Source organism: Oncorhynchus gorbuscha, unplaced genomic scaffold, assembly GCF_021184085.1.
Source record: "Oncorhynchus gorbuscha isolate QuinsamMale2020 ecotype Even-year unplaced genomic scaffold, OgorEven_v1.0 Un_scaffold_1091, whole genome shotgun sequence".
NCBI classification, from domain to species: Eukaryota; Metazoa; Chordata; class Actinopteri; order Salmoniformes; family Salmonidae; genus Oncorhynchus; species Oncorhynchus gorbuscha.
This window is the reverse complement of record NW_025745977.1, coordinates 1-120,000: the sequence shown is the minus strand read 5'-3', so window position 1 is coordinate 120,000 and position 120,000 is coordinate 1. Positions and strand designations below refer to the sequence as shown.

General features: G+C 48.2%; 1 protein-coding gene and 2 long non-coding RNA genes across 5 annotated transcripts; all 3 read right to left on the bottom strand.

The window, feature by feature from the left end:
* Window positions 1–43,379: 43,379 nt before the first annotated feature.
* LOC124021212 (transmembrane protein 192-like) lies at window positions 43,380–92,918 on the bottom strand. Its single transcript, XM_046336560.1, has 4 exons — window positions 92,821–92,918; window positions 92,057–92,185; window positions 49,993–50,086; window positions 43,380–43,789 (listed from the first exon to the last, which is right to left on the bottom strand). Exons 2-4 carry the CDS (start codon window positions 92,160–92,162, stop codon window positions 43,675–43,677), a joined length of 315 nt encoding a protein of 104 aa, XP_046192516.1. The 5' UTR covers window positions 92,163–92,185; window positions 92,821–92,918; the 3' UTR covers window positions 43,380–43,674.
* Window positions 92,919–101,024: 8,106 nt separating this feature from the next.
* Window positions 101,025–109,988, bottom strand: LOC124021214. The gene is made up of 4 exons (XR_006836226.1): window positions 109,930–109,988; window positions 103,548–103,656; window positions 102,325–102,427; window positions 101,025–102,087 (listed from the first exon to the last, which is right to left on the bottom strand). It is a non-coding gene; the product is annotated as an uncharacterized LOC124021214 (long non-coding RNA).
* Window positions 109,989–110,231: 243 nt separating this feature from the next.
* LOC124021213 lies at window positions 110,232–119,899 on the bottom strand. Of its 3 annotated transcripts, none has more exons than XR_006836223.1 (4): window positions 119,874–119,899; window positions 116,783–116,875; window positions 115,464–115,563; window positions 110,232–110,309 (listed from the first exon to the last, which is right to left on the bottom strand). It is a non-coding gene; the product is annotated as an uncharacterized LOC124021213 (long non-coding RNA). The 3 variants fall into 3 exon arrangements; XR_006836224.1 differs by lacking the exon at window positions 119,874–119,899 and adding an exon at window positions 119,808–119,864; XR_006836225.1 differs by lacking the exon at window positions 119,874–119,899 and adding an exon at window positions 119,551–119,573.
* Window positions 119,900–120,000: the final 101 nt, after the last annotated feature.

Here is a 120,000-nt window from a genome sequence, read left to right as displayed (position 1 = left end):
GTGATCTACCATAGGTGACTCCCCCCTCCCTAGGTGATCTACCATAGGTGACTCCCTCCCTCCTCTAGGTGATCCCTCCCTCCCTGATCTACCATAGGTGACTCCCTCCCTCCCTCTAGGTGATCTACCATAGGTGACTCCCTCCCTCTAGGTGATCTACCATAGGTGACTCCCTCCCTCTAGGTGATCTACCATAGGTGACTCCCTCCCTCCCTCTAGGTGATCTACCATAGGTGACTCCCTCCCTCTAGGTGATCTACCTCCCTCTAGGTGATCTACCATAGGTGACTCCTCCCTCCTCCCTCCCTCTAGGTGATCTACCATAGGTGACTCCCTCCCTCCCTCTAGGTGATCTACCATAGGTGACTCCCTCCCTCTAGGTGATCTACCATAGGTGACTCCCTCCCTCCCTCTAGGTGATCTACCATAGGTGACTCCCTCCCTCCCTCTAGGTGATCTACCATAGGTGACTCCCTCCCTCCCCCTCTAGGTGATCTACCATAGGTGACTCCTCCTCCCTCCCTCTAGGTGATCTACCATAGGTGACTCCTTCCCTCCCTCTAGGTGATCTACCATAGGTGACTCCCTCCCTCCCTCCCTCTAGGTGATCTACCATAGGTGACTCCCTCCCTCCCTCTAGGTGATCTACCATAGGTGACTCCCTCCCTCTAGGTGATCTACCATAGGTGACTCCCTCCCCCTCTAGGTGATCTACCATAGGTGACTCCCTCCCTCCCTCTAGGTGATCTACCATAGGTGATAGGTGATCTACCATAGGTGACTCCCTCCCTCCCTCTAGGTGATCTACCATAGGTGACTCCCTCCCTCTAGGTGATCTACCATAGGTGACTCCCTCCCTCTAGGTGATCTACCATAGGTGACTCCCTCCCTCCCTCTAGGTGATCTACCATAGGTGACTCCCTCCCTCCCTCTAGGTGATCTACCATAGGTGACTCCCCTCCCTCTAGGTGATCTACCATAGGTGACTCCCTCCCTCCCTCTAGGTGATCTACCATAGGTGACTCCCTCCCCCTCTAGGTGATCTACCATAGGTGACTCCCTCCCTCCCTCTAGGTGATCTACCATAGGTGACTCCCTAGGTGATCCCTCCCTCTAGGTGATCTACCATAGGTGACTCCCTCCCTCTAGGTGATCTACCATAGGTGACTCCCTCCTCTAGGTGATCTACCATAGGTGACTCCCTCCCTCTAGGTGATCTACCATAGGTGACTCCCTCCCTCCCTCTAGGTGATCTACCATAGGTGACTCCCTCCCTCCCTCTAGGTGATCTACCATAGGTGACTCCCTCCCTCTAGGTGATCTACCATAGGTGACTGACTCCCTCCTCTAGGTGATCTACCATAGGTGACTCCCTCCCTCTAGGTGATCTACCATAGGTGATCTCCCTCCCTCCCTCTAGGTGATCTACCATAGGTGACTCCCTCCCTCTAGGTGATCTACCATAGGTGACTCCCTCCCTCCCTCTAGGTGATCTACCATAGGTGACTCCCTCCCCCTCTAGGTGATCTACCATAGGTGACTCCCTCCCCCTCTAGGTGATCTACCATAGGTGACTCCCTCCCTCTAGGTGATCTACCATAGGTGACTCCCTCCCTCCCTCTAGGTGATCTACCATAGGTGACTCCCTCCCTCTAGGTGATCTACCATAGGTGACTCCCTCCCTCTAGGTGATCTACCATAGGTGACTCCCTCCCTCCCTCCCTCTAGGTGATCTACCATAGGTGACTCCCTCCCTCCCTCTAGGTGATCTACCATAGGTGACTCCTCCCTCTAGGTGATCTACCATAGGTGACTCCCCCTCCCTCTAGGTGATCTACCATAGGTGACTCCCTCCCTCTAGGTGATCTACCATAGGTGACTCCCTCCCTCCCTCTAGGTGATCTACCATAGGTGACTCCCTCCCTCCCTCTAGGTGATCTACCATAGGTGACTCCCTCCCTCCCTCTAGGTGATCTACCATAGGTGACTCCCTCCCTCCCTCTAGGTGATCTACCATAGGTGACTCCCTCCCTCTAGGTGATCTACCATAGGTGACTCCCTCCCTCTAGGTGATCTACCATAGGTGACTCCCTCCCTCTAGGTGATCTACCATAGGTGACTCCCTCCCTCTAGGTGATCTACCATAGGTGACTCCCTCCCTCCCTCTAGGTGATCTACCATAGGTGACTCCCTCCCTCTAGGTGATCTACCATAGGTGACTCCCTCCCTCTAGGTGATCTACCATAGGTGACTCCCTCCCTCTAGGTGATCTACCATAGGTGACTCCCTCCCTCTAGGTGATCTACCATAGGTGACTCCCTCCCTCCCTCTAGGTGATCTACCATAGGTGACTCCCTCCCTCCCTCTAGGTGATCTACCATAGGTGACTCCCTCCCTCTAGGTGATCTACCATAGGTGACTCCTCCCTCCCTCTAGGTGATCTACCATAGGTGACTCCCTCCTCCCTCTAGGTGATCTACCATAGGTGACTCCCTCCCTCCCTCTCTAGGTGATCTACCATAGGTGACTCCCTCCCTCCCTCTAGGTGATCTACCATAGGTGACTCCCTCCCTCCCTCTAGGTGATCTACCATAGGTGACTCCCTCCCTCCCTCTAGGTGATCTACCATAGGTGACTCCCTCCCTCTAGGTGATCTACCATAGGTGACTCCCTCCCTCCCTCCTCTAGGTGATCTACCATAGGTGACTCCTCCCTCCCTCTAGGTGATCTACCATAGGTGACTCCCTCCCTCCCTCTAGGTGATCTACCATAGGTGACTCCCTCCCTCCCTCCCTCTAGGTGATCTACCATAGGTGACTCCCTCCCTCCCTCTAGGTGATCTACCATAGGTGACTCCCTCCCTCCCTCTAGGTGATCTACCATAGGTGACTCCCTCCCTCTAGGTGATCTACCATAGGTGACTCCCCCTCCCTCTAGGTGATCTACCATAGGTGACTCCCTCTCCCTCTAGGTGATCTACCATAGGTGACTCCCTCCCTCTAGGTGATCTACCATAGGTGACTCCTCCCTCCCTCTAGGTGATCTACCATAGGTGACTCCCTCCCTCCCTCTAGGTGATCTACCATAGGTGACTCCCTCCCTCTAGGTGATCTACCATAGGTGACTCCCTCCCTCTAGGTGATCTACCATAGGTGACTCCCTCCCTCTAGGTGATCTACCATAGGTGACTCCCTCCCTCCCTCTAGGTGATCTACCATAGGTGACTCCCTCCCTCCCTCTAGGTGATCTACCATAGGTGACTCCCTCCCTCCCTCTAGGTGATCTACCATAGGGTGAGGTGACTCTACCATAGGTGACTCCCTCCCTCCCTCTAGGTGATCTACCATAGGTGACTCCCTCCCTCTAGGTGATCTATCATAGGTGACTCCCTCCCTCTAGGTGATCTACCATAGGTGACTCCCTCCCTCCCTCTAGGTGATCTACCATAGGTGACTCCCTCCCTCTAGGTGATCTACCATAGTATAGTACGGGGTTAAGGGTGTATTGATGGTACAGGGTGTATTGATGGTACAGGGTTAAGGGTGTATTGATGGTACAGGGTGTATTGATGGTACAGGGTGTATTGATGGTACAGGGTTAAGGGTGTATTGATGGTACAGGGTGTATTGATGGTACAGGGTTAAGGGTGTATTGATGGTACAGGGTGTATTGATGGTACAGGGTGTTTTGATGGTACAGGGTTAATGGTGTATTGATTGTACAGGGTTAAGGGTGTATTGATGGTACAGGGTGTATTGATGGTACAGGGTTAAGGGTGTATTGATGCTACAGGGTTAAGGGTGTATTGATGGTACAGGGTGTATTGATGGTACAGGGTTAAGGGTGTATTGATGGTACAGGGTGTATTGATGGTACAGGGTGTATTGATGGTACAGGGTTAATGGTGTATTGATGGTACATTGATGGTACAGGGTGTATTGATGGTACAGGGTTAAGGGTGTATTGATGGTACAGGGTGTATTGATGGTACAGGGTTAATGGTGTATTGATGGTACAGGGTTAAGGGTGGGTGTATTGATGGTACAGGGTTACAGGGTGTATTGATGGTACAGGGTTAAGGGTGTATTGATGGTACAGGGTGTATTGATGGTACAGGGTGTATTGATGGTACAGGGTGTATTGATGGTACAGGGTTAAGGGTGTATTGATGGTACAGGGTTAAGGGTGTATTGATGGTACAGGGTGTATTGATGGTACAGGGTGTATTGATGGTACAGGGTGTATTGATGGTACAGGGTGTATTGATGGTACAGGGTTAAGGGTGTATTGATGGTACAGGGTGTATTGATGGTACAGGGTTAAGGGTGTATTGATGGTACAGGGTTAAGGGTGTATTGATGGTACAGGGTTAAGGGTGTATTGAGGTACAGGGTGTATTGATGGTACAGGGTGTATTGATGGTACAGGGGTGTATTGATGGTACAGGGTTAAGGGTGTATTGATGGTACAGGGTTAAGGGTGGTTAAGGGTGTATTGATGGTACAGGGTTTATTGATGGTACAGGGTGTATTGATGGTACAGGGTTAAGGGTGTATTGATGGTACAGGGTTAAGGTTGTATTGATGGTACAGGGTGTATTGATGGTACAGGGTGTATTGATGGTACAGGGTTAAGGGTGTATTGATGGTACAGGGTTAAGGGTGTATTGATGGTACAGGGTGTATTGATGGTACAGGGTGTATTGATGGTACAGGGTGTATTGATGGTACAGGGTTAAGGGTGTATTGATGCTACAGGGTTGATGGTACAGGGTGTATTGATGGTACAGGGTTGGGTGTATTGATGGTACAGGGTAAGGGTGTATTGATGGTACAGGGTGTATTGATGGTACAGGGTATTGATTAAGGGTGTATTGATGGTACAGGGTGTATTGATGGTACAGGGTTGATGGTACAGGGTTAAGGGTGTATTGATGGTACAGGGTTAATGGTACAGGGGGTGTATTGATGGTACAGGGTTAAGGGTGTATTGATGGTACAGGGTGTATTGATGGTACAGGGTGTATTGATGGTACAGGGTGTATTGATGGTACAGGGTTAAGGTGTATTGATGGTACAGGGTGTATTGATGGTACAGGGTTAATGGGGTGTATTGATGGTACAGGGTTTATTGATGGTACAGGGTTGTATTGATGGTACAGGGTTAAGGGTGTATTGATGGTACAGGGTTAATGGTACAGGGTGTATTGATGGTACAGGGTGTATTGATGGTACAGGGTGTATTGATGGTACAGGGTGTATTGATGGTACAGGGTTAAGGGTGTATTGATGGTACAGGGTGTATTGATGGTACAGGGTGTATTGATGGTACAGGGTGTATTGATGGTACAGGGTTAAGGGTGTATTGATGGTACAGGGTTAAGGGTGTATTGATGGTACAGGGTGTATTGATGGTACAGGGTGTATTGATGGTACAGGGTGTATTGATGGTACAGGGTTAAGGGTATTGTATTGATGGTACAGGGTTAAGGGTGTATTGATGGTACAGGGTGTATTGATGGTACAGGGTGTATTGATGGTACAGGGTGTATTGATGGTACAGGGTTAAGGGTGTATTGATGGTACAGGGGTTGATGGTACAGGTATTGATGGTACAGGGTGTATTGATGGTACAGGGTTAGGGTGTATTGATGGTACAGGGTGTATTGATGGTACAGGGTGTATTGATGGTACAGGGTGTATTGAGGGTGTATTGATGGTACAGGGTGTATTGATGGTACAGGGTGTATTGATGGTACAGGGTGTATTGATGGTACAGGGTTAAGGGTGTATTGATGGTACAGGGTTAAGGGGGTGTATTGATGGTACAGGGTGGTAGGGTGTATTGATGGTACAGGGTGTATTGATGGTACAGGGTGTATTGATGGTACAGGGTTAAGGGTGTATTGATGGTACAGGGTGTATTGATGGTACAGGGTTAAGGGTGTATTGATGGTATACAGGGTGTATTGATGGTACAGGGTGTATTGATGGTACAGGGTTAAGGGTGTATTGATGGTACAGGGTTAAGGGTGTATTGATGGTACAGGGTGTATTGATGGTACAGGGTGTATTGATGGTACAGGGTGTATTGATGGTACAGGGTTAAGGGTGTATTGATGGTACATGGTGTATTGATGGTACAGGGGGTGTATTGATGGTACAGGGTTAAGGGTGTATTGATGGTACAGGGTTAAGGGTGTATTGATGGTACAGGGTTAAGGGTGTATTGATGGTACAGGGTGTATTGATGGTACAGGGTGTATTGATGGTACAGGGTGTATTGATGGTACAGGGTGTATTGATGGTACAGGGTTAAGGGTGTATTGATGGTACAGGGTGTATTGATGGTACAGGGTGTATTGATGGTACACATTGATGGTACAGGGTTAATGGTGTATTGATGGTACAGGTGTATTGATGGTACAGGGTGTATTGATGGTACAGGGTTAAGGGTGATTGGTACAGGGTGTATTGATGGTACAGGGTTACAGGGTGTATTGATGGTACAGGGTGTATTGATGGTACAGGGTGTATTGATGGTACAGGGTTAAGGGTGTATTGATAGTACAGGGTGTATTGATGGTACAGGGTTAAGGGTGTATTGATGGTACAGGGTTAATGGTGTATTGATGGTACAGGGTGTATTGATGGTACAGGGTTAAGGGTGTATTGATGGTACAGGGTGTATTGATGGTACAGGGTGTATTGATGGTACAGGGTTAAGGGTGTATTGATGGTACAGGGTGTATTGATGGTACAGGGTGTATTGATGGTACAGGGTGTATTGATGGTACAGGGTTAAGGGTGTATTGATGGTACAGGGTGTATTGATGGGGTGTATTGATGGTACAGGGTTAAGGGTGTATTGATGGTACAGGGTGTATTGATGGTACAGGGTTAATGGTGTATTGATGGTACAGGGTGTATTGATGGTACAGGGTGTATTGATGGTACAGGGTGTATTGATGGTACAGGGTTAAGGGTGTATTGATGGTACAGGGTTAAGGGTGTATTGATGGTACAGGGTTTATTGATGGTACAGGGTGTATTGATGGTACAGGGTTAAGGGTGTATTGATGGTACAGGGTTAAGGTTGTATTGATGGTACAGGGTGTATTGATGGTACAGGGTGTATTGATGGTACAGGGTGTATTGATGGTACAGGGTTAAGGGTGTATTGATGGTACAGGGTGTATTGATGGTACAGGGTTAAGGGTGTATTGATGGTACAGGGTTAAGGGGGGTGTATTGATGGTACAGGGTTAAGGGTGTATTGATGGTACAGGGTGTATTGATGGTACAGGGTGTATTGATGGTACAGGGTGTATTGATGGTACAGGGTGGTTATGGTACAGGGTGTATTGATGGTACAGGGTTAAGGGTGTATTGATGGTACAGGGTGTATTGATGGTACAGGGTGTATTGATGGTACAGGGGTATTGATGGTACAGGGTGTATTGATGGTACAGTATTGTGGTACAGGGTATATTGATGGTAGGGTGTATTGAGGGTGTATTGATGGTACAGGGTGTATTGATGGTACAGGGTTAAGGGTGTATTGATGGTACAGGGTTACAGGGTGTATTGATGGTACAGGGTGTATTGATGGTACAGGGTGTATTGATGGTACATCGTGTATTGATGGTACAGGGTTATTGATGGGGTGTATTGATGGTACAGGGTTAAGGGTGTATTGATGGTACAGGGTGTATTGATGGTACAGGTTAAGGGTGTATTGATGGTACAGGGTGTATTGATGGTACAGGGTTATTGAGGGTGTATTGATGGTACAGGGTGTATTGATGGTAGGGGTGTATTGATGGGGTTAGGGTGTATTGATGGTACAGGGTTATTGATGGTACAGGGGAATTGATTACAGGGTGTATTGATGGTACAGGGTGTATGGTTAAGGGTGTATTGATGGTACAGGGTGTATTGATGGTACATACAGGGTGTATTGATGGTACAGGGTGTATTGATGGTACAGGGTTAAGGGTGTATTGATGGTACAGGGTGTATTGATGGTACAGGGTGTATTGATGGTACAGGGTGTATTGATGGTACAGGGTTAAGGGTGTATTGATGGTACAGGGTGTATTGATGGTACAGGGTTAAGGGTGTATTGATGGTACAGGGTTAAGGGTGTATTGATGGTACAGGGTGTATTGATGGTACAGGGTGTATTGATGGTACAGGGTGTATTGATGGTACAGGGTGTATTGATGGTACAGGGTTAAGGGTGTATTGATGGTACAGGGTGTATTGATGGTACAGGGTGTATTGATGGTACATTGGTACAGGGTGTATTGATGGTACAGGGTTAAGGGTTAAGGGTGTATTGATGGTACAGGGTTAATGGTGTATTGATGGTACAGGGTGTATTGATGGTACAGGGTTAAGGGTGTATTGATGGTACAGGGTGTATTGATGGTACAGGGTGGTGTATTGATGGTACAGGGTTAAGGGTGTATTGATGGTACAGGGTGTATTGATGGTACAGGGTGTATTGATGGTACAGGGTTATGGGTGTATTGATGGTACAGGGGGTTACAGGGTGTATTGATGGTACAGGGTGTATTGATGGTACAGGGTTATTGATGGTACAGGTGTATTGATGGTACAGGTATTGTTAAGGGTGTATTGATGGTACAGGGTGTATTGATGGTACAGGGTTAAGGGTGTATTGATGGTACAGGGTTATTGAGGGTGTATTGATGGTACAGGGTTAATGGGTGTATTGATGGTACAGGGTGTATTGATGGTACAGGTGTATTGGTGTATTGATGGTACAGGTGTATTGATGGTACAGGGTGTATTGATGGTACAGGGTAAGGTGTATTGATGGTACAGGGTTAAGGGTGTATTGATGGTACAGGGTGTATTGATGGTACAGGGTTAATGGTGTATTGATGGTACAGGGTGTATTGATGGTACAGGGTGTATTGATGGTACAGGGTTGTATTGATGGTACAGGGTGTATTGATGGTACAGGGTTAAGGTGTATTGATGGGTACAGGGTTAAGGTGTATTGATGGGGAGTTAGGTGTATTGATGGTACAGGGTGTATTGATGGTACAGGGTGTATTGATGGTACAGGGTTATTGAGGGTGTATTGATGGTACAGGGTGTATTGATGGTACAGGGTGTATTGATGGTACAGGGTTGGAGGTGTATTGATGGTACAGGGTTAATGGTGTATTGATGGTACAGGGTTATTGATGGGTGTATTGATGGTACATGGTGTATTGATGGTACAGGGTGTATTGATGGTACATCGTGTATTGATGGTACAGGGTTAAGGGTGTATTGATGCTACAGGGTTAAGGGTGTATTGATGGTACAGGGTGTATTGATGGTACAGGGTGTATTGATGGTACAGGGTGTATTGATGGTACAGGGTTAAGGGTGTATTGATGGTACAGGGTGTATTGATGGTACAGGGTTAAGGGTGTATTGATGGTACAGGGTTAAGGGTGTATTGATGGTACAGTGTTAAGGGTGTATTGATGGTACAGGGTGTATTGATGGTACAGGGTGTATTGATGGTACAGGGTGTATTGATAGTACAGGGTGTATTGATGGTACAGGGTTAAGGGTGTATTGATAGTACAGGGTGTATTGATGGTACAGGGTTAAGGGTGTATTGATGGTACAGGGTTAATGGTGTATTGATGCTACAGGGTGTATTGATGGTACAGGGTGTATTGATGGTACAGGGTTAAGGGTGTATTGATAGTACAGGGTGTATTGATGGTACAGGGTTGATGGTACAGGGTGTATTGATGGTACAGGGTGTATTGATGGTACAGGGTGTATTGATGGTACAGGGTTAAGGGGGTGTATTGATAGTACAGGGTGTATTGATGGTACACTGATAGAGGGTGTGATAGGGTGTATTGATTGATGGTACATGGTGTATTGATGGTACAGGGTGTATTGATGGTACAGGGTTAAGGGTGTATTGATGGTACAGGGTGTATTGATGGTACAGGGTGTATTGATGGTACAGGGTTAAGGGTGTATTGATGGTACAGGGTGTATTGATGGTACAGGGTGTATTGATGGTACAGGGTTAAGGGTGTATTGATGGTACAGGGTGTATTGATGGTACAGGGTGTATTGATGGTACAGGGTTATGGGTGTATTGATGGTACAGGGTTAAGGGTGTATTGATGGTACAGGGTGTATTGATGGTACAGGGTGTATTGATGGTACAGGGTGTATTGATGGTACAGGGTTAAGGGTGTATTGATGGTACAGGGTGTATTGATGGTACAGGGTTAAGGGTGTATTGATGGTACAGGGTTAAGGGTGTATTGATGGTACAGGGTGTATTGATGGTACAGGGTGTATTGATGGTACAGGGTGTATTGATGGTACAGGGTTAAGGGTGTATTGATGGTACAGGGTGTATTGATGGTACAGGGTTAAGGGTGTATTGATGGTACAGGGTGTATTGATGGTACAGGGTTAATGGTGTATTGATGGTACAGGGTGTATTGATGGTACAGGGTGTATTGATGGTACAGGGTGTATTGATGGTACAGGGTGTATTGGTGGTACAGGGTTAAGGGTGTATAGATGGTACAGGGTTAAGGGTGTATTGATGGTACAGGGTTAAGGGTGTATTGATGATACAGGGTGTATTGATGGTACAGGGTTAAGGGTGTATTGATGGTACAGGGTGTATTGATGGTACAGGGTGTATTGATGGTACAGGGTGTATTGATGGTACAGGGTTAAGGGTGTATTGATGGTACAGGGTGTATTGATGGTACAGGGTTAAGGGTGTATTGATGGTACAGGGTGTATTGATGGTACAGGGTTAAGGGTGTATTGATGGTACAGGGTGTATTGATGGTACAGGGTGTATTGATGCTACAGGGTGTATTGATGGTGTATTGATGGTACAGGGTGTATTGATGGTACAGGGTTAAGGGTGTATTGATGGTACAGGGTGTATTGATGGTACAGGGTGTATTGATTTTGTAGAGCGGTCTCATGGTTCCAGGTGTTTGTTCAAAGTCTTGTCGGGCATCTTGTGTCTGAGATCCATTAGTGTCCTGCGGTTTCTCTAATCCTCATTCACATGTAATGGCACAGATAGCATGTGAATGGACAGCCACAAACTGCAGAGCCGGCCGTTAGCACACACGCTAATGAACCCTCACTTTGCATAGGTATTAATATGGCTAGCACTAGGCTTTAACACCACAAAATGATGAAAAAGTCAAGGGGTGTGAAAACTTTCTGAAGGCACATGTGGGGGGTGGGGGCTTCCTGTCAGCATCACCTACTACATGTGGTGTCAATAGAAGGAACAGTCGGGGCAGGGCAGGCTGTATAAGAGGCAGAGGGGTGGAGGGAGCTTTGTCACTTTGCTCTCATTCACAGAGACAATCACTCTCTGGACAAACACCCACGACGGACGCACACACTGAAGACACACATTCATTAACGGAGAAGAGATCCTGAGAGGGACCCACAGCATCCTGCCCCAGAGAGAGAGAGACTGATTCCTGGGCACCACAGCATCCTAGAGAGACTGAGGAGCTCCAGACCCTTCCTATCCTGAGAGGGACCCACAGCACCACAGCATCCTGCCCAGAGAGAGAGAGACTCATATTCCTGGCTAGTAGAGAGAGGAGGGTCCAGACCCTTCCTATCCTGAGAGGGACCCACAGCACCACAGCATCCTGCCCAGAGAGAGAGACTGATTCCTGGGTAGAGAGAGGAGCTCCATACCCTTCCTATCCTGAGAGGGACCCACAGCACCACAGCATTCTGCCCAGAGACTAGACTGATTCCTATAGAGAGAGAGGAGAACTCCATACCCTTCCTATCCTGAGAGGGACCCACAGCACCACAGCATCCTGCCCAGAGAGAGAGAGACTGATTCCTGGGTAGAGAGAGGAGGTCCAGACCCTTCCTATCCTGAGAGGGACCCACAGCACCACAGCATCCTGCCCAGAGAGAGAGACTGATTCCTGGGTAGAGAGAGGAGGTCCAGACCCTTCCTATTCAGCCATGAGGATCATCAGCCTACTGTACCTGCTGCTGCTAGTAACTGTTCTAGGATCAATTTCTGCAGTGAGACCAGGTAGGACAACACAAAGACATTACAATACACTCCACTATAGAACTATATTACACTATAGACCTATATTACATCACACTATATTACACTATAGAACTATATTACACTATAGAACTATATTACATCACACTATATTACACTATAGAACTATATTACACTATAGACCTATATTTCATCACACTATAGAACTATATTACACTATAGACCTATATTACATTACACTATATTACATCAAACTATATTACATCACACTATAGAACTATATTACATTCCACTATAGACCTATATTACATCACACTATAGAACTATATTACATTCCACTATAGACCTATATTACATCACACTATATAACTATATTACACTATAGACCTATATTACATCACACTATATTACATCACACTATAGAACTATATTACACTATAGAACTATATTACATTCCACTATAGACCTATATTACATCACACTATAGAACTATATTTCACTATAGACCTATATTACATCACACTATATAACTATATTACACTATAGACCTATATTACATCACACTATATTACATCACACTATAGAACTTTATTACATCACACTATAGAACTTTATTGCATCACACTATAGAACTTTATTACATCACACTATATTACATTCCACTATAGAACTATATTACATCACACTATAGAACTATATTACATTCCACTATAGACTATATTACATCACACTATAGAACTATATTACACTATAGACCTATATTACATCACACTATATTACATCACACTATAGAACTATATTACACTATAGACCTATATTACATTACACTATATTACATTCCACTATAGAACTATATTACATCACACTATAGAACTATATTACATTCCACTATAGACCTATATTACACTATAGAACTATATTACACTATAGACCTATATTACACTCCACTATAGAACTATATTACACTATAGACCTATATTACATCACACTATATTACATCACACTATATAACTATATTACACTATAGACCTATATTACATCACACTATAGACCTAATTACACTATAGACATATATTACATCACACTATAGAACTATATTACACTATAGACCTATATTACATCACACTATATTACATCACACTATATAACTATGGTGAACTGTGGTGAAACAGACAGTGGAGTTGGTCTGCCTTGAAACAGGCCGTGGTAAAATGCATGTGACTAAAGCCATATGCAGCCTTTCATCTTCAACTCGGATGATAAAGTGTTGATCATCGACGAGCCTATACAACATCATCTGGTCTTCTGATTGGATGGATTTCAATCTAAAGTTTACATAACACAACAATAATTGGAGCATAGGCCTATAGAATTAGGGCCGAGTGATGGAAACACAGCTGCAGCGTGCGCTGTACCGCCACGGGTTTACGACCTCGGGTGATTTAGTGCGTGCAGTCACTGCAGTAATGAGTCGAGATTTGGCCGAAGTGCGTTAATTCACCAGAACACTCTGCGACCCGATACATTACAGGGCCTTTATGACTGGGTGGGGGTGAGTAGAGAGAGACCGGGGCTCAGCCGCAGGTCCACCGGTCTATTGTCTGGTCGGCGGAGTTCCCGCGCGCTGCGATATTGTTAATCACGGTGTATAACGGAATGCTAATGCGAGAGCCTGATTAACACGGAGCGCCTGGAAAGGGAATAATCCGGGGAGGGGGGAGAAGGGAAGAGAGCGAGGGAGGAGGGGGAGAAGGGAAGAGAGGGAGGGAGGGAGGAAAGGAAGGAAGGAAGGAGAAGGGAAGAGAGAGAGGGAGGGAGGGAGGGAAAGGAAGGAAGGAGAAGGGAAGAGAGCGAGGGAGGGAGGGAGGGAGGGGGAGAGAGAGAGAGAGGAAGAAGAAGGGAAGAGAGAGAGGGAGGAAGAGAGAGAGGGAGAGAGAGCCCATTGCGGGGGGGTTCACTCGGTCATAAAGGCATCGGTAAGTTTTTATCTCTTCCTGCCGGTCTGTCCTCGGAACAGGCGGTAGAAAGGCGCTTTATGGCAGCGGGAGGTTTAAAGTCATCATTAAAACGGTGGTTTATTAGAGAAAGAGACCGCTGGTTATCTTCAGAGGTCAATGGGCTTATAGCCTACACTATAGTGGCTATATCCTAATAGGGAATACAGGTGGTCCACCGGGCAGGTAAAATTACCCTACAGAGGTTCCCTGTAGGTGAGGCAGGATGTGGAAGGAAGGAGATACAAAGGAACTAAGAGGTTTATGGTCAGGTAGACTGACCCTGGCTGATAAATTAACAACAGGCAGGTAGACTGACCCTGGCTGATAAATTAACAACACAGGACAGGTCAACAGGACTAGACTGACCTGGCTGATAAATTAACAACAGGCAGGTAGACTGACAACAGGCAGGTGACTGAACCTGGCTGATAAATTAACAACAGGCAGGTAGACTGAACCTGGCTGATAAATTAACAACAGGCAGGTAGACTGAACCTGGCTGATAAATTAACAACAGGCAGGTAGACTGAACCTGGCTGATAAATTAACAACAGGCAGGTAGACTGAACCTGGCTGATAAATTAACAACAGGCAGGTAGACTGAACCTGGCTGATAAATTAACAACAGGCAGGTAGACTGAACCTGGCTGATAAATTAACAACAGGCAGGTAGACTGACCCTGGCTGATAAATTAACAACAGGCAGGTAGACTGAACCTGGCTGATAAATTAACAACAGGCAGGTAGACTGAACCTGGCTGATAAATTAACAACAGGCAGGTAGACTGAACCTGGCTGATAAATTAACAACAGGCAGGTAGACTGAACCTGGCTGATAAATTAACAACAGGCAGGTAGAGAACCAGGTGGTCCACCGGGCAGGTAAAATTGGCTACAAAAACTAACAACAGGCAGGTAGACTGAACCTGGCTGATAAATTAACAACAGGCAGGTAGACTGAACCTGGCTGATAAATTAACAACAGGCAGGTAGACTGAACCTGGCTGATAAATTAACAACAGGCAGGTAGACTGAACCTGGCTGATAAATTAACAACAGGCAGGTAGACTGAACCTGGCTGATAAATTAACAACAGGCAGGTAGACTGAACCTGGCTGATAAATTAACAACAGGCAGGTAGACTGAACCTGGCTGATAAATTAACAACAGGCAGGTAGACTGAACCTGGCTGATAAATTAACAACAGGCAGGTAGACTGAACCTGGCTGATAAATTAACAACAGGCAGGTAGACTGAACCTGGCTGATAAATTAACAACAGGCAGGTAGACTGAACCTGGCTGATAAATTAACAACAGGCAGGTAGACTGAACCTGGCTGATAAATTAACAACAGGCAGGTAGACTGAACCTGGCTGATAAATTAACAACAGGCAGGTAGACTGAACCTGGCTGATAAATTAACAACAGGCAGGTAGACTGAACCTGGCTGATAAATTAACAACAGGCAGGTAGACTGAACCTGGCTGATAAATTAACAACAGGCAGGTAGACTGAACCTGGCTGATAAATTAACAACAGGCAGGTAGACTGAACCTGGCTGATAAATTAACAACAGGCAGGTAGACTGAACCTGGCTGATAAATTAACAACAGGCAGGTAGACTGAACCTGGCTGATAAATTAACAACAGGCAGGTAGACTGAACCTGGCTGATAAATTAACAACAGGCAGGTAGACTGAACCTGGCTGGTAAATTAACAACAGGCAGGTAGACTGAACCTGGCTGATAAATTAACAACAGGCAGGTAGACTGAACCTGGCTGATAAATTAACAACAGGCAGGTAGACTGAACCTGGCTGATAAATTAACAACAGGCAGGTAGACTGAACCTGGCTGATAAATTAACAACAGGCAGGTAGACTGAACCTGGCTGATAAATTAACAACAGGCAGGTAGACTGAACCTGGCTGATAAATTAACAACAGGCAGGTAGACTGAACCTGGCTGATAAATTAACAACAGGCAGGTAGACTGAACCTGGCTGATAAATTAACAACAGGCAGGTAGACTGAACCTGGCTGATAAATTAACAACAGGCAGGTAGACTGAACCTGGCTGATAAATTAACAACAGGCAGGTAGACTGAACCTGGCTGATAAATTAACAACAGGCAGGTAGACTGAACCTGGCTGATAAATTAACAACAGGCAGGTAGACTGACTGAACCTGGCTGATAAATTAACAACAGGCAGGTAGACTGAACCTGGCTGATAAATTAACAACAGGCAGGTAGACTGAACCTGGCTGATAAATTAACAACAGGCAGGTAGACTGAACCTGGCTGATAAATTAACAACAGGCAGGTAGACTGAACCTGGCTGATAAATTAACAACAGGCAGGTAGACTGAACCTGGCTGATAAATTAACAACAGGCAGGTAGACTGAACCTGGCTGATAAATTAACAACAGGCAGGTAGACTGACCCTGGCTGATAAATTAACAACAGGCAGGTAGACTGAACCTGGCTGATAAATTAACAACAGGCAGGTAGACTGAACCTGGCTGATAAATTAACAACAGGCAGGTAGACTGAACCTGGCTGATAAATTAACAACAGGCAGGTAGACTGACCCTGGCTGATAAATTAACAACAGGCAGGTAGACTGAACCTGGCTGATAAATTAACAACAGGCAGGTAGACTGAACCTGGCTGATAAATTAACAACAGGCAGGTAGACTGAACCTGGCTGATAAATTAACAACAGGCAGGTAGACTGAACCTGGCTGATAAATTAACAACAGGCAGGTAGACTGAACCCTGGCTGATAAATTAACAACAGGCAGGTAGACTGAACCTGGCTGATAAATTAACAACAGGCAGGTAGACTGAACCTGGCTGATAAATTAACAACAGGCAGGTAGACTGAACCTGGCTGATAAATTAACAACAGGCAGGTAGACTGAACCTGGCTGATAAATTAACAACAGGCAGGTAGACTGAACCTGGCTGATAAATTAACAACAGGCAGGTAGACTGAACCTGGCTGATAAATTAACAACAGGCAGGTAGACTGAACCTGGCTGATAAATTAACAACAGGCAGGTAGACTGAAAATGACTGATTAACTAACAACAGATGGGTACAGTAGACTGATAAACTGAAACAGGCTGATAAACTGAAACAGGCTGATAAACTAAGACTAGTTGTAGTAGCCTAGCTATAACTGGAGAACTTACAACAGCTCAGTGACCAACCTGTCTCTGGCCTTAACCATCAAATCAAATGTATTTATATAGCCCTTCGTATCAGCTGATATCTCAAAGTACTGTACAGAAACCCAGCCTAAAACCCCAAACAGCAAGCAATGCAGGTGTAGAAGCACGGTGGCTAGGAAAAACTCCCTAGAAAGGCCAAAACCTAGGAAGAAACCTAGAGAGGAACCAGGCTATGTGGGGTGGCCAGTCCTCTTCTGGCTGTGCCGGGTGGAGATTATAACAGAACATGGCCAAGATGTTCAAATGTTCATAAATGACCAGCATGGTCGAATAATAATAAGGCAGAACAGTTGAAACTGGAGCAGCAGCACGGCCAGGTGGACTGGGGACAGCAAGGAGTCATCATGTCAGGTAGTCCTGGGGCATGGTCCTAGGGCCTCAGGTCCTCCGAGAGAGAGAAAGAAAGAAAGAAGGAGAGAATTAGAGAACGCACACTTAGATTCACACAGGACACCGAATAGGACAGGGGAAGTACTCCAGATATAACAAACTGACCCTAGCCCCCCGACACATAAACTACTGCAGCATAAATACTGGAGGCTGAGACAGGAGGGGTCAGGAGACACTGTGGCCCCATCCGAGGACACCCCCAGACAGGGCCAAACAGGAAGGATATAAACCCACCCACTTTGCCAAAGCACAGCCCCCACACCACTAGAGGGATATCTTCAACCACCAACTTACCATCCTGAGACAAGGCTGAGTATAGCCCACAAAGATCTCTGCCATGGCACAACACAAGGGGGGGCGCCAACCCAGACAGGATGACCACATCAGTGAATCAACCCACTCAGGTGACGCACCCCTTCCAGGGACGGCATGAGAGAGCCCCAGTAAGCCAGTGGAAAGAGGGGAACCGGCCAGGCAGAGACAGCAAGGGCGGTTCGTTGCTCCAGAGCTTTTCCGTTCACCTTCCCACTCCTGGGCCAGACTACACTCAATCATATGACCCACTGAAGAGATGAGTCTTCAGTAAATACTTAAAGGTTGAGACCGAGTTTGCGTCTCTGACATGGGTAGGCAGACCGTTCCATAAAAATGGAGCTCTATAGGAGAAAGCCCTGCCTCCAGCTGTTTGTTTAGAAATTCTAGGGACAATTAGGAGGCCTGCGTCTTGTGACCGTAGCGTACGTGTAGGTATGTATGGCAGAACCAAATCAGAGAGATAGGTAGGAGCAAGCCCATGTAATGCTTTGTAGGTTAGCAGTAAAACCTTGAAATCAGCCCTTGCCTTGACAGGAAGCCAGTGTAGGGAGGCTAGCACTGGAGTAATATGATCAAATTTTTTGGTTCTAGTCAGGATTCTAGCAGCCGTATTTAGCACTAACTGAAGTTTATTTAGTGCTTTATCTGGGTAGCCGGAAAGTTATGTTACGTAGATGGAAAAAAAGCTGTTGCTCAAATGGACTACAGAAGGTAGAGAGCAGGCAGCGACTATGTGGTATTTCTGACCTTTAGTCCTAATTCAAATGGACCCTCTCTCTCTCCAGACATGTTGAACATACGCAGAAGGTACCACAGACACCACTGCCCCCACCGACGCTGCATGCCCCTGCACTCCAGAGGACCATTCCCCTGAGGTAAGAACCACGTGGACTCATCACCAACGCCACCTGTGGGCGTGTCCAGGGATGTCAGGGGTCAAAGGGTGAAACACCCGCTGCGGCTGCAGTGTGTGATTAAGACCAGAGGTTTGTGTTCACACAGTCCTGTAGAAGACGGGGTGGCAGGTAACCTAGTGGTTAGAGGAGGCAGGCAGCCTAGTGGTTAGAGTGTAGAGGAGGCAGGTAACCTAGTGGTTAGATCGTTGGGCCAGTAACTGAAAGGTTTCTGGACCGAATCCCAGAGCTGACAAGGTAAACATCTGTCGTTCTGCCCCTGAACAAGGCAGTTAACCCACTGTTCCCCTGAACAAGGCAGTTAACCCCACTGTTCCCCTGAACAAGGCAGTTAACCCACTGTTCCCCTGAACAAGGCAGTTAACCTGTTCCCCTGAACAAGGCAGTTAACCCACTGTTCCCCTGAACAAGGCAGTTAACCCACTGTTCCCCTGAACAAGGCAGTTAACCCACTGTTCCCCTGAACAAGGCAGTTAACCCACTGTTCCCCTGAACAAGGCAGTTAACCCACTGTTCCCCTGAACAAGGCAGTTAACCCACTGTTCCCTGAACAAGGCAGTTAACCCCTGTTCCCCTGAACAAGGCAGTTAACCCCACTATTCCCCTGAACAAGGCAGTTAACCTGTTCCCTGGTAGGCCGTCATTGTAAATAAGAATTTGTTCTTAACTGACGAGAGAGAGAGAATCATTCTCAAACAACATTATTTAAACTGAGGAGGGCCACTGCCCCCTCTTTCTCACATGCACACTGCTAAAATGTTCCTGACCCATAACACTGTCTATATTCTTCTGCCTCTGTCTATATTCTCTCTGACCCATAACACTGTCTATATTCTCTCTGCCTGACCCATAACACTGTCTATATTCTCTCTGCCTGACCCATAACACTGTCTATATTCTCTCTGCCTGACCCATAACACTGTCTATATTCTCTCTGCCTGACCCATAACACTGTCTATATTCTCTCTGCCTGACCCATAACACTGTCTATATTCTCTGCCTGACCCCACTGTCTATATTCTCTCTGCCTGACCCACTGTCTATATTCTCTCTGCCTGACCCATAACACTGTCTATATTCTCTCTGCCTGACCCATAACACTGTCTATATTCTCTCTGCCTGACCCATAACACTGTCTATATTCTCTCTGCCTGACCCATAACACTGTCTATATTCTCTCTGCCTGACCCATAACACTGTCTATATTCTCTCTGCCTGACCCATAACACTGTCTATATTCTCTCTGCCTGACCCACTGTCTATATTCTCTCTGCCTGACCCATACCACTGTCTATATTCTCTCTGCCTGACCCATAACACTGTCTATATTCTCTCTGCCTGACCCATAACACTGTCTATATTCTCTCTGCCTGACCCATAACACTGTCTATATTCTCTCTGCCTGACCCATAACACTGTCTATATTCTCTCTGCCTGACCCACTGTCTATATTCTCTCTGCCTGACCCATAACACTGTCTATATTCTCTCTGCCTGACCCATAACACTGTCTATATTCTCTCTGCCTGACCCATAACACTGTCTATATTCTCTCTGCCTGACCCATAACACTGTCTATATTCTCTCTGCCTGACCCATAACACTGTCTATATTCTCTCTGCCTGACCCATAACACTGTCTATATTCTCTCTGCCTGACCCATAACACTGTCTATATTCTCTCTGCCTGACCCATAACACTGTCTATATTCTCTCTGCCTGACCCATAACACTGTCTATATTCTCTCTGCCTGACCCATAACACTGTCTATATTCTCTCTGCCTGACCCATAACACTGTCTATATTCTCTCTGCCTGACCCATAACACTGTCTATATTCTCTGCCTGACCCATAACACTGTCTATATTCTCTCTGCCTGACCCATAACACTGTCTATATTCTCTCTGCCTGACCCATAACACTGTCTATATTCTCTCTGCCTGACCCATAACACTGTCTATATTCTCTGCCTGACCCATAACACTGTCTATATTCTCTCTGCCTGACCCATAACACTGTCTATATTCTCTCTGCCTGACCCATAACCCATAACACTGTCTATATTCTCTCTGCCTGACCCATAACACTGTCTATATTCTCTCTGCCTGACCCATAACACTGTCTATATTCTCTCTGCCTGACCCATAACACTGTCTATATTCTCTCTGCCTGACCCATAACACTGTCTATATTCTCTCTGCCTGACCCATAACACTGTCTATATTTCTCTCTGACCCTGACCCACTGTCTATATTCTCTCTGCCTGACCCATAACACTGTCTATATTCTCTCTGCCTGACCCATAACACTGTCTATATTCTCTCTGCCTGACCCATAACACTGTCTATATTCTCTCTGCCTGACCCATAACACTGTCTATATTCTCTCTGCCTGACCCATAACACTGTCTATATTCTCTCTGCCTGACCCATAACACTGTCTATATTCTCTCTGCCTGACCCATAACACTGTCTATATTCTCTCTGCCTGACCCATAACACTGTCTATATTCTCTCTGCCTGACCCATAACACTGTCTATATTCTCTCTGCCTGACCCATAACACTGTCTATATTCTCTCTGCCTGACCCATAACACTGTCTATATTCTCTCTGCCTGACCCATAACACTGTCTATATTCTCTCTGCCTGACCCATAACACTGTCTATATTCTCTCTGCCTGACCCATAACACTGTCTATATTCTCTCTGCCTGACCCACTGTCTATATTCTCTCTGCCTGACCCACTGTCTATATTCTCTCTGCCTGACCCATAACACTGTCTATATTCTCTCTGCCTGACCCATAACACTGTCTATATTCTCTCTGCCTGACCCATCCACTGTCTATATCTCTCTCATAACACTGTCTATATTCTCTCCTGACCCATAACACTGTCTATATTCTCTCTGCCTGACCCATAACACTGTCTATATTCTCTCTGCCTGACCCATAACACTGTCTATATTCTCTCTGCCTGACCCATAACACTGTCTATATTCTCTCTGCCTGACCCATAACACTGTCTATATTCTCTCTGCCTGACCCATAACACTGTCTATATTCTCTCTGCCTGACCCATAACACTGTCTATATTCTCTCTGCCTGACCCATAACACTGTCTATATTCTCTCTGCCTGACCCATAACACTGTCTATATTCTCTCTGCCTGACCCATAACACTGTCTATATTCTCTCTGCCTGACCATAACACTGTCTATATTCTCTCTGCCTGACCCATAACACTGTCTATATTCTCTCTGCCTGACCCATAACACTGTCTATATTCTCTCTGCCTGACCCATAACACTGTCTATATTCTCTCTGCCTGACCCATAACACTGTCTATATTCTCTCTGCCTGACCCATAACACTGTCTATATTCTCTCTGCCTGACCCATAACACTGTCTATATTCTCTCTGCCTGACCCATAACACTGTCTATATTCTCTCTGCCTGACCATAACACTGTCTATATTCTCTCTGCCTGACCCATAACACTGTCTATATTCTCTCTGCCTGACCCATAACACTGTCTATATTCTCTCTGCCTGACCCATAACACTGTCTATATTCTCTCTGCCTGACCCATAACACTGTCTATATTCTCTCTGCCTGACCCATAACACTGTCTATATTCTCTCTGCCTGACCCATAACACTGTCTATATTCTCTCTGCCTGACCCATAACACTGTCTATATTCTCTCTGCCTGACCCATAACACTGTCTATATTCTCTCTGCCTGACCCATAACACTGTCTATATTCTCTCTGCCTGACCCATAACACTGTCTATATTCTCTCTGCCTGACCCATAACACTGTCTATATTCTCTCTGCCTGACCCATAACACTGTCTATATTCTCTCTGCCTGACCCATAACACTGTCTATATTCTCTCTGCCTGACCCATAACACTGTCTATATTCTCTCTGCCTGACCCATAACACTGTCTATATTCTCTCTGCCTGACCCATAACACTGTCTATATTCTCTCTGCCTGACCCATAACACTGTCTATATTCTCTCTGCCTGACCCACTGTCTATATTCTCTCTGCCTGACCCATAACACTGTCTATATTCTCTCTGCCTGACCCATAACACTGTCTATATTCTCTCTGCCTGACCCATAACACTGTCTATATTCTCTCTGCCTGACCCATAACACTGTCTATATTCTCTCTGCCTGACCCATAACACTGTCTATATTCTCTCTGCCTGACCCATAACACTGTCTATATTCTCTCTGCCTGACCCATAACACTGTCTATATTCTCTCTGCCTGACCCATAACACTGTCTATATTCTCTCTGCCTGACCCATAACACTGTCTATATTCTCTCTGCCTGACCCATAACACTGTCTATATTCTCTCTGCCTGACCCATAACACTGTCTATATTCTCTCTGCCTGACCCATAACACTGTCTATATTCTCTCTGCCTGACCCATAACACTGTCTATATTCTCTCTGCCTGACCCATAACACTGTCTATATTCTCTCTGCCTGACCCATAACACTGTCTATATTCTCTCTGCCTGACCCATAACACTGTCTATATTCTCTCTGCCTGACCCATAACACTGTCTATATTCTCTCTGCCTGACCCATAACACTGTCTATATTCTCTCTGCCTGACCCCACTGTCTATATTCTCTCTGCCTGACCCATAACACTGTCTATATTCTCTCTGCCTGACCCATAACACTGTCTATATTCTCTCTGCCTGACCCATAACACTGTCTATATTCTCTCTGCCTGACCCATAACACTGTCTATATTCTCTCTGCCTGACCCATAACACTGTCTATATTCTCTCTGCCTGACCCATAACACTGTCTATATTCTCTCTGCCTGACCCATAACACTGTCTATATTCTCTCTGCCTGACCCATAACACTGTCTATATTCTCTCTGCCTGACCCATAACACTGTCTATATTCTCTCTGCCTGACCCATAACACTGTCTATATTCTCTCTGCCTGACCCATAACACTGTCTATATTCTCTCTGCCTGACCCATAACACTGTCTATATTCTCTCTGCCTGACCCATAACACTGTCTATATTCTCTCTGCCTGACCCATAACACTGTCTATATTCTCTCTGCCTGACCCATAACACTGTCTATATTCTCTCTGCCTGACCCATAACACTGTCTATATTCTCTCTGCCTGACCCACTAACATATTCTCTGCCTGACCCATAACACTGTCTATATTCTCTCTGCCTGACCCATAACACTGTCTATATTCTCTCTGCCTGACCCATAACACTGTCTATATTCTCTCTGCCTGACCCATAACACTGTCTATATTCTCTCTGCCTGACCCACTGTCTATATTCTCTCTGCCTGACCCATAACACTGTCTATATTCTCTCTGCCTGACCCATAACACTGTCTATATTCTCTCTGCCTGACCCATAACACTGTCTATATTCTCTCTGCCTGACCCATAACACTGTCTATATTCTCTCTGCCTGACCCATAACACTGTCTATATTCTCTCTGCCTGACCCCACTGTCTATATTCTCTCTGCCTGACCCATAACACTGTCTATATTCTCTCTGCCTGACCCATAACACTGTCTATATTCTCTCTGCCTGACCCATAACACTGTCTATATTCTCTCTGCCTGACCCATAACACTGTCTATATTCTCTCTGCCTGACCCATAACACTGTCTATATTCTCTCTGCCTGACCCATAACACTGTCTATATTCTCTCTGCCTGACCCATAACACTGTCTATATTCTCTCTGCCTGACCCATAACACTGTCTATATTCTCTCTGCCTGACCCATAACACTGTCTATATTCTCTCTGCCTGACCCCACTGTCTATATTCTCTCTGCCTGACCCATAACACTGTCTATATTCTCTCTGCCTGACCCATAACACTGTCTATATTCTCTCTGCCTGACCCATAACACTGTCTATATTCTCTCTGCCTGACCCATAACACTGTCTATATTCTCTCTGCCTGACCCATAACACTGTCTATATTCTCTCTGCCTGACCCATAACACTGTCTATATTCTCTCTGCCTGACCCATAACACTGTCTATATTCTCTCTGCCTGACCCATAACACTGTCTATATTCTCTCTGCCTGACCCCACTGTCTATATTCTCTCTGCCTGACCCATAACACTGTCTATATTCTCTCTGCCTGACCCATAACACTGTCTATATTCTCTCTGCCTGACCCATAACACTGTCTATATTCTCTCTGCCTGACCCATAACACTGTCTATATTCTCTCTGCCTGACCCATAACACTGTCTATATTCTCTCTGCCTGACCCATAACACTGTCTATATTCTCTCTGCCTGACCCATAACACTGTCTATATTCTCTCTGCCTGACCCATAACACTGTCTATATTCTCTCTGCCTGACCCATAACACTGTCTATATTCTCTCTGCCTGACCCATAACACTGTCTATATTCTCTCTGCCTGACCCATAACACTGTCTATATTCTCTCTGCCTGACCCATAACACTGTCTATATTCTCTCTGCCTGACCCATAACACTGTCTATATTCTCTCTGCCTGACCCATAACACTGTCTATATTCTCTCTGCCTGACCCATAACACTGTCTATATTCTCTCTGCCTGACCCATAACACTGTCTATATTCTCTCTGCCTGACCCATAACACTGTCTATATTCTCTCTGCCTGACCCATAACACTGTCTATATTCTCTCTGCCTGACCCATAACACTGTCTATATTCTCTCTGCCTGACCCATAACACTGTCTATATTCTCTCTGCCTGACCCATAACACTGTCTATATTCTCTCTGCCTGACCCATAACACTGTCTATATTCTCTCTGCCTGACCCATAACACTGTCTATATTCTCTCTGCCTGACCCATAACACTGTCTATATTCTCTCTGCCTGACCCATAACACTGTCTATATTCTCTCTGCCTGACCCATAACACTGTCTATATTCTCTCTGCCTGACCCATAACACTGTCTATATTCTCTCTGCCTGACCCATAACACTGTCTATATTCTCTCTGCCTGACCCATAACACTGTCTATATTCTCTCTGCCTGACCCATAACACTGTCTATATTCTCTCTGCCTGACCCATAACACTGTCTATATTCTCTCTGCCTGACCCATAACACTGTCTATATTCTCTCTGCCTGACCCATAACACTGTCTATATTCTCTCTGCCTGACCCATAACACTGTCTATATTCTCTCTGCCTGACCCATAACACTGTCTATATTCTCTCTGCCTGACCCATAACACTGTCTATATTCTCTCTGCCTGACCCATAACACTGTCTATATTCTCTCTGCCTGACCCATAACACTGTCTATATTCTCTCTGCCTGACCCATAACACTGTCTATATTCTCTCTGCCTGACCCATAACACTGTCTATATTCTCTCTGCCTGACCCATAACACTGTCTATATTCTCTCTGCCTGACCCATAACACTGTCTATATTCTCTCTGCCTGACCCATAACACTGTCTATATTCTCTCTGCCTGACCCATAACACTGTCTATATTCTCTCTGCCTGACCCCACTGTCTATATTCTCTCTGCCTGACCCATAACACTGTCTATATTCTCTCTGCCTGACCCACTGTCTATATTCTCTCTGCCTGACCCATAACACTGTCTATATTCTCTCTGCCTGACCCATAACACTGTCTATATTCTCTCTGCCTGACCCATAACACTGTCTATATTCTCTCTGCCTGACCCATAACACTGTCTATATTCTCTCTGCCTGACCCATAACACTGTCTATATTCTCTCTGCCTGACCCATAACACTGTCTATATTCTCTCTGCCTGACCCATAACACTGTCTATATTCTCTCTGCCTGACCCATAACACTGTCTATATTCTCTCTGCCTGACCCACTGTCTATATTCTCTCTGCCTGACCCATAACACTGTCTATATTCTCTCTGCCTGACCCATAACACTGTCTATATTCTCTCTGCCTGACCCATAACACTGTCTATATTCTCTCTGCCTGACCCATAACACTGTCTATATTCTCTCTGCCTGACCCATAACACTGTCTATATTCTCTCTGCCTGACCCATAACACTGTCTATATTCTCTCTGCCTGACCCATAACACTGTCTATATTCTCTCTGCCTGACCCATAACACTGTCTATATTCTCTCTGCCTGACCCATAACACTGTCTATATTCTCTCTGCCTGACCCATAACACTGTCTATATTCTCTCTGCCTGACCCATAACACTGTCTATATTCTCTCTGCCTGACCCATAACACTGTCTATATTCTCTCTGCCTGACCCATAACACTGTCTATATTCTCTCTGCCTGACCCATAACACTGTCTATATTCTCTCTGCCTGACCCATAACACTGTCTATATTCTCTCTGCCTGACCCACTGTCTATATTCTCTCTGCCTGACCCATAACACTGTCTATATTCTCTCTGCCTGACCCATAACACTGTCTATATTCTCTCTGCCTGACCCATAACACTGTCTATATTCTCTCTGCCTGACCCATAACACTGTCTATATTCTCTCTGCCTGACCCATAACACTGTCTATATTCTCTCTGCCTGACCCATAACACTGTCTATATTCTCTCTGCCTGACCCACTGTCTATATTCTCTCTGCCTGACCCACTGTCTATATTCTCTCTGCCTGACCCATAACACTGTCTATATTCTCTCTGCCTGACCCATAACACTGTCTATATTCTCTCTGCCTGACCCATAACACTGTCTATATTCTCTCTGCCTGACCCATAACACTGTCTATATTCTCTCTGCCTGACCCATAACACTGTCTATATTCTCTCTGCCTGACCCATAACACTGTCTATATTCTCTCTGCCTGACCCATAACACTGTCTATATTCTCTCTGCCTGACCCATAACACTGTCTATATTCTCTCTGCCTGACCCATAACACTGTCTATATTCTCTCTGCCTGACCCATAACACTGTCTATATTCTCTCTGCCTGACCCATAACACTGTCTATATTCTCTCTGCCTGACCCATAACACTGTCTATATTCTCTCTGCCTGACCCATAACACTGTCTATATTCTCTCTGCCTGACCCATAACACTGTCTATATTCTCTCTGCCTGACACTGTCTATAACACTGTCTAATACTTCTCTCTGCCTGACCCATAACACTGTCTATATTCTCTCTGCCTGACCCATAACACTGTCTATATTCTCTCTGCCTGACCCATAACTGTCTATATTCTCTCTGCCTGACCCATAACACTGTCTATATTCTCTGCCTGACCCATAACACTGTCTATATTCTCTCTGCCTGACCCATAACACTGTCTATATTCTCTCTGCCTGACCCATAACACTGTCTATATTCTCTCTATACTGTCTATATTCTCTCTGCCTGACCCATAACACTGTCTATATTCTCTCTGCCTGACCCATAACACTGTCTATATTCTCTCTGCCTGACCCATAACACTGTCTATATTCTCTCTGCCTGACCCATAACACTGTCTATATTCTCTCTGCCTGACCCATAACACTGTCTATATTCTCTCTGCCTGACCCATAACACTGTCTATATTCTCTCTGCCTGACCCATAACACTGTCTATATTCTCTCTGCCTGACCCATAACACTGTCTATATTCTCTCTGCCTGACCCACTGTCTATATTCTCTGCCTGACCCATAACACTGTCTATATTCTCTCTGCCTGACCCATAACACTGTCTATATTCTCTCTGCCTGACCCATAACACTGTCTATATTCTCTCTGCCTGACCCATAACACTGTCTATATTCTCTCTGCCTGACCCATAACACTGTCTATATTCTCTCTGCCTGACCCATAACACTGTCTATATTCTCTCTGCCTGACCCATAACACACTGTCTATATTCTCTCTGCCTGACCCATAACACTGTCTATATTCTCTGCCTGACCCATAACACTGTCTATATTCTCTCTGCCTGACCCATAACACTGTCTATATTCTCTCTGCCTGACCCATAACACTGTCTATATTCTCTCTGCCTGACCCATAACACTGTCTATATTCTCTCTGCCTGACCCATAACACTGTCTATATTCTCTCTGCCTGACCCATAACACTGTCTATATTCTCTCTGCCTGACCCATAACACTGTCTATATTCTCTCTGCCTGACCCATAACACTGTCTATATTCTCTCTGCCTGACCCACTGTCTATATTCTCTCTGCCTGACCCATAACACTGTCTATATTCTCTCTGCCTGACCCATAACACTGTCTATATTCTCTCTGCCTGACCCATAACACTGTCTATATTCTCTCTGCCTGACCCATAACACTGTCTATATTCTCTCTGCCTGACCCATAACACTGTCTATATTCTCTCTGCCTGACCCATAACACTGTCTATATTCTCTCTGCCTGACCCCACTGTCTATATTCTCTCTGCCTGACCCATAACACTGTCTATATTCTCTCTGCCTGACCCATAACACTGTCTATATTCTCTCTGCCTGACCCATAACACTGTCTATATTCTCTCTGCCTGACCCATAACACTGTCTATATTCTCTCTGCCTGACCCATAACACTGTCTATATTCTCTCTGCCTGACCCATAACACTGTCTATATTCTCTCTGCCTGACCCACTGTCTATATTCTCTCTGCCTGACCCACTGTCTATATTCTCTGCCTGACCCACTGTCTATATTCTCTCTGCCTGACCCATAACACTGTCTATATTCTCTCTGCCTGACCCATAACACTGTCTATATTCTCTCTGCCTGACCCATAACACTGTCTATATTCTCTCTGCCTGACCCATAACACTGTCTATATTCTCTCTGCCTGACCCATAACACTGTCTATATTCTCTCTGCCTGACCCACTGTCTATATTCTCTCTGCCTGACCCACTGTCTATATTCTCTCTGCCTGACCCATAACACTGTCTATATTCTCTCTGCCTGACCCATAACACTGTCTATATTCTCTCTGCCTGACCCATAACACTGTCTATATTCTCTCTGCCTGACCCATAACACTGTCTATATTCTCTCTGCCTGACCCATAACACTGTCTATATTCTCTCTGCCTGACCCATAACACTGTCTATATTCTCTCTGCCTGACCCATAACACTGTCTATATTCTCTCTGCCTGACCCACTGTCTATATTCTCTCTGCCTGACCCATAACACTGTCTATATTCTCTCTGCCTGACCCATAACACTGTCTATATTCTCTCTGCCTGACCCATAACACTGTCTATATTCTCTCTGCCTGACCCATAACACTGTCTATATTCTCTCTGCCTGACCCATAACACTGTCTATATTCTCTCTGCCTGACCCATAACACTGTCTATATTCTCTCTGCCTGACCCATAACACTGTCTATATTCTCTCTGCCTGACCCATAACACTGTCTATATTCTCTCTGCCTGACCCATAACACTGTCTATATTCTCTCTGCCTGACCCATAACACTGTCTATATTCTCTCTGCCTGACCCACTGTCTATATTCTCTCTGCCTGACCCATAACACTGTCTATATTCTCTCTGCCTGACCCATAACACTGTCTATATTCTCTCTGCCTGACCCATAACACTGTCTATATTCTCTCTGCCTGACCCATAACACTGTCTATATTCTCTCTGCCTGACCCATAACACTGTCTATATTCTCTCTGCCTGACCCATAACACTGTCTATATTCTCTCTGCCTGACCCATAACACTGTCTATATTCTCTCTGCCTGACCCATAACACTGTCTATATTCTCTCTGCCTGACCCATAACACTGTCTATATTCTCTCTGCCTGACCCACTGTCTATATTCTCTCTGCCTGACCCATAACACTGTCTATATTCTCTCTGCCTGACCCATAACACTGTCTATATTCTCTCTGCCTGACCCATAACACTGTCTATATTCTCTCTGCCTGACCCATAACACTGTCTATATTCTCTCTGCCTGACCCATAACACTGTCTATATTCTCTCTGCCTGACCCATAACACTGTCTATATTCTCTCTGCCTGACCCACTGTCTATATTCTCTCTGCCTGACCCATAACACTGTCTATATTCTCTCTGCCTGACCCATAACACTGTCTATATTCTCTCTGCCTGACCCATAACACTGTCTATATTCTCTCTGCCTGACCCACTGTCTATATTCTCTCTGCCTGACCCATAACACTGTCTATATTCTCTCTGCCTGACCCATAACACTGTCTATATTCTCTCTGCCTGACCCATAACACTGTCTATATTCTCTCTGCCTGACCCATAACACTGTCTATATTCTCTCTGCCTGACCCATAACACTGTCTATATTCTCTCTGCCTGACCCATAACACTGTCTATATTCTCTCTGCCTGACCCATAACACTGTCTATATTCTCTCTGCCTGACCCATAACACTGTCTATATTCTCTCTGCCTGACCCATAACACTGTCTATATTCTCTCTGCCTGACCCATAACACTGTCTATATTCTCTCTGCCTGACCCATAACACTGTCTATATTCTCTCTGCCTGACCCATAACACTGTCTATATTCTCTCTGCCTGACCCATAACACTGTCTATATTCTCTGCCTGACCCATAACACTGTCTATATTCTCTCTGCCTGACCCATAACACTGTCTATATTCTCTCTGCCTGACCCACTGTCTATATTCTCTCTGCCTGACCCATAACACTGTCTATATTCTCTGCCTGACCCTGACCCATAACACTGTCTATATTCTCTCTGCCTGACCCATAACACTGTCTATATTCTCTCTGCCTGACCCATAACACTGTCTATATTCTCTCTGCCTGACCCATAACACTGTCTATATTCTCTCTGCCTGACCCATAACACTGTCTATATTCTCTCTGCCTGACCCCACTGTCTATATTCTCTCTGCCTGACCCATAACACTGTCTATATTCTCTCTGCCTGACCCATAACACTGTCTATATTCTCTCTGCCTGACCCCATAACACTGTCTATATTCTCTCTGCCTGACCCATAACACTGTCTATATTCTCTCTGCCTGACCCATAACACGGTCTATATTCTCTCTGCCTGGCCCATAACACTGTCTATATTCTCTCTGCCTGACCCATAACACTGTCTATATTCTCTCTGCCTGACCCATAACACTGTCTATATTCTCTCTGCCTGACCCATAACACTGTCTATATTCTCTCTGCCTGACCCATAACACTGTCTATATTCTCTCTGCCTGACCCATAACACTGTCTATATTCTCTCTGCCTGACCCATAACACTGTCTATATTCTCTCTGCCTGACCCATAACACTGTCTATATTCTCTCTGCCTGACCCATAACACTGTCTATATTCTCTCTGCCTGACCCATAACACTGTCTATATTCTCTCTGCCTGACCCACTGTCTATATTCTCTCTGCCTGACCCATAACACTGTCTATATTCTCTCTGCCTGACCCATAACACTGTCTATATTCTCTCTGCCTGACCCATAACACTGTCTATATTCTCTCTGCCTGACCCATAACACTGTCTATATTCTCTCTGCCTGACCCATAACACTGTCTATATTCTCTCTGCCTGACCCATAACACTGTCTATATTCTCTCTGCCTGACCCATAACACTGTCTATATTCTCTCTGCCTGACCCCCACTGTCTATATTCTCTCTGCCTGACCCATAACACTGTCTATATTCTCTCTGCCTGACCCATAACACTGTCTATATTCTCTCTGCCTGACCCATAACACTGTCTATATTCTCTCTGCCTGACCCATAACACTGTCTATATTCTCTCTGCCTGACCCATAACACTGTCTATATTCTCTCTGCCTGACCCACTGTCTATATTCTCTCTGCCTGACCCATAACACTGTCTATATTCTCTCTGCCTGACCCATAACACTGTCTATATTCTCTCTGCCTGACCCACTGTCTAACACTGCCTGACCCATAACACTGTCTATATTCTCTCTGCCTGACCCATAACACTGTCTATATTCTCTCTGCCTGACCCATAACACTGTCTATATTCTCTCTGCCTGACCCATAACACTGTCTATATTCTCTCTGCCTGACCCATAACACTGTCTATATTCTCTGCCTGACCCATAACACTGTCTATATCTCTCTGCCTGACACTGTCTATATTCTCTCTGCCTGACCCATAACACTGTCTATATTCTCTCTGCCTGACCCATAACACTGTCTATATTCTCTCTGCCTGACCCATAACACTGTCTATATTCTCTCTGCCTGACCCATAACACTGTCTATATTCTCTCTGCCTGACCCACTGTCTATATTCTCTCTGCCTGACCCATAACACTGTCTATATTCTCTCTGCCTGACCCATAACACTGTCTATATTCTCTCTGCCTGACCCATAACACTGTCTATATTCTCTCTGCCTGACCCATAACACTGTCTATATTCTCTCTGCCTGACCCATAACACTGTCTATATTCTCTCTGCCTGACCCCCACTGTCTATATTCTCTCTGCCTGACCCATAACACTGTCTATATTCTCTGCCTGACCCATAACACTGTCTGACCCACTGTCTATATTCTCTCTGCCTGACCCATAACACTGTCTATATTCTCTCTGCCTGACCCATAACACTGTCTATATTCTCTCTGCCTGACCCATAACACTGTCTATATTCTCTCTGCCTGACCCATAACACTGTCTATATTCTCTCTGCCTGACCCATAACACTGTCTATATTCTCTCTGCCTGACCCATAACACTGTCTATATTCTCTCTGCCTGACCCATAACACTGTCTATATTCTCTCTGCCTGACCCATAACACTGTCTATATTCTCTCTGCCTGACCCATAACACTGTCTATATTCTCTCTGCCTGACCCATAACACTGTCTATATTCTCTCTGCCTGACCCATAACACTGTCTATATTCTCTCTGCCTGACCCATAACACTGTCTATATTCTCTCTGCCTGACCCATAACACTGTCTATATTCTCTCTGCCTGACCCATAACACTGTCTATATTCTCTCTGCCTGACCCATAACACTGTCTATATTCTCTCTGCCTGACCCATAACACTGTCTATATTCTCTCTGCCTGACCCACTGTCTATATTCTCTCTGCCTGACCCATAACACTGTCTATATTCTCTCTGCCTGACCCATAACACTGTCTATATTCTCTCTGCCTGACCCATAACACTGTCTATATTCTCTCTGCCTGACCCATAACACTGTCTATATTCTCTCTGCCTGACCCATAACACTGTCTATATTCTCTCTGCCTGACCCATAACACTGTCTATATTCTCTCTGCCTGACCCATAACACTGTCTATATTCTCTCTGCCTGACCCATAACACTGTCTATATTCTCTCTGCCTGACCCATAACACTGTCTATATTCTCTCTGCCTGACCCATAACACTGTCTATATTCTCTGCCTGACCCACTGTCTATATTCTCTCTGCCTGACCCATAACACTGTCTATATTCTCTCTGCCTGACCCATAACACTGTCTATATTCTCTCTGCCTGACCCATAACACTGTCTATATTCTCTCTGCCTGACCCATAACACTGTCTATATTCTCTCTGCCTGACCCATAACACTGTCTATATTCTCTCTGCCTGACCCATAACACTGTCTATATTCTCTCTGCCTGACCCATAACACTGTCTATATTCTCTCTGCCTGACCCATAACACTGTCTATATTCTCTCTGCCTGACCCATAACACTGTCTATATTCTCTCTGCCTGACCCATAACACTGTCTATATTCTCTCTGCCTGACCCATAACACTGTCTATATTCTCTCTGCCTGACCCATAACACTGTCTATATTCTCTCTGCCTGACCCATAACACTGTCTATATTCTCTCTGCCTGACCCATAACACTGTCTATATTCTCTCTGCCTGACCCATAACACTGTCTATATTCTCTCTGCCTGACCCATAACACTGTCTATATTCTCTCTGCCTGACCCATAACACTGTCTATATTCTCTCTGCCTGACCCATAACACTGTCTATATTCTCTCTGCCTGACCCATAACACTGTCTATATTCTCTCTGCCTGACCCATAACACTGTCTATATTCTCTCTGCCTGACCCATAACACTGTCTATATTCTCTCTGCCTGACCCATAACACTGTCTATATTCTCTCTGCCTGACCCATAACACTGTCTATATTCTCTCTGCCTGACCATAACACTGTCTATATTCTCTCTGCCTGACCCATAACACTGTCTATATTCTCTCTGCCTGACCCATAACACTGTCTATATTCTCTCTGCCTGACCCACTGTCTATATTCTCTCTGCCTGACCCATAACACTGTCTATATTCTCTCTGCCTGACCCATAACACTGTCTATATTCTCTCTGCCTGACCCATAACACTGTCTATATTCTCTCTGCCTGACCCACTGTCTATATTCTCTCTGCCTGACCCATAACACTGTCTATATTCTCTCTGCCTGACCCATAACACTGTCTATATTCTCTCTGCCTGACCCACTGTCTATATTCTCTCTGCCTGACCCATAACACTGTCTATATTCTCTCTGCCTGACCCACTGTCTATATTCTCTCTGCCTGACCCATAACACTGTCTATATTCTCTGCCTGACCCATAACTGTCTATATTCCCTGACCCATAACACTGTCTATATTCTCTCTGCCTGACCCATAACACTGTCTATATTCTCTCTGCCTGACCCATAACACTGTCTATATTCTCTCTGCCTGACCCATAACACTGTCTATATTCTCTCTGCCTGACCCACTGTCTATATTCTCTCTGCCTGACCCACTGTCTATATTCTCTCTGCCTGACCCATAACACTGTCTATATTCTCTCTGCCTGACCCATAACACTGTCTATATTCTCTCTGCCTGACCCATAACACTGTCTATATTCTCTCTGCCTGACCCATAACACTGTCTATATTCTCTCTGCCTGACCCATAACACTGTCTATATTCTCTGCCTGACCCATAACACTGTCTATATTCTCTCTGCCTGACCCATAACACTGTCTATATTCTCTCTGCCTGACCCATAACACTGTCTATATTCTCTCTGCCTGACCCATAACACTGTCTATATTCTCTCTGCCTGACCCACTGTCTATATTCTCTCTGCCTGACCCATAACACTGTCTATATTCTCTCTGCCTGACCCATAACACTGTCTATATTCTCTCTGCCTGACCCATAACACTGTCTATATTCTCTCTGCCTGACCCATAACACTGTCTATATTCTCTCTGCCTGACCCATAACACTGTCTATATTCTCTCTGCCTGACCCATAACACTGTCTATATTCTCTCTGCCTGACCCATAACACTGTCTATATTCTCTCTGCCTGACCCATAACACTGTCTATATTCTCTCTGCCTGACCCATAACACTGTCTATATTCTCTCTGCCTGACCCATAACACTGTCTATATTCTCTCTGCCTGACCCATAACACTGTCTATATTCTCTCTGCCTGACCCATAACACTGTCTATATTCTCTCTGCCTGACCCATAACACTGTCTATATTCTCTCTGCCTGACCCATAACACTGTCTATATTCTCTCTGCCTGACCCACTGTCTATATTCTCTCTGCCTGACCCCACTGTCTATATTCTCTCTGCCTGACCCATAACACTGTCTATATTCTCTCTGCCTGACCCATAACACTGTCTATATTCTCTCTGCCTGACCCACTGTCTATATTCTCTCTGCCTGACCCACTGTCTATATTCTCTCTGCCTGACCCATAACACTGTCTATATTCTCTCTGCCTGACCCATAACACTGTCTATATTCTCTCTGCCTGACCCATAACACTGTCTATATTCTCTCTGCCTGACCCATAACACTGTCTATATTCTCTCTGCCTGACCCATAACACTGTCTATATTCTCTCTGCCTGACCCATAACACTGTCTATATTCTCTCTGCCTGACCCATAACACTGTCTATATTCTCTGCCTGCCTGACCCATAACACTGTCTATATTCTCTCTGCCTGACCCATAACACTGTCTATATTCTCTCTGCCTGACCCATAACACTGTCTATATTCTCTCTGTTTAGGTGTAACAGAGTGAACATGGAGGTAAGAGAGAAGAGGAGAATCTCTGTGACATCCTCACCCCTCCTCTTCCCCCACACACACACACCTGTGGGGACACACCTGTGGGGACACACCTGTGGGGACACACCTGTGGGGACACACCTGTGGACAAGAGACACGGAGTGCGGAAACACGGCGCTGAAGGACTGAACACTGAGCGAGAGACATAGCCTGTGCTGAGACTGGGAGTTTGGGTAGAGAGGAGAGAGAGGACTACTGCTGCTGCTGTTGAATAGACAAAGATCTGAACTGGAGTCACTACACTACCTGCCTTCCTGCTCACATCACTTCATGTACATACCACCGACATCTATCTGGGTACTGAGACATTTATACTATATACCACAGTACCAAAACATTTATACTATATACCACAGTACCAAAACATTTATACTATATACTCCACAGTACCAAGACATTTATACTATATACCACAGTACCAAAACATTTATACTATATACCACAGTACCAAGACATTTATACTATATACCACAGTACCAAGACATTTATACTATATACCACAGTACCAAAACATTTATACTATATACCACAGTACGATCTGGGTACCATAAAAACTACAGCTCAGACTAATACAATATACAGAATAAGTGTTTTTATGGGAGAAATGCACTTCAAATGTACAGTATGTTCCAATTAATTACCTTTAATAATAAAACAATCTGTGTATACTCTTTTCAGTCTGGTGTAATGCTTGACCATCTCAGTCCATCCCATTAGGAATGGTAGGAGTCTCAGTCCAGCCCATTAGGAATGGTAGGAGTCTCAGTCCAGCCCATTAGGAATGGTAGGAGTCTCAGTCCAGCCCATTAGGAATGGTAGGAGTCTCAGTCCATCCCATTAGGAATGGTAGGAGTCTCAGTCCATCCCATTAGCCCTGAATGGTAGGAGTCTCAGTCCATCCCATTAGGAATGGCAGGAGTCTCAGTCCATCCCATTAGGAATGGCAGGAGTCTCAGTGGTTGTTACAACATGGTAGTTGGTCTGGTGTAATGCTCGAGTCCAGCCCATTAGGGATGGTAGGAGTCTCAGTCCATCCCATTAGGAATGGTAGGAGTCTCAGTCCATCCCATTAGGAATGGTAGGAGTCTCAGTTACAACATGGTATTGGTCTGGTGTAAGGAGACCATTGGAATGGTAGGAGTCTCAGTCCATCCCATTAGGAATGGTAGGAGTCTCAGGCCAGCCCATTAGGAATGGCAGGAGTCTCAGTCCAGCCCATTAGGAATGGTAGGAGTCTCAGTCCAGCCCATTAGGAATGGTAGGAGTCTCAGTCCAGCCCATCAGGAATGGTAGGGGTCTCAGTCCAGCCCATCAGGAATGGTAGGGGTCTCAGTCCATCCCATTAGGAATGGTAGGAGTCTCAGTCCATCCCATTAGGAATGGTAGGAGTCTCAGTCCAGCCCATTAGGAATGGTAGGAGTCTCAGTCCAGCCCATTAGGAATGGTAGGAGTCTCAGTCCATAAAAGGAATGGTAGTCTCTTTTCAGTCTGGTGTAAGGAGTCTCAGTCCAGCCCATTAGGAATGGTAGGAGTCTCAGTTCAGCCCATTAGGAATGGTAGGAGTCTCAGTCCAGCCCATTAGGAATGGTAGGAGTCTCAGTCCAGCCCATTAGGAATGGTAGGAGTCTCAGTCCAGCCCATTAGGAATGGTAGGAGTCTCAGTCCCATTAGGAATGGTGTCTCAGTCCATCCCATTAGGAATGGTAGGAGTCTCAGTCCAGCCCATTAGGAATGGCAGTAGTCTCAGTCCATCCCATTAGGAATGGCAGGAGTCTCAGTGGTTGTTACCAGTTGGCCCTGGTGAATGGACTCTCTCCGTCCATCCCATTAGGAATGGTAGGAATGGGAGTCTCAGTCCATCCCATTAGGAATGGTAGGAGTCTCAGTCCAGCCCATTAGGAATGGTAGGAGTCTCAGTCCAGCCCATTAGGAATGGTAGGAGTCTCAGTCCAGCCCATTAGGAATGGTAGGAGTCTCAGTCCAGCCCATTAGGAATGGTAGGAGTCTCAGTCCAGCCCATTAGGAATGGTAGGAGTCTCAGTCCAGCCCATTAGGAATGGTAGGAGTCTCAGTCCAGCCCATTAGGAATGGTAGGAGTCTCAGTCCAGCCCATTAGGAATGGTAGGAGTCTCAGTCCAGCCCATTAGGAATGGTAGGAGTCTCAGTCCAGCCCATTAGGAATGGTAGGAGTCTCAGTCCATCCCATTAGGAATGGTAGGAGTCTCAGTCCATCCCATTAGGAATGGTAGGAGTCTCAGTCCAGCCCATTAGGAATGGTAGGAGTCTCAGTCCAGCCCATTAGGAATGGTAGGAGTCTCAGTCCAGCCCATTAGGAATGGTAGGAGTCTCAGTCCAGCCCATTAGGAATGGTAGGAGTCTCAGTCCAGCCCATTAGGAATGGTAGGAGTCTCAGTCCAGCCCATTAGGAATGGTAGGAGTCTCAGTCCAGCCCATTAGGAATGGTAGGAGTCTCAGTCCAGCCCATTAGGAATGGTAGGAGTCTCAGTCCAGCCCATTAGGAATGGCAGTAGTCTCAGTCCAGCCCATCAGGAATGGTAGGGGTCTCAGTCCAGCCCATCAGGAATGGTAGGGGTCTCAGTCCATCCCATTAGGAATGGTAGGGGTCTCAGTCCATCCCATTAGGAATGGTAGGAGTCTCAGTCCAGCCCATTAGGAATGGTAGGAGTCTCAGTCCAGCCCATTAGGAATGGTAGGAGTCTCAGTTCAGCCCATTAGGAATGGTAGGAGTCTCAGTCCAGCCCATTAGGAATGGTAGGAGTCTCAGTCCAGCCCATTAGGAATGGTAGGAGTCTCAGTCCAGCCCATTAGGAATGGTAGGAGTCTCAGTCCAGCCCATTAGGAATGGCAGGAGTCTCAGTCCAGCCCATTAGGAATGGTAGGAGTCTCAGTCCAGCCCATTAGGAATGGTAGGAGTCTCAGTCCAGCCCATCAGGAATGGTAGGGGTCTCAGTCCAGCCCATCAGGAATGGTAGGGGTCTCAGTCCATCCCATTAGGAATGGTAGGAGTCTCAGTCTATCCCATTAGGAATGGTAGGAGTCTCAGTCCAGCCCATTAGGAATGGTAGGAGTCTCAGTCCAGCCCATTAGGAATGGTAGGAGTCTCAGTCCATCCCATTAGGAATGGTAGGAGTCTCAGTTCAGCCCATTAGGAATGGTAGGAGTCTCAGTCCAGCCCATTAGGAATGGTAGGAGTCTCAGTTCAGCCCATTAGGAATGGTAGGAGTCTCAGTCCAGCCCATTAGGAATGGTAGGAGTCTCAGTCCAGCCCATTAGGAATGGTAGGAGTCTCAGTCCAGCCCATTAGGAATGGTAGGAGTCTCAGTCCAGCCCATTAGGAATGGCAGTAGTCTCAGTCCAGCCCATCAGGAATGGTAGGGGTCTCAGTCCAGCCCATCAGGAATGGTAGGGGTCTCAGTCCATCCCATTAGGAATGGTAGGGGTCTCAGTCCATCCCATTAGGAATGGTAGGAGTCTCAGTCCAGCCCATTAGGAATGGTAGGAGTCTCAGTCCAGCCCATTAGGAATGGTAGGAGTCTCAGTCCAGCCCATTAGGAATGGCAGGAGTCTCAGTCCAGCCCATTAGGAATGGTAGGAGTCTCAGTCCAGCCCATTAGGAATGGTAGGAGTCTCAGTCCAGCCCATCAGGAATGGTAGGGGTCTCAGTCCAGCCCATCAGGAATGGTAGGGGTCTCAGTCCATCCCATTAGGAATGGTAGGAGTCTCAGTCTATCCCATTAGGAATGGTAGGAGTCTCAGTCCAGCCCATTAGGAATGGTAGGAGTCTCAGTCCAGCCCATTAGGAATGGTAGGAGTCTCAGTCCATCCCATTAGGAATGGTAGGAGTCTCAGTTCAGCCCATTAGGAATGGTAGGAGTCTCAGTCCAGCCCATTAGGAATGGTAGGAGTCTCAGTTCAGCCCATTAGGAATGGTAGGAGTCTCAGTCCAGCCCATTAGGAATGGTAGGAGTCTCAGTCCAGCCCATTAGGAATGGTAGGAGTCTCAGTCCAGCCCATTAGGAATGGTAGGAGTCTCAGTCCAGCCCATTAGGAATGGCAGTAGTCTCAGTCCAGCCCATCAGGAATGGTAGGGGTCTCAGTCCAGCCCATCAGGAATGGTAGGGGTCTCAGTCCATCCCATTAGGAATGGTAGGGGTCTCAGTCCATCCCATTAGGAATGGTAGGAGTCTCAGTCCAGCCCATTAGGAATGGTAGGAGTCTCAGTCCAGCCCATTAGGAATGGTAGGAGTCTCAGTTCAGCCCATTAGGAATGGTAGGAGTCTCAGTCCAGCCCATTAGGAATGGTAGGAGTCTCAGTCCAGCCCATTAGGAATGGTAGGAGTCTCAGTCCAGCCCATTAGGAATGGTAGGAGTCTCAGTCCAGCCCATTAGGAATGGCAGGAGTCTCAGTCCAGCCCATCAGGAATGGTAGGGGTCTCAGTCCATCCCATCAGGAATGGTAGGAGTCTCAGTCCATCCCATTAGGAATGGTAGGAGTCTCAGTCTATCCCATTAGGAATGGTAGGAGTCTCAGTCCAGCCCATTAGGAATGGTAGGAGTCTCAGTCCAGCCCATTAGGGATGGTAGGAGTCTCAGTCCATCCCATTAGGAATAGTAGGAGTCTCAGTGGCTGTTACAACATGGTACAGTTAGAGATATCTTGTTTAGGTAACTACAGAAGACAACACAGCTGTTTTCATTTACACTTCCATTTATTAACCTCATTTACACATTAAGTCACGAGGACTAAACTCAGCAAAAAAAGAAACGTCCCCCTTTCAGGACCCGGTCTTTCAAAGATAATTTGTAAAAAAAATCAATATAACTTCACAGATCTTCATTGTAAAGGGTTTAAACACTGTTTCCCATGATTGTTCAATGAACCATAAACAATTAATGAACATGCACCTGTGGAACGGTCGTTAAGCTTACAGACGATAGGCAATTAAGGTCACAGTTATGAAAACTTAGGTCACTAAAGAGGCCTGTCTACTAACTCTGAAAAACACCAAAAGAAAGATGCCCAGTGTCCCTGCTCATCTGTTTAAATGTGCCTTAGGCATGTTGCAAGGAGGCATGAGGACTGCAGATGTGGCCAGGGCAATAAATTGCAATGTCCGTACTATGAGACGCCTAAGACAGCACTACAGGGAGACAGGATGGACAGCTGATCGTCCTCGCAATGGCAGACCAAGTGTAACAACACATGCACAGGATCGGTACATCCGAACATCACACCTGTGGGACAGGTACAGGATGGCAACAACAACTACCCAAGTTACACCAGGAACGCACAATCCCTCCATCAGTGCTCAGACCGTCCGCAATAGGCTGAGAGATGCTGGACTGAGGACTTGTAGGCCTGTTGTAAGGCAGGTCCCTCACCAGACATCACAGTCAACAACGTCGCCGGACCAGACAGGACAGGCAAGAAGGTCTCTTCACTGACGAGTCTCGGTTTTGTCTCACCAGGGGTGATGGTCGGATTCACGTTTATCGTCAAAGGAATGAGCGTTACACCGAGGCCTGTAGTCTGGAGCGGGATCGATTTGGAGGTGGAGGGTCCGTCATGGTCTGGGGCGATGTGTCACAGCATCATCGGACTGAGCTTGTTGTTGAGATTGCCCTCAATGACGCTGTGCGTAACAGAGAAGACATCCTCCTCCCTCATGTGGTACCCTTCCTGCAGGCTCATCCTGACATGACCCTCCAGCATGACAATGCCACCAGCCATACTGCTCGTTCTGTGCGTGACTTCTTGCAAGACACTCACCATGGCCAGCGAAGAGCCCGGATCTCAATCCCATTGAGCATGTCTGGGACCTGTTGGATCGGAGGGTGAGGGCTAGGGCCATTCCTCCCAGAAATGTCTCACAGCAAGAACATCTGGTGCAATCCATGAGGAGGAGATGCACTGCAGTATTAATGCAGCTGGTGGCCACACCAGATACTGACTGTTACTTTTTATTTTGACCCCCCCTTTGTTCAGGGACACATTATTCCATTTCTGTTAGTCACATGTCTGCGGAACTTGTTCAGTTTATGTCTCAGTTGATGAATCTTATGTTCATACAAATATTTACCCGTTAAGTTTGCTGAAAATAAATGCAGTTGACAGTGAGAGAACGTTTCATTTTCTGCTGAGTTTATATAAAATCACACTGCAGGGAGAAAACACACGTAAAACATTTCTGTGGAACACACACACACACACACACACACACACACACACACACACACACACACACACACACGGCCCTGATAACATGGTTCCCTCCCTCGTCTCTCTCTTTCTCCCTTCTCTCTTCCTCTCTCTCTCTCTCCCTCCCTCCCTCTTTTTCTCTCTCTCCCTCCATCATCTCTCCTCCCTTCTTCTCCCTCTTTCTCACATATCTCTAATGACTACCCTTTTCACACACAATCTCTACACAGACACACAATCTCTACGCACACACACTATCCAGAGGTCACTTGGGGTGGTCACAGAGAAATAAAACTCGAGGCCTCTAATCTGTGACACTCTTCTCTTCTTCCATCCTCCTCTCTCTGTCTCTTATGGTTGTGGTTGTATTGTGGTCAGTGCTGAACAGTCATGTTGAGCAGTCTCTTGCTCAGTAAGGTGTTGTGTTGCTTCAGGTAGTCGATGAGATCAGCTTGTTTCTCCACTACCTCCTCCAGACTGGAGCCCTCTCTGGAGAGGAACAGGATAACAAGGTCAGGACAACGTTAGAACAATGAAAAGGCAACATTAGGTGTTAACATAAGGGTTAGGGTTAGGTGTATATATATATATATATACCTGAAATCAGTCCAGGGTTAGGTGTGTATATATATATATACCTGAAGTCAGTCCAGGGTTAGGTGTGTATATATATATATACCTGAAGTCAGTCCAGGGTTAGGTGTGTATATATATATATATACCTGAAGTCAGTCCAGGGTTAGGTGTATATATATATATATACCTGAAGTCAGTCCAGGGTTAGGTGTGTATATATATATATATACCTGAAGTCAGTCCAGGGTTAGGTGTGTATATATATATATATACCTGAAGTCAGTCCAGGGTTAGGTGTGTATATATATATATCTGAAGTCAGTCCAGGGTTATGTGTATCATATATATAGTCAGTAGGGTTACCTGAAGTCAGTCCAGGGTTACTGTGTATATATATATATATATATACCTGAAGTCAGTCCAGGGTTAGGTGTGTATATATATATATATATACCTGAAGTCAGTCCAGGGTTAGTGTATATATATATATATATATACCTGAAGTCAGTCCAGGGTTAGGTGTGTGTATATATATATATATATACCTGAAGTCAGTCCAGGGTTAGGTGTGTATATATATATATATACCTGAAGTCAGTCAGGGTTAGGTGTTATATATATATATACCTGAAGTCAGTCCAGGGTTATATATATATATATATATATATATATATATACCTGAAGTCAGTCCAGGGTTAGGTGTGTATATATATATATATATATATATATATACCTGAAGTCAGTCCAGGGTTAGGTGTGTATATATATATATATATATATATATATATATATATATATATATATATACCTGAAGTCAGTCCAGGGTTAGGTGTATATATATATATATATATATATATATATATATATATATATATATATATATATATATATATATATATATATATATACCTGAAGTCAGTCCAGGGTTAGGTGTGTATATATATATATATATACCTGAAGTCAGTCCAGGGTTAGGTGTGTATATATATATATATAGTCAGTCCTGAAGGTGTGTATATATATATATATACCTGAAGTCAGTCCAGGGTTAGGTGTGTATATATATATATATATATATATATATATACCTGAAGTCAGTCCAGGGTTAGGTGTGTATATATATATATATATATATAGTCATATATAGGTGTATATATATATATATACCTGAAGTCAGTCCAGGGTTAGGTGTATATATATATATATATATATCTGAAGTCAGTCCAGGGTTAGGTGTATATATATATATATATATACCTGAAGTCAGTCCAGGGTTAGGTGTGTATAATATATATATATATATACCTGAAGTCAGTCCAGGGTTAGGTATATATATATATATATACCTGAAGTCAGTCCAGGGTTAGGTGTGTATATATATATATATATATATATATACCTGAAGTCAGTCCAGGGTTAGGTGTGTATATATATATATATACCTGAAGTCAGTCCAGGGTTAGGTGTATATATATATATATACCTGAAGTCAGTCCAGGGTTAGGTATATATATATATATATATATATATATATATATATATATATATACCTGAAGTCAGTCCAGGGTTAGGTGTGTATATATATATATATATATACCTGAAGTCAGTCCAGGGTTAGGTGTGTATATATATATATATATACCTGAAGTCAGTCCAGGGTTAGGTGTGTATATATATATATATATACCTGAAGTCAGTCCAGGGTTAGGTGTATATATATATATATATATATATACCTGAAGTCAGTCCAGGGTTAGGTGTATATATATATACCTGAAGTCAGTCCAGGGTTAGGTGTGTATATATATATATACCTGAAGTCAGTCCAGGGTTAGGTGTGTATATATATATATATATACCTGAAGTCAGTCCAGGGTTAGGTATATATATATATATATACCTGAAGTCAGTCCAGGGTTAGTGTGTATATATATATATATATATATACCTGAAGTCAGTTCCAGGTTAGGTATATATATATATATATACCTGAAGTCAGTCCAGGGTTAGGTGTATATATATATATATATACCTGAAGTGAGTCCAGGGTTAGGTATATATATATACCTGAAGTCAGTCCAGGGTTAGGTGTATATATATATATAATATATATAATAATAATAATATACCTGAAGTCAGTCCAGGGTTACAGTCATGTGTGCATACATATATGGGTGGTATCGAACCCATATACAAGCGCCATACCAACTGAGCAACAGAAGACCACAGGTATCTATATATATATACCTGAAGTCAGTCCAGGGTTAGGTGTGTATATATATATATATATATATATATATATACCCGAAGTCAGTCCAGGGTTAGGTGTGTATATATATGTATATATATATATATACCTGAAGTCAGTCCAGGGTTAGGTGTGTATATATATACCTGAAGTCAGTCCAGGGTTAGGTGTGTATATATATATATATATATATATATATATATATACCTGAAGTCAGTCCAGGGTTAGGTGTGTATATATATATATATATACCTGAAGTCAGTCCAGGGTTAGGTGTGTATATATATATATATACCTGAAGTCAGTCCAGGGTTAGGTGTGTATATATATATATATACCTGAAGTCAGTCCAGGGTTAGGTGTGTATATATATATATATACCTGAAGTCAGTCCAGGGTTAGGTGTGTATATATATATATATATACCTGAAGTCAGTCCAGGGTTAGGTGTATATATATATATATATACCTGAAGTCAGTCCAGGGTTAGGTGTATATATATATATATATATACCTGAAGTCAGTCCAGGGTTAGGTGTGTATATATATATATACCTGAAGTCAGTCCAGGGTTAGGTGTGTATATATATATATATATATACACCTGAAGTCAGTCCAGGGTTAGGTGTGTATATATATATATATACCTGAAGTCAGTCCAGGGTTAGGTGTGTATATATATATATATATATACCTGAAGTCAGTCCAGGGTTAGGTGTGTATATATATATATATATATACCTGAAGTCAGTCCAGGGTTAGGTGTGTATATATATATATATACCTGAAGTCAGTCCAGGGTTAGGTGTATATATATATATACCTGAAGTCAGTCCAGGGTTAGGTGTGTATATATATATACCTGAAGCCAGTCCAGGGTTAGGGTTAGGTGTGTATATATATATATATATACCTGAAGTCAGTCCAGGGTTAGGTGTGTATATATATATACCTGAAGTCAGTCCAGGGTTAGGTGTGTATATATATATACCTGAAGTCAGTCCAGGGTTAGGTGTATATATATATATATATATATATATACCTGAAGTCAGTCCAGGGTTAGGTGTGTATATATATATATATACCTGAAGTCAGTCCAGGGTTAGGTGTGTATATATATATATATATCTGAAGTCAGTCCAGGGTTAGGTGTGTATATATATATATATATCTGAAGTCAGTCCAGGGTTAGGTGTATATATATATATATATACATATACCTGAAGTCAGTCCAGGGTTAGGTGTGTGTATATATATATATACCTGAAGTCAGTCCAGGGTTAGGTGTATATATACCTGAAGCCAGTCCAGGGTTAGGTGTATATATACCTGAAGTCAGTCCAGGGTTAGGTGTATATATATATATACATATACCTGAAGTCAGTCCAGGGTTAGGTGTGTGTATATATATATATACCTGAAGTCAGTCCAGGGTTAGGTGTATATATATATATATACATATACCTGAAGTCAGTCCAGGGTTAGGTGTGTGTATATATATATATACCTGAAGTCAGTCCAGGGTTAGGTGTATATATACCTGAAGCCAGTCCAGGGTTAGGTGTATATATATATATATATATATATATATATATATATATATATATATATACCTGAAGTCAGTCCAGGGTTAGGTGTGTATATATATATATATACCTGAAGTCAGTCCAGGGTTAGGTGTGTGTATATATATATATACCTGAAGTCAGTCCAGGGTTAGGTGTGTATATATACCTGAAGTCAGTCCAGGGTTAGCTGTGTGTATATACCTGAAGTCAGTCCAGGGTTAGGTGTGTGTATATATATATATATATACCTGAAGTCAGTCCAGGGTTAGGTGTGTATATATATATATATATACCTGAAGTCAGTCCAGGGTTAGGTGTGTGTATATATATATATACCTGAAGTCAGTCCAGGGTTAGGTGTATATATACCTGAAGCCAGTCCAGGGTTAGGTGTATATATACCTGAAGTCAGTCCAGGGTTAGGTGTGTATATATACCTGAAGTCAGTCCAGGGTTAGGTGTATATATACCTGAAGTCAGTCCAGGGTTAGGTGTGTATATATACCTGAAGTCAGTCCAGGGTTAGCTGTGTGTATATACCTGAAGTCAGTCCAGGGTTAGGTGTGTATATATATATATACCTGAAGTCAGTCCAGGGTTAGGTGTATATATACCTGAAGCCAGTCCAGGGTTAGGTGTATATATACCTGAAGCCAGTCCAGGGTTAGGTGTGTATATATACCTGAAGCCAGTCCAGGGTTAGGTGTATATATACCTGAAGCCAGTCCAGGGTTAGGTGTGTATATACCTGAAGCCAGTCCAGGGTTAGGTGTGTATATATATATATATACCTGAAGCCAGTCCAGGGTTAGGTGTATATATACCTGAAGCCAGTCCAGGGTTAGGTGTATGTATATACCTGAAGCCAGTCCAGGGTTAGGGTGTATATATACCTGAAGCCAGTCCAGGGTTAGGTGTGTATATATACCTAAAGCCAGTCCAGGGTTAGGTGTGTGTATATACCTGAAGCCAGTCCAGGGTTAGGTGTGTATATATATATATATATATATATATATATACCTGAAGTCAGTCCAGGGTTAGGTGTATATATACCTGAAGCCAGTCCAGGGTTAGGTGTATATATACCTGAAGCCAGTCCAGGGTTAGGTGTATATATACCTGAAGCCAGTCCAGGGTTAGGTGTATATATACCTGAAGCCAGTCCAGGGTTAGGTGTATATATACCTGAAGCCAGTCCAGGGTTAGGGTTGAAGCCAGTCCAGGGTTAGGTGTATATATACCTGAAGCCAGTCCAGGGTTAGGTGTATATATACCTGAAGCCAGTCCAGGGTTAGGTGTATATATACCTGAAGCCAGTCCAGGGTTAGGTGTGTATATATATATATATATATTATATATATATATATACCTGAAGCCAGTCCAGGGTTAGGTGTATATATACCTGAAGCCAGTCCAGGGTTAGGTGTATATATACCTGAAGCCAGTCCAGGGTTAGGTGTGTGTATATACCTGAAGCCAGTCCAGGGTTAGGTGTGTATATATACCTGAAGCCAGTCCAGGGTTAGGTGTATATATACCTGAAGCCAGTCCAGGGTTAGGTGTATATATACCTGAAGTCAGTCCAGGGTTAGGTGTATATATACCTGAAGCCAGTCCAGGGTTAGGTGTATATATACCTGAAGCCAGTCCAGGGTTAGGTGTATATATACCTGAAGCCAGTCCAGGGTTAGGTGTATATATACCTGAAGCCAGTCCAGGGTTAGGGTGTATATATACCTGAAGCCAGTCCAGGGTTAGGTGGTGTATATATACCTGAAGCCAGTCCAGGGTTAGGTGTGTATATATATACCTGAAGTCAGTCCAGGGTTAGGTGTGTGTATATACCTGAAGCCAGTCCAGGGTTAGGTGTGTATATACCTGAAGCCAGTCCAGGGTTAGGTGTATATACCTGAAGCCAGTCCAGGGTTAGGTGTATATATACCTGAAGCCAGTCCAGGGTTAGGTGTGTATACCTGAAGCCAGTCCAGGGTTAGGTGTGTATATATACCTGAAGCCAGTCCAGGGTTAGGTGTATATATACCTGAAGCCAGTCCAGGGTTAGGTGTATATATACCTGAAGCCAGTCCAGGGTTAGGTGTATATATACCTGAAGTCAGTCCAGGGTTAGGTGTATATATATATATATATATACCTGAAGCCAGTCCAGGGTTAGGTGTATATACCTATAGGGTTATATATACCTGAAGCCAGTCCAGGGTTAGGTGTATATATACCTGAAGCCAGTCCAGGGTTAGGTGTGTATATACCTGAAGCCAGTCCAGGGTTAGGTGTATATATACCTGAAGCCAGTCTCAGTAGTGTTGTAGGAGGTAGATGGTTCCTCCTGACTGATATCTGGACCAGCTCTGTCTCTGTTGAACCTCACCACCCTGACTGGAGAGAGAAAGCGAACACACACACACACACACACACACACACACACACACACACACACACACACACACACACACACACACACACACACACACACACACACACACACACACACACACACACACACACACACACACACACACACACACACACACACACAAACATTATCTTGTTACCAATCAGTCTTTCCCTACTCTCTCCCTCGCTTTCCCTCGCTCCTTCAGTCTCCCCCTCAGTCACAGTCCCCCTCAGTCACAGTCCCCCTCAGTCACAGTCCCCCACAGTCACAGTCCCCCCACAGTCACAGTCCCCTCAGACACAGTCCCCTCAGACACAGTCCCCTCAGACACAGTCCCCTCAGACACAGTCCCCTCAGACACAGTCCCCTCAGTCACACAGTCAGTCCCTCAGTCACACACAGTCTCCCCTCAGTCACAGTCCCAGACAGTCACAGTCCCCTCAGTCACAGTCCCCTCAGTCACAGTCCCCTTCAGTCACAGTCCCCCAGACAGTCACAGTCCCCTCAGTCACAGTCCCAGACAGTCACAGTCCCCCTCAGTCACAGTCCCCCTCAGTCACAGTCCCCTCAGTCACAGTCCCCCAGTCAGTCACAGTCACCCCCTCAGTCACAGTCCCCAGTCACAGTCCCAGACAGTCACAGTCCCCCTCAGTCACAGTCACAGTCCCCCTCAGTCACAGTCCCCCTCAGTCACAGTCCCCCTCAGTCACAGTCCCCCTCAGTCACAGTCCCAGACAGTCACAGTCCCAGACAGTCACAGTCCCCCTCAGTCACAGTCCCCCTCAGTCACAGTCCCCCTCAGTCAGTCACAGTCCCCCTCAGTCACAGTCCCCTCAGTCACAGTCCCCCTCAGTCACAGTCCCCCTCAGTCACAGTCCCCCTCAGTCAGTCACAGTCCCCCCATTCAGTCACAGTCCCCCAGTCAGTCACAGTCCCCCAGTCAGTCACAGTCCCCCTCAGTCACAGTCCCCCTCAGTCACAGTCCCCCTCAGTCACAGTCCCCCTCAGTCACAGTCCCCCTCAGTCACAGTCCCCCTCAGTCACAGTCCCCTCAGTCACAGTCCCAGACAGTCACAGTCCCCCTCAGTCCCAGTCCCAGTCAGTCACAGTCCCCCTCAGTCAGTCACAGTCCCCCTCAGTCACAGTCCCCCTCAGTCACAGTCCCCCTCAGTCACAGTCCCCCAGACAGTCACAGTCCCCCCAGTCACAGTCCCAGACAGTCACAGTCCCCACAGTCACAGTCCCCCCAGTCACAGTCACAGTCCCCCTCAGTCACAGTCCCCCTCAGTCACAGTCCCCCTCAGTCACAGTCCCAGACAGTCACAGTCCCACAGTCCCAGAGTCACAGTCCCCCTCAGTCACAGTCCCCCCCAGACAGTCACAGTCCCCCTCAGTCAGTCACAGTCCCCCTCAGTCACAGTCCCCCTCAGTCACAGTCCCCCTCAGTCACAGTCCCCCTCAGTCACAGTCCCCCTCAGTCACAGTCCCCCTCAGTCAGTCACAGTCCCCCAGTCAGTCACAGTCCCCCTCAGTCAGTCACAGTCCCCCTCAGTCACAGTCCCCCTCAGTCACAGTCCCCCTCAGTCACAGTCCCCCTCAGTCACAGTCCCCCTCAGTCACAGTCCCCCTCAGTCACAGTCCCCCTGAGTCACAGTCCCAGACAGTCACAGTCCCCCTCAGTCACAGTCCCCCTCAGTCACAGTCCCAGTACCCCTCAGTCACAGTCCCCCTCAGTCACAGTCACAGTCCCCCTCAGTCAGTCACAGTACCCCCTCAGTCACACAGTCCCCCTCAGTCACAGTCCCCCAGTCACAGTCTCAGTCACAGTCCCCCTCAGTCACAGTCCCCCTCAGTCACAGTCCCCCTCAGTCACAGTCCCCCTCAGTCACAGTCCCCCTCAGTCACAGTCCCCCTCAGTCACAGTCCCCTCAGTCACAGTCCCCTCAGACACAGTCCCCTCAGACACAGTCCCCTCAGACACAGTCCCCCTCAGACACAGTCCCCCTCAGTCACAGTCCCCCTCAGTCACAGTCCCCCTCAGTCACAGTCCCCCTCAGTCACAGTCCCCCTCAGTCACAGTCCCCCTCAGTCTGACTCACACTCAAATTAAATTCAAGGGGCTTTATTGGAAAGGGAAACATGTGTTTACTTTGCCAAGTGAAATAGATAAACAGAAGTGACACAGGAAACATTACACTCACAAAAGTTCCAAAGGAAGAGACATTTCAGATGTGATATAAAGGCTTTTTACAGTGTTGTAACGGTGTGCAAGTCTCTCTCCCTGGAATGTGAAGTATTTCTCAAGGTTGGTTCTGTGTGTGTGTTTAGGGTAAATATATATATATAGAGAGAGAGAGGGATAGAGGGATAGAGAGAAAGAGATGAGAGAAGAGAGAGAGAGAGAGATGAAGAAAGAGAGAGAGAGATGAAGAGAGAGAGAGAGAGAGAGAGAGAGAGAGAGAGAGAGAGAGAGAGCGGAGAGAGAGAGAGAGAGAGAGAGAGAGAGCGGAGAGAGAGAGCGAGAGAGAGAGAGAGAGAGAGAGAGAGAGAGAGAGAGAGAGAGAGAGAGAGAGAGAGAGAGAGAGAGAGGAAGAGAGAGAGAGGGGTGAGAGAGAGGGATGTGATGAAGGGGTTGAGTGCAGTAGTTGGACAGTAGAGATGTGACACATTCCACACCTCCCTCTAAGAGACGACACACACCGTCTGTCTGCCGTTCCTCTGCTGTTCGTTCAGCGCCGTGTGCTGGGTAATGGTCTTCACCGATCCACCTGAACCCCAAAACCACAGACCCCATCTGGGGCCCGGATCCAGAAGTGTAAATAATGTCCTGGGTCTGATCTGATTGGGTGTAATTTCAAACAACTGCTGCAGTAGTGACAAAGAAAGACATCAGATAATTTTTGCTGCTGCTTTTCACCAGAGCTTGTTGTTGTTGTTGGCCAATCAGAAGTCATCAAAGTGGCAATGGGCTCATAGAGCCTCCGTGTGGTAAAGGTTAGGAGATATCTAATCAATGGAGGATGGAATTAAAATGATAGATTTAAAAAAGAAAAGGAGAAGGAGAAGGACAGCTAGAGCTACAACCACCCAAGAGCCAACAGCTAGGCTGCTACTTTATATTCTGAAGGAGAAGGAGAAGGACGGGCTACAACCACCAAGAGCCAACAGCTAGGCTGCTACTTTATATTCTGAAGGAGAAGGAGAAGGACGGGCTACAACCACCAAGAGCCAACAGCTAGGCTGCTACTTTATATTCTGAAGGAGAAGGAGAAGGACGGGCTACAACCACCAAGAGCCAACAGCTAGGCTGCTACTTTATATTCTGAAGGAGAAGGAGAAGGACGGGCTACAACCACCAAGAGCCAACAGCTAGGCTGCTACTTTATATTCTAAAAGGAGAAGGAGAAGGACGGGCTACAACCACCAAGAGCCAACAGCTAGGCTGCTACTTTATATTCTGAAGGAGAAGGAGAAGGACGGGCTACAACCACCAAGAGCCAACAGCTAGGCTGCTACTTTATATTCTGAAGGAGAAGGACGGGCTACTTTATATTCTGAAGGAGAAGGACGGGCTACAACCACCAAGAGCCAACAGCTAGGCTGCTACTTTATATTCTGAAGGAGAAGGAGAAGGACGGGCTACAACCACCAAGAGCCAACAGCTAGGCTGCTACTTTATATTCTGAAGGAGAAGGAGAAGGACGGGCTACAACCACCAAGAGCCAACAGCTAGGCTGCTACTTTATATTCTGAAGGAGAAGGAGAAGGACGGGCTACAACCACCAAGAGCCAACAGCTAGGCTGCTACTTTATATTCTGAAGGAGAAGGAGAAGGACGGGCTACAACCACCAAGAGCCAACAGCTAGGCTGCTACTTTATATTCTGAAGGAGAAGGAGAAGGACGGGCTACAACCACCAAGAGCCAACAGCTAGGCTGCTACTTTATATTCTAAATTAAAAGGAGAAGGAGAAGGACGGGCTACAACCACTTTATATTCAAGAGCCAACAGCTAGGCTGCTACTTTATATTCTGAAGGAGAAGGAGAAGGACGGGCTACAACCACCAAGAGCCAACAGCTAGGCTGCTACTTTATATTCTGAAGGAGAAGGACGGGCTACAACCACCAAGAGCCAACAGCTAGGCTGCTACTTTATATTCTGAAGGAGAAGGACGGGCTACAACCACCAAGAGCCAACAGCTAGGCTGCTACTTTATATTCTGAAGGAGAAGGAGAAGGACGGGCTACAACCACCAAGAGCCAACAGCTAGGCTGCTACTTTATATTCTGAAGGAGAAGGAGAAGGACGGGCTACAACCACCAAGAGCCAACAGCTAGGCTGCTACTTTATATTCTGAAGGAGAAGGAGAAGGACGGGCTACAACCACCAAGAGCCAACAGCTAGGCTGCTACTTTATATTCTGAAGGAGAAGGAGAAGGACGGGCTACAACCACCAAGAGCCAACAGCTAGGCTGCTACTTTATATTCTGAAGGAAAAGGAGAAGGAGAAGGACGGGCTACAACCACCAAGAGCCAACAGCTAGGCTGCTACTTTATATTCTGAAGGAGAAGGAGTAGGACGGGCTACAACCACCAAGAGCCAACAGCTAGGCTGCTACTTTATATTCTGAAGGAGAAGGAGAAGGACGGGCTACAACCACCAAGAGCCAACAGCTAGGCTGCTACTTTATATTCTAAATTGAGAAGGAGAAGGAGAAGGACGGGCTACAACCACCAAGAGCCAACAGCTAGGCTGCTACTTTATATTCTGAAGGAGAAGGAGAAGGACGGGCTACAACCACCAAGAGCCAACAGCTAGGCTGCTACTTTATATTCTAAATTAAAAGGAGAAGGAGAAGGACGGGCTACAACCACCAAGAGCCAACAGCTAGGCTGCTACTTTATATTCTGAAGGAGAAGGACGGGCTACAACCACCAAGAGCCAACAGCTAGGCTGCTACTTTATATTCTGAAGGAGAAGGACGGGCTACAACCACCAAGAGCCAACAGTTAGGCTGCTACTTTATATTCTGAAGGAGAAGGACGGGCTACAACCACCAAGAGCCAACAGCTAGGCTGCTACTTTATATTCTGAAGGAGAAGGAGAAGGACGGGCTACAACCACCAAGAGCCAACAGCTAGGCTGCTACTTTATATTCTGAAGGAGAAGGAGAAGGACGGGCTACAACCACCAAGAGCCAACAGCTAGGCTGCTACTTTATATTCTGAAGGAGAAGGAGAAGGACGGGCTACAACCACCAAGAGCCAACAGCTAGGCTGCTACTTTATATTCTGAAGGAGGAGAAGGACGGGCTACAACCACCAAGAGCCAACAGCTAGGCTGCTACTTTATATTCTGAAGGAGAAGGACGGGCTACAACCACCAAGAGCCAACAGCTAGGCTGCTACTTTATATTCTAAATTGAAGGAGAAGGACGGGCTACAACCACCAAGAGCCAACAGCTAGGCTGCTACTTTATATTCTGAAGGAGAAGGACGGGCTACAACCACCAAGAGCCAACAGCTAGGCTGCTACTTTATATTCTGAAGGAGAAGGAGAAGGACGGGCTACAACCACCAAGAGCCAACAGCTAGGCTGCTACTTTATATTCTGAAGGAGAAGGACGGGCTACAACCACCAAGAGCCAACAGCTAGGCTGCTACTTTATATTCTGAAGGAGAAGGACGGGCTACAACCACCAAGAGCCAACAGCTAGGCTGCTACTTTATATTCTGAAGGAGAAGGACGGGCTACAACCACCAAGAGCCAACAGCTAGGCTGCTACTTTATATTCTGAAGGAGAAGGAGAAGGACGGGCTACAACCACCAAGAGCCAACAGCTAGGCTGCTACTTTATATTCTGAAGGAGAAGGAGAAGGACGGGCTACAACCACCAAGAGCCAACAGCTAGGCTGCTACTTTATATTCTGAAGGAGAAGGAGAAGGACGGGCTACAACCACCAAGAGCCAACAGCTAGGCTGCTACATTATATTCTGAAGGAGAAAGAGAAGGACGGGCTACAACCACCAAGAGCCAACAGCTAGGCTGCTACTTTATATTCTGAAGGAGAAGGACGGGCTACAACCACCAAGAGCCAACAGCTAGGCTGCTACTTTATATTCTGAAGGAGAAGGAGAAGGACGGGCTACAACCACCAAGAGCCAACAGCTAGGCTGCTACTTTATATTCTGAATTAAAAGGAGAAGGACGGGCTACAACCACCAAGAGCCAACAGCTAGGCTGCTACTTTATATTCTGAAGGAGAAGGAGAAGGACGGGCTACAACCACCAAGAGCCAACAGCTAGGCTGCTACTTTATATTCTGAAGGAGAAGGAGAAGGACGGGCTACAACCACCAAGAGCCAACAGCTAGGCTGCTACTTTATATTCTGAAGGAGAAGGACGGGCTACAACCACCAAGAGCCAACAGCTAGGCTGCTACTTTATATTCTGAATTAAAAGGAGAAGGACGGGCTACAACCACCAAGAGCCAACAGCTAGGCTGCTACTTTATATTCTGAAGGAGAAGGAGAATGACGGGCTACAACCACCAAGAGCCAACAGTTAGGCTGCTACTTTATATTCTGAAGGAGAAGGAGAAGGACGGGCTACAACCACCAAGAGCCAACAGCTAGGCTGCTACTTTATATTCTGAAGGAGAAGGAGAAGGACGGGCTACAACCACCAAGAGCCAACAGCTAGGCTGCTACTTTATATTCTGAAGGAGAAGGAGAAGGACGGGCTACAACCACCAAGAGCCAACAGCTAGGCTGCTACATTATATTCTGAAGGAGAAGGAGAAGGACGGGCTACAACCACCAAGAGCCAACAGCTAGGCTGCTACTTTATATTCTGAAGGAGGAGAAGGACGGGCTACAACCACCAAGAGCCAACAGCTAGGCTGCTACTTTATATTCTGAAGGAGAAGGAGAAAGACGGGCTACAACCACCAAGAGCCAACAGCTAGGCTGCTACATTATATTCTGAAGGAGAAGGACGGGCTACAACCACCAAGAGCCAACAGCTAGGCTGCTACTTTATATTCTGAAGGAGAAGGAGAAGGACGGGCTACAACCACCAAGAGCCAACAGCTAGGCTGCTACTTTATATTCTAAATTAAAAGGAGAAGGAGAAGGACGGGCTACAACCACCAAGAGCCAACAGCTAGGCTGCTACTTTATATTCTGAAGGAGAAGGACGGGCTACAACCACCAAGAGCCAACAGCTAGGCTGCTACATTATATTCTGAAGGAGAAGGAGAAGAACGGGCTACAACCACCAAGAGCCAACAGCTAGGCTGCTACTTTATATTCTGAAGGAGAAGGACGGGCTACAACCACCAAGAGCCAACAGCTAGGCTGCTACTTTATATTCTGAAGGAGAAGGACGGGCTACAACCACCAAGAGCCAACAGCTAGGCTGCTACTTTATATTCTGAAGGAGAAGGACGGGCTACAACCACCAAGAGCCAACAGCTAGGCTGCTACTTTATATTCTGAAGGAGAATGACGGGCTACAACCACCAAGAGCCAACAGCTAGGCTGCTACTTTATATTCTGAAGGAGAAGGAGAAGGACGGGCTACAACCACCAAGAGCCAACAGCTAGGCTGCTACTTTATATTCTGAAGGAGAAGGACGGGCTACAACCACCAAGTGCCAACAGCGAGGCTGCTACATTATATTCTGAAGGAGAAAGAGACGGACGGGCTACAACCACCAAGAGCCAACAGCTAGGCTGCTACTTTATATTCTGAAGGAGAAGGACGGGCTACAACCACCAAGAGCCAACAGCTAGGCTGCTACTTTATATTCTGAAGGAGAAGGACGGGCTACAACCACCAAGAGCCAACAGCTAGGCTGCTACTTTATATTCTGAATTAAAAGGAGAAGGACGGGCTACAACCACCAAGAGCCAACAGTTAGGCTGCTACTTTATATTCTGAAGGAGAAGGAGAAGGACGGGCTACAACCACCAAGAGCCAACAGCTAGGCTGCTACTTTATATTCTGAAGGAGAAGGACGGGCTACATTATATTCTGAAGGAGAAGGACGGGCTACAACCACCAAGAGCCAACAGCTAGGCTGCTACTTTATATTCTGAAGGAGAAGGACGGGCTACAACCACCAAGAGCCAACAGCTAGGCTGCTACTTTATATTCTGAATTAAAAGGAGAAGGACGGGCTACAACCACCAAGAGCCAACAGCTAGGCTGCTACTTTATATTCTGAAGGAGAAGGAGAATGACGGGCTACAACCACCAAGAGCCAACAGTTAGGCTGCTACTTTATATTCTGAAGGAGAAGGAGAAGGACGGGCTACAACCACCAAGAGCCAACAGCTAGGCTGCTACTTTATATTCTGAAGGAGAAGGAGAATGACGGGCTACAACCACCAAGAGCCAACAACTAGGCTGCTACATTATATTCTGAAGGAGAAGGAGAAGGACGGGCTACAACCACCAAGAGCCAACAGCTAGGCTGCTACTTTATATTCTGAAGGAGAAGGACGGGCTACAACCACCAAGTGCCAACAGCGAGGCTGCTACATTATATTCTGAAGGAGAAAGAGACGGACGGGCTACAACCACCAAGAGCCAACAGCTAGGCTGCTACTTTATATTCTGAAGGAGAAGGACGGGCTACAACCACCAAGAGCCAACAGCTAGGCTGCTACTTTATATTCTGAAGGAGAAGGACGGGCTACAACCACCAAGAGCCAACAGCTAGGCTGCTACTTTATATTCTGAAGGAGAAGGACGGGCGACAACCACCAAGAGCCAACAGCTAGGCTGCTACTTTATATTCTGAAGGAGAAGGACGGGCTACAACCACCAAGAGCCAACAGCTAGGCTGCTACTTTATATTCTGAAGGAGAAGGACGGGCTACAACCACCAAGAGCCAACAGCGAGGCTGCGACTTTATATTCTGAAGGAGAAGGAGAAGGACGGGCTACAACCACCAAGAGCCAACAGCTAGGCTGCTACTTTATATTCTGAAGGAGAAGGACGGGCTACAACCACCAAGAGCCAACAGCTAGGCTGCTACTTTATATTCTGAAGGAGAAGGACGGGCTACAACCACCAAGAGCCAACAGCTAGGCTGCTACTTTATATTCTGAATTAAAAGGAGAAGGACGGGCTACAACCACCAAGAGCCAACAGCTAGGCTGCTACTTTATATTCTGAAGGAGAAGGAGAAGGACGGGCTACAACCACCAAGAGCCAACAGCTAGGCTGCTACTTTATATTCTGAAGGAGAAGGACGGGCTACATTATATTCTGAAGGAGAAGGACGGGCTACAACCACCAAGAGCCAACAGCTAGGCTGCTACTTTATATTCTGAAGGAGAAGGACGGGCTACAACCACCAAGAGCCAACAGCTAGGCTGCTACTTTATATTCTGAATTAAAAGGAGAAGGACGGGCTACAACCACCAAGAGCCAACAGCTAGGCTGCTACTTTATATTCTGAAGGAGAAGGAGAAGGACGGGCTACAACCACCAAGAGCCAACAGCTAGGCTGCTACTTTATATTCTGAAGGAGAAGGAGAAGGACGGGCTACAACCACCAAGAGCCAACAGCTAGGCTGCTACTTTATATTCTGAAGGAGAAGGACGGGCTACATTATATTCTGAAGGAGAAGGACGGGCTACAACCACCAAGAGCCAACAGCTAGGCTGCTACTTTATATTCTGAAGGAGAAGGACGGGCTACAACCACCAAGAGCCAACAGCTAGGCTGCTACTTTATATTCTGAAGGAGAAGGAGAAGGACGGGCTACAACCACCAAGAGCCAACAGCTAGGCTGCTACTTTATATTCTGAATTAAAAGGAGAAGGACGGGCTACAACCACCAAGAGCCAACAGCTAGGCTGCTACTTTATATTCTGAAGGAGAAGGACGGGCTACAACCACCAAGAGCCAACAGCTAGGCTGCTACTTTATATTCTGAAGGAGAAGGAGAAGGACGGGCTACAACCACCAAGAGCCAACAGCTAGGCTGCTACTTTATATTCTGATGGAGAAGGACGGGCTACAACCACCAAGAGCCAACAGCTAGGCTGCTACTTTATATTCTGAAGGAGAAGGACGGGCTACAACCACCAAGAGCCAACAGCTAGGCTGCTACTTTATATTCTGAAGGAGAAGGAGAAGGACGAGCTACAACCACCAAGAGCCAACAGCTAGGCTGCTACTTTATATTCTGAAGGAGAAGGACAGGCTACAACCACAAAGAGCCAACAGCTAGGCTGCTACTTTATATTCTGAAGGAGAAGGAGAAGGACGGGCTACAACCACCAAGAGCCAACAGCTAGGCTGCTACTTCATATTCTAAATGAAGGATGAGAAAGCTAATTCACTGCAGCCCTCAGTTAGCCTTGCTAGCTATCATTAGATCGGTCTTTCAAAGCTAATTCACTGCAGCCCTCAGTTAGCCTAGCTCGCTATCATTAGATCCGGTCTTTCAAAGCTAATTCACTGCAGCCCTCAGTTAGCCTTGCTAGCTATCATTAGATCCGGTCTTTCAAAGCTAATTCGTTAAAAACCCAAATAACTTCACAGATCTTCATTGTAAAGGGTTTAAACACGGTTTCCCTGCTTGTTCAATGAACCATAAACAATTAATGAACACGCGGTCGTTAAGACATTAACAGCTTACAGACGGTAGGCAATTAAGGTCACAGTTATGAACACCTAGTACACTAAAGAGGCCTTTCTACTGACTCTGAAAAACACCTAAAAGAAAGATGCCCAGTGTCCCTGCTCATCTGTTTGAATGTGCCTTAGGCATGCTGCAAGGAGGCATGAGGACTGCAGATGTGGCCAGGGCAATAAATTGCAATTCCCGTACTATGAGACGCCTAAGACAGCGCTACAGGGAGACAGGACAGACAGCTGATCGTCCTCGCAGTGGCAGACCTCCCCCTCCTCCTATGACAGATAATAGTATCCTATAACATGAGTCAGCATGGTTGGTTGCTGTCCCTCCCTCCCTCCCCCTCCTCCTATGACAGGTAATAGTATCCTATAACATGAGTCAGCATGGTTGGTTGCTGTCCCTCCCCCTCCTCCAATGACAGGTAATAGTATCCTATAACACGAGTCAGCATGGTTGGTTGCTGTCCCTCCCCCTTCCCCTCCTATGACAGGTAATAGTATCCTATAACATGAGTCAGCATGGTTGGTTGCAGTCTCCCTCCCTCATGCCTGCTCCCTGTTCCACTCGCTCACAGTATGGCCCCTCCCCCACCTGCTAGAGGCACCTCTCCCTCTCACGCTTTATCAGTTCTGGTTATTAAAGAGGCTTAACAAAAAGAGACTTCCCATGCTAATGCTAACAGTGGTTTTACAGTGCAGATCAATGGCATGATGCATGTTAATGCTAACAGTGGTTTTACAGTGCAGGTCAATGGCATGATGCTAGCCATGTTAATGCTAACAGTGGTTTTACAGTGCAGGTCAATGGCATGATGCTAGCCATGTTAATGCTAAGTGGTTTTACAGTGCAGGTCAATGGCATGATGCTAGCCATGCTAAATGCTAACTGCCTTGAAGGGTGTTCTATAAGCAGCTGACCAAAGCGACCACCCCACTTGGTTTTATAGTCAGTGGTAGTCCTGCCCTGCAGTGCTTCCAGTAGATCAGACAATAGAGGGAGGTCTATTCTGTTGACTCTTTGATGTCCTGGCAACATGCAAGTCTATAGAGAGGACTGTATTCATGTTATAATGAAGGGCATTTATACAGCACACATCAAACACACATCCGACCAGCCTGCAGGGTTCTTCAAACACACACACACACACACACACACACACACACACACACACACACACACACACACACACACACACACACACACACACACACACACACACACACACACACACACACACACACACACACACACACACACACACACACACACACCCTTTACTGGTCACCGGTGTGTGTTTGAGCTGAACCAGAGTATGTGAGCAGAGTTCAGAGGTCGGTAATCCTGCTTTTCCCTGCTCCGGTTTTCCAACCCTCACAGGAGAGCAGGCCAGCAGCAGAGGATGCTCCACAGGAGAGCAGGCTTTCCAGAGGATACCCCTCCTCACAGGAGAGCAGGCCAGCAGCAGAGGATACCCTCTCCTCACAGGAGAGCAGGCCAGCAGCAGAGGATACCCTCTCCTCACAGGAGAGCAGGCCAGGCAGAGGATAACCTCTCCTCATAGGAGAGCAGGCCAGCAGCAGAGGATACCCTCTCCTCACAGGAGAGCAGGCCAGCAGCAGAGGATACCCTCTCCTCACAGGAGAGCAGGCCCGCAGCAGAGGATACCCTCTCCTCAGAGGAGAGCAGGCCCGCAGCAGAGGATACCCTATCCTCACAGGAGAGCAGGCCAGCAGCAGAGGATACCCTATCCTTACAGGAGAGCAGGCCCGCAGCAGAGAATACCCTCTCCTCGCTCACAGAGCCATTGGAGATGCTAAACACCCTTCGGCCAACTCTTGCCAGGCTGGGCAGGGATGCTGAGATTTAAAAAAAAATGTCTGTAGGAAGGCCTAAAGGTTTTTATATAACCCAATCAAAACAGAGAGCTCCTTGAAGAGGTCATATGTCAGGCCATCCAGGACCTCTATACCAGGCGGTGTCAGAGGAAAGCCCTAAAAATGGTCAAAGACTCCAGTCACCCAAGTCATAGACTGTTCTCTCTGCTACCGCACAGCAAGCGGTACCGGAGTCCCAAGTCTAGGTCCAAGAGGCTTCTAAACAGCTTCTACCCCCAAGGCATAAGACTCCTGAACATCTAGTCAAATGTCTACCCAGACTATTTGCATTGCCCCCCCCTCTCCCCCTCTTCACATCACTGCTACGCTCTGTTATTATCTATGCAGTCACTTTAACTCTACCTACATGTACATATTACCTCAATTAACATTGACTCTGTACCGGTACCCCCTTTATATAGCCTCCACATTGACTCTGTACCGGTACCCCCTGTATATAGCCTCCACATTGACTCTGTACCGGTACCCCCTGTATATAGCCTCCACATTGACTCTATACCGGTACCCCCTTTATATAGCCTCCACATTGACTCTGTACCGGTACCCCCTGTATATAGTCTCCACATTGACTCTATACCGGTACCCCCTTTATATAGCCTCCACATTGACTCTGTACCGGTACCCCCTGTATATAGCCTCCACATTGACTCTGTACCGGTACCCCCTGTATATAGCCTCCACATTGACTCTGTACCGGTACCCCCTGTATATAGCCTCCACATTGACTCTGTACTGGTACCCCCTGTATATAGCCTCCACATTGACTCTGTACCGGTACCCCCTGTATATAGCCTCCACATTGACTCTGTACCGGTACCCCCTGTATATAGCCTCCACATTGACTCTATACCGGTACCCCCTTTATATAGCCTCCACATTGACTCTGTACCGGTACCCCCTGTATATAGTCTCCACATTGACTCTATACCGGTACCCCCTTTATATAGCCTCCACATTGACTCTGTACCAGTACCCCCTGTATATAGCCTCCACATTGACTCTGTACCGGTACCCCCTGTATATAGCCTCCACATTGACTCTGTACTGGTACCCCCTGTATATAGTCTCCACACTGACTCTGTACCGGTACCCCCTGTATATAGCCTCCACATTGACTCTGTACCGGTACCCCCTGTATATAGCCTCCACATTGACTCTGTACCGGTACCCCCTGTATATAGCCTCCACATTGACTCTGTACCCCCTGTATATAGCCTCCACATTGACTCTATATACAGGGTGTTACGGTACAGTCTCCACATTGACTCTGCACCCCCTGAATATAGCCTCCACATTGACTCTGCACCCCCTGTATATAGCCTCCACATTGACTCTGCACCCTCTGTATATAGTCTCTGTACCGTAATACCCTGTATATAGTCTCTGTACCGTAATACCCTGTATATAGTCTCTGTACCGTAATACCCTGTATATAGTCTCTGTACCGTAATACCCTGTATATAGCCTACCCTGTATATAGCCTCTACCGTAATACCCTGTATATACCCTGTATATACCCTGCCTCTGTACCGTAATACCCTGTATATAGCCTAATACCCTGTATATAGCCTCTGTACCGTAATACCCTGTATATAGCCTCTGTACCGTAATACCCTGTATATAGCCTCTGTACCGTAATACCCTGTATATAGCCTCTGTACCGTAATACCCTGTATATAGTCTCTGTACCGTAATACCCTGTATATAGCCTCTGTACCGTAATACCCTGTATATAGTCTCTGTACCGTAATACCCTGTATATAGCCTCTGTACCGTAATACCCTGTATATAGTCTCTGTACCGTAATACCCTGTTTATAGTCTCTGTACCGTAATACCCTGTATATAGCCTCTGTACCGTAATACCCTGTATATAGTCTCTGTACCGTAATACCCTGTATATAGTCTCTGTACCGTAATACCCTGTATATAGCCTCTGTACCGTAATACCCTGTATATAGCCTCTGTACCGTAATACCCTGTATATAGCCTCTGTACCATAATACCCTGTATATAGCCTCTGTACCGTAATACCCTGTATATAGCCTCTGTACCGTAATACCCTGTATATAGTCTCTGTACCGTAATACCCTGTATATAGCCTCTGTACCGTAATACCCTGTATATAGTCTCTGTACCGTAATACCCTGTATATAGCCTCTGTACCGTAATACCCTGTATATAGCCTCTGTACCGTAATACCCTGTATATAGCCTCTGTACCGTAATACCCTGTATATAGTCTCTGTTATTTCACTGCTGCTCTTTAATTACTTGTTACTTTTTATTTTATTTAACTAGGCAAGTCAGTTCAGATTCTTATTTACAATGACAGCATACCGAGGAACAGTGGGTTAACTGGTCTAGGAACAGTGGGTTAACTGGTCTAGGAACAGTGGGGTTAACTGGTCTAGGAACAGTGGGGTTAACTGGTCTAGGAACAGTGGGTTAACTGGTCTAGGAACAGTGGGTTAACTGGTCTAGGAACAGTGGGTTAACTGGTCTAGGAACAGTGGGTTAACTGGTCTAGGAACAGTGGGGTTAACTGGTCTAGGAACAGTGGGTTAACTGGTCTAGGAATAGTGTGTTAACTGGTCTAGGAACAGTGGGTTAACTGGTCTAGGAATAGTGTGTTAACTGGTCTAGGAACAGTGGGGTTAACTGGTCTAGGAACAGTGGGGTTAACTGCCTTGTTCAGGGGCAGAACGACAGATTTTTACCTTGTCAACTCTGAGATTCGATCTTGCAACCTTTCGGTTACTGGCCCAACGATGTAACCACTAGGCTGACCACTAGGCTGCCTGCCTCCTCTAACCACTAGGCTGCCTGCCTCCTCTAACCACTAGGCCGCCTGCCTCCTCTAACCACTAGGCCGCCTGCCTCCTCTAACCACTAGGCCGCCTGCCTCCTCTAACCACTAGGCCGCCTGCCTCCTCTAACCACTAGGCCGCCTGCCTCCTCTAACCACTAGGCCGCCTGCCTCCTCTAACCACTAGGCCGCCTGCCTCCTCTAACCACTAGGCCGCCTGCCTCCTCTAACCACTAGGCCGCCTGCCTCCTCTAACCACTAGGCCGCCTGCCTGCCTGCCTCCTCTAACCACTAGGCCGCCTGCCTCCTCTAACCACTAGGCCGCCTGCCTCCTCTAACCACTAGGCCGCCTGCCTCCTCTAACCACTAGGCCGCCTGCCTCCTCTAACCACTAGGCCGCCTGCCTCCTCTAACCACTAGGCCGCCTGCCTCCTCTAACCACTAGGCCGCCTGCCTCCTCTAACCAACCACTAGGCCGCCTGCCTCCTCTAACCACTAGGCCGCCTGCCTCCTCTAACCACTAGGCCGCCTGCCTCCTCTAACCACTAGGCCGCCTGCCTCCTCTAACCACTAGGCCGCCTGCCTCCCTAACCACTAGGCCGCCTGCCTCCCTAACCACTAGGCCGCCTGCCTCCTCTAACCACTAGGCCGCCTGCCTCCTGTAACCACTAGGCTGCCTGCCGGGACTCGTAAGGAAGCATTTCACTATAAAGAAGCATTTCACTGTAAGGTCTACACCAGTTGTATTCAGCGCATGTGACAAATAATTTGTATAGCCTCACACCTCTAATCTGACCTGAGATCAGTGTGTGTAGCCTGTGGGCAGGATAAAGCCCATCTCAGTGTGGTCGAGCCTCACACCACTAATCTGACCTGAGATTAGTGTGTGTAGCCTGTGGGCAGGATAAAGCCCATCTCAGTGTGAAAGAGTTCTCTCTTATCTACAGTAGCCCTCCTTCTCGCTCTCTTCTCTCCCCCCCCCTCTCCTCTCTCCCCCCTCTCCCTATCTCCCCCCCCCCTCTCTCCTCCCATCTGCAGTGGAAGGTGTCAGAGCTAGAGGTGTTTGTCAGACCAGGGGACATCCCATCTGCAGTGGAAGGTGTCAGAGCTAGAGGTGTTTGTCAGACCAGGAGACATCCCGAAAAGCCCGTATTCTCACTAAAATTCGAAATCAAAGAGCCAAAAGATCCATAGTATGGCCATCTTAAAACAATTCCATATGTTAGCTCAGTAACATGGCCAGACTGGACCATCTTAAAACAATTCCATATGTTAGTTTAGTAACCTGGCCAGATTGGGCCATCTTAAAACAATTCCATATGTTAGCTCAGTAACCTGGCCAGATTGGACGATATGTTAACAACTCCATATGTTAGCTCAGTAACATGGCCAGATTGGACCATCTTAAAACAATTCCACATGTTAGTTTAGTAACCTGGCCAGATTGGGCCATCTTAAAACAATTCCATATGTTATCTCAGTAACCTGGCCAGATTGGACCATCTTAAAACAATTCCATATGTTAGCTCAGTAACCTGGCCAGATTGGACCATCTTAAAACAATTCCATATGTTAGTTTAGTAACCTGCCCAGATTGGACGATATGTTAACAACTCCATATGTTAGCTCAGTAACATGGCCAGACTGGACCATCTTAAAACAATTCCATTTGTTAGCTCAGTAACCTGGCCAGATTGGAGCATCTTAAAACAATTCCATATGTTATCTCAGTAACCTGGCCAGATTGGACCATCTTAAAACAATTCCATATGTTAGCTCAGTAACCTGGCCAGATTGGACCATCTTAAAACAATTCCGTATGTTAGCTCAGTAACCTGGCCAGATTGGACCATCTTAAAACAATTCCATTTGTTAGTTTAGTAACCTGCCCAGATTGGACGATATGTTAACAACTCCATATGTTAGCTCAGTAACCTGGCCAGATTGGACCATCTTAAAACAATTCCATTTGTTAGTTTAGTAACCTGGCCAGATTGGACAATATGTTAACAACTCCATATGTTAGCTCAGTAACATGGCCAGACTGGACCATCTTAAAACAATTTCATATGTTAGCTCAGTAACCTGGCCAGATTGGACCATCTTAAAACAATTCCATATGTTAGCTCAGTAACCTGGCTAGATTGGACCATCTTAAAACAATTCCATATGTTAGCTAAGTAACATGGCCAGATTGGACGATATGTTAACAATTCCATATGTTAGCTCAGTAACCTGGCCAGATTGGACCATCTTAAAACAATTCCATATGTTAGCTCATCAACCTGGCCAGATTGGACCATCTTAAAACAATTCCATTTGTTAGTTTAGTAACCTGCCCAGATTGGACGATATGTTAACAATTCCATATGTTAGCTCAGTAACCTGGCCAGATTGGACCATCTTAAAACAATTCCATATGTTAGCTCAGTAACATGGCCAGATTGGACCATCTTAAAACAATTCCATATGTTAGCTCAGTAACCTGGCCAGACTGGACCATCTTAAAACAATTCCATATGTTAGCTCAGTAACCTGGCCAGACTGGACCATCTTAAAACAATTCCATATGTTAGCTCAGTAACCTGGCCAGATTGTGATTTACAGAACTGAAGCTAATGGTACATTCTGCGATTGGCCTGCGAGGCTCCGTCAGCCGACAAGTCAACTGCAGCTGTGTTTTTGATCATGTGGCAGCAGCCAAGCCTCTCTCAATGTTTCAGAGTGAAGAGAAAGGTAGCCTAGCAGTTGTTGAGCGTTCGGCCGAAAGGTCGCTGGTTCGAATCCCAGAGACGACTTGGTTAAACATCTGTCAATGTGCCCTTGAGCAATGCACTTAACCCGAATCTCTCCTGTAAATCACATCTCCTAAATGACTCAAATTATTTCAGATGTCACGTAAACGAGATGATGAGGGAAACATTCTTCCCAAACAGAGAGTACACAGTGGCAGAATACCTGACCACTGTGACTGACCCTAAACAGAGAGTACACAGTGGCAGAATACCTGACCACTGTGACTGACCCTAAACAGAGAGTACACAGTGGCAGAATACCTGACCACTGTGACTGACCCTAAACAGAGAGGACACAGTGGCAGAATACCTGACCACTGTGACTGACCCTAAACAGAGAGTGGCAGAATACCTGACCACTGTGACTGACCCTAAACAGAGAGTGGCAGAATACCTGACCACTGTGACTGACCCTAAACAGAGAGGACACAGTGGCAGAATACCTGACCACTGTGACTGACCCTAAACAGAGAGTGGCAGAATACCTGACCACTGTGACTGACCCTAAACAGAGAGTGGCAGAATACCTGACCACTGTGACTGACCCTAAACAGAGAGGACACAGTGCCAGAATACCTGACCACTGTGACTGACCCTAAACAGAGAGTGGCAGAATACCTGACCACTGTGACTGACCCTAAACAGAGAGTGGCAGAATACCTGACCACTGTGACTGACCCTAAACAGAGAGGACACAGTGCCAGAATACCTGACCACTGTGACTGGCCCTAAACAGAGAGTGGCAGAATACCTGACCACTGTGACTGACCCTAAACAGAGAGTACACAGTGGCAGAATACCTGACCACTGTGACTGAACCTAAACAGAGAGTGGCAGAATACCTGACCACTGTGACTGACCCTAAACAGAGAGTACACAGTGGCAGAATACCTGACCACTGTGACTGACCCTAAACAGAGAGGACACAGTGGCAGAATACCTGACCACTGTGACTGAACCTAAACAGAGAGTACACAGTGGCAGAATACCTGACCACTGTGACTGACCCTAAACAGAGAGTGGCAGAATACCTGACCACTGTGACTGACCCTAAACAGAGAGGACACAGTGGTAGAATACCTGACCACTGTGACTGACCCTAAACAGAGAGGACACAGTGGCAGAATACCTGACCACTGTGACTGAACCTAAACAGAGAGTACACAGTGGCAGAATACCTGACCACTGTGACTGACCCTAAACAGAGAGTGGCAGAATACCTGACCACTGTGACTGACCCTAAACAGAGAGGACACAGTGGTAGAATACCTGACCACTGTGACTGACCCTAAACAGAGAGTACACAGTGGCAGAATACCTGACCACTGTGACTGACCCTAAACAGAGAGTGGCAGAATACCTGACCACTGTGACTGACCCTAAACAGAGAGGACACAGTGGCAGAATACCTGACCACTGTGACTGACCCTAAACAGAGAGTGGCAGAATACCTGACCACTGTGACTGACCCTAAACAGAGAGTACACAGTGGTAGAATACCTGACCACTGTGACTGACCCTAAACAGAGAGTGGTAGAATACCTGACCACTGTGACTGAACCTAAACAGAGAGTGGCAGAATACCTGACCACTGTGACTGACCCTAAACAGAGAGGACACAGTGGCAGAATACCTGACCACTGTGACTGACCCTAAACAGAGAGTGGCAGAATACCTGACCACTGTGACTGACCCTAAACAGAGAGTACACAGTGGCAGAATACCTGACCACTGTGACTGACCCTAAACAGAGAGGACACAGTGGCAGAATACCTGACCACTGTGACTGACCCAAACTTAAGGAAAGCTTTGACTATGTACAGACTCAGTGAGCATAGCCTTGCTATTGAGAAAGGCCGCCGTAGGCAGACATGGCTCTAAAGAGAAGACAGGCTATGTGCTCACTGCCCACAAAATGAGGTGGAAACTGAGCTGCACTTCCTAACCTCCTGCCCAATGTATGACCATATTAGAGACACATATTTCCACGAGAAAAGGGCAACCAGTGAAAAACAAACACCATTGTAAATACATCCCATATTTATGTTGATTTATTTTCCCTTTTGTACTTTAACTATTTGCACATCATTACAACACCTTATGTAGATATATACTGCATATAGACATAATATCACATCTGAAATGTCTTTATGGAACTGAGTGTAATGTTTAATGTTCATTTCATTTTTGTTTATAGTCTAGTTCACTTGCTTTGGCGATGTTAACATACGTTTCCCAATACAGCCCTTGAATTGAATTGAATTGAATTGAGAGAAAGAGAGAGAGGGCTGAATAGGGATTGTTATTCTATTGGGTGTCTGAATAGAGCAGGACAGGTACCCCCTCTCTGACATTAGACAGGCCGTTGTGATGCAGATTAGACAGGCTGGGGGAGGGGAGGGGGAGAGGGGTACCTGTGATGTAGATCACTCTATAGACAGGCTGGGGGGGGGGAGGGGGTACCTGTGATGTAGATCACTCTATAGACAGGCTGGGGGAGGGGGAGGGGAGTACCTGTGATGTAGATCACTCTATAGACAGGCTGGGGAGGGGAGAGGGGTACCTGTGATGTAGATCACTCTATAGACAGGCTGGGGGAGGGGAGAGGGGTACCTGTGATGTAGATCACTCTATAGACAGGCTGGGGGAGGGGAGGGGAGAGGGGCACCTGTGATGTAGATCACTCTATAGACAGGCTGGGGGAGGGGGAGAGGGGTACCTGTGATGTAGATCACTCTATAGACAGGCTGGGGGGGGGAGGGGAGGGGGAGAGGGTTACCTGTGATGTAGATCACTCTATAGACAGGCTGGGGGAGGGGGAGAGGGGTACCTGTGATGTAGATCACTCTATAGACAGGCTGGGGGAGGGGAGGGGGAGAGGGGCACCTGTGATGTAGATCACTCTATAGACAGGCTGGGGGGGGGGAGGGGGTACCTGTGATGTAGATCACTCTATAGACAGGCTGGGGGGGGAGGGGAGGGGGTACCTGTGATGTAGATCACTCTATAGACAGGCTGGGGGAGGGGGAGGGGGACCTGTGGGGAGGCTGGGGGGGGGAGGGGTACCTGTGATGTAGATCACTCTATAGACAGGCTGGGGGGGGGGGGAGGGGGAGAGGGGTACCTGTGATGTAGATCACTCTATAGACAGGCTGGGGAGGGGGAGGGGTACCTGTGATGTAGATCACTCTATAGACAGGCTGGGGGAGGGGGAGGGGGTACCTGTGATGTAGATCACTCTATAGACAGGCTGGGGGGGAGGGGAGGGGGAGAGGGGCACCTGTGATGTAGATCACTCTATAGACAGGCTGGGGAGGGGGAGGGGAGGGGGTACCTGTGATGTAGATCACTCTATAGACAGGCTGGGGGAGGGGGAGAGGGGTACCTGTGATGTAGATCACTCTATAGACAGGCTGGGGGAGGGGAGGGGAGAGGGGTACCTGTGATGTAGATCACTCTATAGACAGGCTGGGGGAGGGAGGGGGAGGGGTACCTGTGATGTAGATCACTCTATAGACAGGCTGGGGGAGGGGAGGGGGTACCTGTGATGTAGATCACTCTATAGACAGGCTGGGGGGGGAGGGGAGAGGGGTACCTGTGATGTAGATCACTCTATAGACAGGCTGGGGGGGGGGGGGGGGGTACCTGTGATGTAGATCACTCTATAGACAGGCTGGGGGAGGGGAGGGGGAGGGGGTACCTGTGATGTAGATCACTCTATAGACAGGCTGGGGAGGGGAGGGGAGAGGGGTACCTGTGATGTAGATCACTCTATAGACAGGCTGGGGGAGGGAGGGGAGAGGGGTACCTGTGATGTAGATCACTCTATAGACAGGCTGGGGGGGGGAGGGGAGAGGGGTACCTGTGATGTAGATCACTCTATAGACAGGCTGGGGGAGGGGGAGGGGGTACCTGTGATGTAGATCACTCTATAGACAGGCTGGGGGGGGAGGGGAGGGGGTACCTGTGATGTAGATCACTCTATAGACAGGCTGGGGGAGGGGGGGGGGTACCTGTGATGTAGATCACTCTATAGACAGGCTGGGGGAGGGGAGGGGGAGGGGTACCTGTGATGTAGATCACTCTATAGACAGGCTGGGGGAGGGGAGGGAGGGGGTACCTGTGATGTAGATCACTCTATAGACAGGCTGGGGAGGGGGGGGAGGGGGAGAGGGGTACCTGTGATGTAGATCACTCTATAGACAGGCTGGGGGGGGGAGGGGGGGAGGGGTACCTGTGATGTAGGACAGGCTGGGGGGGGAGAGGGGTACCTGTGATGTAGATCACTCTATAGACAGGCTGGGGGAGGGAGGGGGTACCTGTGATGTAGATCACTCTATAGACAGGCTGGGGGAGGGGAGGGGGAGAGGGGTACCTGTGATGTAGATCACTCTATAGACAGGCTGGGGGAGGGGGAGGGGGGTACCTGTGATGTAGATCACTCTATAGACAGGCTGGGGGAGGGGAGAGGGGTACCTGTGATGTAGATCACTCTATAGACAGGCTGGGGGAGGGGAGAGGGGTACCTGTGATGTAGATCACTCTATAGACAGGCTGGGGAGGGGGAGAGGGGTACCTGTGATGTAGATCACTCTATAGACAGGCTGGGGGAGGGGAGGGGGGGTACCTGTGATGTAGATCACTCTATAGACAGGCTGGGGGGGGGAGGGGAGAGGGGTACCTGTGATGTAGATCACTCTATAGACAGGCTGGGGAGGGGAGGGGAGGGGGGAGAGGGGTACCTGTGATGTAGATCACTCTATAGACAGGCTGGGGGAGGGGGAGGGGGTACCTGTGATGTAGATCACTCTATAGACAGGCTGGGGGAGGGGGAGAGGGGTACCTGTGATGTAGATCACTCTATAGACAGGCTGGGGGAGGGGAGGGGGTACCTGTGATGTAGATCACTCTATAGACAGGCTGGGGGGAGGGGGAGAGGGGTACCTGTGATGTAGATCACTCTATAGACAGGCTGGGGGGGGGAGGGGAGGGGAGAGGGGTACCTGTGATGTAGATCACTCTATAGACAGGCTGGGGGAGGGGGGGTGGAGGAGGGGGGGGGGGTACCTGTGATGTAGATCACTCTATAGACAGGCTGGGGGGGGGAGGGGAGGGGGAGAGGGGTACCTGTGATGTAGATCACTCTATAGACAGGCTGGGGGAGGGGGAGGGGGGTACCTGTGATGTAGATCACTCTATAGACAGGCTGGGGGGGGAGGGGGGGGGTACCTGTGATGTAGATCACTCTATAGACAGGCTGGGGGAGGGGGGGGGAGGGGAGAGGGGTACCTGTGATGTAGATCACTCTATAGACAGGCTGGGGAGGGGTACCTGTGATGTAGATCACTCTATAGACAGGCTGGGGGGGGGGAGGGGGGGGTACCTGTGATGTAGATCACTCTATAGACAGGCTGGGGGAGGGGGAGGGGAGGGGGTACCTGTGATGTAGATCACTCTATAGACAGGCTGGGGGGGGAGGGGGAGAGGGGTACCTGTGATGTAGATCACTCTATAGACAGGCTGGGGAGGGGGGGGGTACCTGTGATGTAGATCACTCTATAGACAGGCTGGGGGAGGGGGGGAGGGGGTACCTGTGATGTAGATCACTCTATAGACAGGCTGGGGGGGGGAGGGGAGGGGAGAGGGGTACCTGTGATGTAGATCACTCTATAGACAGGCTGGGGGGGGGAGGGGAGGGGGTACCTGTGATGTAGATCACTCTATAGACAGGCTGGGGGAGGGGGAGGGGGTACCTGTGATGTAGATCACTCTATAGACAGGCTGGGGGAGGGGAGGGGGTACCTGTGATGTAGATCACTCTATAGACAGGCTGGGGGGGGAGGGGGAGAGGGGTACCTGTGATGTAGATCACTCTATAGACAGGCTGGGGGAGGGGGAGAGGGGTACCTGTGATGTAGATCACTCTATAGACAGGCTGGGGGAGGGGGAGGGGGTACCTGTGATCACTCTATAGACAGGCTGGGGGGAGGGGAGATCTGTGATGTAGATCTATAGACAGGCTGGGGGGAGGGGAGGGGGTACCTGTGATGTAGATCACTCTATAGACAGGCTGGGGGAGAGGGGGAGGGGTACCTGTGATGTAGATCACTCTATAGACAGGCTGGGGGAGGGGAGAGGGGTACCTGTGATGTAGATCACTCTATAGACAGGCTGGGGGAGGGGAGGGGGTACCTGTGATGTAGATCACTCTATAGACAGGCTGGGGGAGGGGGGAGGGGAGGGGGGAGGGGGTACCTGTGATGTAGATCACTCTATAGACAGGCTGGGGGAGGGGAGAGGGGTACCTGTGATGTAGATCACTCTATAGACAGGCTGGGGGGAGGGGGGGGGTACCTGTGATGTAGATCACTCTATAGACAGGCTGGGGGAGGGGGAGGGGGTACCTGTGATGTAGATCACTCTATAGACAGGCTGGGGGAGGGGAGGGGGGGAGGGGGTACCTGTGATGTAGATCACTCTATAGACAGGCTGGGGGGGGGAGGGGAGGGGGAGGGGGTACCTGTGATGTAGATCACTCTATAGACAGGCTGGGGGAGAGGGAGGGGGTACCTGTGATGTAGATCACTCTATAGACAGGCTGGGGGGGGGAGGGGGGGAGAGGGGGTACCTGTGATGTAGATCACTCTATAGACAGGCTGGGGGGGAGGGGGAGGGGGACCTGTGATGTAGATCACTCTATAGACAGGCTGGGGGAGGGGGAGAGGGGTACCTGTGATGTAGATCACTCTATAGACAGGCTGGGGGGGGGAGAGGGGTACCTGTGATGTAGATCACTCTATAGACAGGCTGGGGGGGAGGGGAGGGGGAGAGGGGTACCTGTGATGTAGATCACTCTATAGACAGGCTGGGGGGGGAGGGGGTACCTGTGATGTAGATCACTCTATAGACAGGCTGGGGGGGAGGGGGAGAGGGGTACCTGTGATGTAGATCACTCTATAGACAGGCTGGGGGGGGAGGGGGAGGGGGTACCTGTGATGTAGATCACTCTATAGACAGGCTGGGGGAGGGGGGGGAGGGGGTACCTGTGATGTAGATCACTCTATAGACAGGCTGGGGGAGGGGGGGGAGAGGGGTACCTGTGATGTAGATCACTCTATAGACAGGCTGGGGGAGGGGGGGGAGGGGGAGAGGGGTACCTGTGATGTAGATCACTCTATAGACAGGCTGGGGGAGGGGGGAGAGGGGTACCTGTGATGTAGATCACTCTATAGACAGGCTGGGGGAGGGGGGGGGGGGGTACCTGTGATGTAGATCACTCTATAGACAGGCTGGGGGAGGGGAGAGGGGTACCTGTGATGTAGATCACTCTATAGACAGGCTGGGGGAGGGGGAGGGGGTACCTGTGATGTAGATCACTCTATAGACAGGCTGGGGGGGGGAGGGAGGGGGTACCTGTGATGTAGATCACTCTATAGACAGGCTGGGGGAGGGGGAGGGGAGGGGAGGGGAGAGGGGTACCTGTGATGTAGATCACTCTATAGACAGGCTGGGGGAGGGGGGGAGGGGGTACCTGTGATGTAGATCACTCTATAGACAGGCTGGGGGAGGGGGGAGGGGAGGGGGGTACCTGTGATGTAGATCACTCTATAGACAGGCTGGGGGAGGGGGGGAGAGGGGTACCTGTGATGTAGATCACTCTATAGACAGGCTGGGGGGGAGGGGAGGGGGTACCTGTGATGTAGATCACTCTATAGACAGGGGGGGGGGGGAGGGGGTACCTGTGATGTAGATCACTCTATAGACAGGCTGGGGGAGGGGAGGGGGTACCTGTGATGTAGATCACTCTATAGACAGGCTGGGGAGGGGAGGGGGGAGGGGGTACCTGTGATGTAGATCACTCTATAGACAGGCTGGGGGAGGGAGACAGGGGCTGTGGGATCACTCTATAGACAGGGGGGGGAGGGGGGAGGGGGTACCTGTGATGTAGATCACTCTATAGACAGGCTGGGGAGGGGAGGGGGGACCTGTGATGTAGATCACTCTATAGACAGGCTGGGGGAGGGGAGGGGACCTGTGATGTAGATCACTCTATAGACAGGCTGGGGGAGGGGGAGGGGGAGGGGACAGGCTGGGGGAGGGGGGGGGTACCTGTGATGTAGATCACTCTATAGACAGGCTGGGGGGAGGGGAGGGGGGTACCTGTGATGTAGATCTCTCTATAGACAGGCTGGGGGAGGGGAGGGGGAGGGGGTACCTGTGATGTAGATCACTCTATAGACAGGCTGGGGGAGGGAGGGGAGGGGGTACCTGTGATGTAGATCACTCTATAGACAGGCTGGGGGAGGGGAGGGGGTACCTGTGATGTAGATCACTCTATAGACAGGCTGGGGGAGGGGAGAGGGGTACCTGTGATGTAGATCACTCTATAGACAGGCTGGGGAGGGGGAGGGGGTACCTGTGATGTAGATCACTCTATAGACAGGCTGGGGGAGGGGAGGGGGTACCTGTGATGTAGATCACTCTATAGACAGGCTGGGGGGGAGGGGGAGAGGGGTACCTGTGATGTAGATCACTCTATAGACAGGCTGGGGGAGGGGAGGGGGTACCTGTGATGTAGATCACTCTATAGACAGGCTGGGGGGAGGGGAGGGGGTACCTGTGATGTAGATCACTCTATAGACAGGCTGGGGGGAGGGGGAGAGGGGTACCTGTGATGTAGATCACTCTATAGACAGGCTGGGGGAGGGGAGGGGAGGGGGAGGGGTACCTGTGATGTAGATCACTCTATAGACAGGCTGGGGGAGGGGAGGGGGTACCTGTGATGTAGATCACTCTATAGACAGGCTGGGGGGGGGGTACCTGTGATGTAGATCACTCTATAGACAGGCTGGGGGGGGGGGGGGGGTACCTGTGATGTAGATCACTCTATAGACAGGCTGGGGGAGGGGAGGGGGTACCTGTGATGTAGATCACTCTATAGACAGGCTGGGGGGGGGGGGGAGAGGGGTACCTGTGATGTAGATCACTCTATAGACAGGCTGGGGGGGGGGGGGGGGGGAGAGGGTACCTGTGATGTAGATCACTCTATAGACAGGCTGGGGGGGGAGGGGAGGGGAGGGGGGTACCTGTGATGTAGATCACTCTATAGACAGGCTGGGGGAGGGGAGGGGGTACCTGTGATGTAGATCACTCTATAGACAGGCTGGGGGGGGGGGAGGGGGTACCTGTGATGTAGATCACTCTATAGACAGGCTGGGGGGGAGGGGAGGGGGTACCTGTGATGTAGATCACTCTATAGACAGGCTGGGGGAGGGGGAGAGGGGTACCTGTGATGTAGATCACTCTATAGACAGGCTGGGGGAGGGGGAGGGGGTACCTGTGATGTAGATCACTCTATAGACAGGCTGGGGGGAGGGGAGGGGGGTACCTGTGATGTAGATCACTCTATAGACAGGCTGGGGGGGAGGGGAGGGGGTACCTGTGATGTAGATCACTCTATAGACAGGCTGGGGGAGGGGAGGGGGAGGGGGTACCTGTGATGTAGATCACTCTATAGACAGGCTGGGGGGAGGGGAGGGGGTACCTGTGATGTAGATCACTCTATAGACAGGCTGGGGGGGAGGGGGAGGGGGTACCTGTGATGTAGATCACTCTATAGACAGGCTGGGGGAGGGGAGGGGAGGGGGTACCTGTGATGTAGATCACTCTATAGACAGGCTGGGGAGGGGGAGGGGAGGGGGAGAGGGGTACCTGTGATGTAGATCACTCTATAGACAGGCTGGGGGGGGAGGGGGGAGGGGTACCTGTGATGTAGATCACTCTATAGACAGGCTGGGGGGAGGGAGGGGGTACCTGTGATGTAGATCACTCTATAGACAGGCTGGGGGAGGGGAGGGGGAGGGGGTACCTGTGATGTAGATCACTCTATAGACAGGCTGGGGGAGGGGAGGGGGGGGGGTACCTGTGATGTAGATCACTCTATAGACAGGCTGGGGGGGGGAGGGGTACCTGTGATGTAGATCACTCTATAGACAGGCTGGGGGAGGGGGAGGGGTACCTGTGATGTAGATCACTCTATAGACAGGCTGGGGAGGGGGGGGAGAGGGGTACCTGTGATGTAGATCACTCTATAGACAGGCTGGGGGAGGGGAGAGGGGGTACCTGTGATGTAGATCACTCTATAGACAGGCTGGGGGAGGGGGAGGGGGTACCTGTGATGTAGATCACTCTATAGACAGGCTGGGGGAGGGGGAGGGGAGGGGGTACCTGTGATGTAGATCACTCTATAGACAGGCTGGGGGGGGGAGGGAGGGGTACCTGTGATGTAGATCACTCTATAGACAGGCTGGGGGAGAGGGGGTACCTGTGATGTAGATCACTCTATAGACAGGCTGGGGGAGGGGGAGGGGGTACCTGTGATGTAGATCACTCTATAGACAGGCTGGGGGAGGGGGGAGAGGGGTACCTGTGATGTAGATCACTCTATAGACAGGCTGGGGGGGGGGGAGAGGGGTACCTGTGATGTAGATCACTCTATAGACAGGCTGGGGGAGGGGGAGGGGGTACCTGTGATGTAGATCACTCTATAGACAGGCTGGGGAGGGGAGGGGGTACCTGTGATGTAGATCACTCTATAGACAGGCTGGGGGAGGGGAGGGGGACACCTGTGATGTAGATCACTCTATAGACAGGCTGGGGGAGGGGGGGGAGGGGTACCTGTGATGTAGATCACTCTATAGACAGGCTGGGGGAGGGGGGGAGGGGGTACCTGTGATGTAGATCACTCTATAGACAGGCTGGGGGAGGGGAGGGGGAGGGAGGGGGTACCTGTGATGTAGATCACTCTATAGACAGGCTGGGGGAGGGGGAGGGGGTACCTGTGATGTAGATCACTCTATAGACAGGCTGGGGGGAGGGGGGAGGGGGTACCTGTGATGTAGATCACTCTATAGACAGGCTGGGGGGAGGGGGAGGGGAGACAGGCTGGGGGGGGGAGAGGGGGTACCTGTGATGTAGATCACTCTATAGACAGGCTGGGGGGGGGGGGGGGAGGGGGTACCTGTGATGTAGATCACTCTATAGACAGGCTGGGGGAGGGGGGGAGAGGGGTACCTGTGATGTAGATCACTCTATAGACAGGCTGGGGGAGGGGGGAGGGGGTACCTGTGATGTAGATCACTCTATAGACAGGCTGGGGGAGGGAGGGGAGGGGGTACCTGTGATGTAGATCACTCTATAGACAGGCTGGGGAGGGGGAGAGGGGTACCTGTGATGTAGATCACTCTATAGACAGGCTGGGGGGGGGAGGGGGAGGGGGTACCTGTGATGTAGATCACTCTATAGACAGGCTGGGGGAGGGGGGGGGAGGGGGTACCTGTGATGTAGATCACTCTATAGACAGGCTGGGGGAGGGGAGGGGGGTACCTGTGATGTAGATCACTCTATAGACAGGCTGGGGGAGGGGAGAGGGGTACCTGTGATGTAGATCACTCTATAGACAGGCTGGGGGGGGGGGGGGGGATGTAGATCACTCTATAGACAGGCTGGGGGGGGGAGGGGAGGGGGTACCTGTGATGTAGATCACTCTATAGACAGGCTGGGGGGGGAGGGGAGGGGGGAGAGGGGTACCTGTGATGTAGATCACTCTATAGACAGGCTGGGGGAGGGGGAGAGGGGTACCTGTGATGTAGATCACTCTATAGACAGGCTGGGGGGGGGAGGGGAGGGGGTACCTGTGATGTAGATCACTCTATAGACAGGCTGGGGGAGGGGGAGGGGGTACCTGTGATGTAGATCACTCTATAGACAGGCTGGGGGAGGGGGAGGGGGTACCTGTGATGTAGATCACTCTATAGACAGGCTGGGGGAGGGGAGGGGGAGAGGGGTACCTGTGATGTAGATCACTCTATAGACAGGCTGGGGGGGGAGGGGGAGGGGGTACCTGTGATGTAGATCACTCTATAGACAGGCTGGGGGAGGGGAGAGGGGTACCTGTGATGTAGATCACTCTATAGACAGGCTGGGGGAGGGGGGAGAGGGGTACCTGTGATGTAGATCACTCTATAGACAGGCTGGGGGAGGGGAGGGGGGTACCTGTGATGTAGATCACTCTATAGACAGGCTGGGGGGGGGAGGGGGGTACCTGTGATGTAGATCACTCTATAGACAGGCTGGGGGAGGGGGGGGAGGGAGGGGTACCTGTGATGTAGATCACTCTATAGACAGGCTGGGGGAGGGGAGGGTACCTGTGATGTAGATCACTCTATAGACAGGCTGGGGGAGGGGGGTACCTGTGATGTAGATCACTCTATAGACAGGCTGGGGAGGGGGAGAGGGGTACCTGTGATGTAGATCACTCTATAGACAGGCTGGGGGAGGGGAGGGGAGGGGAGGGGGGTACCTGTGATGTAGATCACTCTATAGACAGGCTGGGGAGGGGAGGGGGAGGGGAGGGGGTACCTGTGATGTAGATAGACAGGCTGGGGGAGGAGGGGGAGGGGTACCTGTGATGTAGATCACTCTATAGACAGGCTGGGGGAGGGGAGGGGAGGGGGTACCTGTGATGTAGATCACTCTATAGACAGGCTGGGGGAGGGGGGGGAGGGGAGGGGGGAGGGAGGGGTACCTGTGATGTAGATCACTCTATAGACAGGCTGGGGGGGGAGGGGAGGGGAGGGGGTACCTGTGATGTAGATCACTCTATAGACAGGCTGGGGGAGGGGGAGAGGGGTACCTGTGATGTAGATCACTCTATAGACAGGCTGGGGGAGGGGGGGGGGGGTACCTGTGATGTAGATCACTCTATAGACAGGCTGGGGGAGGGGAGGGGGTACCTGTGATGTAGATCACTCTATAGACAGGCTGGGGGAGGGGGGGGGAGGGGGTACCTGTGATGTAGATCACTCTATAGACAGGCTGGGGGAGGGGAGGGGGTACCTGTGATGTAGATCACTCAATAGACAGGCTGGGGGAGGGGGGGAGGGGGTACCTGTGATGTAGATCACTCTATAGACAGGCTGGGGGAGGGGAGGGGGAGAGGGGTACCTGTGATGTAGATCACTCTATAGACAGGCTGGGGAGGGGGAGGGGGTACCTGTGATGTAGATCACTCTATAGACAGGCTGGGGGAGGGGGGGAGAGGGGTACCTGTGATGTAGATCACTCTATAGACAGGCTGGGGGAGGGGGGGGGAGGGGTACCTGTGATGTAGATCACTCTATAGACAGGCTGGGGAGGGAGGGGAGAGGGGTACCTGTGATGTAGATCACTCTATAGACAGGCTGGGGGAGGGAGGGGGGGAGGGGGTACCTGTGATGTAGATCACTCTATAGACAGGCTGGGGGAGGGGAGGGGGTACCTGTGATGTAGATCACTCTATAGACAGGCTGGGGGGGGAGGGGGAGAGGGGTACCTGTGATGTAGATCACTCTATAGACAGGCTGGGGGAGGGGGGGGGGGGGGGGGGGAGGGGTACCTGTGATGTAGATCACTCTATAGACAGGCTGGGGGAGGGGAGGGGGTACCTGTGATGTAGATCACTCTATAGACAGGCTGGGGGAGGGGAGGGGGGGGGGTACCTGTGATGTAGATCACTCTATAGACAGGCTGGGGGAGGGGAGGGGAGGGGGGGGTACCTGTGATGTAGATCACTCTATAGACAGGCTGGGGGAGGGGAGGGGGGGGGAGAGGGGTACCTGTGATGTAGATCACTCTATAGACAGGCTGGGGGGAGGGGAGAGGGGGGGGATGGGAGGCTGGGGGGGGAGAGGGGTACCTGTGATGTAGATCACTCTATAGACAGGCTGGGGGAGGGGAGAGGGGTACCTGTGATGTAGATCACTCTATAGACAGGCTGGGGGAGGGGAGGGGAGGGGTACCTGTGATGTAGATCACTCTATAGACAGGCTGGGGGAGGGGGAGGGGACCTGTGATGTAGATCACTCTATAGACAGGCTGGGGGAGGGGGAGGGGGTACCTGTGATGTAGATCACTCTATAGACAGGCTGGGGGGGGGAGGGGGTACCTGTGATGTAGGGGCTGGGATCACTCTATAGAGGGGGAGGGGGAGGGGAGGGGGTACCTGTGATGTAGATCACTCTACCTGTGATGTGATGTAGATCACTCAATAGACAGGCTGGGGGGGGGAGGGGGGGGGGGGGGTACCTGTGATGTAGATCACTCTATAGACAGGCTGGGGGGAGGGGGGGTACCTGTGATGTAGATCACTCTATAGACAGGCTGGGGGAGGGGGAGAGGGGTACCTGTGATGTAGATCACTCTATAGACAGGCTGGGGGAGGGGAGAGGGGTACCTGTGATGTAGATCACTCTATAGACAGGCTGGGGGGGAGGGGAGGGGGTACCTGTGATGTAGATCACTCTATAGACAGGCTGGGGGAGGGGAGAGGGGGTACCTGTGATGTAGATCACTCTATAGACAGGCTGGGGGAGGGGAGGGGGTACCTGTGATGTAGATCACTCTATAGACAGGCTGGGGGAGGGGGGAGAGGGGTACCTGTGATGTAGATCACTCTATAGACAGGCTGGGGGGGGAGGGGGGGGAGGGGTACCTGTGATGTAGATCACTCTATAGACAGGCTGGGGGAGGGGAGGGGGTACCTGTGATGTAGATCACTCTATAGACAGGCTGGGGGAGGGGAGGGGGGGGGGTACCTGTGATGTAGATCACTCTATAGACAGGCTGGGGGGAGGGGGGGAGGGGGTACCTGTGATGTAGATCACTCTATAGACAGGCTGGGGAGGGGAGAGGGGGTACCTGTGATGTAGATCACTCTATAGACAGGCTGGGGGAGGGGAGGGGGTACCTGTGATGTAGATCACTCTATAGACAGGCTGGGGAGGGGGGAGGGGGTACCTGTGATGTAGATCACTCTATAGACAGGCTGGGGGGGGAGGGGAGAGGGGTACCTGTGATGTAGATCACTCTATAGACAGGCTGGGGGAGGGGGGGGGGGAGGGGTACCTGTGATGTAGATCACTCTATAGACAGGCTGGGGAGGGGGAGGGGGGTACCTGTGATGTAGATCACTCTATAGACAGGCTGGGGGGGGGGAGGGGGAGGGGTACCTGTGATGTAGATCACTCTATAGACAGGCTGGGGGAGGGGAGGGGGAGAGGGGTACCTGTGATGTAGATCACTCTATAGACAGGCTGGGGGGGGGAGGGGAGGGGGAGAGGGGACCTGTGATGTAGATCACTCTATAGACAGGCTGGGGGGGGGAGGGGGGTACCTGTGATGTAGATCACTCTATAGACAGGCTGGGGGAGGGGAGGGGGAGGGGGTACCTGTGATGTAGATCACTCTATAGACAGGCTGGGGGAGGGGAGGGAGGGGGGTACCTGTGATGTAGATCACTCTATAGACAGGCTGGGGGAGGGGAGGGGTACCTGTGATGTAGATCACTCTATAGACAGGCTGGGGGAGGGGAGGGGGGGGTACCTGTGATGTAGATCACTCTATAGACAGGCTGGGGGAGGGGGGGGAGGGGAGAGGGGTACCTGTGATGTAGATCACTCTATAGACAGGCTGGGGGGGGGAGGGGGAGGGGGAGGGGTACCTGTGATGTAGATCACTCTATAGACAGGCTGGGGAGGGGAGGAGAGGGGTACCTGTGATGTAGATCACTCTATAGACAGGCTGGGGGAGGGGGAGGGGGTACCTGTGATGTAGATCACTCTATAGACAGGCTGGGGGAGGGGGAGGGGGTACCTGTGATGTAGATCACTCTATAGACAGGCTGGGGGGGGGGAGGGGGAGAGGGGTACCTGTGATGTAGATCACTCTATAGACAGGCTGGGGGGGGAGGGGGGAGAGGGGTACCTGTGATGTAGATCACTCTATAGACAGGCTGGGGGAGAGGGGGAGGGGGTACCTGTGATGTAGATCACTCTATAGACAGGCTGGGGGAGGGGAGGGGGAGGGGGTACCTGTGATGTAGATCACTCTATAGACAGGCTGGGGGAGGGGAGGGGGTACCTGTGATGTAGATCACTCTATAGACAGGCTGGGGGAGGGGAGGGGGGGGGTACCTGTGATGTAGATCACTCTATAGACAGGCTGGGGGGGGGGGAGAGGGGTACCTGTGATGTAGATCATTCTATAGACAGGCTGGGGGGGGGAGAGGGGTACCTGTGATGTAGATCACTCTATAGACAGGCTGGGGGAGGGGGGGGGGACCTGTGATGTAGATCACTCTATAGACAGGCTGGGGAGGGGAGGGGGAGAGGGGTACCTGTGATGTAGATCACTCTATAGACAGGCTGGGGGGGGGGGGGGGGAGAGGGGTACCTGTGATGTAGATCACTCTATAGACAGGCTGGGGGGGGGGGGGGAGGGGAGAGGGGTACCTGTGATGTAGATCACTCTATAGACAGGCTGGGGGAGGGGGAGGGGGTACCTGTGATGTAGATCACTCTATAGACAGGCTGGGGGAGGGGGAGGGGTACCTGTGATGTAGATCACTCTATAGACAGGCTGGGGGAGAGGGAGGGGGTATCTGTGATGTAGATCACTCTATAGACAGGCTGGGGGAGGGGGGGGGAGGGGGTACCTGTGATGTAGATCACTCTATAGACAGGCTGGGGGAGGGGAGGGGGTACCTGTGATGTAGATCACTCTATAGACAGGCTGGGGAGGGGAGGGGGTACCTGTGATGTAGATCACTCTATAGACAGGCTGGGGGAGGGGGAGGGGGTACCTGTGATGTAGATCACTCTATAGACAGGCTGGGGGAGGGGAGGGGGAGGGGGTACCTGTGATGTAGATCACTCTATAGACAGGCTGGGGGAGGGGAGAGGGGTACCTGTGATGTAGATCACTCTATAGACAGGCTGGGGGAGGAGGGAGGGGGTACCTGTGATGTAGATCACTCTATAGACAGGCTGGGGGGGGAGGGGAGGGGGTACCTGTGATGTAGATCACTCTATAGACAGGCTGGGGAGGGGAGGGGAGAGGGGTACCTGTGATGTAGATCACTCTATAGACAGGCTGGGGGAGGGGGGGGGTACCTGTGATGTAGATCACTCTATAGACAGGCTGGGGAGGGGGGGGGGTACCTGTGATGTAGATCACTCTATAGACAGGCTGGGGGGGGGGGGAGGGGGTAACCTGTGATGTAGATCACTCTATAGACAGGCTGGGGGGGGAGGGGGAGGGGGTACCTGTGATGTAGATCACTCTATAGACAGGCTGGGGGAGGGGAGGGGAGGGGGTACCTGTGATGTAGATCACTCTATAGACAGGCTGGGGAGGGGAGGGGAGGGGAGGGGAGGGGTACCTGTGATGTAGATCACTCTATAGACAGGCTGGGGAAGGGAGGGGGGGAGAGGGGAGGGGGTACCTGTGATGTAGATCACTCTATAGACAGGCTGGGGGGGAGGGGAGGGGGTACCTGTGATGTAGATCACTCTATAGACAGGCTGGGGGAGGGGGAGAGGGGTACCTGTGATGTAGATCACTCTATAGACAGGCTGGGGGAGGGGAGAGGGGTACCTGTGATGTAGATCACTCTATAGACAGGCTGGGGAGGGGGGGGAGAGGGGTACCTGTGATGTAGATCACTCTATAGACAGGCTGGGGGGAGGGGAGAGGGGTACCTGTGATGTAGATCACTCTATAGACAGGCTGGGGGAGGGGGGGGAGGGGTACCTGTGATGTAGATCACTCTATAGACAGGCTGGGGGGGGGAGGGGGAGGGGGTACCTGTGATGTAGATCACTCTATAGACAGGCTGGGGGGGAGGGGGAGGGGGTACCTGTGATGTAGATCACTCTATAGACAGGCTGGGGGAGGGGGGGGGGGTACCTGTGATGTAGATCACTCTATAGACAGGCTGGGGGGAGGGGAGGGGGTACCTGTGATGTAGATCACTCTATAGACAGGCTGGGGGGGGAGGGGGGGGAGGGGGTACCTGTGATGTAGATCACTCTATAGACAGGCTGGGGGAGGGGAGGGGGTACCTGTGATGTAGATCACTCTATAGACAGGCTGGGGAGGGAGGGGAGGGGTACCTGTGATGTAGATCACTCTATAGACAGGCTGGGGGGAGGGGGGGGAGGGGGTACCTGTGATGTAGATCACTCTATAGACAGGCTGGGGGGGGAGGGGAGAGGGGTACCTGTGATGTAGATCACTCTATAGACAGGCTGGGGGAGGGGAGAGGGGTACCTGTGATGTAGATCACTCTATAGACAGGCTGGGGGGGGGGAGGGGGTACCTGTGATGTAGATCACTCTATAGACAGGCTGGGGAGGGGGAGGGGGTACCTGTGATGTAGATCACTCTATAGACAGGCTGGGGGAGGGGAGAGGGGTACCTGTGATGTAGATCACTCTATAGACAGGCTGGGGGAGGGGAGGGGGTACCTGTGATGTAGATCACTCTATAGACAGGCTGGGGGAGGGGGACCTGTGATGTAGGGGGGGGGGGGTACCTGTGATGTAGATCACTCTATAGACAGGCTGGGGGAGGGGAGAGGGTACCTGTGATGTAGATCACTCTATAGACAGGCTGGGGGAGGGGGAGGGAGGGGGTACCTGTGATGTAGATCACTCTATAGACAGGCTGGGGAGGGGAGGGGGAGGGAGGGGGTACCTGTGATGTAGATCACTCTATAGACAGGCTGGGGGAGGGGAGGGGGTACCTGTGATGTAGATCACTCTATAGACAGGCTGGGGGAGGGGGGGGGAGGGGGTACCTGTGATGTAGATCACTCTATAGACAGGCTGGGGGGGGAGGGGGAGGGAGGGGTACCTGTGATGTAGATCACTCTATAGACAGGCTGGGGGAGGGGAGAGGGGTACCTGTGATGTAGATCACTCTATAGACAGGCTGGGGGGGAGGGGAGGGGGTACCTGTGATGTAGATCACTCTATAGACAGGCTGGGGAGGGGGGAGGGAGGGGTACCTGTGATGTAGATCACTCTATAGACAGGCTGGGGGAGGGGGGGGAGGGGGTACCTGTGATGTAGATCACTCTATAGACAGGCTGGGGGAGGGGAGGGGGTACCTGTGATGTAGATCACTCTATAGACAGGCTGGGGGGGGGGGGGGAGGGGGTACCTGTGATGTAGATCACTCTATAGACAGGCTGGGGGAGGGAGGGGAGAGGGGTACCTGTGATGTAGATCACTCTATAGACAGGCTGGGGGGAGGGGAGAGGGGTACCTGTGATGTAGATCACTCTATAGACAGGCTGGGGGGAGGAGGGGGGAGAGGGGTACCTGTGATGTAGATCACTCTATAGACAGGCTGGGGGGAGGGGGAGGGGGGGGGTACCTGTGATGTAGATCACTCTATAGACAGGCTGGGGGGGGAGGGGGAGAGGGAGGGGAGAGGGGTACCTGTGATGTAGATCACTCTATAGACAGGCTGGGGGAGGGGAGAGGGGTACCTGTGATGTAGATCACTCTATAGACAGGCTGGGGGAGGGGAGAGGGGTACCTGTGATGTAGATCACTCTATAGACAGGCTGGGGGAGGGAGGGGGTACCTGTGATGTAGATCACTCTATAGACAGGCTGGGGGAGGGGAGGGGGTACCTGTGATGTAGATCACTCTATAGACAGGCTGGGGGAGGGGGACCTGTGATGTAGATCACTCTATAGGGGGGTACCTGTGATGTAGATCACTCTATAGACAGGCTGGGGGAGGGGGAGAGGGGGTACCTGTGATGTAGATCACTCTATAGACAGGCTGGGGGGGGGGGGTACCTGTGATGTAGATCACTCTATAGACAGGCTGGGGGAGGGGGGGGGTACCTGTGATGTAGATCACTCTATAGACAGGCTGGGGGTGGGATCACTCTATAGAGGCTGGGGGGGAGGGGGTACCTGTGATGTAGATCACTCTATAGACAGGCTGGGGAGGGGAGGGGGAGGGGGGGTACCTGTGATGTAGATCACTCTATAGACTGGGGGAGGGGGTACCTGTGATGTAGATCACTCTATAGACAGGCTGGGGGAGGGGGGAGGGGTACCTGTGATGTAGATCACTCTATAGACAGGCTAGGGGGGAGGGGGAGGAGGGAGGGGGGGGCCTGTGATGTAGATCACTCTATAGACAGGCTGGGGGAGGGGGGGGAGAGGGGTACCTGTGATGTAGATCACTCTATAGACAGGCTGGGGGAGGGAGGGGAGAGGGGTACCTGTGATGTAGATCACTCTATAGACAGGCTGGGGGAGGGGAGGGGAGGGGAGGGGAGAGGGGGGTAGATCACTCTATAGACAGGCTGGGGGGAGGGGGTACCTGTGATGTAGATCACTCTATAGACAGGCTGGGGGGGAGAGGGAGGAGAGGGGTACCTGTGATGTAGATCACTCTATAGACAGGCTGGGGGAGGGGGAGGGGACCTGTGATGTAGGGGGTACCTGTGATGTAGATCACTCTATAGACAGGCTGGGGGAGGGGAGGGGTACCTGTGATGTAGATCAGAGACAGGCTGGGGGGAGGGGAGGGGGGTACCTGTGATGTAGATCACTCTATAGACAGGCTGGGGGAGGGGAGGGGTACCTGTGATGTAGATCACTCTATAGACAGGCTGGGGGAGGGGGGAGGGGGTACCTGTGATGTAGATCACTCTATAGACAGGCTGGGGGGAGGGGGAGGGGGTACCTGTGATGTAGATCACTCTATAGACAGGCTGGGGGACAGGCTAGACAGGGGGGGAGGGGAGAGGGGTACCTGTGATGTAGATCACTCTATAGACAGGCTGGGGAGGGGAGGGGAGAGGGGGGGTACCTGTGATGTAGATCACTCTATAGACAGGCTGGGGAGGGGAGGGGGAGGGGGGAGGGGTACCTGTGATGTAGATCACTCTATAGACAGGCTGGGGGGGGGGTACCTGTGATGTAGATCACTCTATAGACAGGCTGGGGGGGGAGGGGGAGGGGAGGGGGAGAGGGAGGGGTACCTGTGATGTAGATCACTCTATAGACAGGCTGGGGGGAGGGGGAGAGGGGTACCTGTGATGTAGATCACTCTATAGACAGGCTGGGGGAGGGGAGGGGAGAGGGGTACCTGTGATGTAGATCACTCTATAGACAGGCTGGGGGAGGGGAGGGGGAGGGGTACCTGTGATGTAGATCACTCTATAGACAGGCTGGGGGAGGGGGAGAGGGGTACCTGTGATGTAGATCACTCTATAGACAGGCTGGGGGAGGGGAGGGGGGTACCTGTGATGTAGATCACTCTATAGACAGGCTGGGGGGGGGAGGGGAGGGGGTACCTGTGATGTAGATCACTCAATAGACAGGCTGGGGAGGGGAGGGGGAGGGGGAGGGGGTACCTGTGATGTAGATCACTCTATAGACAGGCTGGGGGAGGGGAGGGGAGAGGGGTACCTGTGATGTAGATCACTCTATAGACAGGCTGGGGGAGGGGGGAGAGGGGTACCTGTGATGTAGATCACTCTATAGACAGGCTGGGGGGGAGGGGGAGAGGGGTACCTGTGATGTAGATCACTCAATAGACAGGCTGGGGGAGGGGGGGAGAGGGGTACCTGTGATGTAGATCACTCTATAGACAGGCTGGGGGGGGGGGGGGAGAGGGGTACCTGTGATGTAGATCACTCTATAGACAGGCTGGGGGAGGGGGGGTACCTGTGATGTAGATCACTCTATAGACAGGCTGGGGGAGGGGAGGGGGTACCTGTGATGTAGATCACTCTATAGACAGGCTGGGGGAGGGGAGAGGGGTACCTGTGATGTAGATCACTCTATAGACAGGCTGGGGAGGGGAGGGGAGGGGGTACCTGTGATGTAGATCACTCTATAGACAGGCTGGGGGGGGGAGAGGGGTACCTGTGATGTAGATCACTCAATAGACAGGCTGGGGGAGGGGAGGGGGGGGGAGGGGGTACCTGTGATGTAGATCACTCTATAGACAGGCTGGGGGAGGGGGGGTACCTGTGATGTAGATCACTCTATAGACAGGCTGGGGGGGGAGGGGGGGTACCTGTGATGTAGATCACTCTATAGACAGGCTGGGGAGGAGGGGGAGGGGTACCTGTGATGTAGATCACTCTATAGACAGGCTGGGGAGGGGGGGAGAGGGGTACCTGTGATGTAGATCACTCTATAGACAGGCTGGGGAGGGGAGGGGGGAGGGGTACCTGTGATGTAGATCACTCTATAGACAGGCTGGGGGAGGGGGGGGGGGTTACCTGTGATGTAGATCACTCTATAGACAGGCTGGGGGAGGGGAGGGGGAGGGGTACCTGTGATGTAGATCACTCAATAGACAGGCTGGGGGAGGGGGAGAGGGGTACCTGTGATGTAGATCACTCAATAGACAGGCTGGGGGAGGGGAGGGGGGTACCTGTGATGTAGATCACTCAATAGACAGGCTGGGGGAGGGGAGGGGGAGAGGGGTACCTGTGATGTAGATCACTCTATAGACAGGCTGGGGGGGGGGAGGGAGGGGAGAGGGGTACCTGTGATGTAGATCACTCTATAGACAGGCTGGGGGAGGGGGAGGGGGTACCTGTGATGTAGATCACTCTATAGACAGGCTGGGGGAGGGGAGGGGTACCTGTGATGTAGATCACTCTATAGACAGGCTGGGGGAGGGGAGGGGGTACCTGTGATGTAGATCACTCTATAGACAGGCTGGGGGAGGGGAGGGGAGTACCTGTGATGTAGATCACTCTATAGACAGGCTGGGGGGGAGGGGAGAGGGGTACCTGTGATGTAGATCACTCAATAGACAGGCTGGGGAGGGGAGGGGGGAGGGGGTACCTGTGATGTAGATCACTCTATAGACAGGCTGGGGGAGGGGGGTACCTGTGATGTAGATCACTCTATAGACAGGCTGGGGGAGGGGGGGTACCTGTGATGTAGATCACTCTATAGACAGGCTGGGGAGGGGGGGGGGGGGTACCTGTGATGTAGATCACTCTATAGACAGGCTGGGGGAGGGGGAGGGGAGAGGGGTACCTGTGATGTAGATCACTCTATAGACAGGCTGGGGAGGGGGAGAGGGGTACCTGTGATGTAGATCACTCTATAGACAGGCTGGGGGGGAGGGGGAGAGGGGTACCTGTGATGTAGATCACTCTATAGACAGGCTGGGGAGGGGGGGGGGGTACCTGTGATGTAGATCACTCAATAGACAGGCTGGGGGAGGGGAGGGGGAGAGGGGTACCTGTGATGTAGATCACTCAATAGACAGGCTGGGGGAGGGGGGAGAGGGGTACCTGTGATGTAGATCACTCAATAGACAGGCTGGGGGAGGGGAGGGGGTACCTGTGATGTAGATCACTCAATAGACAGGCTGGGGGAGGGGAGGGGAGAGGGGTACCTGTGATGTAGATCACTCTATAGACAGGCTGGGGGAGGGGAGAGGGAGGGGAGAGGGGTACCTGTGATGTAGATCACTCTATAGACAGGCTGGGGAGGGAGGGGGAGAGGGGTACCTGTGATGTAGATCACTCTATAGACAGGCTGGGGGAGGGGGAGGGGGTACCTGTGATGTAGATCACTCTATAGACAGGCTGGGGGGGGGGAGGGGGTACCTGTGATGTAGATCACTCTATAGACAGGCTGGGGGAGGGGAGGGGGTACCTGTGATGTAGATCACTCTATAGACAGGCTGGGGGGGAGGGGAGAGGGGTACCTGTGATGTAGATCACTCTATAGACAGGCTGGGGGAGGGGAGAGGGGTACCTGTGATGTAGATCACTCTATAGACAGGCTGGGGGAGGGGAGAGGGGTACCTGTGATGTAGATCACTCTATAGACAGGCTGGGGGGGGGGGGGGGTACCTGTGATGTAGATCACTCTATAGACAGGCTGGGGGAGGGGAGGTGGGTACCTGTGTAGATGATCAGACAAGGCAGAGAGACCAGGAGCTCCAGTCCCAGAATCCCTAGCAGCAGATAAACAGGAAGATGATCAACCTCTGGCAGACCAGCTGACATGACCACCAACACCGCCGTATTCCCTGTTCACCACACACACACACACACACACACACACACACACACACACACACACACACACACACACACACACACACACACACACACACACACACAAATTATTTAACTAGTCATTTAAGAACTGATTCTTATTGACAACGACGGCCTTCCCCCCGGGCAACGACGGCCTCCCCCGGCCAAACCCAGACAACGACGGCCTCCCCCCGGCCAAACCCAGACAACGACGGCCTTCCCCCCGGGCAACGACGGCCCCCCCCGGCCAAACCCAGACAACGACGGCCTTCCCCCGGCCAAACCCAGACAACGACGGCCTTCCCCCGGACAACGACGCCCCCGGCCAAACCCGGACGACGACGGCCTTCCCCAACCGGCCAAACCCGGACGACGACGGCCTTCCCCCCGGCCAACGACGGCCTTCCCCCCGGCCAAACCCGGACGACGACGGCCTCCCCCGGCCAAACCCAGACAACGACGTCCTTCCCCCGGCCAACGACGGCCTTCCCCCCGGCCAAACCCGGACGACGATGGGCCAATTGTGCTCCGCCCTATGGGACTCCTTACCACGGTCGGATGTGATACAGCCTGGATTCGAACCGAGGACTGTAGTGATGCCTATTGCACTGAGATGCAGGTGTACCTGCAGAGTGGATGAGGAAGGGCAGGTGTTTCAGGGTGCGGTTGTCTCTGTAGAAACGCAGGTATCCTCTGCTCCTCACTCGGCTGTGGTGATGCTGAACACACACACCAAACAACAACACACACAGCCACACAAACACCTTCCCAATCACCACCACACTCTGCCCCCGAACATTACCCAACACACGGACACACTCCTCCCGGCCAACCTCCAACACACACACTATGGCAACACACACACTCAGAGACACATACACCACCTGGGGACACAGAGAGAACACCTGTCAGACAGAGACACCACCTGGGGACACAGAGAGAACACCTGTCAGACAGAGACACACACACCACCTGGGGACACAGAGAGAACACCTGTCAGACAGAGACACCACCTGGGGACACAGAGAGAACACCTGTCAGACAGAGACACACACACCACCTGGGGACACAGAGAGAACACCTGTCAGACAGAGACACCACCTGGGGACACAGAGAGAACACCTGTCAGACAGAGACACTACCTGGGGACACAGAGAGAACACCTGTCAGACAGAGAAACACACACCACCTGGGGACACAGAGAGAACACCTGTCAGACACCTGGGGACACAGAGACACCACCTGGGGACACAGAGAGAACACCTGTCAGTCAGAGACACCACCTGGGGACACAGAGAGAACACCTGTCAGACAGAGACACACACACCACCTGGGGACACAGAGAGAACACCTGTCAGACAGAGACACCACCTGGGGACACAGAGAGAACACCTGTCAGACAGAGACAGAGACACCACCTGGGGACACAGAGAGAACACCTGGGGACACAGAGAGTGTCAGACAGAGACACCACCTGGGGACACAGAGAGAACACCTGTCAGACAGAGACAGAGACACCACCTGGGGACACAGAGAGAACACCTGTCAGACAGAGACACCACCTGGGGACACAGAGAGAACACCTGTGTGTGTCTTTACACTACAACAGGGATGTGTGTGTCTGTACACTACAACAGGGATGTGTGTGTGTCTTTACACTACAACAGGGATGTGTGTGTCTGTACACTACAACAGGGATGTGTGTGTGTCTGTACACTACAACAGGGATGTGTGTGTCTGTACACTACAACAGGGATGTGTGTGTGTCTGTACACTACAACAGGGGTGTGTATGTGTCTTCACACTACAACAGGGATGTGTGTGTCTTTACACTACAACAGGGATGTGTGTGTGTCTGTACACTACAACAGGGATGTGTGTGTGTCTTTACACTACAACAGGGATGTGTGTGTGTCTTTACACTACAACAGGGATGTGTGTGTGTCTTTAAACTACAACAGGGATGTGTGTGTCTGTACACTACAACAGGGATGTGTCTTTACACTACAACAGGGATGTGTGTGTGTCTGTACACTACAACAGGGATGTGTGTGTGTCTGTACACTACAACAGGGATGTGTGTGTGTCTGTACACTACAACAGGGATGTGTGTGTCTGTACACTACAACAGGGATGTGTGTGTGTCTGTACACTACAACAGGGATGTGTGTGTGTCTGTACACTACAACAGGGATGTGTGTGTGTCTTTACACTACAACAGGGATGTGTGTGTCTGTACACTACAACAGGGATGTGTGTGTGTCTTTACACTACAACAGGGATGTGTGTGTGTCTTTACACTACAACAGGGATGTGTGTGTCTGTACACTACAACAGGGATGTGTGTGTCTGTACACTACAACAGGGGTATGTGTGTGTCTTTACACTACAACAGGGATGTGTGTCTGTACACTACAACAGGGATGTGTGTCTGTACACTACAACAGGGATGTGTGTGTGTCTTTACACTACAACAGGGATGTGTGTGTGTCTTTACACTACAACAGGGATGTGTGTGTGTCTTTACACTACAACAGGGATGTGTGTGTGTCTTTACACTACAACAGGGATGTGTGTGTCTTTACACTACAACAGGGATGTGTGTGTGTCTTCACATACAACAGGGATGTGTGTCTGTACACTACAACTGTCTGCACACTACAACAGGGAGTGTCCGTCCACTCAACAGGGTGTCTCACTACAACAGGTGTGAGACACATCTACAGTGATGAACTGACCTGCAACTACAACAGGGATGTGTGTGACACTACACAGGGATGTGTGTGTCACACACTACAACACACTACAACAGGGATGTGTGTCTTTACACTACAACAGGTGTGTGTCTTTACACACAACAGTGTGTGTGTCTTACACTACAACAGGGATGTGTGTCTTTGTACAACAGGGATGTGTGTGTCTTTACACTACAACACACACACACTACAACAGGGATGTGTGTGCTTTACACTACAACAGGGATGTGTGTCTGTACACTACAAGAATGGACTCTTGTGAAATCTTACACTACAAAGGGATGTGTGTCTGTACACTACTTGTAAATGTCTGAATACAACAGGTGTGTGTCTGACCTCAACAGTGAAATGCTGAATACAACAGTGTGTGTAGACCTCACAGTGAAATGCTGAATACAACAGGTGTAGTAGACCTCACAGTGAAATGCTGAATACAACAGGTGTACAGACCTGCAGCAGAAAGCAGGATACAGGACAGGTGTAGTAGACCTCACAGTGAAATCCTGAATACAACAGGTGTAGTAGACCGGTTCCACAGTGATATGCTGAATACACAGGTGTAGTAGACATCTACTGATGAACTGACCTGCAACACACACACACACAGTGAAACACACACACACACAACACATAGACCTCACAGTGAAATGCTGAATACAACACACACAGTAGACCTCACAGTGAAACACTGAACACAACACACACACAGACCTCACAGTGAAATGCATGTTAAACTCAAGAATGGTGTATTTAGACCTTACAGTGAAATGCTGAATACAAAGGTGTAGTAGACCTCACAGTGAAATGCTGAATACAACAGGTTTGTCACAAACAGGTGTAGTAGACCTCACAGTGAAATGCTGAATACAACAGGTGTAGTAGACCTCACAGTGAAATGCTGAATACAACAGGTGTAGTAGACCTCACAGTGAAATGCTGAATACAACAGTGTAGTAGACCTTACAGTGAAATGCTGAATACAACAGGTGTAGTAGACCTCACAGTGAAATGCTGAATACAACAGGTGTAGTAGACCTCACAGTGAAATGCTGAATACAACAGGTGTAGTAGACCTCACAGTGAAATGCTGAATACAACAGGTGTAGTAGACCTCACAGTGAAATGCTGAATACAACAGGTGTAGTAGACCTCACAGTGAAATGCTGAATACAACAGGTGTAGTAGACCTCACAGTGAAATGCTGAATACAACAGGTGTAGTAGACCTCACAGTGAAATGCTGAATACAACAGATAGACCTCACAGTGAAATGCTGAATACAACAGGTGTAGTAGACCTCACAGTGAAATGCTGAATACAACAGGTGTAGTAGACCTCACAGTGAAATGCTGAATACAACAGGTGTAGTAGACCTCACAGTGAAATGCTGAATACAACAGGTGTAGTAGACCTCACAGTGAAATGCTGAATACAACAGGTGTAGTAGACCTTACAGTGAAATGCTGAATACAACAGGTGTAGTAGACCTCACAGTGAAATGCTGAATACAACAGGTGTAGTAGACCACACAGTGAAATGCTGAATACAACAGGTGTAGTAGACCTCACAGTGAAATGCTGAATACAACAGGTGTAGTAGACCTCACAGTGAAATGCTGAATACAACAGGTGTAGTAGACCTCACAGTGAAATGCTGAATACAACAGGTGTAGTAGACCTCACAGTGAAATGCTGAATACAACAGGTGTAGTAGACCTCACAGTGAAATGCTGAATACAACAGGTGTAGTAGACCTCACAGTGAAATGCTGAATACAACAGGTGTAGTAGACCTCACAGTGAAATGCTGAATACAACAGGTGTAGTAGACCTCACAGTGAAATGCTGAATACAACAGGTGTAGTAGACCTCACAGTGAAATGCTGAATACAACAGGTGTAGTAGACCTCACAGTGAAATGCTGAATACAACAGGTGTAGTAGACCTCACAGTGAAATGCTGAATACAACAGGTGTAGTAGACCTCACAGTGAAATGCTGAATACAACAGGTGTAGTAGACCTCACAGTGAAATGCTGAATACAACAGGTGTAGTAGACCTCACAGTGAAATGCTGAATACAACAGGTGTAGTAGACCTCACAGTGAAATGCTGAATACAACAGGTGTAGTAGACCTTACAGTGAAATGCTGAATACAACAGGTGTAGTAGACCTCACAGTGAAATGCTGAATACAACAGGTGTAGTAGACCTCACAGTGAAATGCTGAATACAACAGGTGTAGTAGACCTCACAGTGAAATGCTGAATACAACAGGTGTAGTAGACCTCACAGTGAAATGCTGAATACAACAGGTGTAGTAGACCTCACAGTGAAATGCTGAATACAACAGGTGTAGTAGACCTCACAGTGAAATGCTGAATACAACAGGTGTAGTAGACCTCACAGTGAAATGCTGAATACAACAGGTGTAGTAGACCTCACAGTGAAATGCTGAATACAACAGGTGTAGTAGACCTCACAGTGAAATGCTGAATACAACAGGTGTAGTAGACCTCACAGTGAAATGCTGAATACAACAGGTGTAGTAGACCTCACAGTGAAATGCTGAATACAACAGGTGTAGTAGACCTTACAGTGAAATGCTGAATACAACAGGTGTAGTAGACCTTACAGTGAAATGCTGAATACAACAGGTGTAGTAGACCTCACAGTGAAATGCTGAATACAACAGGTGTAGTAGACCTCACAGTGAAATGCTGAATACAACAGGTGTAGTAGACCTCACAGTGAAATGCTGAATACAACAGGTGTAGTAGACCTCACAGTGAAATGCTGAATACAACAGGTGTAGTAGACCTACAGTGAAATGCTGAATACAACAGGTGTAGTAGACCTCACAGTGAAATGCTGAATACAACAGGTGTAGTAGACCTCACAGTGAAATGCTGAATACAACAGGTGTAGTAGACCTCACAGTGAAATGCTGAATACAACAGGTGTAGTAGACCTCACAGTGAAATGCTGAATACAACAGGTGTAGTAGACCTCACAGTGAAATGCTGAATACAACAGGTGTAGTAGACCTCACAGTGAAATGCTGAATACAACAGGTGTAGTAGACCTCACAGTGAAATGCTGAATACAACAGGTGTAGTAGACCTCACAGTGAAATGCTGAATACAACAGGTGTAGTAGACCTCACAGTGAAATGCTGAATACAACAGGTGTAGTAGACCTCACAGTGAAATGCTGAATACAACAGGTGTAGTAGACCTCACAGTGAAATGCTGAATACAACAGGTGTAGTAGACCTCACAGTGAAATGCTGAATACAACAGGTGTAGTAGACCTCACAGTGAAATGCTGAATACAACAGGTGTAGTAGACCTCACAGTGAAATGCTGAATACAACAGGTGTAGTAGACCTTACAGTGAAATGCTGAATACAACAGGTGTAGTAGACCTTACAGTGAAATGCTGAATACAACAGGTGTAGTAGACCTCACAGTGTAAAAGTGACTATGCAGAAATAACAGGTGTAGTAGACCTCATCACAGAGGGGGTGTAAATAGTGACTATGCAGAAATAACAGAGAGTGACAGTGGTATGATAGGGGGGGGTGTAAATAGTGGCCATTTGATTAGATGTTCAGGAGTCTTATGGCTTGGGGGTAGAAACTGTTGCCTTGGGGGTAGAATCCGTTTAGAAGCCTCTTGGACCTAGACTTGGGGCTCCGGTACCGCTTGCTGTATATCCTCACTATGTCCACTTGATCTATTTTGTATAATGTATATAAAGTGTACATTCTGTCTCTGTATGTTGTCTATGGCAGGCAGCACCATATCACACCACATCGCCAAGTCAAATTCTGAGTATGTGTAAAATGTACGAATAAAGGGGTTTCTGAAAGGTTGTGACTCTTGAGTTTATCAGTGGGTTTAAAGTATATTTACTTTTACTCAAGTATGACAATTGGGTTCTTTGTCCTTTGTCGGGTTAACTAGACTTCAAGCTTTTAACTAGACTTCTATCTAACCCAACAGCGCCCCCCAGCGGGCGACACGGTGCCAATACACAACCCGAGAGAAACAACAAGGACAACAACTAACATCCCGTCTCAGTCTCACCCTGTAGAGAGAAGACAGCATATGAGCTGAAGACTCGGTGGCTTTGTTTCATCTCAGATAGTAACAGAGGTAACGGTAGATAAATAACTATCTATCGCCTTCTTCCGGTCTATTCCTAATGGGAGAATAACTAATAAGCTCACCGATTGGCTACCGACTGTTATCAGTTAGTGTCTGGACCACAACACGGAACGGGACGGTGACTTACTGCACGGTGCGACATCCCTTCCGATTCCATGGTGTGTTGAAGTCGCACAGGTTAACTCTTCAAGAGAAAGCTTTATAAAGCTAGATACACACAGAAATGTTCATTTAAAAAGCGTCTGTTTTAGCGGATAGCCTCATACTCTGCTTCCCATGTGACAGCGGTGTTTCTCTGTTATTGGTCCGGTCGGGCAGCCCACTGCTCCATATACGGTTCCACCTTGTAGTTTTCTCTGTTGCGTTTCACCCCCGATTACAAATAATACTCTTCCATTCAATCATTTCCAAGACCACACAAAAAAGGTTTTTAACATTGTTTGTTTGATATTGTACCGTGAAATACAATATAACCTCCTGTCTGTAGTTACAGTGAGAGGATTCATGTATCTCTCGACGAGGACCGTGTTGTTTTAAATGATAAAAGGTAAAAGAGACCTCGCTGTCTTTAAGACACATTATTGTAAACTCAGTGTCTGTATTTTTAGGTTTGATGAGCAGTAACACCAAAGATGTGTATCACTAACCCTGTGGTGCCGCTGCCAAAGCTTATTGTGTTACCATTTGACTCTGTCTCTACCATTACCATCCACAGGAGGGCGACTTTTCCCGACTGCCTTGGCTTGTGTCCAACAGGCGGAGGCTGTAATACTGTGGATGGCCACCAGGTTGTGCCAATACCCCACACATAATTTATCAGAACCTTGGTTGTGTATAGTCTATGGATATTAACCATGGGCTATCTTCGTTATGATTGATGAGTGCAGAACAGCAGTATTGTTAGGAGACCTGTTGAAGCTAGGAGTTTGTCTCAAATGGCACCCTATTCCCTACATAGTGAACTACTTTTGGCCCTAGATGATACAATAGACTCAAGAATAAAACAGAGCTCACAGACAGAGCTGCGGGAAGCATGGAGCTGGAGGTGCTGCAGCATCCCCAGTGCAGCGATACAGCTGTTTGTAGGGAGGAAACAAATCTGTGTCCCCCACCAGAAAAAAAACCCTCAGCACCCCCAAACTACTTCCCGTGGCTATACTCACAGATGACCAAGAGATATCAGACAACGCATTGAAAATATTGTCATTTTATTGATAAACACACACTGCTATAAAAGCTGTGAAGCTGTGGATCAATTCAGTTTGTCCTTTAGAAATGTCAGCAGACAGAACAGTCTAAAGTAGCTTCCTCTCCCCTCCCCTCCTCCTCTCCTCTCCAATCTCTCTTCTCCTCCTCTCTCCTCTCCCTCCCCTCCTCCTCCTCCTCTCCAATCTCTCTTCCCCTCTCTTCTTCCCTCTCTTCTCCTCCAATCTCTCTTCCCCTCTCTCCTCTCTTCTCTCTCTCATCTTCCTCCCTCCCCTCTCTCCTCTCTTCTCCCTCTCTTCTCCTCCTCTCTCATCTCTCCTCTCATCTCTCTTCCCCTCTCCTCTCTTCTCCCCTCTCCTCTCCTCCTCTCTCTCTCTCTTCTCTCCTCTCCAATCTCTCTTCCCCTCTCTCCTCCTCTCCTCTCCAATCTCTCTTCCCCTCCTCTCTTCTCCCCTCTCTCTCTCTCCCTCTCCTCCTCTCCTCCCTCTCCCCTCCTCTCTCCTCCTCTCTCACCCCTCTCCAATCTCTCTTCTTCCCTCTCTCCTCTCTTCTTCTCCCCTCTCTCTTCTCTCATCTCCCCTCTCTTCCCCTCATCTCTCTTTCTCATCCTCTCTCCTCTCTCTCCTCCCCCTCCTCTCCTCTCCAATCTCTCTTCCCCTCCTCTCCTCCCTCTCCCTCCCTCCCCTCCCCCCTCCCCTCCTCCCTTCTCCTCTCCTCTACACATCTATCCAAAGCATTTGATTGGTGTAAGAAATAGGCCTAAAAATGCCACAGGACAAGAGGCTGGGCATAAACAGGAAGCAGCAGATAACTGTGTCTCATTCATTGGTTGTTCTTAGGAGTAAAGGTGCAATCAGGTGAGAGAAAGAGGGAGAGGGCGGGTCAATGTGTAGTAATATTCGCAGGTATAGGACTGTGCTTCAAGTTGAACTAAAACAACTCACACAAACACACACACAAACACACACACGTAAACACTACACTTGTGCTATCCCTCTCACTCTCGTCTTAAGGCAGAGTACGATGCAAAGCTCTAAAACACAGTGTCAGAATATCCTTGGTATTAAATGGTCATAATAACATCCAATAACAACTAAAGCGATCATGCATCCTTATTGCTCTCAGAGTACTGAACGCAGCATAATGATGTACATGATGATCAGGTGAACATTAGAATAAAGACCATGCTTTTATCATTACACAACAACATGGAGGAGAGGCATACGGTAACCATAACAATGATATGTGGTAGTCAGGGCTGTCGCTAGGTAACACAGCCTAACTACCGTTAACAACAACAACAACTAACACGGTCTTCGTTCATGCTAAATACTTAAAACACAAAACAAAGCAGAGTTATTAAGGCATTATGATGGTGAGTGAACGGTAGCATTTAGCAGTTAGCATCCGTTAGCATTTATCATTCAGCTAATTTGACAGTAAGGTAGGTAGCTACTACATTCCGACTGCTGCTGGTGTTAGCATGTAGCATGTGTCTGAGTGTGCTGTCGTAGATCAGTGGTTGTGCTTCAGGTCTCTGTACTCAAGTCAGTCTGGGAAAAACTGGTTGATCAGCTACAACGCTAGCACTTAGCAGTTAGCCTCCATTAGCATCAGTTAGCATCAGACAGTTCAGTCTCCATGACATCATCTGGGAGAAGTTTGTTTGTCCAGTTAAGAGAATTCCACAGCGTTCCAGAATGTTGTGAAGGGTTCCAGATGCAGGCTGTAGCCAATCACAGCGTAGTCGGCTGGCCAACTGCTGCAACCAGGAAGTGACAGAGATGACATAAGGTTTGATGACCAGTTATAACAACTGTACATTAGTGGTGCAGTTATAATAGTCGTGTGTGTGTGTGTGTGTGTGTGTGTGTGTGTGTGTGTGTGTGTGTGTGTGTGTGTGTGTGTGTGTGTGTGTGTGTGTGTGTGTGTGTGTGTGTGTGTGTGTGTGTGTGTGTGTGTGTGTGTGTGTGTGTGTGTGTGTGTGTGTGTGTCTCACCGTGTGATGTGGCATAGCAGTCGTGACAGCTCAGCAGCCCGTTACGGATCCTAACGTCTGTTCCTGAACTGGTGTCACCTAGCTGTACCTTACACACTCCACACTAACAAACACACAGAGAGGTGAGAGAGAGAGGTGAGAGAGAGGTGAGAGAGAGAGGTGAGAGAGAGAGGTGAGAGAGAAAGAGAGGTGAGAGAATGAGAGAGAGAGAGAGGTGAGAGAGAGAGGTGAGAGAGAGAGAGAGAGAGAGAGAGAGAGGTGAGAAAGAGAGAGAGAGAGGGAGAGGTGAGAAAGAGAGAGAGAGAGGGAGAGGTGAGAGAGAGAGAGAGGTGAGAGAGAGAGAGGTGAGAGAGAGAGAGAGAGAGAGGTGAGAGAGAGGTGAGAGAGAGAGGTGAGAGAGAGAGAGAGAGAGATGAGAGGTGAGAGAAGAGAGAGGTGAGAAAAGAGAGGTGAGAGAGAGAGGTGAGAGAGAGAGGTGAGAGAGAGAGAGAGAGAGAGAGGTGAGAGAAAGAGGATGAGAGAGAGAGAGAGAGAGAGAGGTGAGAGAGTGAGAGAGAGAGAGAGGTGAGAGAGAGGTGAGAGAGAGAGGTGAGAGAGAGAGGTGAGAGAGAGAGAGTGAGAGAGAGGTGAGAGAAGAGAGGAGAGAGAGAGAGAAGAGAGGTGAGAAAGAGGTGAGAGAGAGAGGGAGAGAGAGAGAGGTGAGAGAAAGAGAGGTGAGAGAGAGAGGTGAGAGAGAGAGAGGTGAGAGAAAGAGAGGAGAGAGAGAGAGAGAGTGGTGAGAGAAAGAGAGGTGAGAGAGAGAGAGAAAGAGAGAGAGAGAGGTGAGAGAGAGGTGAGAGAAAGAGAGGTGAGAGAGAGGTGAGAGAAGAGAGGTGAGAGAGGAGAGAGAGAGAGAGAGAGAGAGGTGAGAGAGGTGAGAGAGAGAGGTGAGAGAGAGAGGTGAGAGAGAGAGAGAGAGAGAGAGAGAGAGAGGAGAGAGAGAGAGAGGTGAGAGAGAGAGGTGAGAGAAAGAGGTGAGAGAGAGAGAGGTGAGAGAGAGAGGTGAGAGAGAGAGGTGAGAGAGAGAGAGAGGTGAGAGAGAGAGAGGTGAGAGAGAGAGAGGTGAGAGAGAGTTGAGAGAGAGGTGAGAGAGAGTTGAGAGAGAGAAAGAGAGGTGAGAAAGAGAGAGAGAGTAATGTGAGAGCATTGTATATGTGTGTGTGTGTGTGTGTGTGTGTGTGTACCTTAAAGCAGGTTAGGTGGAAGTACAGGCCCAGCGTGTCGATGTTCATAGCTGTTCCTTTCCCCAGCGCCTGATTACAACCTGAGCACTGACGCTTACCACTCACACACCTATACACACACACACACACACACACACACACACACACACACACACACACACACACACACACACACACACACACACACACACACACACACACACACACACACACACACACACACACACACACACACACACACACACACACACACACACACAAAATACAATTTAACTGCTGCAAATCAAATCACAGGTGTAGACCTCACAGTGAAATGCTGACTGCCCAGCCCTTAACCAACAGGTGTTGTAGACCTCACAGTGAAATGCTGACTGCCCAGCCCTTAACCAACAGGTGTTGTAGACCTCACAGTGAAATGCTGACTGCCCAGCCCTTAACCAACAGGTGTTGTAGACCTCACAGTGAAATGCTGACTGCCCAGCCCTTAACTAACAGGTGTAGACCTCACAGTGAAATGCTGACTGACCAGCCCTTAACCAACAGGTGTAGACCTCACAGTGAAATGCTGACTGCCCAGCCCTTAACCAACAGGTGTTGTAGACCTCACAGTGAAATGCTGACTGACCAGCCCTTAACCAACAGGTGTTGTAGACCTCACAGTGAAATGCTGACTGACCAGCCCTTAACCAACAGGTGTTGTAGACCTCACAGTGAAATGCTGACTGCCCAGCCCTTAACCAACAGGTGTTGTAGACCTCACAGTGAAATGCTGACTGCCCAGCCCTTAACCAACAGGTGTTGTAGACCTCACAGTGAAATGCAGACTGACCAGCCCTTAACCAACAGGTGTAGACCTCACAGTGAAATGCTGACTGACCAGCCCTTAACCAACAGGTGTAGACCTCACAGTGAAATGCAGACTGACCAGCCCTTAACCAACAGGTGTAGACCTCACAGTGAAATGCTGACTGACAAGCCCTTAACCAACAGGTGTAGACCTCACAGTGAAATGCTGACTGACCAGCCCTTAACCAACAGGTGTAGACCTCACAGTGAAATGCTGACTGACCAGCCCTTAACCAACAGGTGTAGACCTCACAGTGAAATGCTGACTGCCCAGCCCTTAACCAACAGGTGTAGACCTCACAGTGAAATGCAGACTGACCAGCCCTTAACCAACAGGTGTAGACCTCACAGTGAAATGCTGACTGACCAGCCCTTAACCAACAGGTGTAGACCTCACAGTGAAATGCAGAACCAGCCCTTAACCAACAGGTGTAGACCTCACAGTGAAATGCTGACTGCCCAACCTTAACCAAAGGTGTTGTAGACCTCACAGTGAAATGACTGACCAGCCCTTAACCAACAGGTGTTGTAGACCTCACAGTGAAAAGACTGACCAGCCCTTAACCAACAGGTGTAGACCTCACAGTGAAATGCTGACTATACCAGCCCTTAACCAACAGGTGTTGTAGACCTCACAGTGAAATGCAGACTGACCAGCCCTTAACCAACAGGTGTAGACCTCACAGTGAAATGCTGACTGACCAGCCGTTAACCAACAGGTGTAGACCTCACAGTGAAATGCTGACTGCCCAGCCCTTAACCAACAGGTGTAGACCTCACAGTGAAATGCTGACTGACCAGCCCTTAACCAACAGGTGTAGACCTCACAGTGAAATGCTGACTGACCAGCCCTTAACCAACAGGTGTAGACCTCACAGTGAAATGCTGACTGACCAGCCCTTAACCAACAGGTGTAGACCTCACAGTGAAATGCTGACTGACCAGCCCTTAACCAACAGGTGTAGACCTCACAGTGAAATGCAGACTGACCAGCCCTTAACCAACAGGTGTAGACCTCACAGTGAAATGCTGACTGACCAGCCCTTAACCAACAGGTGTAGACCTCACAGTGAAATGCAGACTGACCAGCCCTTAACCAACAGGTGTAGACCTCACAGTGAAATGCAGACTGACCAGCCCTTAACCAACAGGTGTAGACCTCACAGTGAAATGCTGCCTGCCCAGCCCTTAACCAACAGGTGTAGACCTCACAGTGAAATGCAGACTGCCCAGACCTTAACCAACATAGACCTCACAGTGAAATGCTGACTGACCAGCCCTTAACCAACAGGTGTAGACCTCACAGTGAAATGCTGACTGACCAGCCCTTAACCAACAGGTGTAGACCTCACAGTGAAATGCTGACTGACCAGCCCTTAACCAACAGGTGTAGACCTCACAGTGAAATGCTGACTAGCCCTTAACCAACAGGTGTAGACCTCACAGTGAAATGCTGACTGACCAGCCCTTAACCAACAGGTGTAGACCTCACAGTGAAATACTGAGGATGTCACCATAACCCTTAACCAACAGTTGATACAGGCTACAGTCTACTCAGTCAACAAATAACCTATACCATAACATACAGGCTACAGCTCAACATAACCTAGTAACTACTAGTCAACATACCTATACCATAACATACAGGCTACAGTCTACTAGTCAACATAACCTATACCATAACATACAGGCTACAGTCTACTAGTCAACATAACCTATACCATAACATACAGGCTACAGTCTACTAGTCAACATAACCTATACCATAACATACAGGCTACAGTCTACTAGTCAACATAACCTATAGTAACATACAGGCTACAGTCTACTAGTCAACATAACCTATACCATAACATACAGGCTACAGTCTACTAGTCAACATAACCTATACCATAACATACAGGCTACAGTCTACTAGTCAACATAACCTATACCATAACATACAGGCTACAGTCTACTAGTCAACATAACCTATACCATAACATACAGGCTACAGTCTACTAGTCAACATAACCTATACCATAACATACAGGCTACAGTCTACTAGTCAACATAACCTATACCATAACATACAGGCTACAGTCTACTAGTCAACATAACCTATACCATAACATACAGGCTACAGTCTACTAGTCAACATAACCTATACCATAACATACAGGCTACAGTCTACTAGTCAACATAACCTATACCATAACATACAGGCTACAGTCTACTAGTCAACATAACCTATACCATAACATACAGGCTACAGTCTACTAGTCAACATAACCTATACCATAACATACAGGCTACAGTCTACTAGTCAACATAACCTATACCATAACATACAGGCTACAGTCTACTAGTCAACATAACCTATACCATAACATACAGGCTACAGTCTACTAGTCAACATAACCTATACCATAACATACAGGCTACAGTCTACTAGTCAACATAACCTATACCATAACATACAGGCTACAGTCTACTAGTCAACATAACCTATACCATAACATACAGGCTACAGTCTACTAGTCAACATAACCTATACCATAACATACAGGCTACAGTCTACTAGTCAACATAACCTATACCATAACATACAGGCTACAGTCTACTAGTCAACATAACCTATACATAACCTATACCATAACATACAGGCTACAGTCTACTAGTCAACATAACCTATACCATAACATACAGGCTACAGTCTACTAGTCAACATAACCTATACCATAACATACAGGCTACAGTCTACTAGTCAACATAACCTATACCATAACATACAGGCTACAGTCTACTAGTCAACATAACCTATACCATAACATACAGGCTACAGTCTACTAGTCAACATAACCTATACCATAACATACAGGCTACAGTCTACTAGTCAACATAACCTATACCATAACATACAGGCTACAGTCTACTAGTCAACATAACCTATACCATAACATACAGGCTACAGTCTACTAGTCAACATAACCTATACCATAACATACAGGCTACAGTCTACTAGTCAACATAACCTATACCATAACATACAGGCTACAGTCTACTAGTCAACATAACCTATACCATAACATACAGGCTACAGTCTACTAGTCAACATAACCTATACCATAACATACAGGCTACAGTCTACTAGTCAACATAACCTATACCATAACATACAGGCTACAGTCTACTAGTCAACATAACCTATACCATAACATACAGGCTACAGTCTACTAGTCAACATAACCTATACCATAACATACAGGCTACAGTCTACTAGTCAACATAACCTATACCATAACATACAGGCTACAGTCTACTAGTCAACATAACCTATACCATAACATACAGGCTACAGTCTACTAGTCAACATAACCTATACCATAACATACAGGCTACAGTCTACTAGTCAACATAACCTATACCATAACATACAGGCTACAGTCTACTAGTCAACATAACCTATACCATAACATACAGGCTACAGTCTACTAGTCAACATAACCTATACCATAACATACAGGCTACAGTCTACTAGTCAACATAACCTATACCATAACATACAGGCTACAGTCTACTAGTCAACATAACCTATACCATAACATACAGGCTACAGTCTACTAGTCAACATAACCTATACCATAACATACAGGCTACAGTCTACTAGTCAACATAACCTATACCATAACATACAGGCTACAGTCTACTAGTCAACATAACCTATACCATAACATACAGGCTACAGTCTACTAGTCAACATAACCTATACCATAACATACAGTCTACAGTCTACTATACCATAACATACAGGCTACAGTCCTAACCATAACATACAGGCTACAGTCTACTAGTCAACATAACCTATACCATAACATACAGGCTACAGTCTACTAGTCAACATAACCTATACCATAACATACAGGCTACAGTCTACAGTCAACATAACACCATAACATACAGGCTACAGTACAACATAACCTATACCATAACATACAGGCTACAGTCTACTAGTCAACATAACCTATACCATAACATACAGGCTACAGTCTACTAGTCACATAACCTATACCATAACATACAGGCTACAGTCTACACTAGTCAACATAACCTATACCATAACATACAGGCTACAGTCTACTAGTCAACATAACCTATACCATAACATACAGGCTACAGTCTACTAGTCAACATAACCTATACCATAACATACAGGCTACAGTCTACTAGTCATAACATACAGGCTACAGTCTACTAGTCAACATAACCTATACCATAACTACAGGCTACAGTCTACTAGTCAACATAACCACCATAACTACAGGCTACAGTCTACAGTCAACATAACCTATACCATAACATACAGGCTACAGTCTACTAGTAACCTATACCATAACTACAGGCTACAGTCTACAGTCAACTACACCATAACATACAGGCTACAGTCTACTAGTCAACTAACCTATACCATAACATACAGGCTACAGTCTACTAGTCAACATAACCAGTACCATAACATACAGGCTACAGTCTACTAGCATAACACCATAACTACAGGCTACAGTCTACAGTCAACATAACCTATACCATAACATACAGGCTACAGTCTACTAGTCAACATAACCTATACCATAACATACAGGCTACTCTACAGTCTACAGTCTAACCATACCTAACATACAGGCTACAGTCTACTAGTCAACATAACCTACAGCTACAGTCTACAGGCTACAGTCTACTAGTCAACATAACCTATACCATAACATACAGGCTACAGTCTACAGTCAACTAACCAGTACCATACAGGCTACAGTCTACTAGTCTACAGTACCTACAGGCTACAGTCTACAGGCTACAGGCTACAGGCTACAGTCAACTACACCATAACTACAGGCTACAGTCTACAGGCTACAGTAACTACAGGCTACAGTCTACAGTCTAACAGTACCTACATACAGGCTACAGTCTACAGGCTACAGTCTAACATACACAGGCTACAGTCTACAGGAACACAGTCTACAGGCTACAGTCTACAGTCTACAGGTCAGCTACAGGCTACAGTCTACAGGCTACAGGCTACAGTCTACAGGCTACAGTCTACAGGCTACAGTCAGTCTGGGCTACAGGCTACAGGCTACAGCCTACAGGCTACAGTCTACAGTCTACAGGCTACAGGCTACAGTCTACAGGCTACAGTCTACAGGCTACAGTATACAGGCTACAGTCTATAGGCTACAGTCTATAGGCTACAGTCTACAGGCTACAGTCTACAGTCTACAGCTACAGTCTACAGTCTACAGGCTACAGTCTACAGGCTACAGTCTACAGGCTACAGGCTTTTATCCATCACGTTAAATGCTCGCGGAGAAAGAGGATGTTGCTCATTCAACAAGGCGTGTGAACGTGTCAACGTGCGTATGAACGGCCTAAGAATAAATGTTGTCCATTGACAGTCCATGTTAATTCCAGACGGTTTGTTTAAGCACTCAGTTACGCGGTGAGACGGATCAGTAACTAGGTTCATTTAGTCCCCATGTCCCCCCTCATGAGTGTGTACCTGCTGGGGGAGGGCGGTTGAGGTGATGATGGGGATGATGAAGGTGGATGTGGGCCCTCATACGATCCTGACCTGGTGGCCAACACACACACACACACACACTGATTACAGCAGAGCTACGTATCACACACACACACACACACACACACACACACACACACACACACACACACACACACACACACACACACACACACACACACACACACACACACACACACACACACACACACACACACACACACACACACACACACACACACACACACACACACTGACTACAGCAGAGCTATGTATCACACACCTCTTGACGGCGCAGGGCTGGTTGCGGTCCAGAGACGTCTCCTGACCCCTGGATGACTCACAGTCCCATGATGCATCTGTCACAACACAACACTAGTTACCATGGTTATAGTACTAACCCCGACTTTCCTTCCTTCCTGTGTGTGTGTATGGGCACCTCTGTGTGTGTGTGTGTGTGTGTGTGTGTGTGTGTGTGTGTGTGTGTGTGTGTGTGTGTGTGTGTGTGTGTGTGTGTGTGTGTGTGTGTGTGTGTGTGTGTGTGTGTGTGTGTGTGTGTGTGTGTGTGTGTATGTGTATGTGCTAACCAGTTTTGGGGAAGATACTGAAAATATAGTTCACCAAGCTACCAATTACTGATCACTGGTAACAGCTACACTAAAGCTTAAGAAAAACATAGTTTACTGAACTAAAGTTACTGAGAAAAATAGCTCACTACTTCCAAACTAAAAGATATAATATCTAAATATAAAATGTCAGACTTCAAACTGGAAGACCAGACCCCTCTGTCGTCAGATGATAACAGAATGTGTAATTATGCTATTAAACACAGCAAGTGAGAATCAGGTCTGATGAGGAAAAGAAAGGACATTCCTGTCTACTACACCGCTACATGGTAAAACAGTAGTGTAGTTCCAGTAGTTAGCTACACCGATACATGGTAAAACAGTAGTGTAGTTCCAGTAGTTAGCTACACCGCTACATGGTAAAACAGTAGTGTAGTTCCAGTAGTTAGCTACACCGCTACATGGTAAAACAGTAGTGTAGTTCCAGTAGTTAGCTACATCTCTACATGGTAAAACAGTAGTGTAGTTCCAGTAGTTAGCTACACCGCTACATGGTAAAACAGTAGTGTAGTTCCAGTAGTTAGCTACACCGCTACATGGTAAAACAGTAGTGTAGTTCCAGTAGTTAGCTACACCGCTACATGGTAAAACAGTAGTGTGTAGTTCCAGTAGTTAGCTATACCGCTACATGGTATAACAGTAGTGTAGTTCCAGTAGTTAGCTACACCGCTACTAGTGTAGTTCCAGTAGTTAGCTACACCGCTACATGGTATAACAGTAGTGTAGTTCCAGTAGTTAGCTACACCGCTACATGGTATAACAGTAGTGTAGTTCCAGTAGTTAGCTATACCGCTACATGGTAAAACAGTAGTGTAGTTCCAGTAGTTAGCTACACCGCTACATGGTATAACAGTAGTGTGTAGTTCCAGTAGTTAGCTATACCGCTACTAGTGTAGTTCCAGTAGTGTAGTTCCGGTAGTTAGCTACACCGCTACATGGTAAAACAGTAGTGTGTAGTTCCAGTAGTTAGCTACACCGCTACATGGTAAAACAGTAGTGTGTAGTTCCAGTAGTTAGCTACACCGCTACATGGTATAACAGTAGTGTAGTTCCAGTAGTTAGCTACACCGCTACATGGTATAACAGTAGTGTAGTTCCAGTAGTTAGCTACACCGCTACTAGTGTAGTTCCAGTAGTTAGCTACACCGCTACATGGTATAACAGTAGTGTAGTTCCAGTAGTTAGCTACACCGCTACATGGTATAACAGTAGTGTAGTTCCAGTAGTTAGCTATACCGCTACATGGTAAAACAGTAGTGTAGTTCCAGTAGTTAGCTACACCGCTACATGGTATAACAGTAGTGTGTAGTTCCAGTAGTTAGCTATACCGCTACTAGTGTAGTTCCAGTAGTGTAGTTCCGGTAGTTAGCTACACCGCTACATGGTAAAACAGTAGGGTGTAGTTCCAGTAGTTATCTACACCGCTACATGGTAAAACAGTAGTGTGTAGTTCCAGTAGTTAGCTACACCGCTACATGGTATAACAGTAGTGTAGTTCCAGTAGTTAGCTACACCGCTACATGGTATAACAGTAGTGTAGTTCCAGTAGTTAGCTACACCGCTACATGGTAAAACAGTAGTGTAGTTCCAGTAGTTAGCTACACCGCTACATGGTAAAACAGTAGTGTAGTTCCAGTAGTTAGCTACACCGCTACATGGTATAACAGTAGTGTAGTTCCAGTAGTTAGCTACACCACTACATGGTAAAACAGTAGTGTAGTTCCAGTAGTTAGCTACGCCGCTACTAGTGTAGTTCCAGTAGTGTAGTTCCGGTAGTTAGCTACACCGCTACATGGTGAAACAGTAGTGTAGTTCCAGTAGTTAGCTACACCGCTACTAGTGTAGTTCCAGTAGTGTAGTTCCAGTAGTTAGCTACACCGCTACATGGTATAACAGTAGTGTAGTTCCAGTAGTTAGCTACACCGCTACATGGTATAACAGTAGTGTAGTTCCAGTAGTTAGCTACACCACTACATGGTATAACAGTAGTGTAGTTCCAGTAGTTAGCTACACCGCTACATGGTATAACAGTAGTGTAGTTCCAGTAGTTAGCTACACCGCTACATGGTAAAACAGTAGTGTAGTTCCAGTAGTTAGCTACACCGCTACATGGTAAAACAGTAGTGTAGTTCCAGTAGTTAGCTATACCGCTACATGGTATAACAGTAGTGTAGTTCCAGTAGTTAGCTACACCACTACATGGTAAAACAGTAGTGTAGTTCCAGTAGTTAGCTACGCCGCTACTAGTGTAGTTCCAGTAGTGTAGTTCCGGTAGTTAGCTACACCGCTACATGGTGAAACAGTAGTGTAGTTCCAGTAGTTAGCTACGCCGCTACTAGTGTAGTTCCAGTAGTGTAGTTCCGGTAGTTAGCTACACCGCTACATGGTAAAACAGTAGTGTAGTTCCAGTAGTTAGCTACACCGCTACTAGTGTAGTTCCAGTAGTGTAGTTCCAGTAGTTAGCTACACCGCTACATGGTAAAACAGTAGTGTAGTTCCGGTAGTTAGCTACACCGCTACATGGTATAACAGTAGTGTAGTTCCAGTAGTTAGCTACACCGCTACATGGTAAAACAGTAGTGTAGTTCCAGTAGTTAGCTACACCGCTACATGGTAAAACAGTAGTGTAGTTCCAGTAGTTAGCTACACCGCTACATGGTAAAACAGTAGTGTAGTTCCAGTAGTTAGCTACACCGCTACATGGTAAAACAGTAGTGTAGTTCCAGTAGTTAGCTACACTGCTACATGGTAAAACAGTAGTGTAGTTCCAGTAGTTAGCTACACTGCTACATGGTAAAACAGTAGTGTAGTTCCAGTAGTTAGCTACACTGCTACATGGTAAAACAGTAGTGTAGTTCCAGTAGTTAGCTACACCGCTACATGGTAAAACAGTAGTGTAGTTCCAGTAGTTAGCTACACCGCTACATGGTAAAACAGTAGTGTAGTTCCAGTAGTTAGCTACACCGCTACATGGTAAAACAGTAGTGTAGTTCCAGTAGTTAGCTACACCGCTACATGGTAAAACAGTAGTGTGTAGTTCCAGTAGTTAGCTATACCGCTACATGGTATAACAGTAGTGTAGTTCCAGTAGTTAGCTACACCGCTACTAGTGTAGTTCCAGTAGTTAGCTACACCGCTACATGGTATAACAGTAGTGTAGTTCCAGTAGTTAGCTACACTGCTACATGGTAAAACAGTAGTGTAGTTCCAGTAGTTAGCTACACTGCTACATGGTAAAACAGTAGTGTAGTTCCAGTAGTTAGCTACACCGCTACATGGTAAAACAGTAGTGTAGTTCCAGTAGTTAGCTACACCGCTACATGGTAAAACAGTAGTGTAGTTCCAGTAGTGTAGTTCCGGTAGTTAGCTACACCGCTACATGGTGAAACAGTAGTGTAGTTCCAGTAGTTAGCTACGCCGCTACTAGTGTAGTTCCAGTAGTGTAGTTCCGGTAGTTAGCTACACCGCTACATGGTAAAACAGTAGTGTAGTTCCAGTAGTTAGCTACACCGCTACTAGTGTAGTTCCAGTAGTGTAGTTCCAGTAGTTAGCTACACCGCTACATGGTAAAACAGTAGTGTAGTTCCAGTAGTTAGCTACACCGCTACATGGTAAAACAGTAGTGTAGTTCCAGTAGTTAGCTACACCGCTACATGGTAAAACAGTAGTGTAGTTCCAGTAGTTAGCTACACCGCTACATGGTAAAACAGTAGTGTAGTTCCAGTAGTTAGCTACACTGCTACATGGTAAAACAGTAGTGTAGTTCCAGTAGTTAGCTACACTGCTACATGGTAAAACAGTAGTGTAGTTCCAGTAGTTAGCTACACTGCTACATGGTAAAACAGTAGTGTAGTTCCAGTAGTTAGCTACACTGCTACATGGTAAAACAGTAGTGTAGTTCCAGTAGTTAGCTACACTGCTACATGGTAAAACAGTAGTGTAGTTCCAGTAGTTAGCTACACCGCTACATGGTAAAACAGTAGTGTAGTTCCAGTAGTTAGCTACACCGCTACATGGTAAAACAGTAGTGTAGTTCCAGTAGTTAGCTACACCGCTACATGGTAAAACAGTAGTGTAGTTCCAGTAGTTAGCTACACCGCTACTAGTGTAGTTAAAACAGCTACATGGTATAACAGTAGTTCCAGTAGTTAGCTATACCGCTACATGGTATAACAGTAGTGTAGTTCCAGTAGTTAGCTACACCGCATGGTAAAACTAGTGTAGTTCCAGTAGTTAGCTACACCGCTACATGGTATAACAGTAGTGTAGTTCCAGTAGTTAGCTACACTGCTACATGGTAAAACAGTAGTGTAGTTCCAGTAGTTAGCTACACTGCTACATGGTAAAACAGTAGTGTAGTTCCAGTAGTTAGCTACACCGCTACATGGTAAAACAGTAGTGTAGTTCCAGTAGTTAGCTACACCGCTACATGGTAAAACAGTAGTGTAGTTCCAGTAGTGTAGTTCCGGTAGTTAGCTACACCGCTACATGGTGAAACAGTAGTGTAGTTCCAGTAGTTAGCTACGCCGCTACTAGTGTAGTTCCAGTAGTGTAGTTCCGGTAGTTAGCTACACCGCTACATGGTAAAACAGTAGTGTAGTTCCAGTAGTTAGCTACACCGCTACTAGTGTAGTTCCAGTAGTGTAGTTCCAGTAGTTAGCTACACCGCTACATGGTAAAACAGTAGTGTAGTTCCAGTAGTTAGCTATACCGCTACATGGTAAAACAGTGAACTAACACCAAGCGACTGTAAAATGTCATTAAACAACTAGTTGAACTACACGTAGTTCACTACTCCCCAACACTGGTGCTAACCCTATATAAATTGTATCTGGGATAATGCAGGCTGATCCTGGCCGTTCTGATGAGAGATTGCTTCTGTCTTACAGATCTGTTGTGCCGGAACGATCACTTCTGTCTGAACAACGAGCTCTGTGGGAGTTGGATGAGAAAGGGCCGTTGCCGTCTCCTCCAGGATCTTCTTCTCCTGGAAACAGGAGAAGATGCACATGATGATAATTACTGATAATAGAGGACTCATTACAGGGCTAATGCTAAAGGCTAATGATTTTGTCAGGGCTAATGCTAAAGGCTAATGTGTGTGTCAGGGCTATTGCTAAAGGCTAATGTGTGTGTCAGGACTAATACTAAAGGTTAATGTGTGTCAGGGCTAATGCTAAATGCTAATGTGTGTGTCAGGGCTAATGCTAAAGGCTAATGTGTGTGTCAGGGCTAAAGGCTAATGTGTGTGTCAGGGCTAATGCTAAAGGCTAATGTGTGTGTCAGGGCTAATGCTAAAGGCTAATGTGTGTGTCAGTGCTATTGCTAAAGGCTAATGTGTGTGTCAGGGATAATGCTAAAGGCTAATGTGTTTGTCAGGGCTAATGCTAAAGGCTAATGTGTGTGTCAGGGCTATTGCTAAAGGCTAATGTGTGTGTCAGGACTAATACTAAAGGTTAATGTGTGTCAGGGCTAATGCTAAATGCTAATGTGTGTGTCAGGGCTAATGCTAAAGGCTAATGTGTGTGTCAGGGCTAAAGGCTAATGTGTGTCAGGGCTAATGCTAAAGGCTAATGTGTGTGTCAGGGCTAATGCTAAAGGCTAATGTGTGTGTCAGGGCTAATGCTAAAGGCTAATGTGTGTGTCAGTGCTATTGCTAAAGGCTAATGTGTGTGTCAGGGCTAATGCTAAAGGCTAATGTGTGTGTCAGGGCTAATGCTAAAGGCTAATGTGTGTGTCAGTGCTATTGCTAAAGGCTAATGTGTGTGTCAGGGCTAATGCTAAAGGCTAATGTGTGTGTCAGGGCTAATGCTAAAGGCTAATGTGTGTGTCAGTGCTATTGCTAAAGGCTAATGTGTGTGTCAGGGCTAATGCTAAAGGCTAATGTGTGTGTCAGTGCTATTGCTAAAGGCTAATGTGTGTGTCAGGGCTAATGCTAAAGGCTAATGTGTGTGTCAGGGCTAATGCTAAAGGCTAATATGTGTGTCAGTGCTATTGCTAAAGGCTAATGTGTGTGTCAGTGCTATTGCTAAAGGCTAATGTGTGTGTCAGGGCTAATGCTAAAGGCTAATGTGTGTGTCAGGGCTAATGCTAAAGGCTAATGTGTGTGTCAGTGCTATTGCTAAAGGCTAATGTGTGTGTCAGTGCTATTGCTAAAGGCTAATGTGTGTGTCAGGGCTAATGCTAAAGGCTAATGTGTTTGCTACCTCTTCCTTGTGTCTTCGTTCTTCCTCGTCCACCTCTCTCTGCGCTCTCTCCCACTCCCCTTTCAGTTTCTCCTGCTCCCTGAGGTACTGCTCCTGCAGACACACACCACATACACACACGCAAGCACGTCACACACACACAAACACACACGTCACAAATCACACACATTAATGTGAAAACGACATCAGGGTGATGATAACAGTGAAGCTTCCTCCACCTCTATCCTCCTCCACCCTCCCTGTCCCATACCTGACTGTAACTATCCTCCTCCACTGTCCCTGTCCCTGTCCCATACCTGACTGTAACTATCCTCCTCCACTGTCCCTGTCCCATACCTGGCTGTAACTATCCTCCTCCACCCTCCCTGTCCCATACCTGACTCTAACTATCCTCCTCCACTGTCCCTGTCCCTGTCCCATACCTGGCTGTAACTATCCTCCTCCACTGTCCCTGTCCCTGTCCCATACCTGACTGTAACTATCCTCCTCCACTGTCCCTGTCCCATACCTGGCTGTAACTATCCTCCTCCACTGTCCCTGTCCCATACCTGACTGTAACTATCCTCCTCCACTGTCCCTGTCCCTGTCCCATACCTGACTGTAACTATCCTCCTCCACTGTCCCTCTCCCTGTCCCATACCTGGCTGTAACTATCCTCCTCCACTGTCCCTGTCCCATACCTGACTGTAACTATCCTCCTCCACTGTCCCTGTCCCTGTCCCATACCTGGCTGTAACTATCCTCCTCCACTGTCCCTGTCCCTGTCCCATTCCTGGCTGTAACTATCCTCCTCCACTGTCCCTGTCCCATACCTGGCTGTAACTATCCTCCTCCACTGTCCCTGTCCCATACCTGACTGTAACTATCCTCCTCCACTGTCCCTGTCCCTGTCCCATACCTGGCTGTAACTATCCTCCTCCACTGTCCCTGTCCCATACCTGGCTGTAACTATCCTCCTCCACTGTCCCTGTCCCATTCCTGGCTGTAACTATCCTCCTCCACTGTCCCTGTCCCATACCTGGCTGTAACTATCCTCCTCCACTGTCCCTGTCCCTGTCCCATTCCTGACTGTAACTATCCTCCTCCACTGTCCCTGTCCCATACCTGACTAACTATCCTCCTCCACCCTCCCTGTCCCTGTCCCTGTCCCATACCTGGCTGTAACTCTCCTCCTCCACTGTCCCTGTCCCTGTCCCATACCTGGCTGTAACTATCCTCCTCCACTGTCCCTGTCCCTGTCCCATACCTGGCTGTAACTATCCTCCCTCCACTGTCCCTGTCCCATACCTGGCTGTAACTATCCTCCTCCACTGTCCCTGTCCCTGTCCCATACCTGACTGTAACTATCCTCCTCCACTGTCCCTGTCCCATACCTGGCTGTAACTATCCTCCTCCACTGTCCCTGTCCCACTGTCCCTGTCCCTGTCCCATACCTGGCTGTAACTATCCTCCTCCACTGTCCCTGTCCCATACCTGACTGTAACTATCCTCCTCCACTGTCCCTGTCCCTATCCCATACCTGGCTGTAACTATCCTCCTCCACTGTCCCTGTCCCATACCTGGCTGTAACTATCCTCCTCCACTGTCCCTGTCCCATACCTGGCTGTAACTATCCTCCTCCACTGTCCCTGTCCCTGTCCCATACCTGACTGTAACTATCCTCCTCCACTGTCCCTGTCCCATACTGTAACTATCCTCCTCCACTGTCCCTCTCCCTGTCCCATACCTGGCTGTAACTATCCTCCTCCACTGTCCCTGTCCCATACCTGACTGTAACTATCCTCCTCCACTGTCCCTGTCCCTGTCCCATACCTGGCTGTAACTATCCTCCTCCACTGTCCCTGTCCCTGTCCCATTCCTGGCTGTAACTATCCTCCTCCACTGTCCCTGTCCCATACCTGGCTGTAACTATCCTCCTCCACTGTCCCTGTCCCATACCTGACTGTAACTATCCTCCTCCACTGTCCCTGTCCCTGTCCCATACCTGGCTGTAACTATCCTCCTCCACTGTCCCTGTCCCATACCTGGCTGTAACTATCCTCCTCCACTGTCCCTGTCCCATTCCTGGCTGTAACTATCCTCCTCCACTGTCCCTGTCCCATACCTGGCTGTAACTATCCTCCTCCACTGTCCCTGTCCCTGTCCCATTCCTGACTGTAACTATCCTCCTCCACTGTCCCTGTCCCATACCTGACTAACTATCCTCCTCCACCCTCCCTGTCCCTGTCCCTGTCCCATACCTGGCTGTAACTCTCCTCCTCCACTGTCCCTGTCCCTGTCCCATACCTGGCTGTAACTATCCTCCTCCACTGTCCCTGTCCCTGTCCCATACCTGGCTGTAACTATCCTCCTCCACTGTCCCTGTCCCATACCTGGCTGTAACTATCCTCCTCCACTGTCCCTGTCCCTGTCCCATACCTGGCTGTAACTATCCTCCTCCACTGTCCCTGTCCCATACCTGACTAACTATCCTCCTCCACCCTCCCTGTCCCTGTCCCTGTCCCATACCTGGCTGTAACTATCCTCCTCCACTGTCCCTGACCCTGTCCCATACCTGGCTGTAAATCCTCCTCCCTCCTCCACTGTCCCTGTCCCTGTCCCTGTCCCATACCTGGCTGTAACTATCCTCCCTCCACCCTGTCCCTGTCCCTGTAACTATCCCTGTCCCATACCTGGCTGTAACTATCCTCCTCCACTGTCCCTGTCCCTGTCCCATACCTGGCTGTAACTATCCTCCTCCACTGTCCCTGTCCCTCTCATGTTATCACCTCAACTGTTATCTCCTCTCCCGTTATCTCCTCTCCCGTTATCTCCTTTCCCGTTATCTCCTCTCCCGTTATCTCCTCTCCTGTTAACTCCTCTCCTGTGGTCTCCTCTCCTGTTATCTCCTCTCCTGTTATCACCTCTCCTGTTATCACCTCTCCTGTAGTCTCCTCTCACACACCTGTAGGAATCTCTCCTGTTATCTCCTCTCCTGTTATCTCCTCTCCTGTAGTCTCCTCTCCCGTAGTCTCCTCTCACACACCTGTAGGAATCTCTCCTGTTATCTCCTCTCCTGTTATCTCCTCTCCTGTAGTCTCCTCTCACACACCTGTAGGAATCTCTCCTGTTATCTCCCCTCCCGTTATCTCCTCTCCCGTTAACTCCTCTCCTGTTAACTCCTCTCCTGTGGTCTCCTCTCCTGTTATTTCCTCTCCTGTTATCTCCTCTCCTGTTAT

Coding starts and splice junctions, on each gene's coding strand:
- LOC124021212 (XM_046336560.1), bottom strand. CDS start 92,162: ATGTCAGCTGGTCTGCCAGAGGTTGATCATCTTCCTGTTTATCTGCTG. Junction 50,087..92,056: donor TTGTCTGATCATCTACACAG/GTACCCACCTCC, acceptor TTCTCTCTCCAG/TCAGGGTGGTGAGGTTCAAC. Junction 43,790..49,992: donor ACTACTGAGACTGGCTTCAG/GTATATATACAC, acceptor GTTCCTCTCCAG/AGAGGGCTCCAGTCTGGAGG.